At 41.7% G+C, this 126,249-nt stretch overlaps 1 protein-coding gene and 1 long non-coding RNA gene across 2 annotated transcripts; one reads left to right on the top strand and one right to left on the bottom strand.

The window, feature by feature from the left end:
- Nucleotides 1-19,373: 19,373 nt before the first annotated feature.
- On the bottom strand, nt 19,374-103,577 carry MOXD1 (monooxygenase DBH like 1). The gene is made up of 12 exons (XM_074948446.1): nt 103,248-103,577; nt 84,054-84,200; nt 81,745-81,912; nt 81,533-81,616; nt 56,277-56,456; nt 52,909-53,011; nt 49,300-49,466; nt 47,502-47,693; nt 41,371-41,430; nt 32,234-32,376; nt 26,409-26,577; nt 19,374-19,778 (listed from the first exon to the last, which is right to left on the bottom strand). Exons 1-12 carry the CDS (start codon nt 103,500-103,502, stop codon nt 19,614-19,616), a joined length of 1,833 nt encoding a protein of 610 aa, XP_074804547.1. The 5' UTR covers nt 103,503-103,577; the 3' UTR covers nt 19,374-19,613.
- Nucleotides 103,578-104,334: 757 nt separating this feature from the next.
- On the top strand, nt 104,335-113,431 carry LOC141983996 (uncharacterized). Its single transcript, XR_012638610.1, has 3 exons — nt 104,335-104,964; nt 105,588-105,655; nt 113,248-113,431. It is a non-coding gene; the product is annotated as an uncharacterized LOC141983996 (long non-coding RNA).
- The last annotated feature ends 12,818 nt before the right edge of the window (nt 113,432-126,249 follow it).

Here is a 126,249-nt window from a genome sequence, read left to right on the forward strand (position 1 = left end):
GGCATTTTGACTTCAAGGAACTTTAAATCAAGGTCTATGGGAGTCTTTCCATTGACTTCAATAGGCATTGGATTAGGCCCCTAGTTGCCTGGAAAACCATTTGATGCTTTTACGTGTCCTATTTGAATAAAGGATTTGGGTTTTCCTCTTAGGGTATGTCTACACTACGGAATTAGGTCGAATTTATAGAAGTCATTTTTTTAGAAATCGGTTTTATATATTCGAGTGTGTGTGTCCCCACAGAAAATGCTCTAAGTGCATTAAGTGCATTAACTCGGCGGAGTGTTTCCACAGTACCGAGGCAAGCGTCGACTTCCGGAGCGTTGCACTGTGGGGAGCTATCCCACAGTTCCCGCAGTCTCCGCTGCCCATTGGAATTCTGGGTTGAGATCCTAATGCCTGATGGGGCTAAAACATTGTCACGGTTGGTTCTGGGTACATATCGTCAGGCCCCCCTTCCCTCCCTCCCTCCGTGAAAGCAAGGGCAGACAATCGTTTCGCGCCTTTTTTCCTAAGTTACCTGTGCAGACGCCATACCACGGCAAGCATGGAGCCCGCTCAGGTAACTGTCACCGTATGTCTCCTGGATGCTGGCAGACGCGGTACGGCATTGCTACACAGTAGCAGCAACCCATTGCCTTCTGGCAGCAGACGGTGCAATACGACTGGTAGCCGTCCTCGTCGTGTCCGAGGTGCTCCTGGCCACGTCGGCTGGGAGCGCCTGGGCAGACATGGGTGCAGGGACTAAATTTGGAGTGACTTGACCAGGTCATTCTCTTTAGTCCTGCAGTCAGTCCTATTGAACCGTCTTATGGTGAGCAGGCAGGCGATACGGATTGCTAGCAGTCGTACTGTACCATCTTCTGCCGGGCAGGCAAGAGATGACGATGGCTAGCAGTCGTATTGTACCATCTTCTGCTGGGCAGGCAAGCGATGAGGATGTCTAGCAGTCGTACTGTAACATCTTCTGCCGAGCAGCCATGAGATGTGGATGGCATGCAGTCCTTCTGCACCGTCTGCTGCCAGCCAAAGATGTAAAAGACAGATGGAGTGGATCAAAACAAGAAATAGACCAGACTTGTTTTGTACTCATTTGCTTCCCCCCTCCCCTGTCTAGGGGACTCATTCCTCTAGGTCACACTGCAGTCACTCACAGAGAAGGTGCAGCGAGGTAGATCTAGCCATGTATCAATCAGAGGCCAGGCTAACCTCCTTGTTCCAATAAGAACAATTACTTAGGTGCACCATTTCTTATTGGAACCCTCTGTGAAGTCCTGCCTGAAATACTCCTTGACGTAAAGCCACCCCCTTTGCTGATTTTAGCTCCCTGAAGCCAACCCTGTAAGCCGTGTCGCCCCTCCCTCTGTCAGAGCAACGGCAGACAATCGTTCCGTGCCTTTTTTCTGTGCGGACGCCATACCAAGGCAAGCATGGAGGCCGCTCAGCTCACTTTGGCAATTAGGAGCACATTAAACACCACACGCATTATCCAGCAGTATATGCAGCACCAGAACCTGGCAAAGCGATACCGGGTGAGAAGGCGACTTCAGCGCGGTCACGTGAGTGATCAGGACATGGACACAGATTTCTCTGAAAGCATGGGCCCTGCCAATGCATGCATCATGGTGCTAATGGGGCAGGTTCATGCTGTGGAACGCCGATTCTGGGCTCGGGAAACAAGCACAGACTGGTGGGACCACATAGTGTTGCGGGTCTGGGACGATTCCCAGTGGCTGCGAAACTTTCGCATGCGTAAGGGCACTTTCATGGAACTTTGTGACTTGCTTTCCCCTGCCCTGAAGCGCACGAATACCAAGATGAGAGCAGCCCTCACAGTTGAGAAGCGAGTGGCGATAGCCCTGTGGAAGCTTGCAACACCAGACAGCTACCGGTCAGTTGGGAATCAATTTGGAGTGGGCAAATCTACTGTTGGGGCTGCTGTGATGCAAGTAGCCCACGCAATCAAAGATCTGCTGATATCAAGGGTCGTGACCCTGGGAAATGTGCAGGTCATAGTGGATGGTTTTGCTGCAATGGGATTCCCTAACTGTGGTGGGGCCATAGACGGAACCCATATCCCTATCTTGGCACCGGAGCACCAAGCCGCCGAGTACATAAACCGCAAGGGGTACTTTTCAATAGTGCTGCAAGCTCTGGTGGATCACAAGGGACGTTTCACCAACATCAACGTGGGATGGCCGGGAAAGGTACATGACGCTCGCATCTTCAGGAACTCTGGTCTGTTTCAAAAGCTGCAGGAAGGGACTTTATTCCCAGACCAGAAAATAACTGTTGGGGATGTTGAAATGCCTATATGTATCCTTGGGGACCCAGCCTACCCCTTAATGCCATGGCTCATGAAGCCGTACACAGGCAGCCTGGACAGTAGTCAGGAGCTGTTCAACTACAGGCTGAGCAAGTGCAGAATGGTGGTAGAATGTGCATTTGGACGTTTAAAGGTGCACTGGTGCAGTTTACTGACTCGGTTAGACCTCAGCGAAACCAATATTCCCACTGTTATTACTGCTTGCTGTGTGCTCCACAATATCTGTGAGAGTAAGGGGGAGACGTTTATGGCGGGGTGGGAGGTTGAGGCAAATCGCCTGGCTGCTGGTTACGTGCAGGCAGACACCAGGGCGGTTAGAAGAGCACAGGAGGGCACGGTACGCATCAGAGAAGCTTTGAAAACCAGTTTCATGACTGGCCAGGCTACGGTGTGAAAGTTCTGTTTGTTTCTCCTTGATGAAACCCCCCGCCCCTTGGTTCACTCTACTTCCCTGTAAGCTAACCATCCTCCCCTCCTCCCTTCGATCACCGCTTGCAGAGGCAATAAAGTCATTGTTGCTTCATATTCATGCATTCTTTATTCATTCATCACACAAATAGGGGGATGACTACCAAGGTAGCCCAGGAGGGGTGGTGGAGGAGGGAAGGAAAATGCCACACAGCACTTTAAAAGTTTACAACTGAAGACAACAAAATGAGTTTAAATAAATCATTTAAATGAGTTTAAATAAATCATTCCTTTAATATTGAAATGAAAGGCCACTTTCCCCTCTCTGTCACTCCCAACTCTCACTCAGATTCCTTCTCTCTTATGAAGGTTGGGAGAGCACAGGCAAAATATTTTGGGTGAAACAGCAGCACCACTGAAGTCAATGGAAAAACTCCCACTGACCGCACCAGGGTCAGGATTTCACCCTATGATTTTTATTGAAAAATAATGGTGATTTTTTTTTCCATTTTGCAAAGTCCAACTTTCTGCCATGAAAAGCTGATGCAAACGATCAAGCTGTAGTTTTTTTTAAAATCTGGAGTCAGTGTGACTTTTCATGAAATCTTTCACAAATATCAGCTCTGGTAAACCTATATTCCCCAGAGAAACAAGTCCTGTCACCCAGCTCTGGTGGTGAGTGAAACGCTGGCAGATATACTACAGAAATTAGACAGGGAAGGGACTTATTTAGTCACCTTGCCCATCCTCTTGGCCCATGTGGGATTATTCCATAAAACAGATTTTCTAGGATGTTGTCAAGTCTAACGGTACATATCCCAGGCCATGGAGCTCCCCCAGCTTTCCTTCTGAGACTAGTCAAGAGATCTTACCATGGGGAAATGTTTGTGTAATATTCAGCTTCACTCTTCCATAGTTGTATTTTAAACCAGTGCTCCAACAGCCCTTCTCCTGCTCCGGTGTTATATTTTATATGCACAGTTTTCTGTGTTTCTCATCACTGTGGAATCCAAATCCCTCACACACATTAGCAGATGTAGCCCCTCCTCCCCAGCCTGTGAGGCAGGGAGATTATCACTCTACCAGCTTTAGAGAGAAAGATGAGCAATTTGCCCAGCACCACACAGGAAGTTTTTAAGTGGAGCTGGGAATTGAAGCCAGAGCTCTTTAGTCGCAGTGCTAATTTACACCAGCAGAGAATTTGGCCCACCATGTCTAAAAATGCATTATTCAATATCAGTATTATCAGAATATCAGTATTCCAGTTTCCATCTCACCAGAACTGCAATGTCTGGGAATAGCATCACACAGATTTATTACTTATTACCAAACCTTAACAGCTTTTATGGCCTTGGCACATCGCAAATTTGTAATTGCATCCAATAGCATCTCTAGGTCTCTTGCACTATTACTAACTTACAGGACCTGTCTCTCCTATTAGAAAACTACATCCCCAGTAACTTCCCTCAGAGGCACAAGCGTATGCTTTTAAAACAGAAACTCATTTAATTATTTCCTGCCCACATTTCTAACTTCTCAAAGCTACCACATGATTGGGAGGCCCAGGCTGAAACAGGGAGAGGTACAAATCAGAATTGAAATGCAATTGCTTTGCTTTCACTAGCACTGTACTGACTCACAGGTTGCTGTTTTTTGTTTTTTAAAGGTTGCCATGAAGAAGCAGGTACAATTGAAGTCCTGATAACAGAATTAGTGCTGGGAATGAAGAATATGGCGCAACACTCCAACAATAGTATCTCCTGCAAACCATTTGTGACAAAGACAAACATAATGTCAGACAAAGTTTGTTTTTACTGGGTTGCTCAATGCATCAATGTTTAACAGCACTTGAGTCTGAGAGAGCTGTTTTAACAATCATTCTGCATCTGCTAAGGATATCAGCAACCCTTTGCATCATTCCTAAAGGCCTCATCTTTTTTCTTTTTTAAAAAAGGTAAATTGATCAAAACAAATAATGCACATATTTAGTGGGGTTTGCTGCACTCCAGAGATGTTCTGCATTACAGCTAGCAAAGGCTTAAGACGACGTTTTTAATCACAACCAGTTACTGATCTCAAGATTTCTCCTGATAGCAAGACATTTAGATAATCTAGGCTTCATATAAGCATCCAAATTGCTGAGCGCTTATCTGAGCTGAAATAAGCCTGAGTAGCCTGCAAACCATTTGAAGTTCTCCTGCCACTAATAACTCCTTAGAAAGAGTGAATTGTTCAGTAAATTATATAAAGTTCTACCTCTTTTTTATCTTCCCATGTCTTTGTTCAGAGTACTGGCACTGGCAGACAGGCTCCTATGCAATGGCAGAGAAAAAGATTTGCCTGAGAGGATCATTATCTGGGCTGAGTAAATGTTCATTTCAATAGGATTTGAGATTGCCGGTGAAAAGCACTGTATTAGTCTGAACTGATTTTCCTGTTCTCAGTTATTTTTAACTGAGAGTGTGCTGACAGTCTGAGAGTGTGCTGAGACAATGATTGCTCAAGGTCAATAAAACTACGACCCACAGCTGCATAGTGGGGGGAAAAATACTAACTGTGCTGTTCTTTTTAGGGCAATTGGAAAACACCTGGATTGAGGCTGGCTCGTGGTTAATTCATGAAAGAACTAGATTGCAGCTCTTTGTAAAAAGCAGGAGGTCTGTGGTTCCACACCAGATCTAATGTCGGCCTCCCTGGCATGCCCGTTGCAGCTCCTTGGCTTTTACGTGGCAATGGGGCTAGTTCCTGTTTTAGCCCTTCTCCTCCATCCCCTGAGCAATCTGCTCATAGATGTAGGGTTACCATATTTCAAGTTCCCAAATAGATGACACTACGAGGAGAGAGAAGGGAAAGCTGGGGGTACAGCAGCCACTGCTCTCCAGCTGCCCAGCTCCGAAGGCAGCACTGCCAGCAGACATAGTGCAGAAGTCAGGGTGGCAATACCATACCGTGACACTCTGACTTCTGCGCTGCCTTCACAGCAGGGCGCCCAGCCAGCAGCTGCTGCTCTTTGGTCACCCAACTCAAAATCATGGACATTTGGTCAGATTTCAAAAATCCACCCAGACAGATCAGAGGACCCAGGGAGGTCATGTCTGGGAAAATACAGACATATGGTAACAGACCGATGTCCGTGTTTCTATGGCTGGATCGGAGGTATGCCTGCACAGCCTCTTCTCCCCACAGACCCAGAAGATCTAACACCACTTTTGTACTCCAGGCAGGAGCACATCTGCAGCATGTAGCCATGGTCAGCTGGGCAGTTATCAGCTTTCCATTGTTGAGTGTAGGTGTGCTCGCTGAGCTGGGCAACCAGGAAAAGGAATTTCAAAAATTCATGGGGCTTTCTAGGGGAAGGGCAGCTTCCTGTCCACCTGGCCTCTGGGCAGCGAAGTTCACCATGGTAACCAAAGTGGTCAGGTATGGAGGCCAGTAATAATTGACATGAGAAATGCAGTGTCTACACTGACAGTGTGTCAACCTAACTACATCAACCCTGACTCCGCACTGCTTAGGGAGGTGGTGGTAGGGCAGTTATGTTGGCGGGAGTGAAATTTAATTGTAGACTCATCCACAGCTAGATCAACATACACTGCCTTGCGTTGACCTAACCATGAAGTGTAGACCAGGTCTTACTCACTAGGATGGAAGTGGCTGGAAGCATTTACCAGGTGATATACTTAACCCCATGGGGGATATGAAAAGGAGGGAACAGTTACAAAAAAGGCAATTCACTTTGCAGTAACTCTCTGAATCCCCAGGGCTATTTTTAAGGGTATTGTATGTGTTTCAGAGTTCTCTCCATCACAGCCCACCTCAGTCCAACAGTGAAACCCTGTGTTCATGAAATCACAATCTGTTGCCATGGAAATGAATGTGATGTCCCAAATTCAGCATTATATGACTTCATGGCAAGGAAAAATGGGCGGGGGAGGGGGGACTGTAGAAGACGATATTTGTTTAAGAGCAAATATTGATAATTAACAAAGATGACAAGGAAAGTAATGGAGAAAACACCAAAACAGAAACACAAACATTTAATTAAAGTGTTCCCTGGTATGGAATCCCCCTTTGAAGAACAACTGTGTTCCAAAGGAGCTGTGTTCTGTCCAATCCTCCTCTGCTATAAAGATGGCCGTTACAATACAGAGCCTGAGATGGACTGAAAGTGGGGAGAAAAAAAAACACTGGGCCCAATTTCAACAGATGAGCCCCCACAACATCTAATTGAATTCAATAGGATGTGGAAGTGCACAGCACCTCTGAAAAAAGCAGGCCTACTGTAACTAATATAGTCCTAAATACAAAGATGTGAATTATAAAAGATATCGGAGGGTTAAAATACAGAAAGCAGCTGCTATTAAAGGATCTGAATGATAAATATATTCCACATCCAACTTCAAATGGAGAAACGATTAAAATTATTTAAAAAGTGTTAAAAGAAGTAATGAGCTACAGCTCACTTCATCGGATGCATTCAGTGGAAAATACAGTGGGGAGATTTATAAACACAGAGAACATGAAACAATGGGTGTTATCATACACACTGTAAGGAGAGTGATCACTTAAGATGAGCTAATACCGGCAGGAGAGTGGGGGGGGGGAGGGAAGAAAACCTTTTGTAGTGATAATCAAGGTGGGCCATTTCCAGCAGTTGACAAGAACATCTGAGGAAGGCTGGGGGGGGGGGGGGGAAGTGGGAAATAAACATGGGGAAATAGTTTTACTTTGTGTAATGACCCATCCACTGATTTCAACAATTTCCATCCCACCATCAGCCTGGACGAGTCCACACAAGAGATCCACTTCCTGGACACTACAGTGCTAATAAGCGATGGTCACATAAACACCACCCTATACCAGAAACCTACTGACCACTATTCCTACCTACATGCCTCCAGCTTTCACCCAGATCACACCACACGATCCATTGTCTACAGCCAAGCTCTACGATACAACCGCATTTGCTCCAACCCCTCAGACAGAGACAAACACCTACAAGATCTTTATCAAGCATTCGTACAACTACAATACCCACCTGCTGAAGTGAAGAACCAGATTGACAGAGCCTGAAGAGTACCCAGAAGTCACCTATTACAGGACAGGCCCAACAAAGAAAATAACAGACCGCCACTAGCCATCACCTTCAGCTCCCAACTAAAACCCCTCCAACGCATCATCAAGGATCTACAACCTATCCTGAAGGACGACCCGTCACTCTCACAGATCTTGGGAGACAGGCCAGTCCTTGCTTACGGACAGCCCCCCAACCTGAAGCAAATACTCACCAGCAACCACACACCACACAACAAAACCACTAACCCAGGAACCTATCCTTGCAACAAAGCCCCTTGCCAACTGTGTCCACATATCTATTCAGGGGACACCATCATAGGGCCTAATCACATCAGCCACACTATCAGAGGCTCATTCACCTGCACATCTACCACTGTGATATATGCCATCGTGTGCCAGCAATGCCCCTCTGCCATGTACATTGGTCAAACTGGACAGTCTCTACGTAAAAGAATAAATGGACACAAATCAGATGTCAAGAATTATAACATTCATAAACCAGTCAGAGAACACTTCAGTCTCTCTGGTCACTCAATTACAGACCTAAAAGTTGCAATACTACAACAAAAAGACTTCAAAAACAGACTCCAACGAGAGACTGCTGAATTGGAATTAATTTGCAAACTGGATACAATTAACTTAGGCTTGAATAGTGACTGGGAGTAGGTCATTACACAAAGTAAAACTATTTCCCCATGTTTATTTCCCCCACCCCCCAATGTTCCTCAGACGTTTTTGTCAACTGCTGGAAATCGCCCACCTTGATTATCACTACAAAAGGTTTTCTTCCCTCCACCCCTACCCCCGCTCTCTTGCTGGTATTAGCTCATCTTAAGTGATCACTCTCCTTACTGTGTGTATGATAACGCCCATTGTTTCACGTTCTCTGTGTATATAAATCTCCCCACTGTATTTTCCACTGAATGCATCCGATGAAGTGAGCTGTAGCTCACGAAAGCTTATGCTCAAATAAATTTGTTAGTCTCTAAGGTGCCACAAGTACTCCTTTTCTTTTTGCGAATACAGACTAACACGGCTGCCACTCTAAAAGAAGTAATGGTATTTCAATATAGACAGCAGGTGAGGATACCAAAAAGAAAGTATACTTTTGAAAGCTAAGGAAGGCTACATTATTTAGCTATAGGATGTCACAAAGGCAAGAAAGGCTGGTTGTTACAATATTATCTGATTCAGAATTTCAACAATTAAAAAAACAAAATAAATGGCAAATTAAACAGACATCTTGAGTCAAATAAAACTGATGAGCTGAGGGGCTGTTTCCTTTTTACTATTTGTAAACTGCATCTATTTGTACCCTTTTTGTCTACTCTGAAAACCTCTAGTCAAGCAACCAACCCATGAATTCACTGCACAATGGTTTAGTTGAAAATGAAGCTCTATCATGGTTTCCTTACACCTGATTCAGGAGTGTTGCCATTTGACTTTAATTGTCTCGGGATTTATAACCAACACATCAGAGACTTTGGGCCTGCTCCTTTTAACGTCCTTTATTTATTTAGATTTTTTTAAAATAACTAAAAAGACACCTATCTGTGGCTCTAAGTGCCCTGACACACATTACCAATACAATTCCAAGAAAGCAGCATTAAATAATTACTTCAGCAAGAGTTCAAGCCAGCCAGTCACCTACAAAAACTCCTTTCATCATCATCTAGGAAGCCTAGCCAATGGCAAAATTCACAATGGCTTCAATGGAAGCAAGATTGTGCCCATAATGCAGCTCTAATAACCTTCATTATAAAAAGCATTTGATTAGTTTATAATGGGCTGCACAGTAACCTCTTACATTTCAAAGAAGCCACACAATGGTTTCAGCCATGAAGTTCCCATTAAATTCAATAGGAATCACAGTTAAAATCCTTGCAATACTTTGGCAATGTAGCAATACAATCTGTTTCAGTGTAAAGTCTATGTGGGGTTTTAGAATACAGTCTTTAAAAAACAAAAAGATAATCTGACCTAATTCTTGCCATTTTCATTGAGGAATACAGAATTTTGCATAGCATCAATGAAAACTGACAAGAATATGGTCAGTTTTAACTCTGTGACCCCTTGGCAAAGTTATAAGCAGCAGCAGCAGCTGTCTGCCTACAGACTTAGGATGACAACACTAGCTTTACAATTAGAAGGTAATCTTCAAAGCCATAAGGACTGGAAACGTAATGTATTTTAAATAACAGCTTGGGTTCTGCGGAAGTTGATGGTAGTGAACCCCAAACTTGCCCAAGAAAGCTTTATACTTATGATGGACTAGTGTGTTTTGTCAAGCTGTGAAATGTTGCAGAGAAATATCTGCCAGCGCAACTTATTGCCTTAGATACTCAGAGTCTAATTCACTATTGCCCTGCACCTTCTGTGGTCATTTACACCAGTGCAAATTGGATTTAAACACTGTCAGAATGGTAGCATTTTTCCCACTCACCTTGCACAAGTGTAAAGACAACACAGGAACAGGGCAATAGCGAATAGGGTCCTCCATGAGATTTCACACTTATGCATTGACTATAGATTTATCTTACCTTGAAAAAGACCAGATGGAATGGAGAAGCAATTATGAATCCAGAAGAGAAACATGTGTATCTATAAATAACTCAGTGAAACGAAAAAGAACTCTAAATACTGAAGCAACAAATAGAATACAAACCAAGGCAGGTAATGGGAAGACCTGAAATTGATTGTGTGGGATATGCCTGTGTGATCCTGGTTAATCCTTGCTCAGTGGCTCAGAAGTGGCATGTCAGCTCTTGGAATTTAATCATGATTTTAGCGTGTCTTGATCTTCTCGTAGGCAGGGAGGAAGAGATATGATTTTGTCTAAACTGCAGGCAGGCCAGTGTAAGAGCAGACAGAGTTGCCAACTCTTGCACTATGATTATGAGTCTCATATTTTCAGATGATTATCTAAAGGTTTCTCATGATGTCCTGACACATTCTTGTCAACTAGGGCTGGTCAGCAATCAAGAATGCCACATAAAAAATTTGATGCAGAATGAAACTGAAACCTTTTGAATTTTTGGTGTGAAAGACATGAGAGGAGAAGAACAGGTAACTGAGAACCCTCCCAGATAATAGCTTGGGTGGTTCTGGTATTCACGTGGTGATGTGGGAGACCCACGTTCAAGTCTGTACTCTACCTCATTCGGAGCAAGCACTTGAACCCAGGTCTCCCACATTCGAGGTAAGTGCCACCAGGTTATACATTCAGTCTCTCTTGCCCAGTGAATATTAAGCCAAAATAGAACAAATCCTGCGGTGGGAAAGACTGACTCTATAGCCAAGTGTTTAGGGCACTCAGCTAGGGTGTGGGAAACCTTCTGACTTTAAAAAAATATATCAGAAAGTCCTCACCAGCTCTATTACCAGCATTTGCCCTTATTCACAAGGGCAGCAGAACCCCCTGGCTTGAAATGGTTTCCATCATATACAGGGGTTACATTTTTGTTTAATGGCTTTCAACACCCCCACTATACAAATTGTTTCAATGTCACTGACTGTCAGTGAGACAGAAGACAGGCTGCCCCTTGTGTTTTAGGAGACAGTGAGTGGACAAAGGACTGTTGTGGGGAAAGGGATGAGTTGCAGACTGTGGAAACAGAGAAAGATTGTGGAGGAGAGGGAAATGTGAGAGAAGGAAAGATGGAGGCTGATGGAAGTAGAGAAAAAACAGGGAAATGGGGACAGGATGGTTGATTAAGGAGCAGGGAGAGAAACTGAGGGTCAGGAGTCTATGGTGGAAAAGGGAAGGAAAATGAGGTGGACTGGAGTACACAGGGGGAATGTGAGGGACCTAATATTACCAACCCCAAGCATCACAAAAATCTTAGGTCAGGACCCCCCAAATCAAGAAATTGGCTTAAATTTGACTTTAAAATATTTTGGGGATGTTTTAATTTGTCTAAAAATCTTCCAGTTTGTGAGCTTTTAGGGTATACTGGGTCATGTTTTCATGCTTCTCTGCCAAACCACATGGATTGAAAACTGTTACAATAAAAGTTGAGATTTTCACATACACTCTGATTCCAGAAACCAGAGCTTTTAAAAGCCCACCAAATATTGCAAGACTCACAATAAAAGCATGTGTTTGCAACAGTGGGGGGTGGGGGAGAGAGGAGGAAGAGAGATAATGGAGAACAAAAGATTCCATAGGTTTTGAGGGGCTTCATCTACGTTGGTCTTCTTTGTCATAGTATCTGTGCGCACAAAATCTTTAATGCGTCTGTAATACCCATGGGAGATCAGGATGTGCTATTATTCTCATTGGAGGCACACAGAGGCTAAGGGCAAAACTGTGAAAGGTATTAGGCCCCTAAAGATGTATGTAGTGGGATTTTCGAAAGTGCTTAAGAAGTTTAGGTACTCATCTTCTAATGAAATTAAATGCCTTTGAAAATCTGGCCCTAAGTGACTTGCCTAGTCATGCAGAGTAAGAAAATAAACCCATTTTGAACACTTCAGCTTGGAAATACAGGCAGCTCTGTTTCATCATTACCTGACTTGTGGGCACTGCAATCCCATTGCTTGTGGCATGGTGCAATACAATGAGTGCTGAAGAACCTTCCCTGTGAGCACAGGGCCGAGACGTTGCTCAGTTCCTCCCTGTAGCAGTGTAGGACTCACCACTATGGCACCTCCCGATAGCCATTCTGGAATTAACTCAAGTCCTTCTGCAGGGCACCCTCCTCCTGTGGTGTGTCACGCACCATTACTCCCACTTTGCTATCTCTACTACTCTGGGACCTGCATCACTGCCCAGACCGCAGCATCCTCTTCTGGGCACAGCCCTGTGGCTGTGCCCTGCTCTGCTGTCTCCCCAACTTTTGGGGAACCCAGTAGTCTATAGTCCAGCCACTCACCAGGCAAGTCCCTTACTCCAGTGCAAACTGCAGCCTGTGCTAGACACTTCCATCAGGGGAAGTGGGGGCAGCCCTACCACCTTAGCTGCCCTTTCTCCAGGGCCTCAGTCTGGCAGCAGTCAACCATACGCTCCTTCCACTCTGCTACCCCACGCAGCACTACTCAAGCTGCAAATTACGGGTTTTGTACCACCTTCTGGTTTCTGAACTCTCCTGCTCATCTCCCATATGCACCATTTATAAGTGAAAATGCAATCTTAAATGCATAAATTATGCACACCAAATTGTGGGTCCCTGATCCCCAGCCCCACCCCACCTCACCTAGCATCCTCCACACTGCAAGCTCCCACAGCCCTTTGCTCTCCCAGTAGGCCCACCCATCCACAACTCATGGCTGTCTCCAGCCTACAGGAAAGGGTCTTTACCAGGGCTCCTACTATCTTCATTAATCCCCCTTTGTGCACTATGGGGGGGGGGGGGCAAGGGAGTATGTGGATCCAGCTGCTGCTGCCAAGTTTGCTGGGGAGGGGGCAGCTCTGCTGTATTACACTTGCCTTTTCAGACCACACAAGGACTGCTGGGAGTCAGACCCAAGTACAGCAGGAAGCTGAAACAGCTACCTGCAGCAAAAGGGGCCCCAAGGAGGAAAATTTCCTGAGCTGCCTGTGTGTTGTTGCAGGAGGCCCCTCACCCAGAAATGCCCCCAAACCACAATCCAGTGAGATTTGGGCATAATAGACACCCATAGCACATTAAGGCACTGTTATAATAATACTGACCTCCTTTGAGATTTGCTGATGGAAAGCTCCGCATAAGAGCTAAGGCTTATTAACCATCAGATAGCCTGGTGTTCAGGCAGTCCTCCATCTTGACAGATGAGGAAGCCGGCAGGGTCCTAGCCTACTCTTCCTGAGAGCCAGCTCCAGTCTCTCTCTCTCAGCATTTCCTGCTCCCTCTCTATTAAAGAGCTACAACAAACACACAGCCCATCTGACAGGATTAGTATGATGTACCTTGCAAGCAATATACTAACATCAAAATGCTCTCATGTGGTGAGCATGGGAAGAGGAATGGAGATTTTCATATGTTCTGCAGTTAATGTCATCACTTTCAAAGTATGTCTAGTCACATTCTAGGTTATAGGGGAGTGTGGGAGAAAGGAGTGAGGGAATGTTAAAAACAAATAGTGGCCTCAGATTCTGTTATTTGCTAAATATGTTCCCTTTAAGCCTTTTGGACATTTTGATTATAATAGATCATTTCTATTTTAAAAAATGGGAATGTAAAACAGCCAGTCTGATTAATTTAAAATGGACAACCCTCCCAAGGGAAGGGGGTTTTAGGCCTACCAAACCATATCAGTTGGCTTTAACTAGGGGCCATTCAGGGTCCTCACTCAACACAAGCACTTTGCACAGATGTCACTGTGATTTAATCACAAGTGGATTGCGTCTGTATCACATAACAGGCCCTTGCAATGAAGAAGTAGGAATGAGGAATGACAGATTCCTTAATAGGGGCAAAAATTGAAGTGCTATATAAATACCGAATGCCACCTTTTTTACATCTTTGTATTCTGATAAAGTGAAAAAAAATCTTTCAAATAAGAATTCTAGACATCTGTGCATCCGAGTATCCCAGATGTTTAAGATGAGCCACATTTTCATTACTTGCAAGCTTTATTATGATTAAAGAGCATAACAGAAATTGATAATAGTTCATTTTGCGGATGCAGGTGGAGTGCCACTGATATATATTTCACATGGGTTCTGATGAAGGAGAGTGTTTTTATATTCTTTTCCAAAACATAAATGTTTGCACACTAAAGTATTATATACAGAGCTGTTTACAGATACAGAGCTGGCAGAGATTTACAGTCTGCTCCAGAAATTTTTGAAGTTCTCCAATCACTGATTATCACACAGGATTGTTTTGATTGCAACTTCATTTGAGTGAGAAATAGATTTAGCCAATACATTTTCTGTTCATTGTCTACATCCCACTTTTGTCAGCCATTCAGTATATCCTCTTCACACATGTTTTCCTCTCACAGAGAATGTTTTAAGTTCAGTATTTACTGCATTTCTCATTTAACTACAACTACTGTAAAACTTCCAAGTAGCTGTACATTGCAAACATATATGCTGCAGTAGAAAGTAATCGTGCAGCAAACCATAGAAATTAAAACTGTACTTTCCTTTTCGAAAGCTGTTTGTGTACAAGGCCAAAAGATCTTAGCCGCTGCTGCATATGCTTTTCCTACCTTTACCTTCTCAATGCCACGGTGTTCACTTCTGGTACTTTTTGCCCATGTTTTGGTTTTTGGCAGTCTCCATCCTTTTTTTCTCCATTGCAAATCTAATTTGTAATACAACATATGCATATTTGCTCCCATTTCTTTTCGCCGGAAGCATGCTGAATCTGTGTCGCTCACCCATGTCTTGTTTACCAGTAAAGCCAACTTTCCATTGCTCTCCCTTCTAGCCACTTAAAAGCAGAGGCAGGCCAAGCAGAAATGATCCATTAGAGAATATGGAAACTCTTGCTGCCTGGTGTATTGGTGGTTACAGCTCACAAACATCCCTTCCTAGCCTGCTTCATTTTACATCATAACATGACATACTGGATGGCAACAACACTGGTTAAGATATCATTAGGTGAGGTCCCCCTGGAAAAAAACCCCTCTCCGATATGAAACTGCATCAAATCAGATAGCAGCCATTTATTTTGCGTGAATGGAAAATAACCATATGTTTGCTTTATTTATTTTTATTCCAAAGCAAGTCCATGTAGGCTTGAAGCCAGAAACGCACATCCACTAGCAAATGCGAGAAAGGACACTGTGTTTAGCAAGATGCACCCAGCGTCCATTTTTTTTTCTCATTTCGTGCTGTATTCTCTTTTCCAAAAGAAATGTGAATCAAATACGTTCACCTTTAGGGATTTATGTGGCTGCATGGAAAGTGCAGGGCATTTATGGACGTCCTGTATCACTGCTTCCCAGCTCCAGCATTAGAAATTCCTTGGGCATTTGATGAGAATTCTTTTCTCCCTCTGAGTGCAGGTTGTATCACTGAGAAGTAGCATTAGAGAAGTTCCCTTTGGAACTCTCCCTAGAATGTCTTATTTTAAATGAGGCTGCCTTGTACATTACACCCGATAGGCAGGTCTCTATACACATCCTGAACCCTAAATCAGGCTTTGGTTCACCTGTATACTCTCATCTTCTCACCCATTCTTAAGTGCTTCTCTTCATTTGGAAGTGGTGTTCACAATGGCCATCATTTTGGCTCTTTACACAGGAGACTTAGCAGCACTGCATTGCATTCTTCCTCATTGTCTTATCTTCCTTGCAGAGAAGGTGGTGCTTAGGTCTGGTCCTAATTTCCTCCCAAAAGAGATGTTATCTTTTCACAAGAGACAGGACATCACCCTTTTCAGTATCTGCTCTCATTTTAAGGCAGAAAAAGAAGCTACTCTAACCCCTTTGGGAGTATATCAATCAGCTCCTGGAATGCTGGACTGAGCCTCAAAGGGTGTCTCTGCACTGCAGTAGAACACCTGGGGCTGGCCCACGTCAGCTGACTTGGAATTGCGGGGCTTGGGCTGCAGGACTATAAAATTGCAGTGTAGGGCTCAGGCTGGATCCCAGGCTTAGGGACCCTCCCCCATTGTGAAGTCCTGGAGCCCAGGCTTCAGCCCAAGCCAGAACATCTAGTCAGCTGACATAGGCCAGTCACGGCTCTTTTATTGCCATGTAGACATATCCTCGGCCCCCTAGCCTATGGACCACAACAAAATTGGCTCCAGAGCCTCTGGACATCATTTTCCAGCATGTTTAGAATCCAGGGCAGGGCAGAGTAAATGGAAAGCTCCTGCATTAGGAAGGCTTTTGAACATGGGGTGATTTATACAGACAGTTTTCTGGGCCAACGAGGAGACAGGACTGCTCAACCCCCTCAGGGGGAGGGGACAGCCTGGTTCAGAGACAAAGGAACAAGGCTTTTTAATAACACTTTTGGCTTTTAACTTTGGAGCAGAGCAAGAAGCAGAACAGCTCAGGGAGTCTCTGCTTAGCTCCCAGTCCCCACAAAGGGTGTGAACTGCTGTGGGATCTAGTGCATGGATCAGGCAGTTCCAGGCTTGTGGAGATCAGTGGCCAGAGAGGCAGTGAACCAACCTGGTGCCAGCTAGCTAGAGCCAGCTGGGATCTCCACAAGGCTCCAGACCAGAGAGAGAACCCTGCCCATTCAAGAGTGAAAATACTGTCAGAGGGGTCCTTTTGTTCTCTAAACTGTCCGTTTGCAGTGCTGCTACATAAGAACATAAGAATGGCCCTACTGGGTCAGACCAAAGGTCCATCTAGCCCAGTATCCTGTCTGCCGACAGTGGGCAACGCCAGGTGCCCCAGAGGGAGTGAACCTAACAGGAAATGATCAAGTGATCTCTCTCCTGCCATCCATCTCCACCCTCTGACAAACAGAGGCTAGGGACACCATTCCTCTCATCTCCATACACTCATCTCTGGACTCATCCTATGCATTCCGTCTGCCTGGGAAGATGCCAGGGGAGAGCTGAGGGCTGTGGTACATCTGTGAATGTTGAGAGGTGGGGAATTTGTTGTATTATTAATATTTAAGTATATATTATTTAACACATTATAGGGTCTAGGGACTGAATGGCTAGGCAGCAGTTCTGCAGAAAAGGACCTAGGGGTTACGGTGGACGAGAAGCTGGATATGAGTCAACAGTGTGCCCTTGTTGCCAAGAAGGCCAATGGCATTTTGGGCTGTATAAGTAGGGGCATTGCCAGCAGATCGAGGGATGTGATCCTTCCCCTCTATTCGACATTGGTGAGGCCTCATCTGGAGTACTGTGTCCAGTTTTGGGCCCCACACTACAAGAAGGATGTGGAAAAATTGGAAAGAGTCCAGCGGAGGGCAACAAAAATGATTAGGGGACTGGAACACATGACTTATGAGGAGAGGCTGAGGGAACTGGGATTGTTTAGTCTGCGGAAGAGAAGAATGAGGGGGATTTGATAGCTGCTTTCAACTACCTGAAAGGGGGTTCCAAGGAAGATGGATCTAGACTGTTCTCACTGGTAGCGAATGACAGAACAATGAGTAATGGTGTCAAGTCGCAGTGGGGGAGGTTTAGGTTGGATATTAGGAAAAACTTTTTCACTAGGAGGGTGGTGAAGCACGGGAATGCGTTACCTAGGGAGGTGGTGGAATCTCCTTCCTTTGAGGTTTTTAAGGTCAGGCTTGACAAAGCCCTGGCTGGGATGATTTAGTTGGGGATTGGTCCTGCTTTGAGCAGGGGGTTGGACTAGATGACCTCCTGAGGTCCCTTCCAACCCTGATATTCTATGATTCTATGATTCCCTCCCTAGAGCCTCTGTTTCCTGTCACCAGTCAAGACCCCTCTTTGTTACACTGTTATTTTGGGTGTGGCATTTTATTTGTTGGGATTTGTATGACTGTATTTTGTTTCTTGTGTACTGTGTCATACTCCTTGTTAACAGTATAGTATTAACCCAGGTCTACACTTAAAATTTAGATTGACCTAAGTATGCCATTCAGGAGTGTGAAAAATTCACACCCCAAGCCACAGTTAAGCCAAACTAACCCCCATTGTAGATGTAGCTAGGTCTTCTATCAACCTAATTACTCCCACTCCAGGAGGAGGATTAATTATTTCGATGGAAAAACACCTTCTGTCCGTGTACTATGGCACTATGGCAACATAGCTATAGTGCTACAGCTGTGCCATTGTAGAATCCGTAGTGTTGGCGGAAAATCCAGCCTGGGATCTTTGCCAGTCTTTTAGAGTACCGAGTATAGCAGCCGGGTCACATTCGTCCATCCCAGGTTTTCGTATTGACTGGAGAGGGCAGTAAGCTACAAAGGAAGAAGCCGCATGCTGTGTTCTGAAAGTTGCAAGATTAAACCAGTGGTCTGTGGAATCTTACTTTAAAATGATATACAGGGTCTTTGTGATTCATTCCAGAAGCTCCCAATCAGTTAGGAAACAAGTTTAGTGCACATATCCCTTAGTTGTTTCCCTGAAACTGCACCCCTTGTGTCCCAGGCACAGAGAAGAGTCACCTTGGGTGGAGGCACCAGACATTGCAACAAAGAACTCAGGACCCAATCCATGCTGGGAGGGAAAAGCCACTCTGATTAACAAGGTCAGAGAGGCGGCTTGTGCTACATCTCTGAGGAGAAACTACACTCCATTGTCCGAAGCTGGGAGTGAGGGTTCCTGGAGCCAGAGCCCATGCAAAGACAAAGTGTCTCTGCATGGATAGTTCTTGCCTCTACAATGATCCCTGGGGTTCTGCCCTGCACCATTTTCCATGGAGGACAAACCGTGCACCGTACCTCCCCTCAAAGGGACTATGATGGAGAGAGTCTGCAAGGGATTTCCCGCCGAAATTCCTTCCCCAAAAGCTCTCTCTTGGGAATTCCTACCGCAGCAGGGGGAGAGCCAGCCCAAGGTGTGTATAGTTACTCAGGTACATAAGCGTTTGCAGGATCAAGCCCTACATCAGTCTCAAGAACCAAGACAAAATAATACAGCACACTCCATGTTGATTAAGGTGAACTACTTAAATTTTAGTTTATTAATTTTATCTGGATACAGAGCTGTTTCTAGAAACACTGTGTGAAAAGCAAGGATAAGCTGTAACAAAACTGTAGGGGAAACAATTTTGATAATGTAATGTAGCAGTGTACCTACTGTTCTTTACACATACTGTACATTAAAAAACAAAATAAACAGAGTTTTCAGAAGAAGTAAACATTTTATTTTGAACTAGTAAATTTGGTTTATTAATATGTAAAAAAATAAATCTACAATAGCAACAGTGCAAACATATCTGGAGTTGCATGGCATACAGAACATACATGAAAACAATTAAATTATTATACAAAGGGCCAGCTGTTCCTAAGGGTACTGACTGTGACACATGCACTGAACAACAGGTTAAGGAATAGACTGCAATGTAAATAGGAAGATGAGATACATATTACTGGCTCTGTCCTGTATGGTCTCTCAATTTCAGGAGGTATAGCTGTCATGCCTTGGATCTACAATTAAAAAAATATTGAAAATGATCAGATTTTCTATCATATAAAAGATAGGTAGTTTCTGTTTCATTAAGTAGTCCAATGTTTCCATCAGAAATGTTATTATTTAATATTTATACTGCGGTAGTGCCTCCACCTCTGTAGTTGTCAAACTCAATCAACACATCAATATATTCTGGACCAGATTCTCAGCTGGCATAAATCAGCAAATAACTCCTTTGCAGCCTGTCCATTAAGGGCAACTCCACACAGAAGGGCTGGGGGAGGGATATTCTAATGTAGGGCTTTCTCAATCTCTCCTGTTGAAGTTGTTCCACTTTAATTACATACTAATTGGGCCAGAGAAAGAATAAGAGTCTCTCCATGTAGCCCAATGGTTAAAGCACTCACCTGAGAGGCGGCAGATCCCAGTTTAAACCCCTTCTTCTCATTGGGCAGAGGGGGCACTTGTACTGGGCATCTCCCACATCCTAGGTGAGCACCCTAATCACGGGGCTAACGGTGATGAGGGAGGGGCCTCCTTTACGACTACCCCTCCTCCCCCCCGACTGTTTTGTATAGCGCTAGATAGCCTCTGAGCATGCCTACTGGATTGGTCCCTATAGGCAGAAGGATGTCGATCTTTCACTGATTCGTGGATCAAATTGGGGCTCAGGTGGAAGATAGTGCCTTGAGTGAGGCAGCTGTGCGCGTGCCCAGAGGCAGAAACTTTGGTATCTTGGGAACTTCCAAAACAAAAAATTTAGGGCACAAAATGAGTTTAGGCACCTACAGAGTTAGGTGGCAGCTGAGTGGGGGCTTTGTAGATTGGCAGTGGTGCTTAAAACTGGGCTTTAGGTGCCTAAGTCCTCTTGGGGCTCTAGCTCAGGTTTCTTCAGGAGCAGCAGCTTTCATGCTGTCCTCACTTGCAGTTTTCTCTGCACATCCCCCTCAAAGAGTGAAATGGAAGGGACTATTGCACACAATAAAGATGATGGAGTATAATCTTCAGAGAGTTCTCCTTGTCACCTCAATGTCATTGTGATGCAGCTCCCACAACCCCCGTCTGCCCCTGCTTTGACATAAGAGTGGGATGGTGTACACTGTTTGGTTGTGTGTTTCCTGCAGTGGACTCCCCATTAAGATGAGCAACAACTTGAATTAAAAACAAATATGAATATGTTTGAGATAAATAAAGGAGTTCCATGAAAAATGAGACTCCAGCAGCTTAGGACACACGTTTTTTAGTCTTTGGAAATGCAACAGATGGGTTTGTGGCTTGATGGGCTAGTTTTGAAGTTGCTCTCTCCTTAGAGTACTGGAAATAAACAGTCATTTAATCTTAATAAACACAACGTTTAAAATTAAGACAGACTGAGAGACAACCCTAAAGAGGGATTAAATATTTTCAATTAACACCCTCAGAATTAAGATTTTCTTCCTTTCTTGTATCAGATCACTGACCTCTTGACCATTCAGCCCTCATCAGGATTAAGGAATCTGTTGATTTAGACCTAAATGGCACACAGGATCTGGTCCAAGAGGAAACTATATGCATCTGATGAAGTGAGCTGTAGCTCATGAAAGCTCATGCTCAAATAAATTGGTTAGTCTCTAAGGTGCCACAAGTACTCCTTTTCTTATAGCTAAACTGCTCAGTAAAGGGGATCATAATGTAAATTCAACATAATTGTAGGGAAGATAATTCCAAAAAACCACCCCCAACCCCCACCATAGTAACATTTAACTTTAAAAAGGGGAACTATACAAAAATGAGGATGCTTGTTAGACAGAAACCAAAAGGAGCTGTCACAAGGGTGAAATGTCTGCAAGCAGCATGGGGAGTATTTAAAAACACCATAATAGAGGCTTACACTAAATGTATACCCCAAATCAGAAAAGACAGTAAGAGGACCAAAAGAATGCCATCATTGCTTAACAGCAGAATAATGGAGATTGTTAGAGGAAAATAAGGCATCATTTAAAATTTAGGAATCAAATCCTTCTAATAGGGATAATAGGATAGGTGCGCAAACTCTGGAAAGTGAAGAGTAAAAGTAAAATAAGGCAGGCCAAGAAAGAATTTAAGAAGCAACTTGCTAAAGATGCAAAAATTAATAGTAAGAATTTTTGTAAGTATATCAGAAGCGGGAAGCCTGCCAAATAGCAGTGGAGCCCTCTGGATGACCAGGGTGTTAAAGGTGCACTCAAGGAAGACAAGGCCTTTGCAGGGAAGCTAAAAGAATTCTTTCCATCGGTCTACATTGCAGAGGATGTGTGGGAGATATCCACATCAGGGCTACCCTGTTTGAGCGAGAAATCTGAAGTATTGTCCCATATTGATGAGTCAATAGAAGAGGTTTTAGAACAAATTGATAAATTAAATCGTAAGAAGTCACCAGGAGCAGATGGCATTCACCTATGAGTTCTGAAGGAACTCAGATATAAAATTGCAGAACTACTAATTGTAGTATGTAACCTATCGCTGAAATGAGCCTCTGTACCACGTGACTGGAAGGTAGCCAATGTAACACCATTTTTTAAAAAAGGGCTCCATACACAATTCTGGCAATTACTGGCTGATAAGCCTAACTTCAGTACTGGGAAAATTGGTAGAAACTATCGTAAAGAACAGAATGATCAGGCACATAGATAACATGATTTGTGGGAAAGAGTCAACACTGCTTTTGTAAAGGGAAATCATGCTTCACCAATCTATTAGAATTCTTTGAGGGAGTCAATGAGTATGTGGATATGGGCGATCCAGTGGATACAATTTAGTTGGATTTTCAGAAGTCTTTGACAAGACTCTTGATGAAACTAAGTAGTCAAGGAATAACAGGGAAGGTCCTCTCATGGATCAGTATCTGGATGAAAGATAGGAAACAATGGGTAGGAACAAATGGTCAGTTTTCACAATGGAGAAAGGTAAACAGCAGGCTCCCTCAAGGATCTGTCTGTACCAGGACCTGTGCTGTTCAACAAATTCTTTAATGATCTGGAAAAGGGAGCAAACAATTTTAAAAAGTTTGTAGATGATACAAAATTATTCAAGACAGTTAAATCCAAAGATGACTATGAAGAGTTACAGGTGAATCTCACAAAACTGGGTGACCAGGCAATAAAAAGCAGATGAAATTCAACCCTGATAAGTGCAAAGTAATGCACATTGGCAAACACAATCCTAACTATACATATATAATGATGGGTTTTAAATTAGCTGTTACCACTCAAGAAAGAGATCTTGGCGTCATCATGGATAGTTCTCTGACAACTTCAGCTCAATGAGCAGCAGTGGTCAAAAAGGCTAACAGAACATTAGGAACTATTAGGCAGGGGATAGAAAATAAGATAGAAAATATCATAATGCAACTATATAAATCCACAGTACACCAACACCTTAAATGCTGTGTCCAGTTCTGGTCACTCCATCTCAAAAAGAATATAGTTAGGAAGGATGTGGACAAATTGGAGAACGTCCAGAGGAGAGCAACAAAAATGATTAAAGGGCTAGAAAACATGACCTATGAAGGAAGATTGAAAACACTGGTTTGTTTAGTCTGGAGAACAGAAGGGTGGAGGTGAGGACGTAACAGTTTTCAAGTACACCTCTACCCTGATATAACGCGACCTAATATAACATGAATTCGGACATAACGCGGTAAAGTAGCGCTCTGCGGGGGGCGGGGGGGGAAGGCTGCGCGCTCTGGTGGATCAAAGCAACTTTGATATAACGTGGTTTCACCTATAACACGGTAAGATTTTTTGGCTCCCAAGGACAGTGTTATGTCGGGGTAGAGGTGTACGTTAAAGGTTATTATAAGGAGGAGGTGAAAAACTGTTCTTAACTTCTGAGGACAGGATAAGAAGCAATGGGTTAAATTGCAGTAAGGGAGGTTTAGGTTTGGACATTAGGAAAAACTTAACCTAACTTCCTAACTGTTAGGGCAGTTAAGTAGTGGAACAAATTGCCTATGTAGGTTTCAGAGTAACAGCTGTGTTAGTCTGTATTCGCAAAAAGAAAAGGCGTACTTGTGGCACCTTAGAGACTAACCAATTTATTTGAGCATAAGCTTTCGTGAGGTACAGCTCACACACGAAAGTTTATGCTCAGATAAATTGGTTAGACTCTAAGGTGCCACAAGTACTCCTTTCCTATGTAGGTTGTGGAGGTTTTTAAGAACTGGTTAGACAAACACCAGTCAGGAATGGTCTAGTTATTACTTAGCCCTGCCTTGAATTCAGGGGACTGTATTAGATGACATATTGAGATCCCTTCCAGTCTCACACTTCTATGATTCTATGATCAAGGGTATAGAATGGCTCCATATGAGGAGAAACTAAAAAGATTAGGGCTCTTCATCTTAGGAAATAGATGATTAAGGGGGGATATGATATAAAATCATGAATGGTGTGGAAAAAGTGTACAGAGAAGTGTTATTTACCTTTTCCCACAATACAAAAACCAGGGGTTACCCAATGAAATTAATATGCAGCATGTTTAATATAAACAAGAGGAAGTATTTTTTCACACACTTCACAATTAACCTGTGGAACTCACTGCCATGCAATGTTGAGATGGCCAAAAGTATAACTGGATTCAAAAAAAGAACTAGAGATGTTAAATGGCTATTAATCAAGATGGGCATGGCTGCAACTCCATGCTTGGGGAGACCATAAACCTTTGACTACCAGAAGCCAGGAGAGGAAGAAAGGGATGGATCACTCCAGCTGCCCTGTTCTGTACGCTCACCATGAAGTGCAGGTATGGGTTACTGTAGGGGACAAGATACTGGGATAGATGGACCATTGGTCTGACCCAGTATGGAGCTCTTACCTTCATCTTGTTGAAGGATGGCTAACTGCAATACTAGTTATGGAAAAGAAAGAAAGAAAGAAAGAAAGAAAGAAAGAAAGAAAGAAAGAAAGATATCCTGCTCTTAGCTTTAATGGATGTAACTTGGTGAAAAAAGAAACTAATGATAAAAATATAGAGTCAATCACCCTCAGATCCTACTGAGATCATACTGACTTGGGTCTGTAATGCTGCAAATATTGCTGTCCAATAAGTGAAGAGTAGAGAAAATAGAAAATCCTCCCCATATCTGATATAATTTCCATATATGATTTCCAGCCTCTTTGCTAGAACCCCCAAAAAATAAATAATGAAATTATTTTGGCTGTGCATTTTGTGTTTACTATTGTTTTAAGTAAATTAAAGCAGCCAAGCTATTTAACCATGAACAGTGAACATTTTGCATGTAGTGTCTGTAATTACTTTTCATAGAATTTCAGTAGTACAGCAAACATTAGGATGAAATCAGAACTATTTTACAGACATCTCATAAAAATCTCTCACACACTATACAATTTCAATGAAGGTATCTCATAGTTCTAGTAATATCATACTATGCGTAGTTAGAGCTGTACTGATAATGAACCATGAATTATTTCAGTTCCATCCCAAAGTCATGCCAATCTGATCAATGTTAGATTCTCTTATAATGTATGAATATGACAACTCTAAGAATTCTAGTGACATTGAAGGCCAGATTCTGCATTATACTCCTGCCCTTTTGAAACTCTCAGGAGGTATAAGGGGGTTGGATTTTAGTGAGTAGAGAATTCCCCTGGAGGATGGAAACTCCCCCAATGGCATAAATCTCCTATGCCAGTTGTCCCCACTCTTATTGGTGTGGGAGATGGAGGGAGCTATTCAGGGTTGGGACGAGAGCACTGCTTTGCCAATCCACCACTGACAGCTCTGTGCTTACAGATCATATCATCAATGACACAGAACTGCATCTAGGCTTCTCTAACTCATGCCCATGCTGGGTAAGCACAGAATCAAGCACATAACTGGGTCCATGATGCACTCCCCTCTCATGCTCAGCAGAGCTCAGATACAGAGAAGAATTGATGCATGAATCTGTTTATAATGGAGTCAAATATGCAATAGAGTGTCAAAGCACATTTATTTTTGCAATGTCTCCTCCACTGATGCTACATTGGTGTTCTAATGGTACTTTGTCAATGCAAGTTCAGTAGCCATGCCATTCATTTTTGTCCCAGAGGGACTGTTAAAATGTCAATAGACATTTAGAGCTGCTATTAACTCAGTGGAGGATTACTTTTTACTTTACATTTCTAAGTGAATTTAGTGCTCAGGGAGAATCAGAAAGGAACATCCTTGGAGACTGAAATCCTGCAACAGGACACAGAGAAAATATGGCAAACAATGTGAATTTCCCTTCCCTGGCCTACTAACACACCTCATCACTGAGCTAGAAGACCAACTCCTAAGGTGAGAGATGTAGACTCCATAACCTATGGCCCAGAGGTGATGAAAGGCTCCTTATTCTATTACTAATTCTATGTACTGACTAGGGTCCTGATTTTTCAATCATTTAATATCCTGTCAGTGCTCAAGAAAGGAAAATACAGATAGTATATTCCAACTTTTCCAAACTTTTTCAACTGTTTTTCAACAGCCATGAGTAGTGGGGGGAAAGGCATTTAACCAACTTCATATTCCCCATCAATTCAAGCACAGTAACTCCCATATGCTTCAATCAGAGAGACCCCCATTGTATTCATAGTATTGTTATGTCTTCAATAGCACTTGGACAGCTAATGCAGGATTAGACTTACCGACCATTCTGCATTGTCAGTCTTTGAGCATCTCACATTCACTGGCAGTCTAAGAACAAGCTCATTGTAGGAGAGACCTGCTGATCTGGACCATTTAAACTTGTTCATCGCATCCATGAAAGAGAGATTTTTATATTGCTTTGGACTCTTGATAATGAAAGGCCATGTCCTGAAAAAAAGAAAAATTCCCCACTAAGTTATTAACATTCATAAGCAAAGGTATATACAATACCCTTTTTACAAAAGCAAATTGATTATTAACCTTTTGTGCTATCATTATTTTTATTTAATTTTGAATGTGCCTAATACTCAATTTATAGTCAATGGCAGAAAACTACATTAGCACAGAGTTAAGGTTGCTTGCTGGTATGTCATCCCTCTGCAGAATGTTGAGTTCAGAAAAACTCAAAACTTTTGAAAACCAGGAAACACTCAATTAGGGTTGCCCACACAACCTTAACTCTGCCCTCTTTCAGCAGTGCCCCAGTACAGTACACTGTTAACAAACACACCTTTTACTCTGCCAACCCCACAGTTGTTGAAATCATAAAATCGTAGAAATGTAGGGATGGAAGGGGCCTCGAGAAGTCATCAAGTCCAGCTCCCTGCACTGAGACAGGACGAAGTAAACCCAGACCATCTCAATTTGGGTCCCCAAAGATCTAGTGGGTGCCATGCACTACATTGGTTAAACTCAACAGATTGAGACCATGTTGTCCTGCATCACGTCAACAGTTTTATCTCTAGTTCTAGGCAGCAAAAAACACCTAGAAACGTTTTGAAGAATGGCTGTTTTTTTCAGATCTTACATCTCTGCAGTCTGCTAGCTTTGACCCCTAATTTGGGTCATTAATCTTACTCTGCATCCTCCTCAGGCACACCGAATTTCAAAGGAATCTGACTAAGAATGTGGATTTTAGAGGACTTAAAAAGGTCAACTTTTAAACAGAAGTCATGATACAACCTTAACTATAGTAGTGCTACTGCACCACTGTATTATGTTACCTGCAGCCATGTGGAAACAGATCCTCAGATAATGTAAATTCTCAAAGCTCCATTGACTTCACTAGAGCTGTGACAGTTTATAGCAGTTGAGGATCTGCCCCATCAGGCTTTGGTAAAGGGAAGGAATTTTTCTCAAGTAAAAACCAAAAAGAAAATCACCACAGGTTCTAGATAAAATATCTGCAAACTGAAAAAAGGAGAAAACAAATCCAGTGCAAATCTTTCCCCTCTTAATTCCTCAAAAGACAATGGGTCACATTTTCTGCTGCATGGAACAGACACTTGGCACAGAGGAGGAGAGGATGTGTGCTGTCAGAAAGCTAGTTACAGCTCCCTGATTCTCATCCTATTCCCAGCCTCAGAGGAAGTTAGAGCTGCATGGGGGCTGATCTAACATGTGCCAAAGGGCCCAAATGAGGACAGTCAGAGCACAGCAGGTTCTAGACACTTTTCCTTCCCTGCTCCTGATATGTTCCAAGAAGACCCCCAGCACACACTCTGCTCCAAGGACTGTGGGAAAGGATGGCGCAGAAGTTTGCTACGCTGGCTCTATGCCCTCTGAGGACTCTTCCATGCCAGGGGGATCCCCCCACAGAAGAGAAGGGCCTGATTCTGTCCTCTGTGCACAGTCTGAGATATGCAAAGGTGATAGAGTGGGATAGAAAATTTGGCCCAGTGAAACTGGATCTTCTGTGACTCTTCTAAGGAAGAGAGAGACAGGGTATAAGGAACTAAGAGGTAGGCATAAGGAAAACCTTTTCTATAACTTTAGCCTTCTTTAAAGGGATACGATCCCTGGTGCTGAGACAGAATGAGGGGAATGGAAAGTCATATATGGTGTATGGTATACTTTTAAAAGGAAATCTGAATTTTGTTAGTGGAGAATTGATTGTGATTAAACTTTATTTAACACAGATTTATTAGTTCTTTGGATGAAGGCATGATTTCATCTGTTTAAAATCAGACCTATGCCTTCTACAATAAAGCTATATCCCATTTGTTATTAACACTGTACTGCCTCGCACCCCACTGCCATAGATGGAAGGTCACGATTCTGCTCTCACACCTCTTTTACATCAGTGTAACAGCTGATTTCACTTGAACTCCTCCTGATTTACACACATTAGGGACAAAGAGTTCTAATCTGAGCCATCAGAGGCTTGATTCTGATCTCAGTTTCACTGGTGTAAATCAGGAGTAACTTAACCAAGTCAGTGAAGTTATACTAGTGTAATACTGGTTTAAGTGAGATCAGCACCAGGCCACATACTCTTAGGCTGGTAATGCTTAATGCAATAAGAACTGTAGATTAGGTTATGAATACTAGGAGCATTAATAATCTCTTCTTTTAATGACTGTTCCATCTCAGGCAGAGAGTCTGCCTACTTACTTTATTCAAAACCTCTTTCTTTCCTCAGGCCAAATGCGCATTTTCTTGTTAAGAACAGTGATTATGAATGAACACTCAAGATAACATGTCATTTATTAGAATATTTTGTTCATGAGATCAGAAAGCTGGTTGTGCTAGCACTAAATTAGAAAATGTGTTTGTTTAGCTGTCAAAGGAGATTGTGAATACTGACAGCGTGAGAGCAGCAGCTGTATTGTATTGTGAGGTTCTTCTTATTCCTGTGCATCTGACAGAGTTTAGAACTGGGATCAGTAATTTTGTACATCAAAGCTCTCTGGAATAATAGTCTTAAAAGCCTTTGTGAGCGTTTACTAGATACTTTATATATAGTGAGATCACAAATTTTAAAATGTAAAGTTAATAGGACACTGTTGGGTTATTAATCATATTTTAAAATCCTTACCTGTATCTTAGTTATTGAAACTATTTTTTAACAATGGAAATTTACTTTTCACCATTTCATTATTTGTTTATTTTTCTGTAGTTCACTCAACGTGAGCAGTGTAACTAGACTGGACCATTCTCCCTTTTGGTTTATAATCACTTTCAATTTCTGACCTTCAATTTTGCTTTTCAGATTTACAACACCACAAGGAACACTTAAATGTTAAAAAAACCTGTTTATTAATTTTTAAAAAATCTATTCATAGTAATTCTAGGAACCTTCCTTCCCTCTTCTTTTAATTACCAAAACCTAAAAGTTGTGTTGTGCTGGAAAACATATAACTTTAATTTCTGGAAGCCCAATTCTACCTTACTCCTAGAGAACAATGCTTTATCTTGCAAGTTGTCCCATTGAAATCAAAAGCTATAGGAGTCAGGTCCAATGGGATTTTTAAAAATAGCTATTTTTATTTCAGTTTAAAAGTAATGTAGAAGTTTAGTCATGATGATGAATGGCTGTTTATAGAGAATTTCTTCCCAACACTAACAATATGTAGTGAAACTTTTTTGTTTTCTCTGATACAACCATAGTGAAGCAGGTAAGGGCCCTGCCATTTTAATGGCCAAACCACAATACATCATTTAACCTTACGAGTGCCACACCCACTGCAAATTCATGGGACAGGTGGTTTACTCCTCTCCTCCCCCCCCCCCCCCACACACACACACATATTCCAGCTGAGTCTTCAGTCTTGCAGGTTGTTTCTGTTAGGAGGAGAGACAGATTTCAGTTCACGCCAGGTATTTCTTTGGTTCAGTCCTTGTTTATTTACACAGAATATATGCAGAGGCCTGTTTCCCTGAACACAGGAGGAATCAAACATCAGGAAAACAGTTTCTTTGCTCACTGTTACAAGCCTCTTTTAGCCAACACTTTACCCAAAAAGCGCTCTCTCTAGCAGGGCCGTCCCTAGCTATTCTGGGGCCCTACGCAGCCCCCCCCCCCGCGGGGGAGGGGGAGTGTGGGGCCCCAGGCCTCTGTGGGCGGGAGTGGGGGGGGAAGGCCTGCAGTGGACAGGGCTGGCTTGGGAGGCAGGGGGGAACCACCCCCAGCACTCACCAGCTGCGCGGCTGGGGCCAGGTCGCTGCACTTCCTGCGACCAGTCAGTGCATCCTCTGCCCTTCTGCAGAGCTCAGGGGAGTGGAGGCAGGGCTGGGGTGAAGCAGGGGCAGGAAGAGGTGGGGCGGGGCGGAGGTCCTGGAAAAGAGCTGGAGCAGGGGCTGGAGCAGCACGCAGCTGTGCAGGGCACCCCCTATGCAGCTGCGTACTTTGCGTATGGGTAAGGACACGGCCCTGCTTTCTAGGCTTTGTCTCAGGGCTATATTCCCAGTGTTTGTTCTTGCTTTCTCCTCGGCTGTCTGCTGTTTCTCTGCTTGCGTCTCTGGTGTTTCTGCTGCTTCTCACCCCACACTCCCACCACACAGTTCTAATCAAATCAATCCTCCATCCCTGCATTTGTTATCAGACACCCAGGAAACTCCTTGCACTGCATGGTTCAGCCACTGCCCAGATTTGCATGCAGTCTAGATCTTGGGTGATGATTTTCCATTGTTTCAAATGCCACTAAACAAAGGGGCATTTAGATGTTCCCTTATTTAGCCTGAATTGAAGGCATTTACTACTTCCAGCAGCTTCAATGTGGTGGTGGTGTACGTAACAGTATAACAGTAACAAATTGTGGCTTAGGGGAAACGTTATTGGCAACTTGACAAAAAATAACCTTTTCTTTCCTTTTTTCTTTTTTTTTTTTAATCTATTTTTTTCCTGCAAACATTTTTGCTTTGCAACACTAAGTGTGCATTTTGGTAAATCAAGGCACAGTATATGCAGCACACACCCAAGCAAGTTTCATTTCAGAAATGGTTTGAAGAGGAACAATGTACACCAGCGACAAAAAGCAAGATTCTTGGAAGCAATATTTTGTCTTACGTCACTTGATTTGTCTCCTCCTTTTGCTCCTAAACTTCCTAATCCCTGAGTGGGCTGTTCTAGAGACAGTGCCACTTGGCGGTTTCTCTCAAGAGGCACTTTCTCTACTGGGATAAAAAAAATACTGCTTTTTTTGTTTCTACCTCTCCTGTTTGCTGTTTTGTTTCATTCTCTTCCTGCTGTCTTTGATCTCTTTTCCTCTACCCTTTTCATTACTAATTCCCCTGCACTTCCTTTTACTACTTGCTACTGTCCTGCCCTCCTGAGCCTCTACCTTTTCTCCACATCTCTTTCCATCTCCATTTTATCCCCTGCTATGCACCACTCTCCTGTTCTATCACCTTTCTACCTTATTATCTTTTCCATCATCATCCTTTCTAGCCATTATTTCCAAATTGTTCTTAGCTTTTGGATGTAGCAGCAGTTCTAGGGCCTGATTCTCCTCTCTGTCAATGTAACTCAACTGACTTCAGTTTAACTTGACTTCTGATTTAATCCGAGGACAATCAGGTCCCCAATGCCTTACACTAGGGCCCCTAAGCACTGTGAAAATGATCTGTGTTTTATGGTTGTCAGCAAAAGGAGACCCTCAACCCCTTCTCAGCTAGTGTTGAAAACATTTTACCTGCTAGTGATAACTGACCTTACCATTGAATTAAGTGTAACGTGGTTCCATTAGGCTTTTTGTAATGACACTGAAAATGATTGTGTTCTGTCTACACTACCCGACAAACCTTTTTCAATACCAGTGGAGGAAGTGCCTCATGACTGACAAGCATGGTCAGCAATGTGTATTTTTTCTACTCTAAACATACCTTAGAAGAAGTGCAACAATCATGAGACATCAGATGCTGGAAACACGTAGTAGCATTTCTTGTGTTTAATTCAAGTAGTGCCAGTGATACGAGATGAGACAACATACTGTGTTATTACAAGGGGTTAAAAAAATCATATGTGTGTGCAATAATCCCACAGACCAAAATGAATTAATGAATGAATACAAGGTGCACACCCTTTTACATTTCCCCTACTTACCTGACTGGTCTATATATTTCCTTCACTCCAATAAACTGGAGTTGCTCCATTATGTCTGGAATACTTGCACATCGGGTAAGATTGATTCTTGGGTAGTACAGTAGGTAAGACAGGCACATTTCGTTTCTGGTGCTCAGACCCCCCTGAAGATGAAGATGTTTTAGCAATATAAGCTTATGATTTCTCAGAAAAAGATAGTGATGATAATTAATATGTTAGCTAGTGAACCGTACATGAGAAAAGAAATAATGGACCAATATGGCAAGGTTACTCTGCATGTTCAGTTATCAAGGAACAAAAGTCAGTAGTCCCTTTGTAACAAAATACATTAAAAGTCCACTCATTGCTCTGATCAGGTATAAAAATAAATGGCAGCAAAAGCAGCTATCAGTATGTTACTGACAGTGAAGTCAGAATAACCCTCCTGCTATTTTACACCTTTGTAGTCTTTCATGAACTCTTGTTTTGACACTATTTTCCAAAGTGAGATGGAAGTGAGGTAGGGTAAATTCACACTGGAGTGCAGTGAACCCTGCTGCACCAGGAAGAAGCAGTTGGCAATGGGGATGATTCAAGTGCAGCTGTGGATATTTTATATTAACACCCGTCCATTAGTTGCTTTTCCCATTGTCAACCACTTTTAACTCACTGATATGTAAGTCACACTTGTTATACTCAACCACTGAATGCCAAGTCAGTGGAACTACCGTTATAGCATCGCACTTGCTTCCTTTTCCTTCCCATACTATTTCTGTGACCAGAAAATCAAGAGAAGTAATCAAGATGTTGAAATAGAGAGTGCATATTGCCTGAATACAGGAAACAAAATGGAAGGGGTTGAAATCCATGAACATCAGTGAGGGTTACCAGATAATATATCATGAATCAGTAGCAAAGAAGATTGGAGTAGGAATAATGGTAGCAGAAATATTACAGGAGAAGGTACCTAGACATTCTAAAGAAGAGTGACCCGCTGATGAAAGTTAGAATAGCAGTGAGCAGAGAACACATATTTAATGTTATATGTGGATATGTACCACAGGTTGGTTGTACAATTCTGAGAAGGAGGAATTCCAGGTAGCACTAGATCAAGTGATAAGTGAAGTACCACAAGCTGCGTACTTGATTATTGGAGCGGATCTCAATGAACATGTGTGAGAACGCAGTGATGGCAACAACAGTTGTCATGGAGGATGAGGCTTTGAAACAAGAACTGAAGTTGGAGAGGATATCTTAAAGATAGCCAGAGCCTGTGGTCTGATTGTTGCCAATACAGGCGCCAACTTTCCAATGTGATCGGGGGTGCTCAACACCCAGCTCTGCCCCAGGCCCCACACTGACTCCACCCCTTCCCCCAAGTCCCCACCCCTGCTCCGCCTCTTCCTGCCCCCATCCTGCCTTCCTCCCACGAGTGCGCCACATCCTCACTCTTCCCCCCCCCCCGAGTCTCCTGCATGCTGCAAAACAGCTGATTGTGGCGGGTGGGAGGCACAGAGAGGGAGGGGGAGGCGCTGAATGGCGGAGCCCACTGGCAGGAGGGAGGCGCTGGGGGATGGGGAGGGGGGCTGATAGGGGGGCTGCCAGTGGGTGCTCAGCACCTACCATTTTTTCCCTATGGTTTTTTCCCTATGGTCAGCACCTATGGTTGTCAATATATACTCTGTAAAGAGGAAGGGGCACTTAATTACATACAAGCGTGGTGCCAGCAGGTCCCAGATTGATTACTTCCTGACAAGAAGAAGGGATTTAAAAAAATGTGAGAGACTGTAAAGTAATCCTGGGAGAGCAAATTGAGGAGCAACATAGACTGCGTGTAATGGACCTCTGGGTGAAAAGACTAGTGGGGGACAAAATATGAATTGAGGAACAAAAGATAAACTGATGGAGGCTTATGGATAGGAAAGTTAGTCTGAGATTTAAGGATGAGTTTCCACGGAGGCTGGACAATGACCAAACCTACTGTGATGATACCAATAAGGTTGGGGGGAAAATATCCAAACATATCACAGAAAGTGCACAAGCTGCTTGTGGCCAAACAAAAAGAGGGAAATTTTACGGCAAGGAGATGTTGTGGTGGTCCAGTGATGTGCAGGAGGCACCAAAGAAGAAGAAAAGGCTTAAGCAATGGCAGAAAGTCAGAATGGAACGAAGTTATGAGGGATACAAGAAAACAGTAAAAAGAATGGTTGCAGAAGCTAAACATCAAGCATTTAAAGCCTTAGATGCAAGACAGAGGACTTCTAACAAAGGAAGGGGAAAAGGAATATATAGATTAGCCAAGACTAGGCAAAGAAACATAGAAGACTTAGAAGTGTGTCAAAGATGAAAATGGAAAAGTACTGGTGGAAGGCAGTGAAATCATTAGGAGTTGGCAGCAGTTTTATGAGAAACTACTCAATGAAGAGAATGTGAAGGAACTGTTGAGGACAGTATGCGCAAACAACCGGTGGAGATCTCTCATCACGGTGGAGATGCAGACAGCACTAAAGATGATGAAATGTAGGAGGGCAGTGGGATCAGACTGTGTACCAACAGAGGCATTTAAAGTATTAGGCCAGAAGAAGTAGTGATGATGATGAATTTTTTCAACTTAATTCTCAGTATTAGAAAAATGCCCAATGAGTGGAAGAAGAGCACATCAGTCTCTCTCTTCAAGCATAAAGGAGATGTGCAAGAATGTAGTAATTACAGCCCCATGAAGTTAATGAGTCACGTGATGAAATGGATGGAAGGAATTACCGAGAAAAGAGTTTGGGAGGAGCTCGAGCTCATATAAGTGACAACCAATTTGGGTTTATGCCAGGAAGGCCAGCCATGGATGCAGTGTTTGCAACCCAAATATTGCAGAAGAACAGGGAGAAATGCAAAGAATTGCACTTAGTGTTTGTGGATTTAGAGAAGGGTTAGGACAGAGTGCCTAAAGAATTGTAATGCTGGTGCCTACAGTCACACAGTCTGCTACAGATATATTTTCAGACGATCATGGACATGGATGAGGGTAGCACAATGGTAGTGGGAAGCAGCTGTGGCTACAGTGAGGGTAAGTCTACATCAAGGATCAGCCTTAAGCCCTTTCTTCGTTGTGTCTGTAATAGACACCCTGGGGTTGGGCATAGTGGTACTCCTGTAATCCCTGCTACTTGGGAGGCTGAGGCTGGCGGATCACTAAGGGGTTCTGGGTTGCGGTGCGCTATGCCGATCAGGTGGCCGGTGCCACTGACAGCCTGGCCAGCGGATGACTGAAGGACTGGCTAGAACAACACGAATGACACGTTGTGATTGGTGCTCTCTGTGAGGGCTGATGGACCAATGGACACCAACAGACTATTTCTGCTAAACAAGGTGTCAGCTCCCTGACATCCCCAGTCTTTTACCCACACATACAATCTCCACAGGACTCTGCCAGCCCTTACTTTGCCTTGCAGCTTAACACTTGGTGTATTCCAGTCCCTGAGCTCCTCTGAAGTGTACCCCACTAGTGTCCAGCCCCTGTCACTAAACACTCACAGTAATTACCAGGTCTGCTATTCTCGAGGAAACAGTACACACACAGCTTCATTGATAAGGTCCTTTATATTACCAAAGCATGGAGATATAAATATAGTGAAACAATCGTAAGTTTATCATTAAAGATTAAGGTGTAAGAGATAGTTAGTAATAATAATGGAAACAGAAATGATTATATAAAACAAAACATGCTTCTTAGAGGCTAAACTTATTTGTAACAGGTTAAATTCCTTGTCTGAAGCAGTTTCCTTCCAATATTTCCAACAGGTCAACTTGGGATCCCATTTTCATAAATATAATTGTGCTGCCCAGCTAATTCCTTAAGTGCAGAATGACAGGGTGTTATCCCTGTCCCCATCTTATAGTCCAAGTAAACCTTTTAAGTGCACCCCCAAACAAGTCTTTTCCCCCTATTGTTCTCTTCTTCTTGTTAAATCTGCATTTAGCTCAGGTTGGTGATTGTGAATGAAACAATGCTCAATTTACATTTCAACAGACAGACTGATTTCCTGACAGACCAAAGATGTTTATCAGTTTCTCACCTCTGCAGGGGAATATCAACTTGATACAAAATATAAGGACATATTCAGTATATAGACATAACTTTTTAAATATGATCCACAATTATATTAATGGCCAGCATGATCCTGGCTTTCATTTAAGATCTTACATGACACTCTATGGATAGATACTATGACAGCAATAGGTGTAGTGAGTTTGTCAACCTTGATAGGAGTTGCTGACAGGGAACAGGGAACCCTTTGCCAGATGGAACCAAAGGGCCTCTGTCTCTCATCTTGATATGGGAGACTAGAGGAGAGGCTCCATGGAGCATGCTTTTCACCAATAACATTATATTGCATCATTAAGATTGTCAGGGTCCCCTCCCCACTCTTAACTCTATGGTACAGATGTGGGGACCCGCATGAAAGACCCCCTAAGCTTATTTCTACCAGTTTAGGGTAAAACTTCCCCAAGGCACAAACTCTTTGCCCTTGGATGGTACGCTGCCACCACCAAGTGATTTAACAAAGAATCCGGGAAAGGACCACTTTGAGTTCCTATTCCCCCAAAATATCCCCCAAGGCCCTTACACCTCCTTTCCTGGGGAGGCTTGAGAATAATATCCTAACTAATTGATTACAAAGTGATCACAGACCCAAACCCCTGGGTCTTAGGACAATAGAGAAATCAGTCAGGCTCTTAAAAGAAACAGAACTTTATTAGAAAGAAAAAGGGTAAAAGAAGCACTTCTGTAAAATTAGAAGGGAAGCTAATCTCACAGGGCAATCAGATTTAAAACACAGAGGATTTCCCTCTGGGCAAAAACTTTAAAGTTACAAAAAGAAAACCAGGAATACATCTTTCTCTCAGCACAGAGAAAATAACAAGCTAAAACGAAAGTAAACTAATGCATTTCCTTGGTAGTACTTACTAATTCTAATGGTGTTGGATTGCTTGCTTTCTTGATCTCTCTCTGGCAAGCACACAGAACAGACAGACAAAAGCATTCCCCGCCACCCCCACCCCCACCCCTCAAGGTTTGAAAGTATCTTGTCCCCTTATTGGTCCTTTTGGTCAGGTGCCAGCCAGGTTATCTGAGCTTCTTAACCCTTTACTGGTAAAAGGATATTGTGCCTCTGGCCAGGAGGGATTTTATAGTACTGTAAACAGGAAGGTTGTTACCCTTCCCTTTATTTTTATGACAAAAATAAATACGAATTAGAAAAGAATCTAGAACTATAAGAGGCTGCATTAGAAGAAAATGGCTTATGAATCAGCTGACAAAAGATAGAATACATGTGATGCTTCATTAAGAGGCACAACAAGAAGACAATAAAATTAGATGGTAAGAAAGTTAAAGGCTGTGCAACATTTAAATACCTTGGTTCATTGCTGAGCCATGATGGGAATGTGGATGTTAGGAGCCACATGAAGAACACTTGATGTAAATGGAGGGAGTTGATGGGAACTCTCTGCGATAAGAATATGACACAAACTAAAAGCAATGTGTGTAAGATCATGATTAAGCCAGCCATGGTATATGAGTCAGAATGCTGGCCAACAAGGAAGAGAGGAGAACTCCTACTTCACACAGCCGAAATGAGAATGTGCAGATGGACGCTGTGTAAGATGACAGCTGATAAGCTACTTACTGAAACAGTATGAGCCAGGATGCAGGAAGTCACCCTTATGGAAAAGAAGAAGGAGTATCGACTGAGATGATTGGGTCACGTGAGACAATAAGATGTGGAATATGTTGGCCAGAGAGTATAAGAACTATAGTAGTCACAGGACAAAGACCACAAGGAAGACCTAGAAAAAAGGGTGGTTTGAGATGCTGAAGTAGGACATGAAGAAGGTTGGTATCTGCTTGGAAGAGGCACTCAACAAGAGCACCTGGAGACAAAGAACAAGAGCTACTGACCCTGATCGATGGGAGAAGGGGAAGACGAAGAAGACTATTTCTGTAACCTTTTGCATCATAGAGTTTGACCCAGAGACTTACATGGAAGTTGCCAGCACTTAGTTTAGGTTTACTCCAACTCGAATGTGCTCCAAATTGCACGTGCTCCCATGTGGCACTGTCATATCCAACCACTAACTTCAAATTATAAAGGACCCAATTGCACTTCCATTCTAAAAAACATTACTACATTTGAAAAGAACAGTTGAAAGTCTCTCTCTCTATATGGTCCCCCTTACAGTAGTATCTGAGCACCTTCCAAGTATTTGAAGATCTATCCTTAAAACACCCCTGCAAGGTAGGGTAGTAGTATTATCCCCATTTTCAGACACAGACAGAATTGAGATACAGAGAGATCAGTAATTCACGTGTGGCATTTAGCCCCAGGTTTGGCTTCGGATAGTGCAGAACTGATGGATTGGCACACAGCGGGACCACCAGAAGGCATTCAGTCTCAGTTGAACTGAAGTGGCAGCCGGGAGCACAATAATAATGTGTTAATTTTTTTTTTGTAATTTCTTTTATTATTTTCTCAGGAGAAGTACAAAACTAAATAAGAAATGCCTCTTTAAGGCCTGCAAGATACTCCCCTATAGCCTGTCTGGCCAGCTCTGCTGTCCAGTGTATAAGTGGGGGAAAGCCATGGTTCCATCTATCTTCCTCCTGTATTTTTCTGCCAAGATCTACTGGGGGGACCATCTTGATAGTAGCCTCTGTGAACCCTACGTTCATCCACTGCAATTCTGATCAGCCCTTACCCTGTCTGTTCAAGGGAGGGCGGGGTGTGCCTTACTCCCTCCCACCCCACTATGCAGCCATGTAAGGGACACCACAATCTAACTTCAAATGACTTGCTGAAGGTCACACAAGAAATCCCTATCAAAGCTGGAATTGAACTCAGCTATCCTAATCAGCAACAAGCAAAATCTACTTGGAATAACTAAATGTCAAATGCTGCTTGCAAGCACTCCCACTGATTTCACGGAATCACAGAAGCTAGAGATGGAAAAGACTTAAAAGAGTATCTAGACTTCAGTGAAAGTACACATGGGACTGAGTTAAACAGGAACTGGTCCTAAAACTGGTACATGAAGACAAACCTAAAAATATGTCCTAGGTGAATAATTTAATCTTGATTGGTTGCCTACAGCTGATAAACAACAAGATGATACTGACAGATTCAATTCTGTACAAAGATTAACAATGGTTTAGTAATTTTTCCATTTGACATTTTCTGTTCTTCTAGTCTTAAAGCCTTAAGCCATGTTTTGCTAAGACAAATTCAAATTGTGTAATTCCATACTAGCATTCCATTTCATGTAGCTCCAGGTATGAATTATTACTATCTTGCTCTATGACATAATAGGGTGGAAGAATAGAATGCAAAATAAAATTGAAGTGTTCAGTCTAATGATGTATTTTCTCACCACAAAAGGGTATGTTAGTACCAGAGAGCATAGTTTAACCATTAAATAATTACATAATTATTAATTATTAAATTCTCAGTTAAGAGTGCAAAACCAAGGAATAGGTAACAGAGTGACTCATTACTTTCTAACCTTGGATGGTAGATATGGCTCAACTAAGATATAGGCATCTTTGTAAAAGACGCAATTCTCACTTTTTTGTTTACTTCTCTTTCTACTGAAATATATTTATTTCACTTGTCACGGTAAACCATCATTCAATAGCCTAATGTCTACGTACTGCCTGGAGTGCCCTAACCAGGTTCCTAATTACTCTGCTCTACACACAGACATGCAGCTCCTCAGGTTTCAACTCTGGGAATTTCTGACTTACTTTACCCTCAGGGAGAGGGGCCAGTGCCAGAGCAGAAAAGGTCAGAGATTGGCACCTGAGGATCTGTGGGTAGTCTCAGTCCTAATGCTGAAGATCTTAAGGCATCCATGTACAGTAGAAGCCCCTCTGGCACAACTCCAGGCCCCACACTTCCTTCATCTTGCCAATGATATCCCTGCCACCTTGTGTTCTGGGACCCCCCCTCTGATGGGACTCATAAAGCACAGGGAGACCTTCACTGGTGGAAAATCTTCTGGATTTGGAAGGCAGCATGCCCTCTGGAGTAGCTGCTCTTTGAGCTCAACCTCCATGACCCAACATGTCTCAAAAACTCATCCCCCTCCCGTCTACACAATAGTCTCATGTAGGAGTTTCCACAGGCTTTGCAGAAGGTTATCCAGGTGGTGCTCCCCACTTTTACATGCACTGGCCATATCTGGACCCAATCCTACAAAGACTTACTCAGGTGCTTAGGTCAATAGGATTATTTACAATGTGTAAAATTAATCATGTGAGTGAGTCTTTGCAGAATTAGATCCTTGGCCAGTATTTGCATGCTTTCACTCTCCTCCATATAGTGTATATTTGAGCCTAGGATGATACTTTATTACTAGGTTGAGCAGTAAACACAGACTCAAAATACAACTGTCTAACTACCAAGAATTTGTAGTACCGAAACATACATACACATTTAATTGTCTAATTACTATGAGTCAGACTCTGGCTTTGGAGTCCCTATTCAGTCTTTTTATTAGGCAAAACATCCAGATGAAATCAATGGGATTTTTGTCTGAGGACAGACTAAGTAAGGATTCCAGAATTTGACTCACATTAATTAGGCAGTTGCAAGCACACATATTTTCAAGCACTAAATAGACTTGGTAGTTAGGATTGCATATTTTGATTCTATATTTACTGCTCAACCTAATAATAAAATATTATGCCAATCCCCCAAATTTCCCACTTTTGTATTATATGGAGGAGACAAATGCATGTAAATATCATCCCACTGTGCTGATATATGGATGTTTTGCCTGGGGATAGATTTAGTAAGGGCATTAATTGTTTCTTATTTTAATGAGGAATAAAAAAGAGCCAGAACAAGCATTGTCCCATGAAAGATCAAACTTCCAAAGGGAAGACTGGTGCCTTAATTGCATGCTGTACAGTTACAATTAGAGAATGTTAAATTATATATAGTAATTGCTGCATAAATCCATAAGGAGCCTTGGTGCTATCACTTAATAATGCTTTACTCTTCACAATATCAAATTATTTTTGCTTCCAAATGAGAACATATCACTTATGTATTTATTTCAAAGAAATATGCCTTCAGTGTCAACCCATTTGAAGCTTTCCTTACCCATGTCATACGTATTCGATCTATAGTGCTGTAGCGACATTCCGTGATTAAATTATCCCCCTGAAACATAAAATATAAGAAGTTCACAGTTATGAAGTTTTATAACATTTGGTTCAGGTGATGACTTACTATTGCAAAGGTTTAACAAATAATGGTCAGAACACTGGAATCCAGGGATTTGAATTTTTGAAGGAGCAGAGGATCAGTACATTAGCCCAGACTAAAACTTTGGTGGTTTAGTTAATTCATTATTCATTATCCTCAGCGGGTGTAAATTAGTGTAGCTACATTGACTTAAATGAAGGCATGTCAATTTACACCAGCTGAGAACCTAGTCCATTATTTGTACTGCATTAGCACCCAAAAGCTCCAGTCACGACCAAGGCCCTCACACACAGGAAGATGTGGTTCTCGTTCCAAATTCCTTACACTCTATGAGTACGGATATTTTGTTTGTGATAAATCCTCTCACCAATTTCAATGGGACTATCCGTGTGAATAAGGAAAAGATTTTCCACATCATAAAAGCACCATATTGTTTGCCATGATTGGCAGTCTCTCCTCAAGAGAACCCCGAGCTTGGTATGGCAGGAGGTGTGGCGAGATATGATTGAAATATTGACAGATTTATTTGGAGAAGGTTGCACATTTTTTGTCTTTAGTATGTTCAATTAAGTCTTCATTTTCATGACTACTAAATTGCTCTACCGTGTTTTTAAATAATAAAAAGCAGTAGCTCACAGAGTAACTAATCTTCTATACCAAATCAAATACAGTCTACATGTCCCTATGCAAAGCAATATGGATCAGAAATTATAACACCGGATTTATGAGGGGTGCAGAAGTACTGACTGGACACATTTGTATTAGCCTTGTGGGCAATTCGTGTCTGACCTTTAATTAGAGGAGTTCAGGGCTCTCACATGCTTGTTTATTCATTGACTGAGTTGTTTAATGATTACAAAAAAGAGGGAAGCCTACTTTTTTTGAGGAATATTTTTTATCCCTTAAAGAAGATAGTACCAGAGTGGCTGCAGCCACTGCCCCTCACAAAGTAGTCCTAAATTTGTGACTGAAAGATCTGAAGAATTCAGTGCCACAGGGCATAGGCCTGCTACTTAAAAAGGTGTATTTTGTTAGACAGCAATAACCCCTCCCCCCCCATCTCTCCCACCCCAAAAAAAGAGGGGAAGCTGAAGGGGTTGTAAATAGAATCGTGGATTTATAAAATTCCTCTTCTGGCCTTAGTGATTTAAAAAACAAAACAAAAACAACAACAAAAGCCTACAACTTTCCCTGTAAGTGGAAGTAGAGAACAGGATTGAACTAGAAATAGATACTTTGGGGAATTTCAGAGCACACCAGTTCTGGGGATTTTTATGTTTATTTGCATATGGATAGCTGAGTTATTTAGCCCTCATCTGCTGATTTAATTTCTCTTGAAATGGTCAGGAGATTACTTACCAGAAGGTCTGAATCTCCCTCTCCCTATGTAGTTCTGATAGTGTGTACACTTTTACAGCTTTGTAATAAAATTATGTAATTAGTTGTGAAATGGAGAAAGTGGACTTATTGGTTCTAGGAGCAGTCATCATCTTAACTATACTCTGACTCTTTGAAGAAGATATATATACACACACACACACACACACACACACACTTGTTCTTAGGTCCAGAAGGAAGTGGGAGGCAGACCTGTAGAGAGTCTCTGAATAAAGGGTAAAAAATAGGGGTGACATCAGAGTAGGGATTTGCTATAGACCAAAGGTGGGCAAACTACGGCCCGCGGGCCACATCCGACCCGCGGGACTCTCCTGCCCAGCCCCTGAGCTCCTGCCCTGGGGGGGGCCTAGCCCCCGGCCCCTCCCTCGCAGCCTCAGCTCACGGTGCCGCCGGTGCAATGCTCTGGGCAGTTGGGGAGCGAGCTCCTGGGGCAGCGCAGCTGCAGAGCCGGGGCCTGACCCGGTGCTCTGTGCTGTGTGGTGGCATGGCTGGCTCCAGCCGGGCGGCGCAGTTGTAGCGCTGCCAGCCACTGGTGCTCCAGGCAGCGCGGTAAGAGGGCAGGGAGCAAGGAGGGTTGGATAGAGGGCGGGGGAGTTTGGGGTGGTGGTCAGGGTGTGGGGGTGCGGATAGGGGTCAGGCCGGTCAGAGGGCGGGAAACAGGGGTTGACTGGGGGCAGGAGTCCCAGGGGGCAGGCAGGAAGGAGATGGCGTGTTGGACGGAGCGGCAGGGGGCAGTCAGGGGCAGGGGTTTCACGGGCAGTCAGGGGACAGGGAGAAGGGGTGGTTGGATGGGGCAGGGGTCCGGGGAGGCAGTTAGGAAGGAAAGGGGGGGCTGGATGGGGCAGCGGGGGGCAGTCAGGGGCAGGTATTCCAGGGGTGGTCAGGGGACAGGGAGAAGGGGATGGGTGGTTGGATGGGGCAGGATTCCCAGGGGGGGGGCCATCAGGGGGTGAGAAGCAGGGGAGAAATCAGATACGGGGCGGGGGCCAGGCCATACCTGGCTGTTCGGGGAGGCATAGCCTCCCCTCACCGGCCCTCCATACAACTTCGGAAACCTGATGTGGCCCTCAGGCCAAAAAGTTTGCCCGCCCCTGCTATAGGCCATCAAATCAGGAAGAGGAGTGGATGAGGCATTTCTAGAACAAACAACAGAAATATCCAAAACACAAGACCTGGTAGTAATGGGGGACTTTAACTACCCAGACATCTGCCTGAAAAATAATAGGGCAAAACACAATATTTCCAGTAAATTCTTGGAATGTATTGGGGAGAACTTTCTATTCCTGAAAGTAGAGGAAGTAACAAGGAGGACAGCCATTTTAGCCTTGATTCTGACCAACAAGGAGGAATTGGTAGCAAACCTGAAGGTGGAAGGCAATTTGGGGGAAAGTGATTAGGAAATGATAGATTTCATGGTTCTAAGGAAAGGAAAGAGTGAGAGTAGCAGAACAAGGACAACTGACTTCAAAAAAGCAGACTTTAACAAACTCAAGAGAACTGGTAGGTAAGGTCTCATGGAAAGAAAATCTAAGGGAAAAAGGAGTTCAGGAGAGCTGGCAGTTTCTCAAAGAGACAATAACTGCAAGCTATCCTGATGTGAAGAAAAGACAGGAAGAATAGTAAGAGGCAAGAATGGCTCTATCAGGAGCTCTTTAATGACCTGAAAACTAAAGAGAAATCCTACAAGAAGTGGAAAGATGGACAAATTGCCAAGGACAAGTATAAAAGAACAGCACAAAATCAGAAAGGCTAAGACACAAAATGAGTTATACACCTAGCAAGAGAAGTAAAAGCCAATTAGAAGAGGTTCTTTCAATACATTAGGCGCAAGAGAAAGATGAAGGAAAGTGTAAGTCTTCTACTTAGTGGCAAAGAAGAGTTAATAATTGATGACATCAAAAAAGCTGAGGTGTTAAATGCCTATTTTGCTTCGTCACTAAAATGTTAATGTGATCATATACTTATCACAATTAATATTAACAGCAAGGGGGAAGGAATGCAAGTCAAAATAGGGAAAGAACAGGTTAAAGAATATTTAGATGAGTTAGATGTATTCAAGTTTTCAGGACCTGATTAAATTCATTTTAGGGTACTTAAGGAACTAGCTGAAGCAATCTCAGAACGATTAACAAGTATCTTTGTCAACTCCTGGAGGATGAGTAAGGTCTCAGAAAACTAGAGAAGGGCAAACATAGTACCTATCTTTAAAGTGGGGAACAAAGAGGACCCAGAGAATTATAGACCAGTCAGTCTAACTCTGATACTTGGAAAGATATTGGTACAAATTATTAAACAATCAATTTATAAGCTCCTAGAGAATAATAATGTGATAAGGAATAGCCAAAATGGATTTGTCAAGAACAAAGCATGCCAAACCAACCTAATTTCCTTCTTTGGCCTAGTGCATAAGGGGGAAGCAGTTTACATGATATATCTTGATTTTAGTAAGACGTTTGACACAGTCCCACATGACAGTTTCTTAAACTAGGGAAGTGTGGTCTGCATGAAATTACTATACGGTGGGTGCACAACTGGTTGAAAGGCCCTACTCAAAGAATAGCTGTCAATGGTTTATTGTTTAAACTGGGAGGGTATATCTAGTGGGGTCCTGCAAGGGTCAGTTCTCGGTCCAGTACTATTCACCATTTTCATTAATGACCTGAATAATGGAAATTGGCAACGCTCCATTGATGTCAGTGGAACTATGCTGATTTACACTAGCTGAGTACCTGGCCCTTGGAGTAGAAATAGTTACAGAACATCCAGCAAAGCTTTCTTTGGTTGGTGATTAGCTCTTCAGGTTTCAAATGCATCAGAAACTTCTAATACTTGCAGAGAACAAATAGTATGAACTCCACAACTCCAAGGAACAGCACATGCAGGAACAGACAGAGAGACTGATAGGAATGTCTGAGGAGAATACTTTAAATTAATTGTTCTACCATACTGGCAATAAGCAGTATTATTAGTTATTATTATTATTTATATGTATTGTGGTAGCAGTAATATTGGAATCATTGGTAGCAAATTATGAGAATTTAGATGCAGATGATTCATATTATAGCCGGCATAGCCCACTTTAGAGAAGGTTGAATTCCAACTTTCATTCCAGCCCTCTCTTTTTGAGTTGCTCATAATATACTCAAGCAAATGGGCTTTTCAGTCTCTTTCCTATCTATTTCTGTTTATTCTTTAATCTAAAAGGGACTTTTCTCTATAATTTGCATACAAGCTTTTTCTATAAAGGCATCCAAACCTCTAATCCTCTCTCAGCCTCCACTTTCTCCTTCCCAAACCCCTGTACTCCTTCTCTGGAGGTGGAAGTAGTGCTTTCTCTTTTGAAGTCCCACTGGATTGTTAGCAGTCAGACTTCAAAAGGAAAATGCTGCTCTCCCCTGCAAGCACAGCTGCACCTGAGAAGTGGCCAGGCTTTGCTGTAGAAATTGAACTGGAAGCTAGATAAAGGTTCCCATTTCAGTTTCTTACCTTAGAAGGGCAAGTATCAAAGAAGCCTGATATGGGGGAGGAGAGATAGAAATGAAGAGAATTGTGAGGGGAAGACTGACAGTTTTAAGCTAACATTCAGTCACTTCTAGTGACCTTTTCTTGCCACTTTCAACTCACTTTCTGCAATAGGCTCATTCTGAAAAAATTACCAGGTGCTTAACTTTACCAATATGTGCCACCACATTGAAGTCAATGGGACTGCTCCCCCTGCATGAAGATAAGCACATGATGAAGTACTTTGCTGGATCATGACTGGAGTGCTCAGAGCCCTGCAGAATCGAGCCCTCAGTCTGTAGCCTCTCTGCCAAAAAAGGTGCCAATCGGAGGTAACAAGAGCTGAGTGAATAATCTGTAATGAATTTAGACTCTTTCTTCTCGTGGAATGTCTGCAAATAGATGGTTATTGAATTGAATATATTTGTTATAAAAAAGTTGATGATTTTTGTATTTTTTTAAATTGTGCATTATTATTATTATTTCTTTTACAATGTTCAGGAGTGTGCTAAGTGCCTCAGTGAAAATAAGACATCATGATTTCTTGCCCTAAGGAGATTCAGTTACTCTATGAAGGTCAATACAGAGCACGATGGAGTAATGAAGTTTTTCCCCTTTAGCAACAAATAAAAAATTTAAAATAAATGGAAGACTTAGTTGACTGATTTCCTGTCTGTGTGTGAGGTTGAATATAAACAGCTCTTTGCAAGTACTTGATAGTCAAGATGTGTTGTGTTAGTTACAATTGGTCAGAAAAGCCATATGGTATTGTTTCCTTTCCCTGACTGGATTAATGCGCAAAAAAACTGGCACACTCACATATGAGAGTTTAAAATGTGCTTTCCACAAACATTTGTGACAGTAAAATTCAATTGCTCAAATGTTTGTGGAAACCAAACACAAAAGAGATCAGAATATGGTCAAAGAAAATTATTTTAAAATTTAGGTAAATATTCATGGGATATTGTTTAGAGTATTTTCCCAACTCTAATGTGATTTTGTGAAAGGCGGGAAGTGAGTAAGACAGCAAAGTCATTTCACAAGCAAAATTAGTCCTAACTATGAACAAAATATTAGTCACTGTGGCTCACAAACTATGGTAAGGGGAAGAATGAAGAGATTCATACAGGCAAGATAGTTCTTTCCTCCTTTAGATACTGAAACTCCTGAAAATTGAAGTCAAACTCATCGTCATAAGCAAGCAGCTTCTGTTCTTCACCCTTGCGGAAGTGACGCATCCTGATGGCTCTGCCAGCAAGATGGGCATGGAGAAGAACAGCAAACACATGAATCCCACTTGGCCTCTCAGCATCCAAGGCCTGACAAAGGGAAACCAACAAAACTGTCAGTACATCACAAGCACAAAAGGTAAACAGATGAGTGAGAATGTTAAATATATAAATGCACTGTATGTTTCCTCAGTTTATAATAATATAAGCATGTGCAATATGAAGAAACAGCAAATCTAAAACACCAAATGAAAACCAAATTGCCATTGTACAATAAAAACAATTATTTAAGCAATATTTATTAGTCTGATGTGCACTTGTACCTCTAATTAAAATGAACTGGAGTGCCACATCCAATGGAGTACACAGCCAATAGAATCTGACCTTTAAAAATACAGTTTTTTAAATGGTATGGTCATTTCATGGCTACGGGCTGCTGCTGCATATGAGTGTGTCTTTTTTGTGACAAATGATTTGCAGTGTTTTACCGCATTACTAGAAAGGACATGCATAGACAGGCAGTTTAAGATGAAAGTTTGGAAATACTGCTTAAGACGTTCTTCTGCCAAACTGCAGGTGAGCTGATACCAGAATACTGCAGAATTAAGTCTAAAGTTTTCATTCCAAGCCAAAACAATTTTAAGGCATTCTTTGACAGATTAGCACAGAAGATAGGACTGAATCAGATTTTACAAATCTGGCACACACATCCCCAAATTCCAAGTGGTGTGAGTGTTTCAAACACAGATCCAAACCTATCCTGTAGTTCTGATTTTGGTTTAGATCCAAAATTGGAAAGCACATGTTTTCCAGATTCATTTCACATGTGGCCTTAGATGGCAGCAACCTCGCAAGAACAGATCTTATCGTTTTTAGGCTGAAATTTGCTACAACTACCACCACCACCACCATCTTGGTACTGTCAGTTGCACACCCAAATCCTAGCTCTAGTTTGGCCTTAAACCCAAACCATAGCTTAAATTAACTATACATTCAAACTTGTCCCAACTTTAGATAGGACAAAATATCAACAAGAGTATGATATAATACCTTAATCACTGGTTTCATACCATATCTCAATAACACAAAGTGGAACAGAATCCTCTCCTCAAAACTACATTAAAGGTCTTTTAATGAAACTGAGACTGAACAATTTAATACTTTGGGACACACAGCAAAACCTCAGTACCTGCATCTTAACCAGTCTTCATTGATCAACCTAACACTGTTTTTCAGACTGTGACTTCAATACATAGAACCTTTAGCTTTTGCAAAGATCTTAGTTAATCTCTGTCTACAATTCTTCATGGTTAGCTTTCTATACAATGATGTCTTTGCTCTGCAGAGTGAAATGTTTTATCTAGTATTATATTAAAAAGTGTATAAAATAATTTAATATTTTATATAATACTTCATTATATGTATCAATATATACAACTGGAATATTGAATATTACAATATCAACTTCATAGAATAATCTCAGCACAGAGAAAATCATAATTTAAAAAATACTAAAAATTATATTGTTTGAAAAGGAGGTACTAATATCCAAAAAGATCCAAAGTTTTGGTGCCTAATGCCTTTGCTCAAGTGACTTTAACTAATATTTGTTATTCTTCCCAAGAAGTTAATTTAAAAATGCCATCACAAATTAGTACTGAGACCGAAACCTAATAGTATTAGACAGGACACATACTTCTTCCAGACATTCCAGAGTGCAGTGACCTTCTGACATGAATTCAGGCATGCCTGGTGGGATATTGTGGAAGAGGCTAACCCAAAGACCGGCTTCAATAACACCAGCATCATATTTCCGTAAATCTGTAGTATAAAATAGCCTCAGTCCAGAGTTATCTATCAAACCTGCAACAAAAGAGCACTGTCAACTGTAGCTATAAATCAGGATTTAAAAAAAAGTCAATCACAGAGTTTCTTTCAGATTTGTTCATAATTTTTACATGAAAATCATGCAAGGGAGGTTTTAAATTGGAAATGGGTTAAATATTTTACAGGAATCAGGGAAGCAATAAATAAAGGTAACTTACAAGAAAGTTGTTAAATAAAGTATGTTGATATCTGAATCAAGTTAACCAGTATGAAAAATGTTTGTCATGCTCCTCTTAGTCGTTTACATGGAAATTGGAGGGCAGAAAGGCAGATTATGGGCAATCTATGAAAGTGAATAATAAAATCTCAAAAGGCAGGATGTGTGATTTTAAAATAAAATATTTGAAAAGCAGTTAAACTCATTTTGGGTTTTTTTAGGTAACAAACATCTATTTTCCTCCAGTTATAAGTTTCTTTATCCCTTCACAACACCAGTGGTATTTTTCCTCTCTGTTGGTTTGACTGTAAAGAAGCCTTTTAAGATTGCAGCATGTCATTGGAGACCAAGCAAGCCTCTTTTGCAACCTCTCTGATCCCTGTCACCTCAGGGAGCCTTTAATGATGAACGTGCTTATCCACCGTATAAATCCCAGAGAGAGGAGGGAGAACTAGATAAGGATTTTTTGGTGCTATAATCAGGGACATGTCTAGATTTTCGCTATACTCTGTGTACACCATTGTTTTCTGGTAGTGAATGTACTGTGTGTGTTGAGCTTTCTGTGGAAGTGCTAGGGACATGTTGTTTTTCTAGCCTGGCACATGTCTACATAAATATGAAGTCACGGAAGGAAGCTAAGCCTTATGTATAAAGACTGACAATTTATAAGAGTCAAACTGATATTTGTCCAAGGCCATTTCATACATCAAAATGTATAGTCACATTTATGTATTTTTTATGATCATTTCTGTCACTTCCTTCTTTGATTTCTCCCCCCTTTTGAAATATTTGCCTTAGAAAATTAAAAATCCAAGTAAATTAACAAGAATGTCAAAGAAGGCAAGAAACTTTCCAGGGACTTGTACAGTTCTTCTAAGAAACATAACAGACATGATGACTGCAACCATATATTACGTCAATACAATATTATTAGCGGGATATGTTAAGACAGATCTTTCCCTATCTACCAATAGTTTTTCTAAAGCGCCCATTCACCAAAGTATGCAAGATCTAAACTGTGTAATTATTTGGGGACCTGGGGTATCATCTTGGGCACCAGTTCTGACAAGTTTGAGTTAGCAAACTGAGTATAAGATATGTACTGATTTCTCCATTTCTATGTTATACATAACCAGTTACTATTGTTGATCTACAGTACAGTGCATGACTTACGACCTCATCAGAGGTGACAAGGGACCCAGCAACATATTGATTTTTAATACTTCTAGGACTTGGGACTCTAAATTGATTTTTCTTTCTGAGCTACTTGTAGGATCTCTCATCTCTTTGGAGCACCAATGTATTCTGGGTTTGGGTGGGTTTTTTTGGCCTCCTTCTTCTGAAGCATCAGAGATGGCTATGGCTGGAAATGGGACATTGGATAGGGTGGCCCAATGCTCAGAGGTGGGTCTGAGCATTCTCTCTCTCAGGGGCTTAGCTGGCTGGTTCTTGATCACATGCTCAGGGTCTAACTGATTGCCATATGTGGGGACAGGAAGAAATTTTCTCCCCAAGTCAGATTGGCAGTGACCTTTCGGGGGGCTGGGGGGCAGGTTCCCTTCCTCTGCAGCATAGAGTGCAAGTCACTTGCCAGGATTATCTGGGTATATCTCAGTTAATCATTTCCCTGCCACTGCAGGGGCCTCAATCACTCAGTGAAGGCATTGGCTAAGATTCTGTTCTGCAATGCCAGCAGGAACTGCACAGAAGATATAATATAGAAAGAGGGAGGACAGATGTGACTTTATGACAACTCTGTGCCCTCAAGATTCTAGTCTGGTCCGGTAGCCAGGAGTTGTTCTAATTGACAGCATCCTTCCCATAGCATCGTGCGCTATAGGCCCTCACCCCTTTGCTCTTTGCATGCCTCCTGCAGCAGAGCATGCAGTAGTGATGGGCGGGGTGGGGGGCGGTGGCAGCACTGGGCCACCTTTGGTGGTATCCATACTGTGCCTCCATTGGGCAAATTTTCCCTTGTCCCTTGCTGGCTGTATATGGCAACATATAGGGGCCAAAGAAGGAGGCAAAATCCTTCCCATGGCTTCCAAAGTTAAATCATCATTCCAGTCTGCCCATGTCCTTTTTTTTTTTTTTTAAACAAGTCATTTAGAATAAAAACATAAAATTACACAGTGTGGTTAATTAAAACAAAACAATGGTTCTGTGAGGAATAATTAACATTAAGTGCTCTCCTTGGAGCCTGAAATCTCTGATTTTCAGCTGATATTTAATGGAAAATCATTAAATGTCAATTATATTAATGTGGACTCTTGTAGTCAGTGCAAACTGGTTTCACAATATCTGAGAGATTTGCAGAGGTTTGCAGAATGGAGAAATTGCTCAGTTAAATAAATGTATTTTAGGTGGACTTGATTGTATTAATACAAAAATAGGAGAGAGAGGGTCTCTTAAGCTATGAGCAGAGGATTTAATGGGGATATGAGTTTACTAATGATGATTCATCTTAAGAGAATTAAAAGGGGCTGTGGTACATTTTACCCAGTTAGCATTTTGCCAGTTACAGTAAATTCTCAGGTAACTCAGCACATATTTGTTTAAGATCCAAAATGAATTACTAATCTTGTCAGAAGTTAGCTTTGAAATGTCTTAGATTATTCTGGAATGTCTCTGGTTTCACAGCAAAAATTCCCTTTGCTTCTATTTAACTTAAGTAACTTTCTTCAACTTTTTGAAAAAAACACAAAAAATAATATTACAAAAGGAGAGTAAATCTTTCAAGATATGCATCCTTTAATCTGTGATTTGTCTAGCATCCTGAATGTTCAGTTTTCAGAAACTGCCTTCAGTTGTGGTTGCTGACTTATTCTTTTTTTAATCTTGTTCCCTGATTCCTCTACTGAATTTTTGTTTGCTTTTACATTATGTATGCTTCAAGGTCACTCGATGCAAGCGAATTAATGCTAGTCATCTTTCAGCAAGGCTAAAACTTATCAATGTAAGGAACAGTATACAAACAGACACAATATGAAGTATTTAGTGATAAAACAGTTATTTATTGTTTATGATGGGCCTGATTCAGAATTCTTTGTGCATCCAAAACTTCCATTAATTTCGATCGAGACTTCTGGTGTGCAAGGAATGAAGGATTGGATCTGATCATGAATAGGGACAATATCCGAGAAAAATGGATTTCTGTTTTGCTTTTAATTTGGTTTTCCTGTTCTGGTGAAAGGATGAGATATATCAACATGCAGTACATTCTGAAATCCTGAATATTATGGTTAGGGTGAATGCACATACCTTCTAGATATGATGGATTGTCATAATGGACTTCCATAAGCACATACTGAGGGTCTGTTGATGTGCCAATGGATAAACCAACATGAGGAGGATATGTAAAGGCCTGTAATTTGAAACATGCACATCTGGTTAATAGGGTTCCTGTCCTGACCACATGTCAGTTTTGGTTTTGATCAATATACCTACTGATTTAAAAACAATGATATAACAATGTAAATAAGAATTATGTGAACTATGGACAAACAACAATTCTTTTTAAAAACTTACTGGATATGGCATCATGGAATGATATATCCCATGAAATAATAATGAATGCATAAACCAAACCACTAAACCTATATAAAATATTCAGCTCTGTTGCTCACTAGCAGATTATTCATCCTACATTTGTTGACTGAGCTGCAAAAGGAAATTAAATAAAAAAGTGTCAGTATTGCACCATCAAGCGGGTTAGTTGGAAAATACATTTTTTATGAACATTTGAATCTAAAGTAAAAATGTTCCCAGTTTTTAAAAGCAACAATTTCCAGACAATATGTTGGCTATATGAGTTTAGACTGTTCTTAGACAAACTGCTGCATTCTCAGTAAAATTATTTGAGCCTTAACACTGATCCTACACCAACTAGAAGAGGTCATTTATCAAACTTCAGACCTGTCGGAAGCCAAGTTACACTGTTTCTCATATACAAACAGTATTTTTGCACTTCGCATTCTAGGATCCCAGCATTTTAGTGGTTTACATTAATGAATTAAACCTCACAACACTTCTATGGGTAGCAATAAATATTACCATCCTTATGTTGCATATGAGGAAATTGAGGCACTAAGAGGTTCAGTGGCAAAGCCAGAATAGAACCCAGATCTTCCCTTTCCTACTCCAGTGCATTAACAACAGGATTATCCTTGCAAAGACTGTGATAAACCTTGTTAAACTAGATTTTATTTATATGGTCTTCTTACTTCACTTGGACCAAGGTAGAGGAAAGTTACAAATATGAGGCTAGAGTGTAGAGTTATGGCCAAAATGCACAAAGCACATGTCAGGGGTGATGTGCAAAAGTGGCCTAAAGTTGTCCATTGGACTGCCCTGATTCTGGTACTAGACTGGGCTTGGAAGTTCCAGCTGCACAGTGTGACAGTACCATTAGGACTGCCCTAACTTTAACATTTGCAAGGGACTGAAAACATAGCCTAGGACTGGCATGACATCAGGATTGTGTCCTCTTTTCCATAGTCATAAGAACAAATGAACAGCCATATTGGGTCAGACTAATGGTCCATCTAGCCCAGTATCCTGTCTTCCAATAGTGGCCAATTCCAGGTGCCCCAGAGAGAAGGAACAGAACAGGCAATCCTCAAGTGATCCATTCCCTGTCACTCATTCCCAGCTTCTGACCAACAGAAGCTAGGAACACTCAAAGTATGGTGTTGCATCCCTGCGCATCCTGGCTAATAGCCATTGATGAACCTATCCTCCATGAACTTATCTAGTTCTTTTCTGAACCCTGTTATAGTTTTGGCCTTCACAACATCCCCTGGCAAGCAGTTTCACTGGCTGTGCATTGTGTGAAGAAATACTTCCTTATGTTTGCTTTAAACCTGCTGCCTATTAATTTCATTGGGTGACCCCTAGTTATTGGGTTAGGTGAAGGAGTAAATTACATTTCCTTATTCACTTTTTCTACCCCAGACCTCTATCATATCCCCCCTTAGTCATCTCTTTTCCAAGCTGAAAAGTCACATCCAATTTCCACAGCTATTATAGGTCACCAAGTCCAGCCCCCTGCTCTCAGGCAGAACCAGGTAAACCTAGACTATTCCTGACAGGTGTTTGTCCAAAAACCTCCAGTGATGGGGATTCCACAACCTCCCTTGGAAGCCTATGCCAATACTTAACTAACCCTATAGTAAGAAAGTTTTTCCTAATATCTAACCTAAATCTCCCTTGCTGCAGATTAAGCCAATTACTTCTTGTCCTATCTTCAGTGGACATGGAGAACAACTGATCACTATCCTCTTTAGAACAACCTTTAACATATCTGAAAAATGAACATATCTTCCCTCTTTTTTCTCAAGACTAAACATGATCAATATGCTTGCAGTAAAAAAGGTGTGTGGCATAAGCGCCCCTATCTTGGCTTTACACTAGTGCAGGATCACCCTCTCCGTGATACGCCCTGGTCTAGGTATACCAGAATTACGGCCAAATTACACCTGCCATGTAGTGCAAAGTAACAGCAGTGCACACAAGGATCTGTGCCAGTGTGAAATCAATCTCTTTGTTTATTTGGAGAGAACCCTCCTGTCCTTACCTAGTTTTCATCACTAACTATGGGCAGTTTGGTTTTCTCCATCTTCTTCTGAAGCACTAGGTGGTGGCCATTGCTGGAGGCAGGATTCCAGATTAGATGGGGCAGTCTGATATGGCAAAGCCGACATTCCCAAGTCATTTTTTCCACAAGCGTTGGCACTTTCTACATTATTTTCACTACTTTTAAACTTAGCACTTAATATCCCTATCATGTTTTTTACAGAAAAGGTCAATACAATTTAACATTGTATGGTGAGACACTTAGCTATTATGGGTATATATGCTTTAAGGAAAAAAGCTTAAGGCCTGGATCCATATAGGGACTTAGGCCTTCTGACACTGAGCATTGCAACACCTAACTTTTAGGGTGCCTAGAAAATCACTGGAATGCACTGCAATCCACAAAGCCTGAGTTAGGTGCCTAGACTCCCTATCCAATGCATGGGGAGAAATAGGTGACTAAGAATGGGCTCCACAAAAAGCCAGCACTCTAGGTGGGGAAGATCCTAAGTACCTTTGTAGTTTTAGGCCTAAGTGACCAGCTAAGATAATATGTAACTTCTTCCTGAAAAACTGTATTTACATCTTGGCTATCAAAATAAGAACCACGGGGCTCATGTTCTGTTGTGAGGGGTGTTGTTTATAACAATCATTTAATGACTTTATGAGAGAGCCATGATTCCGCTTGCTCCCCATCCCCACTCTCCCAACAGCTGCTCCCAAGAGGGAGCCATACTCCACCTAATCCCCACTCTCTACCAGTTGCTTCCTGGAGGTGGCATTCAAGGCAAAGCCCCTGCACATCCTTGAGTGCCAAGGCTGCACTGCATGTAAGGGGGGAGCACACATTCTCACTCCCTATTACACCACTGTGCAGGTGTGTAATGGCAGAACACAATCTCACACAATTTGCAAATATGGTAAAAGTCCTAGTGACCAAAATTCTGTAGCATGAAATCCAATTTACTAATTGGCAGCATGGAAAAACCTTCACTGTGATGCACATTCCTTTAAAGCTTTATTGATAAATCATCCCAGGTAGCCATTCATCCTACCTCTCCTCCAATGGCCCACGCAAAAATGACTGTCTCACAAGTGAGAAAAGAATCTGGCATGTTGGGGTGGTAGCATTCATGGCCGTAATCCAATACACTGTCATTCAAACTGCTGCTACACTGATAAAGTAGGATATGGTGCACCAGATTCCCATGGTCCTTCTGTATCAATGGTTCGACCTGTTAACACACACACACAAAAAGATGACATTTTGGATGGAATCATTTTCAGTAACAGAAAACAACTAATATAGATACGTAGACTGCATCCAAAAATATGGTGGATTCTTATTTTAATGGAGAAGGCTTTGTCACAAAATATAGCCTGGTTATAGTGTTTGAAGAGCTACTTCAGTGCTGTGCAACTCCAAGAGGAACTGCTGGTAGGATAAAGAACATGATCGCTCAACAGTATCCATGGAACACTAGACCCATGACTGGTCAGTTTTGATACAGAATCTTCCATAATTTGCATACTTCTAGAGTGAGAGTCTTGGAAGCTGATTACCATAAAATAAACCCAACATCTTTCAGCGTGTAACCAAACACTTTCCAGTTATCATGGTATTTGTTACCCACAATGTTTTACATGAAGTCACCCATCACAGAATAGATGCTGCAGTATGTTTGCTGCAGTGATGTGCTGGAGGGTTCTCAGGAGTGCCTGGGAGCCCCTGGTTAAAATTCTGCCACTGAACTTAAGAGAAGGCTAGAGTGATTTCACTGCTGTCTAATGGAGTTCTTCCTCTATCTGGGTGCTATTAAATCATCTCTCTCAGAGATGACATCCCTGCGGAAAACATGAATGTTTCTGAAGAGCAAATTTTTTTGCTTTTTGAATACACCAGATTCCACTAAAAGTCAGGCTATCCAGAAATATTCAAAGGGAGAGAACCTCCCCCACACTACCCTTTCAAGGTATACACCCCACTCTGTCCAAGCCTTTTTCAAATTACACAAGAGAAGCCCTGTGCCATGCTATCAATATACTGTATATATATTTCAGGGGCAAAAATATAATCACTGGCATGTAGTGCTTAATATGTTTGTTTGCCTAGTAGTGTTGTCTCCTTTTAATAGTTATGAGAATACTTTTTTTTTTCAAATGGGAAAACAAGTGAACACATTCCCAAGTCCTGCAATTTCACCTTGCAAACATATGCCTCCCTGTTACAGCTGGCTCATAACTGGCTGAGAACATTTTTTGTCAGAGCGTCTTGTTAAAATATTTGGAGCACATTACCAGTCTCCAGAAATGTATGTCACTGGCCCTTATTCAAACTGAATAATGAATGCATACAAAATGCATACAGAAATGAATGCATACAAACCAGGCCACACAGAGTCTGCACATACCAAAGCCAAGTCCCCTGTTGATGTAAATTAGCACAGTTCTATTGAAGTCAATGGCACTATACTGATTTACACCGGATCTTCAGGTAGTGTATGAGAGTTTACTATTGACGGCAAGTCTTAAAGTCTTCCTGGGATGGAAGCATCTTCTGCATTATTTTCCCCTTTTCACTCCACTTTGCCACTTCCCCAAACCATTGTACAAATACAAAATGTATTTATTGGAAAAGGAGCGATGGTAATGCAAGCAGTTTTCCCACAGTGATGAGATTTTCACCCCATTATCTTTCCAGGACTAAATGATTCCATTATGAGAATTCTACCTCAACCTGATATTTCCCGGCCCCAGCTCCATGCAGAGTACCTGCATATCTGTCAAGAAGTGCAAAACCCCAAAACTGCCCACACCGCTGTGGCTCAGAAGTTACAGAGGAGTAGGTGCCTCCAGCATTCGGAATCTCTATACAAATTATGAATGGATTCAGTGAAAAGCTTATGGGAAATGTTTTCTCTGTATATGCCATGGAAATAAGGGTACTTGTCCAAACATGTGATACATCCGCCTGCTGCTGCAGGACCCCAGCACCTGCTGTGCTTACACTCACTACTTCAAAAACTATTTCTCTTCAAAGCAATAGGACATCACTAAAGTTAGAAATCCACATCCTGTCACTGACATCTTGTTATCTAAACAATAACATTATTTCAAATAGATATTTTTGGTTCAGCTTTGAGCTTTTTTAAAAAAATCTTTCAAAAACAAACCATTTAAAAATCCTTCAGTTGTGTCTCTGCAGTGCATTTTGTGAGAGGTTTTATACTCAGACAGAATTATGAATATACTGTACATTTTTAAAAGTGTCAGTGCAATGATAATTATATGCTTTTCTCATTACAATTTAGATAAATAAAAAAATAAGGATGAGCATGAGGTGGATGTCATTTAAAGTCAGTTATGGAGAAATAGGACATAAACACTGATGACCAAAATTTTCAAATTTGGGCCCCAAATCCAGAAAAGCATGTAAGCATGTAAACAGTCCCATGTGTTTAAAGTTTAAGCATGTGCTTAAGTGCTTTGCTATAGTAGGTACATAAAGTTAGGCAGCTGAAACCGTAATTAGGCACTAAATAAGAATGGCCTGCTGAGTACTTGCAGCTCCCATGAACATCAGTGTTAACTTTGGTGCTCAGCACCTTTGAAAATGGGGCCATGATTATTTAGATGACTACAAATGGACTATAATGCCTAATTTTAGGCACCCACACTTGAAACTTTGGACCAATTAATTTATAAATTCTGATTTCCCAATTGTTTGAACTTTTTAAAGTGTAAAGTTAAAATTTGGTTCTATGCCTTTTAATCCAAAAGCCAAAGAACCTGAAACTAAGCTACTTAGGTTCAGTTCTACCTTTACAAAACACCAGTCACAGAAACAAACCAATTACTCCAGCAAAAGTGTTATGCTCATGAGTGTCGAAGGCTACTAATTCATTATGGTGAATATGAGAAAGGAGAAACCCAAATTTTGGAATAATTTAGGAAAAAGGGGTTTTAATTTGTCATAGTAAATTTGGGTAGAGGAGTAAAGTCCTGGGAAAACTTATGAAAAGTCAGTCATATTCTGTGATGACTAAACAATCTTTGCAGACCTATGTCACTAATTAATTTTAGATCTGATTTTCATTTACACAAAAGTCCTTTTACAGTGCTCTCACACTGTAAATGAGCCTTAAAATTTCATTTAGGCCCCACTTCCTGGTACATATGCACTGCCAGAGCCATGTGAAGGGGCTGTAGCATAAATGAGACTCCTGGCATTTATTTGTAACATTTTAGGCACAACTCTTGACTTGGCTATTTGGTTCCTTCACCTTTCCTTGCTGATTCTTACCCGATTCTTGTACAAGATTTGGCCATCCATTAGTCATTATTATTGAAAGAGAAAGACGAGATAGAGGGGGAATTCATTTATAGTTACCTACAATGTTACCATCCCCACTTTGCCTATTCTTTAGTTGTTTATCTGTGGTATTTTAGCAGTTGCTGAAATGCAAGTGAGAAGCAGCTGTCAGAATTGATCTGTAAACTGCATCACGAATAGGCCCGCAGGAGATATTGTACTATTAGAGCATGTCAGTCAGTTCTCTCCCCCAAGGCAGAGGAATTTTCTGCTTCACACACCCTACCACCAGAGGCTTGGGGAAAGAGAGTCTCACATTTACCCCAAATCAAAATGCCTAAAACCCTTAGGAGTGTATAAAGTATTTTAAAAAGTCCTTAATCACGCCTACTTTTCACAAGAATTAAAAAAAATTAACTGCCACTTGTTCATGCTCACTTCCTTTCTCCCCTTCTCCCCCCTGTAGCATGCATGTTTGGGCACAAGGTTTTTCTGAACGACCACACTAATACCCATGTACATGTTTTATACCCCACTACCTGAAATGGAAGGAATTGCTTTCATTAGAGGAATATGTAATCTCCGCCGCCACCGGACGGACGGATGGACACACACACATACACACACAAATGAAAGAAGGAGATTTTTAAAAAATGGTTAACTTTGTATAAAATAGTAAGTATATATACACAATTAAGTGCTTCCTTTTACCACCCATTACAAATATTATTTGATATTGCAGTAGTTTTTCAATTGTTCTGATTTTTCTCTACAATAAACCATGGGAAGTTTAAGGCTCTGGATGGATTTATGCCAGCTACTACTGTAAATCAATACATCTTCAGAAAATTACACAGTACGTATCAGTATAATTACATTTATTAAGCTTCAAAAAGATGCTTTAGTGATGAGCTCTTTACATGCCACAAGGTATCTTTTCTGAATCTCACATTTTCAACATTTCACTAAAATTTCTTGATAATGGTTTGTAGCAAATTTTGTTTATACTGCGGAAAAAAAAGGCTTATCTCTTTCTTGGGAGCTTTTCTGTGGGATGATCAAGTCTTGAAGATTAAAGTCTTTCAAGTCAATGCCCAGGGCATTCCATTTACTCTAAATAGTTGGGTTATGATGTTTGACCTGCATGACCTGCCTTGATTGGGTAAATGAAGTTTTTTTTAAATTGTTCACATAGCCACACATCTGAACTTTGTAAAAGTCCATCTTTGTTACAGGATTTAAAAAGAACATAAGAATGGCCATCCTGGGTCAGAACAAAAGTCCATCCAGCCAAGTATCCTGTCTACCGACAGTGGCCAACGCCAGGTGCCCCAGAGGGAGTGAACCTAACAGGTCATGATGAAGTGATCTCTCTCCTGCCAGCCATCTCCACCCTCTGACAAACAGAGGCTAGGGACACCATTCCTTACCCATCCTGGCTACTAGCCATTAATGGATTTAACCTCCATGAATTTATCCAGTTCTTTTTTAAACCCTGTTATAGTCCCAGCCTTCACAACCTCCTCAGGCAAGGTGTTCCACAGGTTGACTGTGCACTGAGTGAAGAAGAACTTCCTTTTATTTGTTTTAAACCTGCTACCCATTCATTTCATTTGGTGGCCACTAGTTCTTATGTTACGGGAACAAATAAATAACTTTTCCTTATTCACTTTCTCCATACCACTCACAATTTTATAATATACCTCTACAATATCCCCCCTTAGTCTCCTCTTTTCCAAGCTGAAAAGTCCTAGCCTCTTTAATCTCTTCTCATATGGGACCCTAATCATTTTAGTTGCCCTTTTCTGAAACTTTTCTATTGCCAGTATATCTTTTTTGAAATGAGGGGACCACATCTGTACGCAGTATTCAAGATGTGGGCATACCATAGATTTATATAAGGGCAATAAGATATTCTCTGTCTTATTCTCTATCCCTTTTTTAATGATTCCTAACATCCCATTTGCTTGTTTGACTGCCCCTGCACACTGCGTGGACGTCTTCAGAGAACGATCCACGATGACTCCAAGATCTTTCTCCTGATTAGCTGTAGCTAAATCAGCCCCCATTATGTATGTATAGCCCCCATCATGTATGTATAGTTGAGGTTATTTTTTCCAGTGTGCATTACTTTACATTTATCCACATTAAATTTCATTTGCCATTTTGTTGCCCAATCATTTAGTTTTGTGAGATCTTTTTGAAGTTCTTCACAGTCTGCTTTGGTCATAACTATCTTGAGCAGTTTAGTATCATCTGCAAACTTCACCACCTCACTGTTTACCCCTTTCTCCAGATCATTTATTAATAAGTTGAATAGGATTGGTCCTAGGACTGACCCTTGGGGAACACCACTAGTTACCCCTCTCCATTCTGAAAATTTACCATTTATTCCTACCCTTTGTTCCCTGTCTTTTAACCAGTTCTCAATCCATGAAAGGATCTTCCCTCTTATCCCATGACAACTTAATTTATGTAAGAGCCTTTGGTGAGGGACCTTGTCAAAGGCTTTCTGGAAATCTAAGTACACTATGTCCACTGGATCCCCCTTGTCCATGTGTCTTGACCTCATCAAAGAACTCTAATAGATTAGTAAGACATGATCTCCCTTTATAGAAACCATGTTGAATTTTGAGTAACAATTTATGTTCTTCTATGTAACTGACAATTTTATTCTTTACTATTGTTTCAACTAATTTGCCCGGTACTGACGTTAGACTTACCGGTCTGTAATTGCCAGGATCACCTCTAGAGCCCTTCTTAAATATTGGCATTACATTACCTGTCTTCCAGTCATTGGGTACAGTATCTGATTTAAAGGACAGATTAAAAACCATAGTTAATAGTTCCGCAATTTCACATTTGAGTTCTTTCAGAACTCTTGAGTGAATGCCATCTGGTCCCGGTGACTTGTTATTGTTAAGTTTCTCAATTAATTCCAAAACCTCTTCTTGTGACACTTCAATCTGTGACAATTCCTCAGATCTGTCACCTACAAAAGACATCTCGGGTTTAGGAATCTCCCTAACATCCTCAGCTGTGAAGACTGAAGCAAAGAATTCATTTAGTTTCTCTGCGATGACTTTATCGTCTTTAAGTGCTCCTTTTGTATCTCAACTGTCCAGGGGCCCCACTGGTTGTTTAGCAGGCTTCCTGCTTCTGATGTACTTAAAAAACATTTTGTTATTACCTTTTGAGTTTTTGGCTAGCTGTTCTTCAATCTCCTTTTTGGCTTTTCTTATTACATTTAATTTGGCAGTGTTTATGCTCCTTTCTATTTACCTCACTAGGATCTGACTTCCACTTTTTAAAAGGTGCCTTTTTATCTCTCACTGCTTCTTTTGCAAAAAGAAAAGGAGTACTTGTGGCACCTTAGAGACTAACCAATTTATTTGAGCATGAGCTTTCGTGAGCTACAGCTCACTTCATCGGATGCATACTGTGGAAATTGCAGAAGACATTATTATATACACAGACACCATGAAACAATACCTCCTCCCACCCCACTCTCCTGCTGGTAATAGCTTATCTAAAGTGATCATCAAGTTGGGCCATTTCCAGCACAAATCCAGGTTTTCTCACCCTCCGCCCCCCCCACAGACAAACTCACTCTCTTGCTGGTAATAGCCCATCTAAAGTGACCACTCTCTTCACAATGTGTATGATAATCAAGGTGGGCCATTTCCTGCAGAAATCCAGGTTCTCTCACCCCATCACCCCCCTCCAAAAACCACACACACAAACTCACTCTCCTGCTGGTAATAGCCTATCCAAAGTGACCACTCTCCTTACAACGTGCATGAAAATCAAGGTGGGCCATTTCATGGTTGTTAAGCCATGGTGGCTCTTTTTTAATTCTTTTACTGTGTTTTTTAATTTGGGGGTATACATTTAAGTTGAGCCTCTATTATGGTGTCTTTGAAAAGTGTCCATGCAGCTTGCAGGGATTTCACTCTAGTCACTGTACCTTTTAATTTCTGTTTAACTAACCTCCTCATTTTTGCATAGTTCCCCTTTCTGAAATTAAATGCCGCAGTGTTGGGCTGTTGAGGTGTTCTTCCCACCACAGAAATGTTAAATGTTGTTATATTATGGTCACTATTTCCAAGCGGTCCTGTTATAGTTACCTCTTGGACCAGATCCTGCGCTCCACTCAGGACTAGATTGAGAGTTGCCTCTCCCCTTATGGGTTCCTGTACCAGCTGCTCCAAGAAGCAGTCATTTAAAGTATCGAGAAATTTTGTCTCTGCATTTCGTCCTGAGGTGACAGGAAAGGCAGTTAATATGGGGATAATTGAAATCCCCTACTATTATTGAGTTTTTTATTTTGATAGTTAGCATTTCATCATCACTATCACTGTCCTGGTCAGGTGGTCGATAATAGATCCCTACTGTTATATTCTTATTACAGTTTATTAATAATTCACTTCAAACCCCTTAGAAACCTCCTCTAGTAGCAAACTTCTTTAACTAGGGAGCCATTACACCTCTTTATAGCATCTTTCATCATAATGTATCCTCTTAGCAATGGCCACAAGACTAACTCCAAAGAACTGTCAGTTTAATATGAAACTAGAATTTGGGGCCAGATTCTGACCTCAATCACACCTGTGCAAATCCACAGTCACTTAATTAAAATGAATGGAGTTACTCCATGTTTACAAAGGAATAACTGGGACCAGAATCTGGCCTTTTGATTTTCCACTCATCAGGGCCCGATAATTATTCAGATAAATTCTTGTTCTCTTTTGCATAATTATCCACTCACATATTACAAACACAACCATACTGTTTTTCTTTCTGTATCCTGATTTTTTTTAACATAGCATTATTAACAGGAGTTTTGGACTCAACTCTGTTGCAAACCAGCTTCAAGGTACTGATGGGATTAACATTAAACAGGATGAATTTTCATATTGATCTAATGTGCCAAGATGTCAGGACTCCTACTAGGAAGAAATCTCACAAGAAAGCTTACCCTTGTTTATAACTATTTTCTGTCTCTTTTTGTTTGCTTTGCTTCCTTGAAGTTACAGCTGTAGCTTGTTATTAATGGCTGTTTCTCCAAATGATCCAAGCCAGAAAACTGTATCCCATCCTCCACCTCAGAAATGTCTCACTAGCAAATCTGGTCAACCAAATTTAGCAAAACAATTTTTGGATTTCTTTGTTGTGTAAAGAAATGTCAATCAGTTTTTGTTTTTGTTCCAGTGGTGTCTTCACACGAACATGAAAACAATATCAACAAAAACTAAAGCTAGTCTATTCATTTCTTCAGATTCAAAAGCTGGTTTCCATTTAATTTTGATGTTTTAAATTCTTGAGATAAAATGTTGTCCTTATTGCATATTTCTGTAGTCACTTCTGGCCCAATTCTGTAGCTGTTTACAGATGAGAAATTCCTAAAATGTAGTACTGCAGTAGTAGCTGTAGGGGCAAGGTTGCAGAAGATTGGAGAGGAGCTAAGTGGTGGACTGAGTACCTGACTGGATGTAAGCGGAGGATGCAGGCAGTTTCAACAAACTTTGTCCAACAGACCCTGCCAAAAGATATATCTTAGCATAGCTCAGCATATGTTTGCTTGTAAACAAGTTAGTTTATATAACAAGCATAAATCATACATGTAAGAATATAACCATCTGTTGACCCCATGTAACCCCGAGATAAGTGCGGAGAATATAGCGCCGCAGAGGACTCCCCCCGGTGGAGTCCTTCCTGGTCAGCTGTCCCGAATGGCCAGAGTCCCTCTGCGCGTCCTAGTGGCTCCCTGCACAGATTGGAATGTAAGTTCTTCCTTCCTTCCTTCAATAAAGCGTAGTTTACTATTCTTAGGCCTGAGCGTCCTCCTTTTGCTGGTATCTCTCCACACACACCCCCGCCCCGCCCTCGCGGGCACAGTAGTGTTCCTAAAGCACTAGACTTGCATGGGACTCCACATTCATTAGCCAGATGCAGAAGCACCTCTGCACTCCCGGCACTAAAGCAAGTGATCTTGACAATGCAGGCTTCAAAAAGGGGCTTTTCTTGCTGTAATGGAGTCCACGCTGCACCCCGGGTATTCAGCCCCTGTTCCTCCCTCCTCAATGAGTCAAGGATACTTCAGTCTGGTGCCACACCTATGCTCTTTATTCTCTAAAGGTTTCCCACCACCAGTTCACAACTATATACAGGTGTCACAGCTACTTTGCCTACAACAGGCTTGGCCAGCAACAGACTCAGGGGCTCCCAACGCCTTCTATACCTGACCTTTCTCTTTACCTTCCCCTCTTTCTTTGGCTTCCTCACAGCCTTTATAGCTCTGGGCTAATAAGACTGGCAGATGCAGCCAGTTACCAGGGAAGCACAGGGCTATTCACCCAGCCCCAGTCCACTCCCCTTGATTGGGGTTGAAGTGGCAGGAGCTGATGAAGGACTTCTCAACCAGCACCCTGCCACACTTGCACAGAATAGGTGTGTCCTGTGTCTTATGAACCATGAACCATGCACCATTGTGAAAGTGTGTACAGCGGTGCTTCAACATAGAAAAATGAATTCAGGTCCTTCCCTGGAGTAACAGTCTCTCCACAGCATCAAGATTGACAAGAGACCCATTACTCCATGGAGTACATGGCTGTATAAATCACCCACATTTCATTAAACCATGTAATACCCAGAACCACTGCTAGCAAGGCACTATAGGAGGATGTACTCTCCATGGTAAATGGCACTTAGCAAGGCGATGGCCTTACACAAAAGCTCTGCAGTGGATAGGTACAGTCATTTGAATGTGGTACCATCAGCTGCCCATAGTGCTCAGCTCAGTGTCCAGAATACTATTCTACGGTCTGAAAAACTGGATTAGAAAAAGTGACATGAGATTTTGTGTACTTACTGTTGGTGTTCAGGATGGTTTAGGATAGTTATTTTATCTAATCAGGTTCACCAAACCCATGAATGCTTTTTGAAAATGAGCTCTGGCTAATTTTCACCAGACAGTTTCAATGAGAGACGTACAGATGTTTTGCTCTCCTCTTGCTTTTGACATCTAGCATTACTTTCTTGTTTACTTTTACCTTCTCATATATCAACAATATTTTTTTCATCATCTGTTGATCTGCCTGTCCAACTTAGATGATAAGCTCCTCAAGGTAAGGTCCATGTTTTCTCATTAGAGTTGATTGAACTTTTTTCAACGAAAAATTGGGTTTTAACTTAATAATAATTTTGATGGAAAGTATCTGCTTCCCTTGAAAGTTCTAGATTTGTCTTCAGAAAATTAAAACTGAAATGTTTTAGGGGTTTTTTGACAAAAAGTTGACATTTTCTGCTGAAAATTTTGATTAAATGTATTTTGTTGTTTTGGTCTAATTTTTCTGCACAACACCCCCTTCCTCATTTTCTGATCAGCTCCACTTCTTATACACATATGTAAAGCACCATGCAAGCCAGAGCAGGTCAAATGAGCAGAAGCCCTATGTAGCTGGACCTGCAGAGCTGAGGTGGAATCCTGACTCTACTGAAGTCAATGGGAGTTTTGCCATTGATTTCAATAGGGCCAGGATTTCACCCCTGAAATCTATTTTCATGGCAGTTCCTAGGAATTCAAGGATTTTGGGGACCTCACTCCTGTCCCCATTGTAGCCCTGCAAACACCTCCACCCTGTGGAGAGCATTTGTCAGAAGCTGTGAAATTAAACTCACAGAATAGCCAGGGCATCTGTCCATGTCCCATGTGGTATACTGAAAAACATGCTTCAATACTGAATTTTTACATAGGTCTGAATTCTGCATAGACTTAAAACACATGTTAATTTTACACACTGTGAGTAGTTCAATGGATTAATCACTGTGTGTAAAGTTAACCATGTGCATATGTTTTGGTGACACTGTCATGCAGTCCACGTTAAATTCAGTCCTTATTTCTAACTAATCAGTTTTGTACTCTGCCCTCCAGAAAGAGTTCCAGAATTTATGAGGTACCAAATATATAAGCAACTTTAAAAAGTGTGTGATTTTTGGAGTCAACAGTGCTAGGCATAACAAAGTCACTGTTATAGTTCCACTCAGACCTATTTATATATGACACTGAGCACCGCTATGTATCTTGATATTTTTTCAGATTAAATATTTTCTTACATTAGCCATACCCTGGATGTGGGGAAAATATCAATTACATTTTGTTGTTACTGAAATAAATTGCTTCTTACAACAATTTAATTCAAAGATCGCTTAAATAGGAAAAGGCCCAGCCTGCAGAAGAAAGAGCCAAAAGATGAGATTAGGTAAATTTCCCTTGGAGGATGGGAAACTTTCCATACGACAACTCCAGACATTTAAACTTGAATGATTCCTTCTTAGTGCATGCAAAGTGTATTCAGTGACAGTTTCAAATGAAGAACATAATCCTGAATTGAAATAACAGTGTTGTTTGTTTATTTATTTTATAAACTGTTGTTGAGTCTGAGTTTAACTGCTTCTGAGGGTAATTTAAACCATCTAGCAAGGTTACTGAACACAAATTCTGTCATCACTGTGGGGAACAATGTCCTTACCGTCTGAATGGAAAATGTTATTCAGAGCATTGACATTTCCTGTTTATGGTTAAAAAAGAGACATTTGTCTGCTGATTGACCATGCTGCTTAATGTAATAAGAGACACTTATTTAAATTTCACTATTATACCTCATTAAGACTTGATTACTGTACTGTAGCTTGAAACTGTAGGATTTTCACTTGAATAAATATGCAGTTGCAGCTAAATGCTGCTCTGTATTTTGCATTTCTAAATTCATGCTGTTCCCCCCATTTCCTCAAAGATTATCATAATTAAATTAAATGATTCTAAATTCATACAATCCCCCCCAAATCATCATAATTAAAGTAAAAAATCCTAATGATAACTGTTACATCTCCATATACCCAATTAGCAGCCATGCAACCATAAACTAAATAACTTTAATTGGGTAAGAAGAAACAAACAAAACCAAAATAGTAACAGCAAAGATTTCAAAATAAGCACAGGTGGACAACAATTACAACTGTCACCCAGTCCACTCCTAAATTTCTGCTTTTAATTCCAACTAACCAGTTTGAACTTACTACCTAGAAAGAGTTTCAGAACTTAAAAGTCATCTCAATCCAAAAGAAACATACATCACAATGAGCATTCACAAAGACTTGTTTCCCCCTCAGGTATGTCCTCAGACTGTTAAGAAAACAGATTGCAGTAACAGAGTAAAAAATGCAACCCTGAGGAGTAAACTGATAAAATGTTTGGGTCAAGAAAATACATGTTTCATTCAGTTATCTTACTTTGCCATCCTGTCATTTCTTCCTCAAGCATGAGGCATATTGGCATGGTAGCTGTGATACACACACAGTACGACCACAGAATCTTAGATTTCAGTGCAGCTCACTCACACCACACAAAATTAATCTGTGAAAATAATGAAGCAATAAACTTCTTATGTTTCAGATCCAAAAACCAGTACTGTCATTTATTTGTTTGCTACTAAACAATATTTGACTTTTTTGTGGGGGGGAAACTTTTTTTTAAAAAAACTTTCTGGAATGACTGCTGACAGTTCTCTGTGATCAGTCTGTTTAGGCACATTGTATTTTTTCTGTTCTCTAAGCCAAAACTATTTCCCAAATCAAAGTGAATTCATGAACCATTTCAGTTGCCCTGAAACAGCATTTTTTGGTAAGTAAACTATTCACTTAAAAAGTTTCACCCATCTCTAATCTTTCTGTAACACCAAACATTTACTAGATACTGTTGCAAGTAAAAAATAAAGACATGGGATACAATTTTCAAAAGCACCTGGGTTCTTGAACCTGGGACTTAAACTCTATCCTCAGTCACTCAAACACTTTGGAAATTTTACCCATGGTCCCTGCCCTCCAAAGGCTTAAAGAGGTAACATATAGAAAAGAGAAAGGGCGCAAATTGTATGAGGCTCAGTAGTGTGGTAAAGCATGTTAAAGTTAATTAATGTTAATTAATTCCATGAAATTCACATTCTCTAATATTGGACCAGATTCTGATACCCTTGCATAGGGTAGCTCCTTTGTAAGTAGTCCCATTGACTTCAGTGGAATAAAGTACTATTCAGCATCAGTGGAAACATAATAAGGGTCAGCTTCAGATAATACTACTCTTTCAAAGTAATTAGTACTATTTGAATATTGTTATTATCATTCATAACTTTTCCAGCACCCAAAAATGTGATAGGCACCTCATTAAACAAAGAGGAAGACACAGCCCATGCCTAAATATCTTAACATCTAAAATTAGTCCATACATAATAAGAAGGGAAATGAAAGAGAGGGATGGAGCAGAGGATGTAATGATGAAGGGTGCATCAGAAGCTTTATAGCAACTTTGTCTTTGTATGTTTCATCAGGCCAGAGGTAGTTTTTGTTTTTATATTTTTAAATATGTTATGAGCTAGAGTATACTTAGCCAGGTATAATTTCCCTTGGGCCTGGTGCAAAGGACACTCAGCAGCCAACAGTGATCCAGCTGTCACCTGATGTGTATTGAGATGTTATATTTGTGTGACCTCAGCAGGAATTTGACTGATGTGGCACAGTGGTTTTGCCTGAGTTATTTTTCCATGGTTATATTAATGTAGTTTTGTTTGTTCAACTTTAAGAGTTCATTGGAACATATGGATCCGCATTTCAGTAGCAGTTTCATTCACTGGCCCCTGAAATAAGCAGTCATTGGAAAGATGAGTTTACAACTGGATTTTGGGGTCACTATGACACATCATTCACAGGATACTCTGGAAGCAGCTGTTCCCATCTCATTGCTTGATGGATAGATGGGTATCCTCCGATCATAATTGTTCACTCTATGGAGAATAACCTGATACCTAGGATTTGACACCAACTGGAATTCCCCAGGTTGTGGTACCTATAAACCTGGAGTACTCAAAAGTGCTTCTAAGGAGGCTCTGGCAAGGATGCTAAACCTACCTGGCTTGTCTGATCTAGAAAATTGATCACCAGGGAAATAGGCACAGTATTATTAGGACTTAGGTGGGCATGCTATTCAGTATGGTCCAGATACAACCATCCTTACTCACGCTCAATTGTCTCATTCAATGGTATTTTATTACCTACTTATAGCCTAGCTATGCTGGTATTTACACAAAGAGTGGCATACACCTGTCCACTGCAGCATCATTTTGGCGGATATATATTTACAGACTATATATTTACAGGTTACAGGAATGTTTTATTACCTACCATGATGGAGAGAATAGTCAGACTAATTGCAGACATTCCTATAACAGGATTTCCTTGCATCTTTGGTGCATTGGTTCAGTGGTGTAGTAGTAAAAAAAGACATGGGTAAACCCCTAAACTAAACTCCATATTCTCCCAGTAAGAAGTGGGTAAATTCTGTTTACCCTCAACTACACTACTGCATTGGTTAGTCACTACCATATCCCTGTTGGAGAAAAACACAGTTCTCCCTCTCAGGTTGGATGCAGCAAGACAGATGCACTTTATTATCTCAAGCAATTGCACAAAGGGAGAGAGTGCACTTGGACTCAGGGTTTCCCCCACCTAGGCAGGTGTCTCTAAAGATAAACAATTCGAGCAAGCATTTATACCTTTATTGCAGACAATAATAACAGCTGCATATTGTTTATACATATTCCTTCATGATATCTTATTTTTCTCACCGATTTCTCTTATAGTCTACATTCTATTCTTAATACAAGGTCACAACAGCCTCTTTCACAGTTCTTTTCCACTTGCTTTGCACTATCCCCGCTTCTACAAATCTCGCATTATTAAAGCTAGAGTTAGCCTGACTCCTGCTCATTTCAGAGGCCTGAATCCAAATTCCCTTTATCTACTTCCACATCCCCAAAACCATACACAGAACAGAGAGTGGGGGGAGGAGGGGAAACAGATGGAGTAGGAGATCAAATGTGGGAATGGAGCCTTAATATCAAGCATAGATAGATGATGACCCCACAAAGCAGACAAATTCTTCCATCATGGAAAGGGGCAGTTAGAAGATTTGGGGATTAGGGAGCTGAATCCCAGAGGATCAGGGCACACATACTTGTGTCCCTTCACTATGCTGGATTTTAAGAAAAAGTTTAAGTTATGATACTGGTCATTCTCTTAAGAAGAAGTTGTGGTCCATGTGAACCAGAAGGCCTGTATAGAGTATGTAATTGCCTACTGCATGATCACACTGTGAGTGCATCAGTATAGAGCTTGGGTGATCATTTAGTTAGAAAAGAAGACCAAGGTGATAGGAGTGGGTGAATTCAGATGTTCATGTTCTGCAGCTAGCCACAATGGAATGAGGTATCAGTGTACAGCATAATATGGGGCTAAATAGAAGGAGCTGCACCCTTTACATATTTCATATTAGAAAGGAATACAGACAAAACTTCAGGGGAGGATTACATTCCACTGAGAAATGTGGAGTTTGGCTGCACAACCAACTCTGATGTGGCTATAGATGCTGCTATTTTTGTTCACAAGTCTGAGGCACACAATCACCTACAGCATGAAGGGACAGTGATTGAAATGTGCCAGGTGTACATTTAAGGGGGTTTTCTTGGAAAAGTTTGAATCTCCTGCCAGTTCAGTGGAGTGATTTTTGACATTGCATAATCTAATGTGCCTGTCCAGGCTTGCAATGAAGCGAGAGCCCACCAGGTCAAAGGCCAGATAGCTTGCAAGCTTTGTGGCACAGGATGAACACTTTGCAGACAATCTAATTTTATAGGGTTGAAATTGTTGTGCACATGCAATGTACATGTAAAATACAGAACTTTTTTGTTTCAGACTGTCTGAAGCAATTTTCCAGAGTTATGACATTAAGCAAAACGTAAAAGTTCAGGCCAGAGAACAACAAGAAGTTACTGTCTGATATCATTCAACATAAAAATCAGTGCCCCCATTTAGGTACCAAAGGCTACAAGCCGCCTCTCTGGCTTTTAATCAATCAGTCTCTTAAACTGGAGTCCCTTTGTGTTTTTCACACTGGAGTCTTTGGTATTACTAAAGCATTCCCATGTCCAAAAGCCCAGTCTCTCTTGGAAACAAGATTTTTGAGGGATTCTGCTTTCTAATAAGAGATTACTATGAATCTGAAAATGAAGTTTAACCAGCAGCTGCTAGCCAGCTCCAATGCAGATAAATCTTAGTTTAAAAGGCACTCCCTTCTAGTTGCAAGACCAGTATTGGAAAACTGGTTACATATGTTATGCAACAGTGTACTTCAACATTTTTCAGTGTTCTATAACTAGGCTTTTCCTGGTGAAATATATGGCCTGATTTGATTATTCTCTCACTTATCCTTTGATGATTAAAAGAAAAAATAATTGCCTATGCAAAAAATCCAAACCTCCTCAAAGCAGACTTAAAAAAAACAACAGTTTTTTTTTTTTATTTTGAAGTAGGATACATCAATGGGACTCAAAGTGATTTACTTCCCTAAGAAATTTGAGTTAAAAATCCTTTATCACTACCTTCTCTATCACCCAACATATTAATAATGATGAAAAAGGTTTATTTGTGTCAATATGCTATTTGTTTTATTGTACAAGAGACACTCAGAGATACTTGATATTTGACCAACCAGATGTATTTTTGATCGTGTCTTATGTGTCTACCCATATAAACCCTAAACATTGTACTTTCTCCCATTCCATCACTGGTCAACATGTTTGCTCCATTCTCATGAGTGATACTGCACAATGAATGGAGACACATGAAAGAGATGTTTTGAGTACGTATCCAAACATCATCCATACTCTCTGAACCTCTGCAGAGTCTGCAAAATTGTGCTGCAAATCTCATAAAAGCAGGCTCTCTGATGGGATTTGTAATACTTTCTGATGCCATTTTGGTCATGGAAATAGTGCAGCCTTTCTTCCAGTATTTTGGCTATTCTGCTTCTGGTCCCAGACAGAACCTCCAAGCAGCATGAACATTAAAAATAATGGCAGGGGGGATGGGTAAGAAACACATTGGCTGATTTCTTTGTATCTTTAGCAAGGCTGGTTCAAAGTTCTGGGTGAAGGTTCCAAATTCTGGGTTAGTTCTTATTTTATACTACTTGGTTTGGCTATCCTTAATACTAGAGAGACAAGGTGGGTATTGGACCAACTTTGTAAGCTTGAAAGCTTTTCTTTCACAAACTGAAGTTGGTCCAATAAAAGATATTACCTCACCCACCTTGTCTCCCTAATATCCAGGTACCAACATGACTACAACACTGCAAGCCATGGAAGATATCCTTAATACCAATATTCAGTCTCAGACAACTTTTTTCTGCCTATTACTACTATTCATGTAGAGATTATTATTACTAGGAGTTGCAAGATTGGTTCCACAAATTTAAAAAAAGATACTTTAAGGAGGTTAAGCAAATAAGAAGGAAAAATGGATTGGGTGTTGAAACTAGTATGGTCATGTTACACTTAGTGCTGAAAAACCTTCAAGCAAAGTGATTATGGAGTTCTTGGCTTCTAAAACATACATTCTTTCATCAACAGATGTTATAAATTGACAGAAGTGTGCATACACCACTCAAGTACGTGAAGGGAAACAGAGGTGTGCCAGGTGTGTTGGGAGAACATTTGTATAAAGCGGGTAATATTGTATTTAAGTTTTTTAATTGCAGTAGGAAATACAATGCTGCATTTGGGAGATCTGAGGTCAGTATTTATACCTAAGAAGCACAGGTTCAAAGTAATGTATAATATAATTTTGGCTGATGCAGTTAAATTAGTAAGTAATCCACTTAAAATAAGTCTTAGGGAGAAAGAAAGCACTGAGGCCTAAGCTAAAAACTGTAAAAAAAAAAATGTTACTGAAGAATCATGAACAGAAAGAGATAAAAGCACTAAAACACGCTTCAAAAATATAGTTTCTGTAGAAGTGTTTCTAATGAATTTGAAACTGTCATTTTCATGACATATGTATGGCAAACATCTGTATGGTGCAAGCTCAGAAAAAAAATGAAGAAATAAGGTCACCAGATAAATTGAAAAATAAGACAAAAAATAATAGATATACAAAGCATTAATAGTGAAAGCGATCTGGTGACATTTTTATATATTGTGACAAAGTCAGACCTGGGCAGTTCTGGAAGGGTGGTTGAAGGTAGGTATAGTAGTCTTAAAATGATTAAAGCATTTTTTCCTATGAACTGAAAGAGGTTACCCTCAAGTTAATTATCGACACCTGAGTTTAATGAAGGGCAGCCTGTGACCTTTAAAAATCTCTTCCACTGAGAGGGATAAGAGAGGATGGATGACAAACAAGCTGCAGAAGGGTTGCATGCAGTGAAGGGAAAAGGTTTCTCGTAGTGAAGAGCTGTTTTCCTCTATAAGCGGAAATCTTTTGTTTGGGGTGGGGGCCTTGGTTCTCAACGTAGCTGGACCCAGAGAGGGTGGCTGGCAACTGGTAGTGACATAAAAAGAGGCAGTACTCCAGCTGGTGTTAGGAAATGTAATTTTTTTGTTTTTGTTTAAAGATGCTTTGGGGACAACTCTGTAAATATTGTAAATAAACCATGTGAAATATTAAACCTCCAGTGTCAGCCTGTTTTACCCCAGGCCTCCTCAACACCACAGGGAGAAATGCTGAGACCTGACGTGACAAAAGAGATGTGTTGTCACACGATGTAGATAAGCAATGGAAATCAGAGTACACGATGGTACTTAAATGGATTTCAGAAGTTTCAATGTGCCTCCAGGGGAGAACTCTTACATAGAATGAGAAATAATAAAAAGAATTTTTAAAAAACGTAATCTTTGACCAGATAAAATGGCATAACCTAAACTAACCCTTTCATTACCTGCAGAAAACCTGAGTATTCAGACTCCAGGCAGGTGGCATACAGAGCAATTGGGGGTGTGGAGCTGCTCTCTCTCTCTCTTACTGACATAGCTCCTACCCCAATCTAAGGGTTGGCACAGCACCAGTGGCCCCTCTAGGCCAATTATCCAGGCACACAAAATCCATGCTCAATGTGGCTTATGCAAGACCGATGCAGAGACCTTTTCATAGGGCAGTGGGACTACCCTATCAGCAGACACCCCCTCTCCCACACTCATTCCCTGTGAGAAGCTTATGTGGTGTAGACGACTTTGCCTTATGAATATGATACTCTTTGTGTACTCATTTCAATAAAAGCACATTTAGAAAAAGTGAGACAAACTTTCATTTTCAAGAATGGCTAGTTAATAATTGTCTAGAGCAGTGCAAGAATCTGAATAATCAATAGACTTAAACTTATATTTTAGAAAGTCTTGAGTAACAAATACAACACAAAGCCTGAGCCCCTGCATTTGAGAAAACTCAAGGCTAATTTCTATGTATAGGAAAAATAAAAACGTACTGCATGGCCGCAAGCCCCAAGCATATGCCACATCTTGGAGCTGCAAGCAACAAGACGGGCAAATGCACATCTAGCTGTGGGAGGTTTTTGCACAGAGGTGATGTACACTGCTCTGATAAACAAAGGCAGTTTCATCTTGGGGTTTCAGAGCTACTGTACAGCCATCTTACAGGTCCAGCGTGCGGATTAGATGATGCCTGACATACTCTATCCCCAACATGTCCCCTTCTTCAGTTCTACCTATTGCGATTTTTAAAATTGGCCTCTTGCACTGATATTTGGTTCTGCAGCCAGAAAGTTCATAATGGGATCGAGTGGGTGTAGATGAAGCCTGAACAAACCCTTAGAAGTTTAGTGAAACAAGAGGAGGAGATACTGTTCTACTGTTTGAAGCTGTATACAAATACAGTTTAGTGCCTGGTACTGACTCTGGTTCAAATAGCTTCCTCTCTATGTTGTTGAAAGTATACTTTGTATTTATGACAGGTAAATTGATCATTTATTATTATTTATTATTATATTATTTGTATTGCAGTAGCTCCTACAGCCTTCAAACAGGAGGGTTTAGTAGAGCCTGCACAAATATATAGGCAGACACAGTCCCTATCTCAAGGAACTTAAAGTTCCAAGAAATATAAAATAAAGGAAAATTAAAATGAGAAATCATAACCCTGATTATACCCAGAAGTTACCTACTACAGGACAGGCCCAACAAAGAAAATAACAGAACGCCACTAGCCGTCACCTTCAGCCCCCAACTAAAACCCCTCCAACGCATCATCAAGGATCTACAACCTATCCTGAAGGATGACCCATAACTCTCACAGATCTTGGGAGACAGGCCAGTCCTTGCTTACAGACAGCCCCCCAACCTGAAGCAAATGCTCACCAGCAACCACACACCACACAACAAAAACACGAACCCAGAAACCTATCCTTGCAACAAAGCCCCTTGCCAACTGTGTCCACATATCTATTCAGGGGACACCATTATAGGGATTAATCACATCAGCCACACTATCAGAGGCTCGTTCACCTGCGCATCTACCAATGTGATATATGCCATCATGTGCCAGCAATGCCCCTCTGCCATGTACATTGGCCAAACCAGACAGTCTCTATGTAAAAGAATAAATGGACACAAATCAGACATCAAGAATTATAACATTCAAAAACCAGTCGGAGAACACTTCAATCTCTCTGGTCACTCGATTACAGACCTAAAAGTCACAATTCTTCAATAAAAAAACTTCAGAAACAGACTCCAACAAGAGACTGCTGAATTGGAATTAATTTGCAAACTGGACACCGTTACATTAGGCTTGAATAAAGACTGGGAGTGGATGTGTCATTACACAAAGTAAAACTATTTCCCCATGTTTATTCCCGCCCCCCACCCCCACCCCACTGTTCCTCACACGTTCTGGTCAACTGCTGGAAATGGCCCACCTTATCACTTTGATTATCACTACAAAAGGTTTTTTGTTTGGTTGGTTTGGTTTTTTTCCCCCCCTTGCTGGTAATAGCTCACCTTACCTGATCACTCTCATTACAGTGTGTATGGTAACACCCATTGTTTCATGTTCTCTGTGTACATAAAATCCTCCCACTGTATTTTCCACTGCATGCATCCGATGAAGTGAGCTGTAGCTCACGAAAGCTTATGCTCATATAAATTGGTTAGTCTCTAAGGTGCCACAAGTACGCCTTTTCTTTTTAAGGTGCCACAAGTACTTCTTTTCTTTTAACCCTGATTCAGTGACCCTTTATTGTACTTACGTTTTCTTCTCTGTTAGCAGATATGGTGTAAGGCATAGTTACTTGCTCCTGTCCTCATTGCAGCTAAGTGTTGAATACAGAAGTAGTCTTATCTGCTACATAATTTACCCGTTGTATGCAGTGCAATTGTAGCCATGTCGATTCCTGGGAGCTTAAATTCATAACTCTGCTAGACACTAAAAATCATGGTCTGAACACTGGATTTATGGCTTATTACAACCATCCGTAACCCACTAACTCCCTCTTTTTGTCCTATGACTGCAGAGGTGTTAACAGGTCACTCTACCTTGAATGGTCCCTTAAGATAAGTGCTAGCTACTTATGCTAAATCTGTTCCACCTTGCCTTTAGCTGTAACACTCGGAGTACTTTTCCCAGACCTGAAGAAATGTTCTGTGTAGCTCGAAAGCTTGTCTTTCTCACCAACAGAAGATGGTCCAATAAAAGATATTACCTCACCAACCTTGTCTCTCACGTAATTTACATGTCACTTGGTGCATCTTGTTCTAAGATATAGAGACAGTGGAGAAATGCTGATTTCTGAGGATCTGGCCCACAGAAAACAAAGTGAATGTTATGGGTTTTTTTTCTACATATGGCAAAGTACCAGATAATGAAAATAGTGCAGGTGGCATTTTACATTGTGTGTGAAATCCTGAACTAATAGAAAGAACTGTTAGTTCACTAACATATGTTATTTCATTACCGTACCTTGTAGTAGGAATAATGGCCCAATCCTGCAACACCTTACCCAGACAAACAGTCCCACTGGCTTCAATGGACTACTTGGATGAGTAAAGGTTTGTAGGATTGGGCCCTAACTTCCTTAACATGCAAGTCTCCAAAACAGCACCTAATGCAGTCTTAAATGCCTTTGAACTAACAGCCACCACCATTCAATTTGGCAGGCTCTTCACCCAGAGAAAACCATATTTCCTAAAAGCGGTTAGGGGTAGATTGTGGCTTTCAGGCCTACAGTGGGGGTGAAGCAGAGCTGCACTGCCTGGAAGGAACTCGTGAAGCACATAGCTTCTCCGGGGAATGCAGGGAGAATGAACACTGCATCTTTTAGAAAGGTGGAGACTACTCACCACCAGCAGAGTTGGACTGCTCTGTGTGTGGGAACGGGGGACTGATGTCTCCTACTGTGGGCGACTAGAACCACATCCCAGGTTTCACAGGTTTTTTTTTTACAATAATCACTTCCCTTTCTTTACCTCTTTCAACTCAACCATCTACAATCAGAGAATCTTAACATTCTTCACTGCCTAGCTTTACTTTTATCTCTATTTCCCTAAGGTCTTGTCTAGAGAAAATATTGTACTTTACAATGAAAATTAATATATCTGAAAATAAATTAGTCAGAGGATAATAATAATTAACAAAAAGAAATGAAAGAGAGAAAGAAAAGGTGTGCTATATGAACCAAATTCTACTTAACTTGGAGCTGGACCAGCTTAAGGGCTTAAACCAGTAAAGTACTTAAGCATTTGTACATAACTAATTGTTTAGTCCTTCTGAAGCTGATGAGACTGCTTATGTACTTAAAGTTATGCACATGGCTTTTTCTCTTTCTAAAAATGGGATGCCTTGTTTGTGCTGAATGTATACAACAGAAGAAACCATGAATCAACATCTACTTATGTATCCAAATAGCCCAATCAGTTTGTTGAAAGCAGATAACGCATTTGGCTTGTCCTTTGTCCATTTCTATCTTTGTTTGCATGGCCCATGACTTTTTGGAAATCCATAATCCCATTCCTTTGTGTAATCAATAAGCATTTGGAAATGCACAATGTGTTTGCAAGAATACATCTGTATAAATCCACAACAAGCCCGCATAAGTCAGCTATATAGCTCTGTGACATATCTGAAAATTCAAGTTCTACCCTTAGAAAGAAATGCTAAAACAGGATTTTCACAATTCCTTTTCTCTCCTTCTCTCTGTAATCAGTTCAGCTGTCAGTGAGTACTACACCATTTAAATTACAACATTGCTTTCTTCCCCAAGTCAGAAAAACATTGAAAATAATATTAAAATTGTCAGCTATTTATAATAAAATATCAAACAGGAGACTTTCAAAGTTTATGAGATTCTAATATTCATTATAAATCACAGCATAAGTACAGAATATGAAACACCACACTTCTGTGAAAAAAAATCAACCAATAAGTGAATTTCAGCTTAAGTTCTCAAACTTCAACCGGCCACATACTACATTCACATGGTGCACTTATAGTAGCTGTCATGCAAAGCATCTTAAGGCAAGTTACACACAGTCTTTTCAGTGAAGCATACATGTGTACAGTTGCTATTAAGATCAGCATTGAAAGACGTGCATAGGTGCTTAATATTCTGAGCCTATATCATTTGAAAACAGATAGCAAGGAGTTTTCACACATTAGTATTGCAGGCCAAATTCTGTTTTACATATACCCCTGTATGACTGGTTACCACCTACTTCAATGGGATTTACATGCAAGTAACTGGCAGCATCATTTGGACCTAACGATTTATCCACTGGAAAATTGATTAAACCCATGGTACCGCAGAATAACCATGTCTCATATACACATTTGAGATAATGGGTCAAGTTCTCTTAGGGTATGTCTACACTGCAAAAGAACCCCACAGCAGCAAGTCTCTGAACCCAGGTCAACTTACTTGGGATTGTGTTACCGAGATAAATATAGAAGTGTAGACATTCTACCTTGGGCTGGAGCTTAGGCTCTGAGATCCACGCCTGTCGCTGGGTTTCAGAGCCTGGACTCCAGCCAAAGCAGGAATGTCTGCACTGTTATTTTTAGCCCTGTAGCGCAAGTCCACAGCCCGCCCTGGGCTCTGAGACTCTCTGCTGGGGGTGTTTTTTGCAGTGTAGATGTACCTTTTGTTTTTAGACCCTTGCAATCTCACCGAACTTATTGGAGATGCATGAACATAACAGAGAAGCCCAACAATAGTAGTAACATCTTCATGTTTTTACTTGAAACATCAATGGGTTTTAGGAAAAATTAAAACCTAGGGCCTGATCCTGCAACCCTTATTCATACATAATAATTGTATAGTGCCACTCAAGTCAAGGACTACTAACTGCAAGATCATGCTCCTTTTAACTAGCACCATCTAATTTTGTTTCCTCAAGACTGAAATTTCTCTCAAATAATTCTTACTTTGTTCTTTTAACATCTATTCACACTGACACAATAATTTTATTATTACATATTACATACCTTAAATTAATGAGGAGTGAATCTAAAAAATGTTTGTTGATTCAGATAAGCACCCAAACAGATGGATATTTATTTGAACTATCTACTTCACTTTGGTCTGGCAAAGTAGAACAGAATTATTGTGAGAGTGGGCTCTTTTGTGAAATCTAAGGTACATCACATTATTGGTTTTGTGAGGAAGAGTGTAAGCACCATCTTTCTCAAAGTGTTTTTGAGCTTCTGGGTCCAGCCTGAACCAGAAGTTACAGAGGCTAAAAAATATATAATATAAGGAATAATGCTAACTAGTTGCAGTTTTGAAACCAGTTTGAATTTGCTCTGAGCTTTGTAAAAAAGCCTGTGGCTTTTTTGGTTTTTTTTTTACCCAAATTAGTTTACCCATTCTTTCTCTCTCTCTCTGTCACACGCACACACACACACACACACAAACACACACCCCCTTCCTTACTCCTGTTTTCACAAAAATAGTTGAAAGATCTTGTTTGTTTCTTTGTTTTTGTCCAAGTGCAGAACAAAAACAAATTTGAAAACCTTGAAAGTTGCTGTGAAACAGAATTGCTGTCCTCTGGACATCTCTAAACAGGAGGGTATAAATTGGACTCTTCAGACTGAGTCACATACCTTTATCACATGATGCTTTTCATGATGTATAGGTATCTTAAACATTTGGCACCAATATGTTGTGTCTTTGTCCGGTATAGGCACCTGTCTTAATAAAAAGGGAAAGAAAACACTAATATAAAAGTCAAACTTTTTTCATGTTGCTTCAGTCCCCGCCTCCCACCCCCACCACTACGTATCTCCAAATAAAAACAAAACCCAAAGTAACTTACGTCTTGGTTTGTCAAGTCAAAGTATGGCAAAGAGGCAGATATAACATTCTTTTTCTCAGGGTTCAGTAAACGTAGACTCTTTGAGCCGCGATTTGATCCATGATAATTTTGGCCTGCTTCTCCTATGTCTTTGTGGTGATAGGCCCATATCACCCTTACTGTGCTCTCCTTGAAAACAAAATCTTTTCTGATTAGGTATAGGAAGAAGTCCTTCCTCACAGTTTAGTTCACAACATTCCCAAGGCAGATCCAGAGCTGTAGTGACTTGTCATTGCTCTGCTGGAGCCACCCTTTCCCTGTTTTTATAATCCACCCCCATGTATCTACAACGGCTCTCCTCCAAACATGTTTCACAGAGATCTCCTTGCAGGGCTCAGCTGGTCTCAGCTGGAGGTTTACTCTGCCACTGAGAAATGCGTGCCATCAAGGTATATGTGTCTTTCCCACGAAGGTTAGTAAGTTTTATGCACTGCCACAGGAAGCAGAACAGATCCCTAAACAGCAAACAAACAAGCAAAGAAGGCAAGTCTTTTTTTAGAGGGGTTACCAGTGCTTCTCCTGCGATCAGCTGCTAGAAGGAGAATGTCTGCACCGCACTTAAAGCGGGGCAGATGTTGGCTGGGTTTGCCAAAGAAGGGCAGCTGTGCAGGGGGGTGGGGGAGTGAGGTCAGAGACTGCTGCAAAACGTGAATGGTGGTCAGCTTTGCGGGCGCTGACTCGCCCCCCAGGAATGTAAGGTCTGAAGGACATAAAGGTGCAAGCCCTGGGCGTGGGAAGCCCCTTTGTTCCATGCAGCAGGCAAGGCAGCACCCACCCATCCTCCATCCTCTAGTGTCAAATATCAGGTGGGTTAGGACCTGCTGTGGGCATTGTGCTAGTCACTCCTTTTTAAGGGGGGCTGGGAAGGAATTTTCCCCACACTACCAGATTGGCTTTGGTGGAGTCAGGTTTTTTCACCTTCCCCACAGCAGACATCAGGGATGACCTTTTCTGGTAAGAAGAAAAGGGGGTAGGCCATATGTTGTAATTTATTTTGTAAGTGTGGGGCAGATGTCCAGTGCAGTTACCCCATAGGGAAGGCATCCAGTGACCAGATAAATGGCCTGGTAAAGGACTTAAAAGGAGGTGCTGGATAAAGGAACAGAGAGGAGAGGGTGGTTGGGGAACTCCTATGATTGGTACATCAGGGAGCCATGCCCCCACAACTCCCTTCTCATAGCCACCTTAACCCTCCTATGAATGGGTGGATGATAAGATCCAAGCCACAGGTTGGCTGCGGGGACTGGGATGGAAAATGAAGGGGGGCTGGTGGAAGCCCCAGGTAATGATTTTAATAAATATGGATTTGCCTGCACCGTACACCTTATCTGCCAGGTAGTCCCAGACATCTATATAATAAAGTTGCAGCCTGATTAAATCCACATCAGGTGTCTCCTGTCCTTCTTTCGGTATACCCAGACAATGCATCTCGGTCCCTCCTGTTCTCTGCTTGTGGCACACAATAGTTTAGTGTCCTGCAGGCTGTAATACTTTGTTCTAATTCTGGTTGTTGGGCTCAGTGTGGGGATGACTCGGTGATGTTTAGTGGTCTGTGATATATGATGTCAGACTAGATGATCCCATGGTCCCTTCTGGCCTTAAACTCTGCAACACTGATTAAAAAAGCATTTCCTATCATAGCGAACTTTCTAGAGTTAGAAGATTAACATACCAAAGTGAATGACTTGATGCAAGTCTTTTGCTTGTTCAGTCATCTTTAATGCTATTGTCAGTGAGTACATATTTTAAAACTGCATAAAAAGAAATAAATAGACTATTGCAGCTACCATGCAGTAAATAAAAGAACTTAACTTGGACAATAAACATATTAAAAAATACTGCTCTGCTTAAAAAAAGAGAAAATACAGAAAATCAAATATAAAATATGTTTATCCTGCTATATGCACAAATTTTCCAGAAACTCATCTTTCTGTACTGACGTCAAGCATGTAAGACTCAGTACAAAAGAAATTTGGGAAAGGTCTGAGAAACAGATAGAAGGGGAGGGAAAGAAATTCGAATTTGACTTTAACTGCCCATGCCTTCTAAAATACATCCAAATATTGAAATTTTACATGATTAATCGAAGCCCCAAAATGGAAAGTTTGGAAAGTCAAATAGCTGGATAAACACATTTGGTAGATTAATTTCTGTAGTTCTTTTTCTTTTTTATAATCTGAGGAGTTTTTGATAACTGGCTTCAATGTCATGGTACATTTTTATATACTTGATCTATGTGTCTCTCTCTATATAAAAGGAAAACACCTTACCGTTATACTCTTATCATTTGTATCACAAGTGTGCAGCTCTCTGCTAAAAGCCAATATTGTATGTGTACTATTTTCCATAGCATACTCAAGATGGTAATCCTGTTGAGAATCTTTCTTCAATGCTCTGTTTGCATCTGTAAAATAATCCTGTTGAAAATACAAAATAAAACCAACTTGCTATAATTCATTATAAAATGATCTGGTATTAAATCCAAAACATGTCTTTATGTGAAATATCGAAACTACAACAATTGTTTGCTAAAGGATTTATTGTAAATGAGATTGGGTAATTTTCTGAGTAAAAAGTCATCTAAGTCTTACTAGTAAACAGCTGAGGCTCAGAAACTTAAAGCAGATCCTTCTTTAACAATGGTATAAATTTACTGCTTGTGCCCAGACACCTAGAAAAAACAAATAGGATACTTAAAAGATAATGAGCAAATTCATCTTTACTGTAACTCTACTGATTTCAGTACAGCAAGAGTTAATTTCACTTAATGTTTATATCAAAAGCACTTCCTTTTCCTCTCTCCCCACATTTTAGTATTTACTATTTTTTCTTACAAAAAATAATTGGGAAAAAAATCTAAAAGAAATCTAAAAATCTAAAGGAACCAGCCACTCTAGCTTTAACTAGTGTGGGTTTTTTTGGAAAATTATCATTAAACAGCAAAATTCATCTTACAATGGCATAGTCTTGTTTACACATCTATCAGTTTAAAAAGCCCACTCTAATGTTTGTAGTGACTATTTTAAAAGAAAGAAAGATCACAGTCTTCAGTGTAACAGATATATCATATAACTGCAGAAACCGCTTCAATAATGTCACATCATTAACCTCGTCACCCCTGACTTCTTTGCTGCCATGTGCAGCTGCTTGCTAGCTGTGCCTCATTCCCTCAAGATGACACAACCTCTCATATTGACAGAGCCCCAACCATGTGGTGTTCATAAAAAAGGCCTTCCGTAGGCTCAGGAACAAGGGGAGCAGGATATTCTTAGATGCCCTTCTTTGAGTTTTAGGCCTGTTCTGTGCAGATTTTTTGTTTTTTGCTACTCTGTGCACTGAACCTTGGAAGGGAGCAGCTGGTCTGTGGTTAGGAAAACATCAAGAGAAAACTGCTTTCCCAGCACATGCTAGTGTTCTCTCTGTTACCAAAGGATTTTGTTTGAAGCAGAATTTTTTAACTAGTAGATGTGCTTCTGGGGCTAAATGAGTTTTATGTGGTTTCTATGACTTGCATTCTCCAGTCTCCAGAGACAGAATCTCTCACCTGAATATGCAATTGAGAGAGTTTTAAATGTGCACATGCAAGTGTTTAGAAATTATATTCAGTGTAAAATTTGAGGCTGAACTGAAATCCCTTTGACAATTTGGCTCCTGGTCAACAGCAACTAAATCAAAATCTTAAGTGAAATCCTGGCCTCAGAAAAACTCACATTTAATTAATGAGGCCAGGATTTCACCACTCATTTCTGAAGTGTCCCTTTTTCTCTCATTATCATCATAGCATCCGAGAGTGGAATTTGGCTTATTATGCATGTTATAGATTGATATGCATAAATATGTATGCATCTATAGATCTTGAATGTGGAGCACTCAAAAGTTAGGACATGCCAGATTTAACGTTGTCTGTGAAAACTTAACTGGTCCCTCTTGTGTGTATGCACTATGATATTAATTTCAGAAGCGTATTATTTTTTCCACAGGACCCCTGTCTCATTCAGTGCACAGGATGGGGACGAATCAAGTCTGCATAGTGTTGCTCGTAGGAACCCTGCTTCATTTGTTACAGAAGTTGGATGGTGTATAGCAAATGTGGAAGAGGGCAGCAGGAAGAGAAAGGATGGTCTCTTGGTTAAGGAAGTTGAATCTTCCCTGGAGAACTGGATTCTATCCTTGCACGTGCCACAAAGTTTCCATGTGATGCTTGGCAAATCAGTTACACCAAACTATTCACACATGGACATTGTTTTTTATTTTATGGTGCCCAAGTTGAGTCCCTGAGGTTGACAACTTGCAATTGCAACTGAAGTCAGCATAGCTGTGCTTTCAAATTAAAGTGTTTGATCATGGAGATAATAATGTTCCCCTAACCTCACAGGGGTATTGTGAAGATTAATTAATTAATGTTTGGAAAGCATTCAGATACTATAGTGATGAGCACCACAGATAAGTCCATGAAGAAATTCACAGTTCTGTATGCAGAGCAAGGTTTGAATGGTGTGCAGTAATAAGGCCTGGGGCCACACATTGAACAATGGGGAAAACACAAATTATGGAATAGCTGCTTTTTCATTGACCACTGTCCGTCCTGTGCACTGAATGAGGCCAGGGTGCAATCCACAATAAAAACAAATGTTAAAACCTCATACATTGTCACAAAATGAAATAGTTTTCCGGCCAGCCCTATGCATGGCTAGGTGCAAGTGAACGAGTATATGTTCAAAAACGGGTATGTGAGTGTGTGTGGATGAGAAAAGTCACAGAATCAGAAGGATCGTGAGCTGAGAAGAGGAGCAGAGGATGCAGCTGAGAAATCTGGGGCCTATATACATGTGCTGAGAGGAAGGGAATAGATGGATGGGTTGGGTTGGGTTGCGTGGCGGGGCAGAATTACTGGATTTGTTTTACAAGGTGGAATTAATGGACCTGCTTTGGGGTCTGTATTGGGGGAAAAGATGGGTGGGTGGGTGTTGTGTGGAGGTTTGCTTGAGGAATTGGGGTGTTGTGTTCAGTGATTAATATATTTTTGTTGAGTGGAAACTATGTATTTTTTTCCATTGAGACAGTCACAAGGGATTAGATGGATTTGCAGTGGGGTGGAGGTCCCACTTCCAAGTTTTGCTTGAGTCCCATCCAAATATTAAAATCCTGTCTTCTGCATCACTGAATTAGGCATAAAATATGCCAATAAGGATAAATGATGATAATTTAAATGTCAACCTAACTATTTCATTCACCCTATATGAATGGAGAGGGATGGTCACAGATCTGCACAATTTACAGTGAGTGATGTCTCAGTTTGATTCTACAGGGGAATGGTGATTGGGTTAGTCTCTGAGGTGCCCCAAGTACTCCTTTTCTTTTTGCAGATACAGACTAACACGGCTACTACTCTGAAACCACCATATCAATGTGTTCTTCAGCATCTAGCAAAGGTGAGAAAAGCTGGTTTCAGTCATTACCTCTACAAATCCATTCACTCATTTACCACTTTTGGCATGTAAAAAGCCCAGTATTTACTAAACAAATGTATCCAGCCATTAGCTTGGGAACAATTTATATTTTTGGCTAAATCTTTTAGTCCCATGGCTCTTACCTTTCCAAACTACTGTACCCCTTTCAGGAGTCTGATTTATCTTGCATACCCACAAGTTTCACTTCACTTAAAAACTACTTGCTTACAAAATCAGACATAAAAATACAAGTGTCACAGCACATGACATAAATATAAAGGGAAGGGTAAACCCCTTTAAAATCCCTCCTGGCCAGAGGAAAAATCCTCTCACCTGTAAAGGGTTAAGAAGCTAAAGGTAACCACGCTGGCACCTGACCAAAATGACCAATGAGGAGACAAGATACTTTCAAAAGCTGGGAGGAGGGAGAAAAACAAAGGGTCTGTGTCTGTCTGTATGATGCTTTTGCCGGAGATAGAACAGGAATGGAGCCTTAGAACTTAGTAAGTAATCTAGCTAGGTATGTGTTAGATTATGATTCCTTTAAATGGCTGAGAAAATAGCTGTGCTGAATAGAATGAATATTCCTGTCTGTGTGTCCTTTTTGTAACTTAAGGTTTTGCCTAGAGCGATTCTCTATGTTTTGAATCTAATTACCCTGTAAGGTATTTACCATCCTGATTTTACAGAGATGATTCTTTTTTATTTCTATTAAAAGTCTTCTTGTAAGGAAACTGAATGCTTTTTCATTGTTCTAAGATCCAAGGGTTTGGATCTGTGGTCACCTATGCAAGTTGGTGAGGATTTTTACCAAACCTTCCCCAGGATGTGGGGTGCAAGGGTTGGGAGGATTTTGGGGGGGAAAGATGTGTCCAAACTATGTTTTCTCAGGAACCCAGATAAAGTTTGGTGGTGGCAGTGGAAGTCCAAGGGTAAAATAGTTTGTACCTTGGGGAAGTTTTAACCTAAGCTGGAAAAGTAAGCTTAGGAGGTTTTCATGCAGGTTCCCACATCTGTACCCTAGAGTTCAGAGTGGGGAAGGAACCTTGACAGCACACTATTACTGAAAAATTGCTTACCTTCTCATTCTACCATATAATTATAAAATAAACCAATTGGAATACAAATATTGTACATACATTTCAGTGGATAGTATATAAGCAGTATAAACAAGTCATTGTCTATATGAAATGTTAGTTTGTACTGACTTTGCTAGTGCTTTTTATGTAGCCTCTTCTCAAACTAGGCAAATATCTAGATGAGGTGATATACCCCCCGGAAGATCTCTGTGTACCCCCAGATCTCACGTACCCCTGGCTGAGAACCACTGTTTTAGTCATTCCTTTTACCTTTGGAAGATCTGCCATCACAAACATGGAGGACGTATGGATCTGAAGATACACCTCTTTGGGGTGGGAGAATAAGAATAAACAATCTAAGGCCTGTTCCCACATTACCGCTAGAATCAAAATTCCCATTGGCTTCTCAGGTTACTAGTGTGGAGACTGCTCTGTAGCACAGAACTTGTCCACGCTTACAAGTTTAGTGGTACAATTATGTCAGTTAAAGGGGCGTGATTTATACCTACCCCTGGTGTGGACACAGTTATAGTTGTAAAAGGATGCCTTATACTGATATAGCTTATTCTAGTTCCCAAACTAGAATAAGTATACCGATATAAGCACTTTTATGCCAGTATAATTGTGTCCACAGTAGCGGGGTTTTACCACTTAACCTATACAGCTATAGTTAAAGCAGCTAAACTTTCTATTGTTGACAAGCCCATATTGGTACATGCTATTCTAAATTTTAGAGAGCTGAAGCACAGATCTGTAGTCAGAATCAAGCTCTCAGTATAAAATTTCTGTATCAATCTTAACAGCACAGAAAAGATATGGTCTGGTTTGCTGATTCTACTCTTACTATTCATCCATTATAATAAGGACTTAAGGCCTGAGTCTCTATTTCTTTGCACCTCTGGGGATATTGCCATGTAAAATAAGTGAAAAGTGCATATAAAAACACTATCAGATCAGACTGGTAGTGTTTTATACCCACTTTACTAAGTGTAAATGACTGTAGAAGGAGGAAGCAAGTGGAGAATCAGGCCCTTTATTTCTTCTGTGAAGTCTAGCTCCCTTGCCCAATGGTAAACCAAGTTTTGGTTGTTTATAGAATTTCTGTTGAAAACTTGCAGTACTATAGATGAATCCTTCGGAATTAAATATTATTAGTCTTGATACGATAGCACAGACTTTTCTTCTTTGGGATATTTTATACCCTTTAAAATAATTTAAAGTATCTTAAATATAACACAATTTTCCTGCATTTTCTATAGTAATATTGCATAAATCAGTCTTAGCAAACCTTAGCACAGACTTTACATCAGTCGAATACTTAGATAGCATTATCACAATATGCTGTTTAGAAATTAAAACAGTTTATGGAAAGTTAACAATCACACAGATTATACAAGTTGTTGTGTATCATTTACAACAGATGAAGGCAATGATGTTAAATTGGTTCTCACATTCTATTGACCTGTATCACTTTCGTATAAGAGCTTCGCAACAGACATGTTTCTGATTGGCACTATACAAAACAGTATGGAGGGTAATTTCTTATAGATGTAATAAAAGCTGCAAATAGGCTGTTTTATCCTTGAAGAATGTAAGCACAGCTGCAAAAGGAATCTTGAGAAAAAAATATTACCAGCTGTCATCACACACTTGAACAGGTGTTTATAGAGAAAAAAGCAACCCTCAACATCTTTACAATGTCCAAGACTGTTTTGTTTATGATATCCATTTCCTATAATAAATTTTACATAGCACCTTTCAATCCAAAGGATAGGAAAACAATTTACAGACTATGGCCCTATCCATGGGTTCAATGTGTGAGCAGACTGCACCATTTATAAAAGTTGCCATGTTCTTCCTCAGAGATCACCAAATTTCAATGTTCATTAGACTAGTATAGGGGGGCATGTCAGGGTCAAGCGATAGGAAAGAGGCATGGACAGAGCTAGATGCACTCCAGCTATTCCCAGCTTAGAGACCGTTGTTAATTAGAGATTGCTTTATCTTGGGACAGAGTTGGAGATGAGCTGGGGAGAGAAGCAGGGAGCTATAACCTAGCAGGAAGTAAGTACAGCACAGAATCTGGCTCAGAATATCTAGGAACAATAAACTGCTCCAGAATAAGTAAGAACTGACCAAAACTTTTGTCTTAAATCTGCAACAAACCAGCCCTTTTTTTGGAATTCTAAATCACATGGTTAATCTTTTTATTATTAATTACTATTACTAATATTTTTTTTCATTCAAATGGAATCCTGGAGTTCTTGGTTCCAGCAACCAGTGGATAATATCACAAGAAAAGCTGTTTTCACATGGTATCTGACAGGAACCAGATAGAACATAATTTTACAAATAAGCAAAACAAACTTTTTTCAATCTCACATGAGTTCCAGCTTGAATTTAGAGCAATGACTCTACTCAGTTCTTATTTTATTAAAAATAAAGTAGAGTGACCAACAGAGAGCTAACAAGAAGGAAAAGTCTGCATGCCTCAATCACAGTAAGAACATTATGAGATCATTCTGGTTGACTGACAATGATGTAACGGGTCCCAAATGAAAAAGAATATTCCATAGAAAGCCTAGACTGACAACAATCAAGCAACTGTAGGAGGTGTCCAAAGTAACTGTCCAATAGCCAGTTCATTTGCCACCTATAACCAGTTCGTTCATGATTAATTATCGATGGCTGTTTACAGAAACACTAGATTAAATAAACTATGCTTCACTACTACAAAAGCCAAATCTTATTCATATGAGCAGTCCCAGCAGGCTACATTCATTACTGGTATAACTCTGATTAAGTTAGTGGAAGTATACCAAGGTGAATGTGGCCCACCTACTTCAGCGGAACTATCATTTGAGTAAGGAAAGATTTTCCCGCAAATAAATATTTTTTTAAAAAAGAAAGAGAGAAAAAGAGATACATGCACTTCTTCCAGTTTTTAGGATTATTTGACATATTAGAAGGATGTTTATAATATGTATGTGTGTGTGTACACACAGACACAAACACAAACAAAATATAAACAAACCATTCTTATATGTCAAATAAACCTACAAACTGGAAGGTGTCAATAATTTTCATTCTAAATCCAATTTCTTTTATTGAGGTAAGTTCTGTCAGGGATCTGCATACTCTGCAGCAAGATGGGCCTAAATTCTGCAGACACTCCTTGGTTTCTGTGGAACCCTGTGGCAGTTGATGAAATTTTGCATCAGACTTAGATATTTTGATTATTATCTACACAGAGGGAAGATATTGGATACTGGAGGGCTCTTTGATTTAGCATACAAAGGCATAATAAGATTCAGTGTTTGGAAGTTGAAATAAGACAATTTTTTAACATTGAGGATACTTAACCATCGGAACAGGTTCCCAAGGTATTTGGTAAATTCTCCATCACCTGGAGTCTTTTCATCACGATTAGCTATCTGTCTAAAAGATATCATCTTGTTCAACCGTAAGTTATAGAGCTGGATGCAGGACTGTCATTAAAAAAACTAGACTAGACAAAGCATGTGACAATATGCTTTAGGGGGAAAAATTTCACTGGGTGGGGATGCACAACAACCTAGGATTCTTTAGTCTGCAGATGAAGTAAATGCTAGTCAAATAGCATCTGAAGTGACTATCTTTCAGGTGGACTTAAGGTTGGAGATTTATGCATACCTCTCAGCTGTCCCTTATCATTAGGAATATCCCCCATTCTGGATCCAGATTTATAAAGGTAGATGTTGTATTGTTTTTAATTACTTGAAATTATTATGAGGTAGACTTTCAAAAGCACCTGAGGGATTGTAGAGCACAGCTGTCAATGAGACTTGTGCTCCAAAACTCCTTAGGTGCTTTTGAAAATCTCCTCCATATATCTAAAATCCTTATTTTTAATGCTAACTAAATCATATTATATATATATATGATATCATATCATATATATATGATATCATATCATAACTATATTTCTTGTGTTCCCACTTAAGTGTTTTTGTTCACATTGTGTCCTACGTATGAAACTGTATGGGTTAATAAGGAACTGTAAGAAAAATCTCATCTTCTCCTTGTTTCATAAAGACAACAAAAGTACTATAAATAAGGATACAATTTGATCACGGAGGATATGGAGGTCACTAATTCTGTAACTTTCCGGGACCTCCGGGACTTCTTCCACTGCAGCAGGACTGAAGCAGCTGTCAGCCCCGGATCAGCCCCAAAGCTAAAGCTGCGGCTGAGGTTAGGTCAGCCCCCTCCGGGATTGTAGCAGTGGTGGTCAGCCCCTGCCACAGGAGCAGTGGCGGGGCTGGAGCAAGTGCAGGCAATCAGCCCCGGGGCACTGGTGCAGATGGCTGGGAGTTGGCCCTGGGGCCGCCAAAGCAGTGGTCCTTAGGGCTGCTGAAGCAGCTGGCCAGTAGGCTGACTGCCGGAGTAGTGGTCCCCGGGCCACTGGATCAGTGGCCCCAGAGCTGAAGCAGAAACTCAGGTTGGGTCAGCCCCTGCTGCAAGAGCAGCAGCAGGTGCGGAGCAGCTGACAGAGGTCAGCCCCTGGCAGCATTGTGGTTGTTAGCCCTCTTCTCTCCCCCCCGGCCCCAGGTTTTTACTAAAAGTCAGCAGGCTTCCACCAGTTTTTGTTTATTGCCCGCGATCTGTCCCTGACTTTTACTAAAAATACCCATGACAGAACCTTACCCTTCATTATAAATAACAAAATAATCTAGGTCTGCAAGGAGGAGAATGGAGTTGCATCCCTGACCATGTTGCTTAATAGCCATTGATGGATGCATCCTCCATGAATTTAGCTAATTCTTTTTTTTAATCCACTTATAGTTTTGGCTTTCACAACACCCCTGGCAATGAGTTCCACAGGTTGACTGTGTGTTGTGTGAAGTAGTACTTCTTTTTCTTTGTTTTAAAGCTGCTGCCTATTAATTTCATTGGGTGACCTCTGGTTCTTGAAGAAGTAAAAAACACTTCATTATTCACTTTCTCCACTTATTCATGATTTTATAGACCTCTATCATCCCCCACCCCTCAGTTGTCTCTTTTCCAAGCTGAAAAGTCCCAGTCTTTTTATCTCTCCTTATATGGAAGCTGTTCCATATCCCTAACCATTTTTGTTGCCTGCTCTGTACCTTCTGCAATTTCAATATATCTTCTTTGAGATAGGGCAACCAGATCTGAATGCAGTATTCAAGATGTTGGCATGCCATGGATTATATAGTGGCATTATGATATCTACTGTCTTATTATCTATCTTGTTCCTTACATTCTCTTAGCTTTTTTGACTGCTGCTGCACACTGAGCAGATGTTTTCTGAGAACTATTCACAATAATTCCAAGATCCCTTTCCTGAGAAGTAACAGCTAATTTAGCCCCCATAATTTTGTGTGTATAGTTGAGATTATGTTTTCCAATGTTCATTACTTTGCATTTATCAACTTTGAATTTCAATTGTCATTCTCTTGCCCAGTCACCCAGTTTTATGAGATCCCTTTGTAAATCCTTGCAGTCTGCTTTGGATTTAACTATCCTGAGTAATTTTCTATTTCTATTTTAGTAATTTCCGCAAATTTTGCCACTTCACTGTTTATCCCTTTTCCAGATTATTTGTGAATATGTTGAACACCACTGGTCCCAGTACAGATCCCTGAGGGACACCTCTATTTAACTCTTGCCATTCTGAAAAAAGACCATTTATTCCTACCATTTGTTTCCTGTCTTAATCAGTTACTGATCCAATCCATGACTGCTTACTTTACTTAAGAGCCTTTGGTATGGGACCTTGTCAAAGGCTTTCTGAAAGTCCAATACACTATATCCACTGGATCACCTTTGCCCACATATTTGTTGACCCCCTCAAAGAATTCTAATAGATCAGGGAGACATGATTTCCCTTCCCAAAAGCCATGTTGACTATTCCCCAAAAAACTGTGTTAATCTATGTGTCTGATAATTCTGTTCTTTACTATAGTTTCAACCAATTTGCCTGGCCCTGAAGTTAGGCTTACAGGCCTGTAATTGCCAGGACTGCCTCTGGACCCTTTTTTTAAAAAATTGGTGTCACATTGGCTATCCCTAGTCATCTGGTACAGAAGCTGATTTAAGTGATTGGTTACATACCACAGTTAGTAGTGCTGCAATTTTATATTGGAGTTCCTTCAGAACTCCTGGGTGAATACTGTCTGGTCCTGGTGATTTACTACTCTTTAATTTATCAATTTGTTCCAAAACCTCCACTATTGACACATCTGGGACAGTTCCTCAGATTTAAAAAGAATGGCTCAGGTGTGAGAATCTCTCTCATCCTCTGCAGTGAAGACCGATGCAAGGAATTCATGTAGCTTCTCCACAATGGCCTAATCTTCCTTGAGTGCTCCTTTAGTACCTCGATCATCTAGTGGCCCCATTAACTGTTTGGTAGGCTTCATGTTTCTGATGTATTTAATTTTTTCATTTTTTTTTTTGCAGTTAGTTTTTGTGTCTTTTGCTAGTTGCTCTTCAAATTATTTTTTGGCCTGGCTAATTATGGTGAAGTGTCTCCTTATGTCCCAAACTCAAGCTAAGAGGGGCTTAATAATCATCTGGAGATTTTTCCACATTGCAAGAAATACCTTCAACAAAGCAACAACTGAAATATGTCAGGGTGATACACAATTTGCATCTCTTTTGCTGCCTTTCAACTTGTTTTCTAAACACATTTTTGTTGCTGTTGGCATGAGTGCACTTAAAAGCAGCATATCGTTAAGCACAGAGAATGCTCACTGTTTTTGTCTTTTAAAATCCATTCCAAGCACTTTCCTATAAGCAAATAAGCTAACTCTATGGGATACATTTGATAACAGATATTCTTTAGTTTGGGTGAGAGTTAACAAGCAACTCTGTAATGAATAATGAAGTACTTTTTAGTGACACATAGCCACTATTCACTAATGATTTACACCCTGAGTAAGGACTATTTTTGTGTAAGTTCAACAGATGAATCTTACAATGCAACCCTCTTGTATAACTTGCATAAAATAGGCATTCATCAAGGAGGATTACTCAAAATGGGGCTCTAAGCTGCTACGTGCTGTGGGTCAGGATGCACAATTCCAGACAGGGGTGGAGACAAAAGGAGAAGGCTTGGATTTAGCATGAAAATCCATGCTGTGTCAATTCATGAGCACAAATGAGAGAGGCACTTTTTTTAAAATATACCTAGATGCAAAAGTTAAGGCTGCCCCAAGCACTGTCATGGCATATAATCCAGGTTGAAAGTGACCTTGGCAATATTACTGGGGTAACATTTTTACAGGTTCAACAGTTTCTCCAATGGAGTCATAAGGAGCTCCCAGCCTTCCTACATCAGGCACCATTGCTTTATTTTGCTGTTTGCTGTTTTTTTTAAAACAAGCATGTTCATTGTAGTCCTGTGCAATCTGCAGCTATGCCACTGCAATGCTCTCTGCAACATGGCGGAATACGAGCTGTAACATTCTTATTGATAACCACAGTTCCCCGCCTCTTCTCCTGCCTTCTCTGTATCTCTCTCCCCTTTCTAGTTTTCCAGTCCCTCATACAAGTATACTATTGAGTATGCTAAAGTGACCATGCCATGAGACTTGTTCTCTGCACCTTCCCAAAATTGTTTACTAGGCTCCCACTCCAATAGCTGAACTCCTGAAATGCTTGGCCACTAATGTATTATTGCCCCATCATTCAAATCACATAGCCACACTTTTTCAAATCATGTTTCCTTCTATGATATAATTATACTCTTCAGCCTGATTGATCTACAGTACTTAGAGAGAGTTAACAGAATTGTCTTTCAAGTCCTTTTAGCGCTACCCCACCATAAATCCCTTCTGTTGCATTAAGGCTCAGGTGAAACAAAAGTTGTAACGTCAAAGTCCAAGAGACATTTAAAAATATACAAAGTAAAATCTATGTTGAATAGCCAGGATTTGAAATGCTATTTTTCAAAATATATATATATTTTTCAAAATATATATATATTTTTTAAAGAAAATGCTTCCCAGTGGTGGGGTGGTGCCTGTGGAGTGCACATGTAGGGATGAAGATTGTATGGCAGGCAAAAGATTTTTTTCTGCTCTCTGGAAACCCTCTGCAGTCTTCTTCCACCCCAATGAATTGATCTTTCACATGGCAATAAACAGAACCTGGTTTTACACTTATTGACTACAGTCGTTTTGCTATGCTTCTAATGTCTGTTCTCAAACAATGATCTCTCTCTTCCTGAAACACTTTAAAAATAGAAGGGAGAGCAAAGAGGGTTAAGGGAAAAAAAGATAAGCACCAAAAATTTCACAAGGGACCAGTGATTCTGAGTGCCCACATTGAATTTGAGGAACTGTCCTAGATTGAGGGGTCATTGGAGAAGATTTTGGAACAAACTGATAAATAAACCAGTATTAAGTCACCAGGACCAGATGGTATTCACTCAAAAGTTCTGAAGGAACTCAAATATGAAATTGCAGCACAACTAACTGTGGTACATAACTCATTGCTTAAATCAGCCTCTTTACCAGAGGACTGGAGGACAGCTAATGAAAAGTCAGTTTTTTAAAAAGCTCCAGAGGTGATCCTGGCAATTACAGGCCAGTAAGCCTAACTTCAGTGTCAGGCAAATTGGTTGAAACTATTGTAAAGAATGGAATCATCAGACACAGAGATGACCACGATATATTGGGGAAGAGTCAACACGGCTTTTGTAAAGGGAAATCATGCCTCATCAATCTATTAGAATTATTTGAGGGAGTCAGCAAGCATGTGGACAAGGATGATCCAGTGGATATACTCACTGGTTTGAGCATTGGCCTGCTAAACCCAGGGTTGTGAGTTCAATCCTTGAGGGGGCAAAAATTGGGGATTGGTCCTGCTTTGAGCAGGGGGTTGGACTAGATGACCTCCTGAGGTCCCTTCCAACCCTGATATTCTATGATATAGTATACTCAGACTTTCAGACAGCCTTTGACAAGGTCCCTCACCAAAGGCTCTTAAGTAAAGTAAGCTGTCCTGGGATAAGAGGGAAAATCCTCTCATAGATCAATAATTAGTTAAAAGATAAGAAACAAAGGGTAGGAAAAAAGGTCCAGTTTTCACAGTGGAGAGAGGTGAATAGCAGGCTCCCCAAAATGATCTGAACTGGGACCAGTGCTGTTCAATGTATTCATAAATGATCTGGAAAAGGGGGTAAACAGTGAAGTGACAAAGTCTGAAGAATATACAAAATTACTCAAGGTAGTTAAGTTCAGTGCTGACTGTGAAGAGTCACACAAAACAGAGTGACTGGGCAAAAAAATGATAAATGAAATTTGGTGTTGATATGTGCAAAGTAATGCACATTGGAAAACATATCCCAACTATACATACAAAATGATGGGAACTAAATTAGCTGTTAACACTCAAGAAAGAGATCTTGGAGTCATCAGGGTAGTTCCTTGATAACATCCACTCAATGTGCCAGAGCAGTCAAAAAATCTAACAGACTGTTAGGAAATGTATATATAATAAGACAGACAATATCATAATAATACTAATATGTAAATTTATGGTATGCCCACACCTTGAATACTACATGCAGTTCTGGTTGCCTCACCTCAAAAAAGATATAATAGAATTGGGAAAAAGCACAGAAAAGGGCAACAAAAATGATTAGGGGGGTGGACCAGCTTCCATATGAGGAAAGATTTAAAGACTGGGTCTGTTCAGCTTCAAAAAGAGAGGACTCTGAGCGGATCTAATAGAGGTCTATAAAATCATGAATGGTGTGGAGAAAGTGAATAAGGAAGTGCTATTTACCCCTTCACAGAACACAAGAACCAGGGGTCACCCAATCAAATTAATACGCAGCAGGTTTTAAACAATCATAAGGAAGTGCTTCTTCACACAAAAGACACAGTCAACCTAAAGAACTCATTGCCAGATCATAAGGAAGTGCTTCTTCACAGAAAAGACACAGTCAACCTAAAGACAGTCAACTCATTGCCAGGGGTTGTTGTGAAGGCCAAAACCATAAGTGGATTGAAAAAAATCATTAGATAAGTTCATGGAGGATAAGTTTATTAATGGCTATTAGCCAAAGGGTCAGGGATGCAATCCCATGCTCTGGATGCCCCGAAGCCTCCAACTGTTGGATCCTGGTGCTGAGTGACATGGAATGGATCACTCAATAATTGCCCTGTTCTATTCATTCCTTGTAAAAACACCTGGCATTGGCCACTGTCGGAAGACAGGATACTGAACTAGAGGGACCATTGGTCTGACCCAGTATGGCCATTCTTATATAAGACTCTGCCCCATTTTACAGAAAGGTTATAGGATGCAGCACTGGGGAAAGGATGATGGAGAAAAAGAGATGCTGTCAGCAAGCTGAATAGATACTGGCATTTCAGCAAGACTCTATTTCATACTGCAACAGAATAAGTCATTCCACTTGGCTTAGCCTAGGTTTATGAATAAAATGTGCAGTTCCGAAAAATATTAGGAAGTTGCTTAGATCATTTTTTCATCTCAGCTGTAATTTATTGTGCATGACAGTGAACACACTCTTTTAAGGTTTACTGGAATACTGCATATAGTTCTGGTGTCTACATTTTAAAATGGATATTGAAAAATTAGAAAGGGTGTAGAAAAGAGCCACATAAATTATTTCAAAACTGGAGAAAATGCCTTACTGTTAAAGACTTGAAGAGCTCGATCTGTTTAGCCTATCGGAAAGAAGTTTGACCAATGACTTGATAACAGTATATAAACACCTTCATGGGGAGAAAACACCTTGTACTAAAGGGCTCTTTAATCTACTAAAGAAAGATATAACAAGAACCACTGACTGAAAACTGAAGCCTGACAAATTCAAAGTAAAAATAAAGCACACATTTTTAACAGGGAGGATTATATTATATTATTAATTATTATTATTAACAGGGGGAGGGATAGCTCAGTGGGTTGAGCATTGGCCTGCTAAACCCAGGGTTGAGAGTTCAATCCTTGAGGGGGCCATTTAGGGATCTGGGGCAAAAATTGGGGATTGGTCCTGCTTTGAGCAGGGGGTTGGACTAGATGACCTCCTGAGGTCCCTTCCAACCCTGATATTCTATGATTAACCATTGGAACAGACTGCCAAGGAAGTGGTCTTGAAATCAAGACTACTGGATGCCTTTCTGGAAGATATGCTTTAGTCAAATACAAGTTATTGGGTTCAATTCAGGGGCAACTGGATGAAATTCAATGGCCTGCGTTATACAGGTCTGTCTAGGTCAGGGGCAGGCAAACTTTTTGGCCTGACGGCCACATCAGGTTTCCAAAATTGCATGGAGGGCTGGTTAGGGGAGGCTGTGCCTCTCCAAACAGACAGGCATGGCCCAGCCCCTACCCCCTATCTGACCCCCCCCTGCTTCTTAACAGCCCCCTCCTCCCCCCGGACCCCTGCCCCATCCACCCATCCCTGTTCCCTGACTGCCCCCAGACCCCCTGCCTCTGACTGCTCCCATTCAAGCCCCCCCGTTCCCTGCCCTCTGACCACCCCGACCCCATCCACACCCCGGCCCCCAACTCCCCTGCCCTCTATCCAAACCCCCCACACCGCTCCCTTACCGTTCTGTCTGGAGCACCAGCGCTGCCCCAGGAGCTTGCTGCCCCGCCGCTCAGAGCATTGTGCTGGCGGCGCGGCGAGGTGAGGCTGTGGGAGAGGGGAGACAGCAGGGAAAGGGCTGGGGGCTAGCCTCCCGAGCCAGGAGCTCAGGAGCCAGGTAGGAGGGTCGTCCGCAGTTTGCCCACCTCTGGTCTAGGTGATCCAATGGTCCCTTCTGGCCTTAAACTCTATGAACCTAGGACATACATTTCCAGATAACTAAACTGGTCTCTTTTGGTTGTGTGTTTTATTCAGAGACAGATTTTATGTAAATCTATCTTCAGTTTGAAAGAGCAAAGAAAATCCCTTTTTACCTGAAATTATCAATTAATATATGCCTGTACTTCATGCAGTAAAATAACAAAATATTCCTAATGTTAAACATGTTACTAATATTCCAAAATTTAGTTTAATTTTAGAAAATCTGATTATTATTGGATTATTGAGTTGATGCAACAGAGAAATTTTATAACTTGGTTTCTACTGCTGAAGTTTTAGAGATGCCATATGCTTAAAATAAAAGCACCTCCAATTTGTATGAAGTCACTTCAATGATCAAATGCTTCTAGTAAATCCTGGATGAGAAAAGAAAGGCTACGATTATTACTCCTAGGGGAATTCTGCACCACTGCGCATGCACAGAATTTATGTCCCCTGTAGATTTCTTTGCTTCCCTGCAGAAAAATGACTTTCTGACAGGGAAGCAATGGGAAGCCACAAGAGCAGTCATGTGACCCTCCCCAGCAGTATGTTTCGGGTGCCCAGGGCAGCCAGCAGAGAGGCAAATCACTGTGGGGCAGGAGGCAAGACTGGGGAAGAACTGGCTGGTAGCTCCTACCCTGTGCCAGGCTCAGCTGCTAGTCTGGGCTGGGGATGATGGGACTTCCTCTTCCCCTGCATGAGAAGTCCAGTCTTCCCCAGCATGATATCCTGGGCCGGATCAGACCCATCCCCAGATTTCTCCCCCCAGCTGCAGGAAGCTCTGCAAACTCCTTCCTCCCCCACTGCTTCCTGCACCCATCGCTCCTCAGCTGCAGGGGAGGGATCCCTGTACAGGAAGCTGCTCCCCCATTGCCCAACCCCCATGCATCCAGACCCCCTCATACTCAGACCCTCCCATTGAACCTCACCCCCACACACACTCAGAACCCCCCCGAGGAGACCCACTCCCCCTGCACCTGGACCACCCTGATGAGCCACCCGCACCTGGATCCACACCCCACCAAGCCCCAACCAGTTGCACCTGGATCCCCACCCCACTGAGTCCCACTCCCCTAGCATCTGGACCCCCCTCACCCCCCGACTCCCCCACCTCTCGCTGAGCCCCAACCACCTTCACCTAGACCCCCCTGCAGAGTCCCATTACCACTACATCCAAAAAAACCCCAACAATCTCCTCTGCATCCACATCCCCTCCTCACCCAGATCCCCCACTGAGCTGCCCGCACCCAGATTGCCCCACACAAAACCCTCTCAACCCACATGTGGATCCCCCCACACTAAGCCCCTCCATACTTGGATCCTGCCTTTCTGAGTCTGCCTGCTCACATCAGGTGCACCTGGCATAGAGGGGTAGGGCCTTTGGGTGTTTCTGGGGCAGGCCCAGTCCTTGCAGTGTGTCAGGGTTGGGTGCAGCCTCACCACTGAGTCTGTGTCCCGGGGGTGTGGGGTACTGCACAGTGTTCTCCCACCTCTGTGCAGCCAGTGGCCTGTGCTCCCCAATGCCATGCTGAAGCCTCCACATTTATGTGACAAATAAAATTTGCAGAATTTTGCAGAACTTTAAAATATTATGCACAGAATTTTTAATTTTTTGGCACAGGATGCCATCAGGAGTATATTATAGGGCTTGATTCTTCCACTCCTATTTCTTTGGCTAGTACTTTACTCCTTGAGTAGTCCCTTTAAAATCAATGAAGTTACAGGGAGTATAAATTACTATTCAAGGCAAGTAAGAGTGGCAGAATCTGGCTCATCATTTGTAGATACCAGGCTTGATTCTCCTCTCACCCCAATTTTACATCATCTAACTTCATTGGGTTCAAAATAGTTCCTTCAGATTTACACTGTTGTGAATGGATTGTTGTTTGCACTATAAATCGATCAGATGACCGTTTTGCAATAATTTTTGATACACTTCTATTAGTTTGCAAACACCAGTTACGTTAGGGGGATGTGGTCCTGGACTTCTGTTTCAAAGCCAGGCCTCTTAGCATTACCTAGCAAATGTTTCCACCAGGCTTATATTAAAACAAGTGGACTGGAGAGATTCACTGAAACCATCTTGGGAGCTTGTCTTACCAGGAGGTACATTTCACAAGTACAAATACTCATATAACATAAAGTTGCTGCTGTTGAACCCCGTTGTGAGAACAAGGTCAAAACATTACTGTCTGCTTCCAGCACATAATGGCACGAACAGAGATGGGCAGAGACAGTTTATGCTCCAGTTGATGAGGCTGGATCTGGGACTAAAAGTTGGGGAAGTTACATCCCGATTATAAGGAGGTCATAATGTCGGTGGGGTCCCCTAGATTGACTAGAAAGGAGAAACTCTAAAGGCAGGAAGATTATAATACACGAAGCCTGCGCCACCCGCAGGAAGCATAGTTAACTGTCGCTCAGTTAACTGTTCATGGGCAGCAGTGTGCCAAGGAAAGCGCATCCCGCTGGAAGAGGCCCCGCCTTTGCACTTCACGTCTCCAGGCACAGAGCTCAGCCCCGAAACGCAACGCGGAGAAAGTAGGAAAGGGGGAGAGAAAAGGATTGTTACCTATTCTTGATCCTGGGGCGGGGGGGCGGGAGGAGGAGGACCCTGACAGCTTTAATAAAGGAAAAGTTGACAGAGGGACAGAAGAAAGAAAGAAAGAAAGAAAGAAAGAAAGAAAGAAAGAAAGAAAGAAAGAAAGAAAGAAAGAAAGTTAATTCTAGCGAAAGGAAAGGCTGGAAAGCCTAAAGCAGAGGAGCGGGGGAAGAGGAGAGACCCGGAGAGACGGAAAGGCTGGAAGGGGAGGGAAAGACCGAGCGGAAAGGGAGCTCAGCGAAGGGAAGGGCAGAGGCTCGCAGAGCAAGCAGGGTGTGTGGAGGGAAGGGGAGAGACGCAGAGGCGAGACAACTAGAGCGGCCACAGGCAAGGGCAGAGCGTGACTCGGTCCGCAGCGCTTCATCCTCTCCCGCTGCCTCGGGCTGCTCCCAGCGCCGCAGCAGCGGGCGGTGGTGCGGGGCGCCCCGCGAAGGCAGGCGCAGCTCGCAGGCTGGCTGGAGCTGGGGCCGTCGGCCAGGTGCTGGGGGCGGCGCGGTCCTTACCTGCAGATAGGGCTTGCCCCTGGCCACGCCTCCCACCACGATGTCCGCGGACGCCATGGCCCCGGTGGGGGAGAGCCCGAAGCCCACGTAGCCCTGAGTGCGCACCTCCAGGCGGAAGGAGATGCTGCTGCCCTGGTGGCCCCACAGCAGCCGGTATCCGGCCGCCCCGTCCAGCACGGCGCTGTGCGGGTAGCGCCCGGCGGCCGCGGTGGCGGGGAGCAGCAGCCCCCACAGGAGCAGCGGCCAGCGGAGCATCCTTCCCGGGCGCCGCTCGCTCGGGCACAGGAGGGGCTCGGTGCGGGGACGTCGCCGGGCTCCAGCCAGCCCCTCTCAGCCGGCGCTGGGCTCGGCTACTGCTGCAGCCGCCGCCGCGCACTGCACTGATGGGGTGTCCTGCTCAGCCCGCCCCGCAGCGGGCGGCACCAGCCCTGGCTGGGAGCAGGGGGCGGGCTTTGTCCCCCCCTGGAGTGGCGAGGTGATGGGGCGGGTGGGCTGCAGGGAGGGAAAAAAGGGCGGGGGGCGGAGGCGGGTCACTGAGGGGAGGGCAGGGGCTGGTGGGGGCGGGACGCAGGGGTAAGAGGCAGGGCCGGGGGGAAGGGGTCAGGGAAAGGGAGGGGCTGGCACTCGGGGGGAAGGGAAGGGTCCTGGAGGACAGGAATGGGGGAGAGAGGGGTTCAGGGAAGAAGCGGCTGGGGACCCACATGGAGTTTTGTCCCCCCACCCTTTGAGTCGGTGAGTCAGGAGCCCTAACCCCCCCCCCCCCCCCCAACACCACACACACACAAACACACACACGCCCAGCGCATGAGCCCCTGGCCGGCCGGCTGCGGCTTCTCCTTCTTTGGGAGAGGCCGGGCGGCCCAGACACTCTTGCCAGTGCCGGGGCAGCCCGCAGGCACCACACGTGCGTGAGCCGCCTTGCCCGGCTAGCCACCAGCCCCGGCCTGACAGGACAGATCCCAGCCTCCCTCAGCCCCGGCGCCTGCCCAGGCCCTCCTGGGCTGGAGCCTCCCTGCCGCGGAGCGGATGGGTGATCCTGTGAGTGTTTGCGCTCTCGTTTACCAAGACGCGCTCTCCGCTCGAAACCAACCTGGTTTACACAGTCCCAGCCTCAGAGCAGCCCCTCGGCCGGCCACACACTTTCCCCGGCTCCTGCTAATAGCTTGTGTGGAAGCTCATCTGATACACTGGGGTAACAGCGGCGAAGCTCCAGGCCCTGCCGAGACTCCGGTATAAGGCCACCAGCTCGTGTAAATGGGAACGCTGTTCGAGTTCGGATGCTTACTGGTCACTGTTCAGGGCTGCGACAGAGTGACCGAGCAGCGGGGAGGAAGGTGGATTCTAAAGGGGCCCCGCGAAGCTACAGAGCGGCTGGTGCTCAGCGCGTGCGGTCGCCTGCATGCAACGCCTGCTTAAAATGTGCATCTAAATATCTCCATAGTGCCGCCCCTCCCCCCATGAAAAGCTTGTACGGAGACAGTAGAGAACATGCAAGCAAGGTGGAGAACACGACTCTTATGCACAAGGTGAAGGTTTCTGTGTTTGAATGGAAAACACATGCCCCTACTATCATGTACACATCTGACGCCCGATTCGTCAAGGAAACCCAAAGGACAACGTGACACGCCCTTGGAAAGGTGCGCAGGTTGAAGAATAGCATGACTTGACGAAGTGGCAGAAGCAGGGAAATCGTTCTTCTCCACCGGGGAGGAAATCGGTGGGTACTCTTACAGGGAATGTGCCTACGACCTAACCGCCTCCACCCGCCAACCTTATGCCCCTTTCTCATTTATGGCTAAAATGAGGCATGAGCAATAGGAATGCCTGAAGTCACGTTGTCATGTGCCCCTTTAACGCAGAGTCTAAGTTTTTGAGTTCGTCTTGTTTTTCAAAAGCTGCCCAAATACATATTCCCATATAGGAAACGTTCCTGTTCCAGGGCAGCTCATTTTCAGAGTTCTTTATCTGAAAGCGATAGTGCAGGCTCCCTTTTTTCGCGGCTTCTGGTAGGTTCATCACACAGGGCAGATGTTCTCAAATGGAAGTCCCATGAGGCTGTGAAGAGCATTGCCTGCAAGCTACCAGGCTTGCGCTCACTTTTAAAATTCCATATCCTTCACTGGCCATGTGTGTTAATTCGTTTGGAAGTCAATTATCATGCAGAGAAGTATCCAGAGATGCGGCAAAGAGACCTCTTAAAAGAGGAGACTGGTAATTTCAGGCCGTAGGGGGAGGGAAAAATTGAAAGATCGCATCAGAACTGGGCCGGCATGCTAGTACAGGAAGGTAATATACTTATTCATTCTCAGTGTTTTATCTTTTTCTTCTGTCTTTCCTCAGCAACATTCCAGATCCGTTCACATAGAGGTGTTGGGAGATATACAACAGCCATGACTTGACTATCCAGGGTATGAGTCCAAGAATACCTATACAACCAGATTTCAGATCACTCTTGTTACAGTGTGTATGGTAACACCCATTGTTTCATGTTCTCTATGTATATAAATCTCCCCACTGTATTTTCCACTGAATGCATCTGATGAAGTGAGCTGTAGCTCATGAAAGCTTATGCTCAAATAAATTAGTTAGTCTCTAAGGTGCCACTAGCTCTCCTTTTCTATACAACCAGACAATAACAAAGAAAATTAATTTAAAAAAAACCCAAACCCTACCCCAGTTTTACTCCAAAAAGGGAGAAGAGCCTGAGACTCCATGAGGTTCACTAGGGACTTCACTAGTGCTATTTAGTTTAAACATTCTAATAGCTCAGATACCAGGATAATGGGCAGCAGTTTAAAAAAATTAAGAAAAGATAACTATATTCTACTTTCATTCCCCCACTACTCTCCATTGTCTAGTATCTGTGCAGCTTACACATATATTACTGGATTTATCCATACAGCACACCAGGGTGCATCATTATCCCCATTTAACTGGTGGGAAACTGATGAGGCACAGAGATTGTGTGACTTGCCCAAGGTAAAACTGAAAGTCTGTTGCAGAGCCGGAAACTGAACCCCAATATTTTGAATCCCAGGCCAGTACCTTACCCACAAAGCCATCCTTTCTCCCTAATAAAAATCCCAATCCCAACGCTGTCAAGTGAACCTGGATGCTTTAATTACTCCACAAATTGCAATCAGAATAGAGTACTGGCAGATCAACTTCCATCCCTCTACGGTTAGGAATGTCTCAGAGATTGCAAAGTCTACATTTCTCTTGGAGACGTGTTACACCTACATAAAGGCAGAATTAAACAGAAAAGAAAAAAAACAAAAGGTCAGATATGGCAAAGTCTACACTTGAAATGCTGCAGCTGCGTCACTGTAGATCTTCAGTGTAGACCCTACCTATGCAGAGGGAAGGGGTTCTCCTCTCAGCATAGGTAATCGATCTCCCTAATAGGCAGTAGTGCTATCTACACCAGGGATTAGGTAAATTTACCTGTATAGCTCAGGGATGTGGATTTTTCACACCTCTGAGTGACATAGCTGGTAGACCTAACTTTTTAGTGTAGACCAGGTCTTAGTCAGCCATATAGTCCCATCTGGCCTTTAATTTTCTGTTGCTAGAAAATAAATTTAAAAATTGAATTATTCTATTTTGTTTGTTCGAAATAGTTTGTATCTGAAAATGACAAATTCTGAAAACCCAGAACAGAGGATAGGATATTACTGTAGAGAGACACAAGAGAGTACAGGTAATCCTGCGCAACACAGTGAGTATATGTAAGGTTTCAAAATCTTTTTAGACAACCAGTGAAATGAGGGAATCCTTTTTCAGAAGTTTAGGGGTCAGATCTTGAAGTTAGTGTGAGTTTAGACACTGACTTTAATGGGAACAGGACTGGACTCTTAGAATCTCTATACAAAGCTCCATGTACAATCACATGGCTGTAGAAAACATGAAATCACTGTCTACACCTCTGTTTGACTCCCCAGTCAAGCCAGAACAAATGAAAACAGTCACAGCGCTCACCACAACTCCAATGAACCCAAGAACTGGGCCCTCTCAGGTCATCTCAATAGACTCAGCCAACACTGCTGCAGCATCTGGAGCCTGAGACAAAATGCCCAAACTCATAAGAACAAAAGAACAGCCATACTGGGTCAGACCAAAGGTCCATCTAGCCCAGTATTCTGTCTTCCAACAGTGGCCAATGCCAGGTGCCCCAGAGGGAATGAACAGAGCAGGTAATCATTAAGTGATCCATTCTCTGTCACTCATTCCCAGCTTCTGGCAAACAGAGCTAGGGACACCATTCCTGCCCATCCTGGCTATAATTATTATCCTCCATTAATTTATCTAGTTCTTTTTTGAACCCTGTTATAGTCTTGGCCTTCACAACATTGTTTGGCAAAGAGTTCCACAGGTTGACTGTGCGTTGTGTGAAGAAATACTTCCTTTTGTTTGTTTTAAACCTGCTGCCTATTAATTTCATTTGGTGAGGACTAGTTCTTGTGTTATGAGGTGTAAATAACACTTCCTTATTTACTTTCTCCACACCAGTCATGATTTTACAGCTATCTAAACTCAGATACAAACTAATTCAAACAAACAGAATAGAATAATTAGGTAAATTAGGGGCTGTAAATTAAGTATAACATTGTTTGCCCTCTACCCAGTAGTATTGAGAGGCAAAATTAGTTAATGTTGGTAACATTAAGAAGAGTTCTGTGTAGCTCAAAACCTTGTCTCTCTGATCAACAGAAATTGGTCCAGTAAAAGACTTTACCTCACCACCTTGACTAATGTTAGTAAAGCACTTCAAACTCATTGGATAGAAGACACTATGGGCCTGATCCAAAATCCAATGACTCTTTCAACTGACTTAAATGGACTTCGGATCAGGCCCTATACAAGTGCCAAATATTTTTTTTTTTTGACAAAAAACAATGTCAACAGGAGCAATTTAAAATCCTTAAAAAAAAAATTCCTTCATATTGGCCAATCTTTGAAGTGTTTTCATATTTTGAAAATGAAAACATTTCTCTTCAGAGGGATAAATCAAATTGTATGATTTTTCCAATGTAAGATTAGGGGTGGGAGCCTATTTTCACTTACCAACAGGGAAAAAAAAAACCAAACAGACTATAAAAAATCATCAGAGACTAAAAGATGAAACAGCAGAGCAAATTTAAAACAGAACAGATTAACAAATGAAATTTATGGGATCCTGTATCTCAAGTACATTGCTGTTTCTGCTTTTAGATGGAATCTTTTCTCCACAAACTTAAAGAAGCCAAATATTTCTCCTCTCAGAGCTAGTCAGTGCCCTCTTCAGAACAAAGGCAGCAGCTAATGGCAATGTAATATATATAAATAAAGTTGATTACATACAACATATAATAATGTGGCAATGTAGTTTTTCCATGTTTAGTTTTAATAAGCTCTGTTATAAATCAATGTTACACCCTTTTCCATTCCCCCAGCCAGGCAGAATTTTTTGGTAATTTGTTCCAAACTGCAGGAGATTTTCTTTAATATTAAATAGCTTAAACAATTTTCTGACAAATTTCCTAATTCCTATTCCCAAGGCAGCTGGGAGCTAATTTGGCGATGGTGTAAATTAAAATAGTCTTAGGCCTCCTCTGGTAGTAACAGCCTCGAGGAGACTTCCTGCTGGCCCAGCATTGTTGGAAAGTAGAGCAATGTCCAGCCATATCCCTTCCTCCTCTTGTGATATCCTTGGCAGCTCCTTTATGTTGGTGAGGGCCAGGAGTAAGTATTATAGAGTTAGCTATGTTGGCTTTACTCCACCCAGGGGCTCCTCTGTGCAACATAAATATCCAGCAGGATTTTTAAGATGGTTCTTTATCCCCTTTGCATCACCAAAGTGGTGCACAAGCATCAAAATCTGGCTTGATATAGCTAATTTTGTTGGGGGAGACTAAGTGTATAAAGTTAAAAGGGTAATGAAAGGTGTAATATAGTATTTTGAAAAATGTTTACCCTAATAATGTAGGGTTACATCACTGCTAGAGCAATACAGTTATTTGGTTAAATCAATGTGCTTTGATTTTTTATGTTTCTTGAACTATTCATGCTAATATGTATATATTATAGCTAGCTTGTGGTTGTACCAGCTACTGCGTGCAACCAGTGGTATGTGCATAGAGGGCCATCAGGCCAGTGGCAGCAGTTGGAGGCATTTTGCCTGAGGAGGAGAGAGGCAAATGAAATGCATCCAGTGTTCTGTGGAAGCATAGGCAAGTGCTACACTTATTAAATGGGTATCTCAGAGTCCAAGATAGTACAGAATGCAGAAAATGAGTAGGATGATAGGGCTGCAGGCCTGTTTCCCGAGCCCAGGAAGGCTTAAACCCCACACCCAGAACTCTTTCAGGCTCTCCCCTTAGTGCAAGTTTTATTCATTGAAACAAAATAACTCCAAAGTTACACAAAACATTACCCTCAACAACACAGGCTGCAGGGCACAGAGACAGGCTGGCTGCCCAGACCCCCACCTCTGTCTGCTCCAAGGCCAGTTATAGGAGTCAAACTTGCACCTGCAGTTCCCCTCCAACTGAGGTGTCTCAGTGAGTTACAGGAATCACATGACCTCTTCCCAGCTGGGTCTAATATTCATACAGGACTGGCTGGCCACAGGCCCTCTGACCCTTAAAGGAGCAGACCACCCTGTCACTGCCATGACCTCACTTAAGTACATCCAGCCACCTCTCCTTGGGGCACACTAGTGCTCCAAACAGCATTATTAGTCTCCTGTACCTTGTAGTCAGGATACTCAAGCACCAGAGTTCTAGCTGCCCTCTCTGTGATTGAGCAAGGAGGGAAGACATAAGTGCATCCTCTCCCCCTTTTGTAACAACATACAAGAGCAGCCAGAATGTGCTTATTAGCATGCAAAACAGCTAGCATCAGAGTTGGAAGAGTTTTTATTTTTCAAACTTTCATATTAACTGTTAAAACTAAATTAAAATATTCCAGGAAGTATTCCACACAGCACTAAATATTTGCCAAATTTAGTTTACGTATGGCAGCTGCCAGCGCTGGCCCTAGACCAAATGGCACCCCCCTCCATTTGTTAAAATTTTGAATACCTTATTTTTTTTATTGCGTTTGTAGCCCATTTCACCACTTTGATGCACAATTTGCCCTTTTCATATAAGATGATACATTTGCCAGGACCTGTAAATCTGTATTTATTCATGCCATATATAATCAAATAAAAATTGTTTCCTCTAAGCTTATAGAAACTTTTTAATTCTAAGAATAACTGAAGTGTACTAACATCAAGAAATTGAACTGTGCATCAACATTGGGTGGACCAGTCAGGGCCGGCTCTAGGATTTTTGCCTCCCCAAGCAAAAAAAACGTTTGGCCGCCCCCGCTTTTTTTCGTGCCACTCCTGCCCCCAGCTCCGCCCCAACTCCGCCCCTTCTCAACCCCTTCCCGAAATCCCCGGCCCCACCTCTTCCACCGGGCGTGCCGCATTCCCCGCCCCCATTTCTTCCTGCAGCAACTGCTGCCCTAGCTCCCCTCCACTCCGCCTGCTCTCCTGAACACGCCGCCGCTCCGCTTCTCCCCCCTCCCTCTCAGGTGAGGGAGAGGCAGCGCACTCAGGGGAGCAGGCGGAGCGGAGGTGAGTGGGGGGGGGAGCGCAGGAAGTAATGGGGGGGGGTTAGAGGAACAGCTTCCCGCCCTAGCTCACCTCCGCTCCAACACCGCTGCCTCCCCCGAGCGCGCCGCTGCTTGGCTTCTCCTCCCTCCCTCCCTCCCACCCAGGCTTGCCGCGCGAAACAGCTGTTTCACACGCGGCAAGCCTGGGAGGGAGGGGGGAGAAGCGGAGCAGTGGCAGCGCACTCAGGGGAGCAGGCGGAGGTGAGCTGGGACAGCGGGGGCACATTTCTAGGGGCGGCATGGCCGGCGCCGGAATGCCCCCCCTAGAAATGTGCCACCCCAAGCACCTGCTTGTTTTGCTGGTGCCTAGAGCCAGCCCTGGGACCAGTATTAAATAGTGTTACAGCAGGTGACAACCTTAGAATGTTAGCTCTAGTCCTTTGGTTCAAAAAGTAGCTTTTCTCACCTTCAAGTCTCAAAACACAAGTATACTTTCACAATTACACAGTAAGATAAGGCTCACAATATTGCAGCTGCGCTCTCACTTCATTTCAATTCGTTCTTATATCTCACTGACTGACTGGCAAGGGCGTGGCTGAGAAAATTTTAGGAGGTTTGAGGAAAATGTAGTTCTCAAAGTCTGGAAGGTTCCATGAGATTCTACAAAGGTCCAGAACATTCTAGGAGGTTTGTGAAAAATGAATTCACATACAGAATACCTGAAACATTTTACTTCAAACATTCTGTTTTCCCTTTTGCCGTTAACAAAAACAACACCCCAAGCCCAGCACCCCCCAAGCCTGGGTCACCAGCCCCTAAATCCAGCCCTGGCAGCTGCAAATGTAATACGCAAGGTTAACGAAAACTTCATATTAACAGGAGTGTCATACGTAAGAGGAGATAACTGTCCTGCTGTACTCAGCACCAGTGAGGCCGCAGCTGGAATACTGTGTCCAATTCAGGGTACCACACTTTTGAGAAAGATATGGGCAAATTGGAGAGTGTCCAGACAATAGTAGGATAAATGATAAAAGGTTTAGAAAACCTGACAAAAGGTTTAGAAAACTGACCTATGAGGAAAGATTTAAAAAACTAGGCATGTTTAGTCTTAAGAAAAGAAGTCTTAAATATGTTAAGGGATGGGGATCAATTGTTCTCCATGTTCACTGGCGATAGGACAAGAAGTAATGGGATTAATCTGTAGCAAGGAAAATTTAGGTTAGATATGAAGGAAAAAAACCTTTCCAATTATAAGAATAGTGAAGTAATGAAATAGGCTTCCAAGGGAGGTTGTAGAATCCCCATCATTGGAGGTCTTTAAGAGCAGGTTAGACAAATACCTATCTGAGATGGTCTGGGTACACTTGATCCTGCCTCGACGGAGGTGGCTGGATTAAATGACCTCTCAAGGTCCCTGCCAACCCTGCATTTCTATGATTAATATAAAAGGAACTGAAAGTTTGCAGTTTAGAGGAAATTTCTAAAATATTTAGTTTTAAAAGCACACACCAAATTAGGTGAAAATTTTCACCACACTCATAATGCCTATATTTTAACGTTAGAACCACATGCTTTAAATTTTCAAAAGTAACTAGTGATTCTGGGTACCTCAATTTTTGGGTGTGCAACTGATTTTAGAGGGTGACTCGGTGCTTTCTGAAAATTTAGACCTCTGTAAGTTGTGTATCCAAAATCACTAGTCACATTTGAAAATGTAGGCCACATAACTTTAAGTAGCAATAAAAATGTCCATGGAGAATGCTTAATCTCTGTGTGAAACACTATGAAGATGTCCCTGCCATTGTTCCATTCCTACATATAAAATTTGATTCCTGTACTATCACTTCTGTGCAGTGAGAGATGTTCATTTTCAACATAAAATTCTGAGTAAAGGAAGCCAGGCAGGGTAGGAAGAAGAGTTGGCCACTAGGTCAGTTTTCCTCAAAATGAGACTGGGGAGAGAGGGGAGCCAAATCACTGTAGGGGACTTGTCATGATTAATTAAATGTTATTTATTGCTGCTCACAGGTAGTGCTGTCCTTTAAGGTTCTCTCATGATCTAAGGCTTTAACTGCTTACTAATGACACAATATTAAAACCTCTGTCTTAATTTTTTTAAAAATGCAGGTTGGTTGTAGTCAGATTCATGATAGAGGCGTAGTTTATTCCTTGGGCAGGCAGATCTCTAGTTTACCTGAGATCAAGTTGGAAAGCTGGATCAGAAGTAAGCTCCATTTGTTAGACACCGTTTCTTCCCCTCTTCTGGTGGTGGGAACTAGCAGAGACATTGTTGGATGAGCAGACAAAGACCAAATCCAGGATCACCTAGGGTATATTATTGAACCCAGAAAGATTGTCGGTTTGTGCCTACAGAGAAACCTACTGCCTTAGAGTCATTCACATTCCTTGTCTTCTTCAGATGCTCACTCTACAGGTTGCTGGCCAAGGTCTCAATCCAGCAAAGCTCTTAAACCCATGCTTAAATACTTTGCTGGCTCAAGGCCCGAGACAGCAGTTGTCAGAAGTCTCTCCCAGTGCTCTCTGATGATGCTGTACTGCAGTGAATTGATGAATGGCTTTACTGAACATGAAGGTGTGTAACTTTAAGGTGATGGAAGAGGACATCTTTTCAGGCTGTGGCCATCACACGGTTTTATGAACATCTACTTTTTTTTTAAAAAAATGGACAATCAGTGATTCTTGTGTTTACTAATAAAAAAACATATGGACTGTTAGCTACAGATTTCCTCTGGATTTGAGTTTCCATGTCTTATTTACACACTACAATTAGTAAGGTTAAACAAACAGTAAGGGAGGTTGAATTTAGGTATATATTCTCTTCTGGAGAAGCCAAAGGAAATTATATGCTTTATTACGCAAGAGCTGTGAATACGCCTGTAAAATTGTTTGAAAGGAGGAATCATAAGTTATTGTATCCCTTGGACAAAACTGGCAGCACCTGTCTTACTGACAAGTTAAGAAGACTAACATATAATTAGTCTGTCACATAAAAGTTTCCAGATTATTTTAAAAGAAGGTAGCATTGCTCACAATCCTGCTTCCAATGAAATCAATGGTAAATCTTCCAGTGCAAACAAGTATGGAACTTTCTTTTATCTCTGAGGACAACAACATTCTAGAAGATTTTGTTTTTTTTTAAACTTTCAGTATCTGTTGCACTGAGCACTTTTTTCCCTCCAAAAAAATTTATACAGTACATTTTGCCTTCTTGATAAAAGGACAATTGGGGGACAGATTACATTTATGGAAGGAAGGAAGGAAATAAGGAAATATGGGTTTAAAGGAGAATTATATAGAAGTGCATACATGTTCATGAGAGACATTTGTCTGCTGGCTTGAAGGCATGCTTACTTTAACATATCCGAAAGGTGGTATAGGCCCACATGCAGTGTTCATCCCTAAAAAGTCAACCTTCACTGTCCCAAGTACTTGCAGTAACTTGAAATTTTCAGGAGGCACATGGTCATAGGTGGTTCTGACAGGTTCCTGTTTCAAGCCAAACTGTTCACCCACTTCTGCAAGAGAAAGTAGAGTAGAAGAGAAACACTAAAAGTGACACCGGGTTCTGAAGAGTTAGAAACTGAACAACAAGAGAATCTAAGCAGACAGCCGGCAAACCTATCAATGCAAGAAGGAAAATAGGGTGTTTGAACAACAACAGATAAGATAGAAAGAAAATGTGTGAGTGGCTGGGGGTGTCTAGTAATCTGCATCCATTACAAATTCTGGATCTGACACTGAGCCCTTCTGTGAAGCCGGGGAACTCACTTATCCTTCTTACGTCAGTTTCCCCATTTGTAAAATGGGGACAGTATTAGTTACTGGCCTCAGACAGCTGGAACTGCGGAGAGGCATAGGTGCTGACTCTATGGGTGCTCTGGGGCTAGAGCACCCATGGGGAAAAGTTAGTGGGTGCTCTGCACCCACCGGCAGCCAAACTCCCCTCCTCCCCATCTCCCCACCTTCTCCTCCCCCCCATGAGCATGCTGCGTCCCCGCTCATCTGCCTACCTCCCAACGTTTCCCACCCAGCCACTGCCAAACACTGTTTGGTGGCGTTAGCAAGCTCTGGGGGGGCGCAGGGGAGGAGCTGGAACATAGCATGCTCAGGGGAGGAGGCGGGGCCAGGGATTTGTGGAAGGAGTTGGAATGGGGCAGGGAAGGGGGGGAAGAAGCAGGGCCTCATGGAAGGGATGGAGTGGGGGTGGAGGGGTCGAGCACCCACGGAAAAGAGGGGAAGTCGGTGCCTATGCAGAGAGGTTTCATTAGCATTTGGATGATTAAAATGCTAAGCATGACTATTAAAACGGTAAAAATAAGGCAAAAGAAGAAAACAGTCAAACAAGTTAAAATCCCTAAAATTAAATAAAAAAGTGACCACCTGTTGACATTGACTGACATATATAACATCTCTAACTTCAGGACTGGTAAACTGGGCTCATCTGAACTACATGCATTTTAACATAGCTAAACAATGAGGTCATACATCTAAAGGAAAAAGAATGTAGGAAGATAGGGACTGCAACCTGGAAAGCAGTGACTCAAAAAGGGACTTAGGGGTTGTGACAGATAACCAACTAAACATGAGCTCCCTGGGTAAGGTGGCAGCAAAGAGAGTCAACACAATCTTTGGATGTAGCAACACAGGAAAATAAAGTAGAAGCAGGGAGGTGGTGACCGTATTACTAATGTGTATAAGGCTGAAGGCATTATGAGTGAGACCATTACTGGAGCACTGTGTCCATACTTTAAAAAGGATATTGAAAAAAGTTCAGAAGAGAGCTACAAGAATTATTCAAGTTCTGTAAAACTCTTGTACTAAGAGACTAAAGAAACGACCATGAGAGGCTAAGGAAGCTCAATCTATTTTGCCAATAAAAGGTCTAAGAGATGAGTTGATCATAGGCTGTAAATACCTACAAGGGAAGAAAATTTCTGATAGTACAGTGCTCTTTACTCTAGCAAAAACATAACAAAATCCAATGGCTGGAAACTGAAGCAATACAGTTCAAAACTAGTTCAGTCAGAAGTTGTGTGCTAGATGCAGGAATTAATGGGTGGTAATCTATTGCTCTCATAGTCCCTTCTGGCCGTTAAATCTGTGAATGATATGAAGACTTCAATATTTAATTCAGAATCCTTAATTGAAAGCTGAATGCAAGTTGGTATATCAACTTCATTGTTACAAAACATGTTTATCAATACAAAAATTGTCAATTTACACTTCGCTTTAGATTATATTTTCCTAGCAGGAAGGCACTGTAGTACAGGGGGTAGGGCACTCACTAAGGAGGCAGGAGACTTGCATTCTGCTACCAGCTCTGCCGTCACCTGCCATGTGACCATAGCCAAGTCCCTTTCTCTCTCTCCCCTCCTACCCTTTATCTATTTTGTTTGTTTAGACTGTAAGCTCCTCAGCACAGGGACTGTTCTCACCATGTGATTGAGAGAGGGCTCCAATCTCATCTAGGGTGGCACAGAAGAACCTAACACAAATATTGGTGATATGTTTTTATTCTTAATATTTTATGCTACAATTTTGATAAATGTACTGACAAATTTGTATACACTATTTTAAGAATCTATATAATATTTGAGGTCCTGTAGCAAGAATATTAATAGAGATGCTATGCAAGGAATGATCTGAAACACTATCAGGAAAATTAATCAAAAATCTAAACAACAAAATTTAGACATTTGTGGAGAATAGGAGAAAATTCTAAATTTTATGAAAAAGATGAGTGACTCAGTTTACCCCTCTCTTTTCCACAGAGACTCCTTGTGCTAAGACCAGGGAGGGGCTACTGAGTGTTTATCTTTGAAAGAGAGTCATTAAGGACTATCAACAAGTCAATAGGCTGGGCTCTGACGGAACAATAAGAAGGCTGCAGCCTCTGTGAAACTGGATCTGTGTTCATCTGTAGAGGAAAAGGGGAAAATCCCCAAGAGGGGAACAAAGGAACTGGTGTTCATACAGCCCTTTAAACCCACAGAGGCTGAGAAGTTTGGGGGAGGAATAAAAAGGGGCATATTTCCTGAGGGAGAAGGAACTTTCTGAATGCTGGACTATCTGGGCTGAAGGACATTTGGCTGCAGGGCTCAGAGAGAAGACTCCATGTTCTAGAGGAGAAGGGGTAGGAGGAGGATTCTGGACTCTCTGGAGGACTCTGACCAAATCCCAAAGAACGTTCAGGCATGGTGAGGAAACGGAGGCAGGGAAATGGGTACACGTGTTCGTTTTGCATGGAGCTATATATCTCATGCTTTATAAAGTAAAAAGTGATTGTTTTAGAAATCTATTTGCAAAGTCTTTGTCTATTTACTTCAATTATCATGTGTCCTTGAAGGGATAAACTATAAACCAGAGTGCCCACAAGACTGGGGCTCTGGGAAAGGGTATGTTTAAGCTTTTAGGAGGCTCAGCACTGGTCTTGGGATTGAGGGGTCCCACTTCCAAAAAGGGACACAGGGCAGAATCTGTGCCCAAGAAGTGTGTCAGAAAAGCCAACAACAGTGCCTGGAGCCCACTGAGGTGCAGGGGAGCTGTTAAAAAAACCCAACCAAAACAAAAAACCAAAAGTACGTGGACCCAGCATAAGTCCAAACAGAGCAGCCTGGTGCCTGTCCAACAGGAGGAGCTTGACCAGGGATGTGACAACATTTTGCTAAAATCAGAAGAAAAGCAGCTGTCTAATGTTGCGATAAGAGCACTGAGGAGGCAGTTGCACATCTTTAATGTTCACAAGCACAAATATTTTCCAGTCAGGGCTCAGCCAAAGCCAGAATCTTCCCAGCAAAACTAAAAAAAATGATTGCTTGTAGGCACACAATATCAGTCCAAAGCATGAATACATACTATTTCATTTTTCAGCAAGGACAGATTTTCTGGTTTAACTGTTGAGTAGAATCTTGCAACCCTCACACAGGTATCCTTCCCTATGTGACTATACCTACTGAAGAGATAAGGTGCGTAAGGAAATATCTTTTATTGGACCAACTTCAGGTCTGACCTGAAGGGAGCTCTGTTGTGTGGCTCAAAAGCTTGTATCTTTCACGCACAGAAGTTGGTAAATAAGAGATATTACCTCACCCACTTTGTGTCTCGAATATCCTGGGACTGACACAGCTACGAGAGTGCATATGCCTATTGAAATCCATCTGGGGATACTTATATTTGTAGGGAGTGCTGAGTTGAGCCCATATTTAATACTTTGTGGTGGAGATGTGAGTTGATTTAGGTCCATGTCCATTGTATAACCCATCAGATGACTAACCACAGAGAATTGCAGGGGGAAGAAAAGATCATACAGAGGAAATTGACTATTTTGCTGGCTGCTGTTGTAACCAAGGCTTTAAATTCTTCATATATTAGTCATAACATTAACAGAGATATCTCATTTTGCCAAAACACTGCAAGGTTGTGGAGAAAATTCTGTTCTGGGAAGAGGTGGTTCTGACTTAGAAGTGCCAGGGCCTGCAGTTCTTTTATATAAGAAGCCAACAAATAAAAAATAAAGATTGAATATTTATTTTCCAAGAGGATATTTCCTTTTAAAAATGCGCATCAAGAAGTTATGGCTTCGGGTCAGGGTCTGCATGGTCCCTACGTGATTGGTAATGGGGACTGAGGCAAAGGAAACAAGGAGCCTCTCCACTCCTGCTCTCTTACATGAGGATCAAGTGTGGAGACTGTCCTTGCTTAGGGCAGTATGGGAACTTGTATCTCCCATTCCCCAGCACTGCAAAAATGAGAGAGAGAGAGAGATACACACAGAAGGCATATGGTTCCCATCCCCTTCCCTCTGTGCACCTGCCAGTGGAGCAGGCCCACCTTGCAGTGGAAAGAATCTGCACCCTACAAAAGTAGTTGTAGAAGCAAGGTTGCGGAAGATTGGCGAGGAGCTAAGTGGTGGACTGAGTACATGACTGGATGTAAGCGGAGGATGCAGGCAGTTTCAACAAACTTTGTCCAACAGACCTTACCAAAAGATATTGTAGCATAGCTCAGCATATTTTTGCCCGTAAATAAGTCAGTTTATGTAATAAGCATAAATCATACATATAAGAATGTAACCAGCTGTGACCCCATGTAACCCCGAGATAAGCGCGTAGAATATAGCGCCGCAGAGGACTCCCCCTGGCGGAGTCCTGCCTGGTCAGCTGTCCTGAATGGCCAGAGTCCCCTGCAGCCCCTTTACGCTGCCTAGGGGCTCCCCACACAGATTGGAGTGTAAGTTCTTCCTTCCTTCAATAAAGCGTAGTTTACTATTCTTAGGCCTGAGCGTCCTCCTTTCGCTGGTATCTTCCCCCGGCCCTTGTGGGCACAGTAGTGAAATGCTCCCTTTACACAGCCAGAAGCTTCAGGGAGGCACTCCAAAAAATGCACGTTCAGCTGCACGCACAGTCACTACAACTGCACATGCAAACAGGTATTTCAATTTCAAAATATCCATTGTGCATGCAGATGTAGGCATGAAAATGCAAAAGAGAGTGGGCATGTGTAAGTGGGCCTCTATCCACTGGAAAAAAAAAATCCCTAAAAACTGTACGAACATTTTTCAAAAGGGCTTTCCATTGTCCTAGACCAAAGTGTCTGCTTCTCTCATTCCTGTGTAATGTTTTCACTTCTTTAGCTTATGCCCAGGCTTGGCAGAGTTGGATTTGATTTTTTGATAATTTTCACAGATAATATTGATGAGACAAGGTGGCTGAGAAAACATTTTTTAATTGGACCAACTTCTGTTGGAGAGAGAGAAAAGTTTTCGGGCTTACACAGAGCTCTTCAGCTGACCCAGTAAAAGAGCTCTGTGTGGCTTGAAAGTTTGTCTCTCTCACCAACAGAAGTTGGTCCAATAAAAGATAATCCCTCACGCACCTTGTCTCGCATTTATCCTGGGACTGACACAGCTACACCACCACTGCATACAAGTAATATTCATGTTTATTATTAAAGATTTTTGAAGATTTTTTTATTGATATATATTTTCAGTTATGGGAAATAGGGGGAAGACGATTTAATGACTATAGATGTTGAGATTCCAAAAGTTAAAGCTTTAAACTATTGAAACATGAATTGTCAACATCACATGTCAAAATATACAAAGTAAATATCCTTAATTCAAACGAATACTTTTTTTTTCTTTTAAAACTTGGCCTGTCTGTAAATTTAGATAATTATTCATGGAATTTTTTTTTGTTGGATTTGTTTGTGTGCGTGGGGGCAAATTACATTTATCAACATTTACAGATAAAAATCTAATCCTTCCAAGCCTGTTTACAGTCCAGAGAGGCTGCGTTTCATTGGCCATGTGTGATAATATAGCTTGTGAAGTATCTTGGAGACAGACTCTGTAAGAAAAGTAGTTCATGCAGTACACGGTGGACAGAGCAGAATCTGTCACAGCATGAGAGAAATGACAGAGTCAGCCTAGCTACAGCATTTAGAAACCAGTTGCAATGGGGTGCGCAGACCCTACACTGGGCCAGTGCAGGAGAAGGTAGCGGCTTAGGGCTTGTCTACAGTGGCAAGCTTTGTTGGCAAAAACTGGCTTTTGGCAACAAAACAGAGACAGGAGGGTAAATTCTTGGCCCCATTGAAGGCAATGAGAGTTTTGCCACTGATTTCAGTGGGACCAGGATTTCACCCATGGACTTACATCTGCCTTGTCCTACGACACCTACCAGAAGTGTCAGTCCTGGAGGAAGGTCCACCCAGCTGCAATTAGTAATCAGGAAGGGAGAAAGGCAAGCCTTGGAGGTGGCTGCCCTATCCCGGGGAACACACATAACTAGAGAGTGTTTGATTCAAAGGCCTGGGGACCAGAGTCAGCAAGCAGGACAAGGTGCTTTCCTGGAGCACGGAAGGGTCCATCAACAGACTGCCCATTTGGTGTCCAGCTCTCCCTGAGGAAAAAGAAGGCCTAGATATGGACTAGATGGATTCCTTGCCCTCCCCCACACTCCAGAGCTGATACCAGTTGGTTGCTCAAGTTGGGCACTGGTACTTCAACTGTTTCAGTAGAGAAGGTTTTCCCCCACCTTGGCAGAAGTGGTGTTTTTGGGCTGCAGCTTTGGATAACTGGCACTGTACTGCCATGACACCTGCACACCAACCCAGACTGGTTCATATCTTTGCTTCACCCAGTTAGTTTGTCTATTTTATTCCATTGCTCACAGCATACACTCTAGCATCTATTAAGAGCAAATTAGTACTTTGACAACTTGCAAGCTCTTATGGTACTGTTCAGAACAGTATGAAGTTATTCCCTAGTACAAATTCACAGAGAAGAGTTAAACTCTGGATAAACAGAGTAATTCTTGAAATAGCTATGTTGAAAACTTCTCTATGAATTTGCATTCTCAACTTGGAATTTGCAAGACTCAAATTATTTTCCAGAACCCTGGTCAGGAATTAAGCAATATTTTCTAGTCAATGGTGTTTGATAATGCTGTTCTTTTACTTCCACTAATTAGACCCTTTGTGACTAAGTGGTGAATTCATCTTAGGACATTTTGTTGGGGAAGAAAAATCTCTCATCTGTATCCTAAAGTAAACCTTCAAGGGCCAGCAGACTGCTATGGCACCATGTGAAGTTGATTTGCCCTACCCTTCTGGGCAGTCATAGCAGGGTGCTACTAGGATTGTAATCACAATTTTTACACTGTTGCAATAACACAAGGAAAGCACAGGACAGGAACAGGTTCAGTCAATTTCCTTCATCAAACCCATCTGATAATCGCTTGTGGAAAGAGAGAGAGGGGCAGAATTGGAGGGCCAAGAGGGAGATACAAGAAAGGTGATTAGGAAACAAACAAAAATAAAGGAGTACAAACCATTACTTCTGTATTTTGGGCCACACCAAGGACGCTGTCCGAGCTTAACAAATAAATAAGGGGTCCATGTTTTTTTTATGTAATTTGGTTAGGTTAAGTGAATAGATTTTGGGACCAATATATTTTGCCTTATGTTCATTCATTGGGTAATCAGATTCTGAAACAAATTGGTTTCTTGGAGTTGAAATGGTTGTCATTAGCACAGTCCTCTTAATGCTGCCACATGCCCCCAGCACTATTTAAGTCCTTATAACATTTTAATCTTTTCAATTAGAAGGTATGTCTGTCATACAGCAAGGACATAAGCGAGAGAGAAGTCAGGAAGAGTTCAGGGAACCGAGCCCTCTTCTGTGATCATAACAGAAATGATTACACCAGAAAACTAAAGCCTTTTCAGATATACATGAAATACAATATCCAGAAATGCTATTGTGGTTTTCCTCCCCGAACCATAAAAATAAAACCGCAAGTATATTTTCTGGCTGCAGAAAAGGGTGGCCTTTTGAGACAATCCAGAAAGGGCAATTTTCAACATTTGACTCACCTCTAATGGACAACAGTCAGTCACTGTTCTGTGCAGTAATCAACATCCCTTAGTGTTATACAGAAGCTTCTGGAGTTATACAGAAGCTTCTGAAGTTTCTAGACACTTTTTGTTAGTTTCTACTTTAAAGAAAAGTGGAAACAACTAGAAGATTGCTTCCTCCTTCCCCCGCGTCATCTCCTCCCCAAATAATTGTCCTCTTTCATTTAGTCTTGTGGTCTTTATTGAATATTTCTGGGGTTTCAGAGCCCTCCTGGTTTAGGCATATGGTTAAAAAATATTATTTAAACATTTTTATCTAAAGCTGGGTTTGTAAGTGGGTGAATCACAAAATTAATCCACTAGCTTTTTCCTTATGAAATATGTTCTGCTTGAATCTTTCAAGCTCCTTTAAATCAACTAGAGTTATTATAAAAGTTGGGGGGAGGGGTGGGGCGGTGGAAGAGAAGAAAGCATTGAGGCCTAGTTTCTATTCCGGTATTAATACTCAGTTTTATCTGGAGATGGGGGAGAACCTCCAGAGTGTTTTACAAACCAAATTCATACGAATTCCCCAGATAGCTCTTCCCTCCAATACATAACACTCCACTTACAGACTGAACTGAGATTAAAGAGACCAATTTAAAAAAATCTGTTAAACCCTAAAGATGTATAAACACAAAATTCCCAAGCTAGTTAAAACAAGTTTCATCTTTGGCTGAAGCTGGAATTTTAAGAGACGCTAAAACACTGTATAGGAAGCAATTCCTGTCACATACAGTCATGTATACATCAAAGAGAGGAAAAATATTGGAAAATGATTAAGAAGAAACTCTGAAGGGCCCAACCCATCTCAAGATATCCTTGGCATTGGGAGTTGCAAAAGCCCTGGGAGGCAACAGATACAGATGAAACCTCAGTCTCCTATGAAAGCTATTTCAATAATACTTTGCTGGCTTGCACAGTTTAGAGCTGGGCAGCAGCTCAAGCTAATCAGCTGTTTACTTCCCTGCACCCCAGCTCCAGGACATTCAGTCTCTCCCAGTATTCTCATTCAGGACCACTTAGGCAAGAGTTGCAGTGACTTTAGGGCTGGAGTAACTATCCTTTTTTGTGGACTGAGCAACTGACCAGGCTGTGAAATCAGAGAAGAGAATGCTTTCCACCTCTTCTTCTGCTCAATCATGGGCAAGTCCTGACAGGGCTTCCATGTAGAGTTGGTTGGGAATTCTTTGGAATGGAAATACTGGTCAAAATGAGAGAATGACACACCAGAATAGCCAATAGCTAAATCACAGCAATGCAATTGTTCTTGAGGCACTTATAAAAACACTTGTTACACTCCTTATCGAATACCACCAGGGCTTGGATGAAATGAGGGAAAACCATGACTGTAAGTCACTATGGTTTGAGTAGAGAAACGATGGAGTAAAGAAAAATAAGATGCTGCTGGCCATTTTCAAAATTGAATTGCCTTGTTTTTTCCACCTGCAAAGATGGGTTAAAGCAATATGCGAATTAAGAAAAAAAAAGGCAAATGTGTAATACTTTCTTGCACTAACAAGCCTTTGATGCTAGACAGGTTCCCCGATTTTATCAGAGATTCCAACCTCTCCCACACAAATTGCTTCCTCTACTGAATTTTTGTACAGAGGCAAGTTTTATATATTATATGACTGACAGTCACCACCACTCTACTGTCCCCTATGCAAAACATTGCACCCTTGCATATGGAGATCAGAACACATCTTGCTGCATTTCCAACCCCAGCACCTTCACATTATTTTAACAGCAGCTAGAAATATTATTGCAAGATGGGAAAGCACCATAGGAGTGACTCTGTACACCCTGAAATGGGCACAAATAGACAGCACCTCACTAATGGACAAGCTTCTAACCAATGGTATAAAGAAGAAAACCTATGACAAAATTTGGTCCTTTTATGATGACCTATTTGAAGACATTACATGTTCTCTCCACCTTTTAAGTCAGAATTTTGTTACAGTTATGGACATCTCTAGTTACAGCTTTTGTACACTTACTTTTATTCAAATATTGTATGACCTACCCGTCTTCAATGAAAAGAAAGTAAAGAAGAAAACTTAATTATTTGCATGCTTACACTCTGAAAATGGTTGCAGTTTCTAAGGCACGGTTTGCTTTTGTAGTATGTCTTGGGCATTGTTTTCAAGGAAATTGAGTGGCATAGCTATTGATAATTAAGCTATTCTGCAATAGCTCTTCCAGAAGAGCTCCCTGTGTGGGCATTCTATTCCAGAATAAAACTCACTAACTCTGGAGTAATTACATATTCTGTAATAGCTATATTGGTCAATTTCCCCACGGAGACAAGGTGTTACACTTTAAGTGACAGATATTGAGATTCAATTTCAAGCTCACTGAGGAGGCACTGTGCCTGCCTTTGTTTGCACTGCACTGGGCACATTGTGGATACTATCAGAATATAAATGTGCAAGTGAGAAATAAGGCTGGTACTGTATGGGTTCATGTCTATACCCACACACTGCCCTCTCATTAACAGTTAATGCTTGCAAGCCCCAAAAGCGGTTTAATGAAAACGCTAAATAAAGTGACTCCAGAACACAGAACTTGTTCTCTAGCACACTTAGAACAGCTCTAGAACATTGCTATTTCCAATGCCATTAGCAGCTGGGGATATAAATCTGATAACCAACTGTATTTTCTCTTTTATATTACTACCCTCCCATCCCACCCCCTGGACTAAAAACAGTTTAAAATGCTTAAAGAACCAATTCATTTGATAGCTAACTTCCAGCCAACCCCTCAGTTTCTCAAACAGTGACATTCCAATATAGTTGCTGATTTTATGCACACAGTAAGGGGGCCTGCCAGAACAGGCTGTTGGATAATAAGTTCGCAGATACTGTATAATACTAAGAACAATTTCCAAGAAGGAAAAAAACCTCACAAAAACCTCTGGTGTTGTGATTTTCACCCCCTTTGAAAAAGCAGGAAAGAAAAGAAGCTCTCCTGGTGTGTGGTTAAGATAACTACAAAGGAACTATTCTTACAAGGTTTCATCAGTGAAACTGAAATATGCTTTGATTGCCTTTTTTTTGGCCTTGCTACTCTGACATGTTGATGGATAATGCAGAACAGTGAATGTCTGTGTTCTAGAAGACACTTAGGATCTATATGAGACTATCCAGATGTTTTGTCTGATTATCTATTAAGAACCTAAGCTTTCTTTCAATACTTGGGGATTACATTTTTAGAGAGAGAGAGAGAGAGAGAGAGAGAGAGAGAGAGAGAGTGTGTGTGTGTGTGTGTAGGGGGGGCTATGTCTATACTGGGAAAAAGATTAGGAAAAGGAGCTCCATTAGAATTTCTGTTGTTTAAAGTAATTGCTGACAGACACCTAAATAGTGTGCCTTCCATCACTGAATTGCTTTAAAAAACAAACAAACAAACCATCCTCCTCCTCCTGCCTATGCCCCCTTGGTTTTGTCAGGCTGAAGGCCCCGTCTGAGCTAATCTGCAATGAGGCACTTGTCCAGTGGGGCTAGGTTTTTATATTCGGTTTAGGGGGGGTTGAGTAGGCTGCTCCACCTCCCAAGAGAGTGCAGTTTGGCTGAATCTGGTGGGCAGCTCACCCTGTCTGATCTACTCCAACCGCAAAGTGACTGTGCCCTGATCAAAGGCTTGCACTACATGGTTTCGGACAACTCATCCCCACTACTGTGAGTAGAGGGAAAGGAGGAATCCTTCCTGCTTCCCCCTCCTTTATCACTTGTGCAATGGGGAACAAGATTCTTTGCTCACTCCCTTCCCTAGTACCTAAGGAGAGAAAAGGAAACATCTCCCCCAACCCTTTCCTAGGAGCAGGAGAATGCAAGTAACGCAGACACTATGATTACAGTATGCACAAAATAAAATTTAGTATCTAAGTTATACCATGAAAAGTAACTATGTAAAAATGGCGCTGTGCGATTCATCAGATCTGCCCAGTGCAAGCATTCAGAATGCTGTCTGCTTACAGCTAACTCCTGCAAATGAGAGTTAG

The sequence above is a fragment of the Natator depressus genome, chromosome 3, assembly GCF_965152275.1.
Source record: "Natator depressus isolate rNatDep1 chromosome 3, rNatDep2.hap1, whole genome shotgun sequence".
Classification (NCBI taxonomy): domain Eukaryota; kingdom Metazoa; phylum Chordata; order Testudines; family Cheloniidae; genus Natator; species Natator depressus.

Bases quoted from the DNA above. Each gene is read 5' to 3' on its own strand.
- MOXD1 (XM_074948446.1), bottom strand. From the start codon at position 103,502: ATGCTCCGCTGGCCGCTGCTCCTGTGGGGGCTGCTGCTCCCCGCCACC. The intron at 49,467-52,908 runs GTATGTGCATTC...CTTTTGTTGCAG, and splicing joins CAATCCATCATATCTAGAAG to GTTTGATAGATAACTCTGGA. The intron at 47,694-49,299 runs GTATGTGTCCTG...TCCCTTTGTCAG, and splicing joins CTCTGGAATGTCTGGAAGAA to GCCTTGGATGCTGAGAGGCC.